The sequence below is a fragment of the Chrysemys picta genome, chromosome 4 (genome assembly GCF_011386835.1).
Source record: "Chrysemys picta bellii isolate R12L10 chromosome 4, ASM1138683v2, whole genome shotgun sequence".
NCBI classification, from domain to species: Eukaryota; Metazoa; Chordata; order Testudines; family Emydidae; genus Chrysemys; species Chrysemys picta.
The window spans coordinates 30,371,250-30,515,428 of NC_088794.1; the positions used below are offsets into that span (position 1 = coordinate 30,371,250).

The following is a 144,179-nucleotide window of genomic DNA, read 5'->3' on the forward strand; positions in this document are numbered from 1 at the left end:
GTGGCTGTATTTTGACCTTGAGTATTGTATTTTGACCTTCAATAGTAAGAGGGTATTTGAATTGATCCAGCAAAGTTTCTCCAACAGCCATAGTGCATAAATGACTGTCTTGACTGGAGTGAAACCCTTCTTCACCAGGTTTATTAATTACTGTATTTTCAAAGTTAAGGTTTTCAGAATTAAATGGACTATTTTGACTAAATATTTCAGTGATAAATCCATCTTCTGTACTTGAAATTCCACCAAGCAGTGTCTGATTTTCCATAGCTACAGTTGGATCTCAGTTTGTTTATATCTGTTTTTCTCCTTGGGGATATTTAACTTTTCTAGATCAAAATTCTTCTTGGTAAGTCTTCCCTCTATAAAATAAATAGCATAATTTTAACCAAGCTACAAACACACACAATTAAAGGTGAGCCCAAACCAAAGTCTAATTCCAAACAAACCCACATGCTGGCAAAATTCATAACCAGAACTGAATTTGCAGCCGAAATTTTAGCAATTTAAAAAAAATGCAAATCCAACACTTTATATTATAGCAACTGTTAGTCACGTTAGCTCCATATAAATATTATTTATATTACAGTAGTGCCTAGAGTCCAGGGCAATATTGTGCTAGCCACTCTACAAATATATAACAGAGAGACATACCCTGAAGACTAGTTTACTATCATTCTCAATACTCAAACGGGGGTGGGATGGATTCTCATATTCAACCCCAAGGGAGACGGGAGTGTGGTGGGGAGACATAGGTACAATCCTCTAACCCCAGGGGATAGAGGAGAGAAAACAGGGCAAGTGCAAAGAACGGTAGCGACACGAGAAAAGGTTTTATTATTCATATTGTGCCTAGGAGCCGGAGTGATAGACTTGCATCCAGAATCTCCAGGGATCTGGCCAAGAAATAACTAGTGCCCAGACTCCAGGATGGGGTGTCTGGAGGAACTAGTACACTGTGGTTTCTAAACACTGCCTGTGTTATCATTTGCAGAAGAAGAAAGGGGAGATTGGGACCCCAGTCGGATCATGAGCCTCAATCCTCTGTGTGTATGTCTGGATTTTGAGCCTGCCCCATATGAGAGGGACATGGGTTTGATCCCCAGTGGGGCACAAGGGAGGCTGGAATGGATTGTGACCCCCATCTCCGCCAGAGCACTGTGGGCTGCATTAGGGACAGCTCTCCCATGTGTGGCTCACGATACTCCCTCTATCTGCAGGTATAATGTGCATTGGGACCCCCTATCCCGGGATCACCCCGCAGCTGAGGGGGACGTGCAGTGGGACACCCCATGTCGGGGCTAGAGAGCATGCCCCACCCTGTGGGTGGGGCAACAGGGTGTGCTCACTACCCCGGGGTGATCAGGCTGCAGCCTCCTTCACCTTCCCCTCGCCCCACAGCGAGCTCCCGCCTTTCTCCCTCCATCCCCCTTCCGGCTCCGTGCTGGGCCTGGGAGGGGTCTGCGTGCCGAGACCCACCGCCGCACGCCCTGGGACCGTTGGGGCCGGGAGCGCCTGCGCGAGAGCTGCCAGGGGGGCGGGAGGCAACTTCTCTAGGGCTGGTGGAGTCATGTGGCGAGGGCCAAGGCGGGTGCCCAGCCCACTTCAGGCCTCGCGCGAGCTGGCCAAGAAGAGCTGCGTGCGCAGGACAACAAAGGCGGACGCGAGAGCCCCGGGGAATGCCGCCGCGCACAGAAGCAGGGCTGCATTCTAAGGCAGCGTCCGAGTCCCTCCCCGGCTTCCGCATGGCTGCCCCCGCCCGGCCCAGCAGCGCATGGGAGGATGGAGGGCAAGGGACCAGAGAGCGCACTCTGCACCACGCCGCCTCCGGCCCAGCCCGGGAACGGCCATTTTCAGGGGGTCTGTCCGTTCCCCTCGTGGGGACAGTGCTCAGCAGCGTGTACTCATGCTTTGCTAGCACGGAGACTTCAGAATAAGGGGGGGGGGGGGCGGGAGAGAGGTTGGGGTAAGGAAACAAAGCTGGAGGCCTAAGGAGAAAACCACCAAGGTGGCTTTTGATACCCCCTGAGCTCTAATGCAAGGAGGGCGCGGCTTCTCAGGGTCCTAGCCATAGTATTTGATCTATTGCATGGTGCCATGCTGCCCTCTAGTGCCCACCTTTTTATCCTTACGACCGTATCATTACCCGACTTCCAAACGCTTGGCGTGAACTAGTGTTGTTGTGCCCGAGTCTTTGTTGGTGTTTAAAAATAAAGTTAAAACGAGCACTGAGCCATAGCTGTAGGTGCTCCTGCAAATGTTTTAAATGTAGTTAAATTAACTCCCACATTCATTCCTTCAAGCAATTCTATTCTAATAGACTTTAACAGCATGTGGATTTACAGGTCCATGGAGGGTTACCGCCTTTGAAATGCAAAAAACCCACAGCACCGCCAACCCCCAGTCACAAGGCAACTCCCCCCTTCCCCTCCCCCAACAGCCACTTACAGTATCTATAGGGATAACATATATAGATAAGATTAACATTTGTCTCACTCTCATCTGAGGCAAATCTCTCATTAACAGCCTTGCCCTGCCGTTGCTCACTCCATCCATCACTCGCGCTCTCCCCCACCCTCGCTCACTTTCACCGGTGCGGGAGGGGGTGAGGGCTCTGGCTGGGAGTGCAGGCTCTCGGGGTGGGGTCATGAGGTTTTCAGGGTGCAGGAGGGAGTCCAGGGTATGGGCTCTGGCCAGGCAGCGCTTACCTCAGGCAGCTCCTGGATGCGGCCGGCATGTCTGGCTCCTAGGTGGAGAGGCCAGGGGGTTCAGTCCTCTATCCCCACCCGCAGAAGCCACCCCCGCAGCCAATTGGTTCCCAGCCAATGGGAGCTGCGGAGCCAGCGCTCAGGGCAGGGACAGCACACGGCGCCCCCATAACCACCCCTGTGCCTAAGAGCCGGACATGCCAGCCACTTCCAGGAGCCGTGCAGAGCTAGGGAGCCTGCCTTAGCCCTGTTGCACCGCCGACCAGATTTTTGTGGCCTGGTCAGTGGTGCTGACCGGAGCCACCAGGGTCCATTTTTGACCGGGCATTCTGGTCGAAAACCAGATGCCTGAAAACCCTAGCATACAGCTGCTGTATTTTCAACAGTTTTGATCTGTTATTGCTTAAACTGTGGCAGTGGGAACACTGCAGCATCTTTAGCTGGACACAAACTTTTAACGTTAGATATCCCAATGTATTATGATAATTACGCAAATCTTTAGACCCACATAAACAACTTTGGTAGATTAAATAATTTTTCTGGCAACTGGCAAATTCGTTTAAAAAAAAAAAAAAAAAAAGCCAGGCTGCTCAAATACTGGCAAGGTGGTAACCCTAGGTCCACGAGCAGAGACATGGGAGCAAAGGGTAAGGAAGAAGACTCCAAAAGGATGAGTGATAATTGTGAAACCCTTAATTTTTATTGTTCAGAGTCAGAAAGGCGGAACAAATATAATTAAAGAACAAACTAGAAGTGTTAGATGTAAATAACTGATGAAAAGATAGTACAAGTGGAGTAAATGAGCACGATAAAACCAGTATAAATTAGTAAATCTGATATAGGAAATCAATATGGTACAAAGCATAATAAATTAGGAACATTTTTTAAACTTGTGGGGCTAAAGTCAGACACCCTAATCCATATTCCCACCAAAAAACAAAAAACAAAACTTTAAAAATAGTTAGGACCATCAACCAGAGTAAGTGTTAACACCTAAATATTAAGTTTCCCAAATCACACCAAAAAGCTAAATATTAGAAAATCTGGAAATGCACAATTGAGTTGTCCAGCCAATTCCTCAATGCCATGTAATAACTGATTTACTATAATTCCTACCAAATTCTATTGCCTACTCAACCTTAGTTTTGTCCTCTTTAAATCACTGGTTGAGAATCAACCAATCAAGAATTTTTCTAAATATATACACAATATTTTAACTTGGCCGTGCTTCTTAGTATTATGTGTACCACACTAAAAAATTAGAGGTAAACTGTCACTTTCATACAACTTAAGCAAACAAAAGTGAGCAGTTTCACGGTGTGTACATAATGTAGAGGATAGGAAGATTAAAATTTTTTTAATTAATGATAACCTACATTCACTGTGCATTTTTAAGATTTACATCCAAAAGAGCACATTTTTATTTACATGCAGTTGACATTCTAAGATAAATGAAATACAAACCATGTTTAGAAATTATCTGCTCCAAATAAAAAATACATAAGACTTATCATCCTTTTCAACATGTACAATAAAAACAAACTCTTCCTGTGCCAATTATATTTACATTCTCTTAAGGAATGTAAAATTGCATTGATAACTGCACTACCTACAATTACATATGTAACATTTAAAACCTGAGAGTCAAACCTAAATATTTTCTTAATAAAAAATTCTCCTACAAGCTAATATGTCAATGTTAATTTAATACAGATTGGTCAGTGATCATTATAAATAGTGCATGATTTCTGCAGCTCCAAAAGGACAATTCACTGTGAAGTTGCTGCAGTAGTCTGATTAGATGCCATGCCTGCCAGTTGCAGTAAGGCTTATTTGATAAGCTCCTTGCCTGCACACTGTATCTGACCCAATAAAAATTATCTGGCCCACTTCTGTCGAGTTCCTGCATTACAATATTTACATGACTATGCATCTGGGCCTCTTCCCAAACTTGTGTATTAAAGTTGTGTGAAACCCAGAGGGAAAAAAAATGTATGTGGCAGAGTCAAAACAAGATAATGGTCAGAAAATATTCATATTCTCAATCTAAAGATAAATTTGACATTTTCCTTTACAGGGCTGTTAATGTTGTTATAGCCCTGGAGCAGCAGTCATTTTTGTACTGATCACCACTGTATATGTTACATGATCCTTTTATATACAGTTGCTCTGACAAGTACTTGCCACATTTTATGCTGCTTAGGCTCTGTGTGATATAAAGACTGTCTAAAATGAACACAACTTGAATCCCAGGGAAGAGAGGTATCACAAAAAGCTACTTCATTTAATTTCATAGCAACCATGAACTGTGAAGGTTTCTTTACTTTGCTTTTTAAATTTCCATTATATACCTTTTTGAGTGGTACTGCTCAGTTTTTTTTTTCCTTTCTCTCTCCCTCCCCATTTGCTTTCCTCATTAACTGTGTGTTGATTCTCCATGGCCCTACCCAGAGCCTCTCCAGGCAGAGACCAGAGAATGCTAGATTTCACCATTCTGGCATTACCATTTGACTGTCTTAATCCTTTCCCCTTAAAGATGTTTGGAAACGTGGTGGGTGCTGCTTTAAACATGAGGGTAGACAAGATGCAGTTCCTTAGCTGCAGACAGTCTTCTTCTATGGATTGCCCAACGGGTTTGTATGTACTAATGGCTACGTTCCCTGGAGTCCCAGAGAAAAACGTACATGAGATGCAGCAGTTATCTTTGGTGACTTACACAGCAAAATGGTGATTTTTAGAAATGTGGTGGTTCTGAAACAAAGTTAATTCATTGTCTCACCAGGATTAGTCTTTCATTAGACAGATAAAGGGGCATTTCACATAGAGGCCCTCAGCCAAATTGCAACGTGTAAAAACATGAACTCTTATCCTATGTTGCACCTAAATAAATCAACTTGAGAATTAAATTTACAATCCCATTCCCCTTGTTCAGCATAGAAAATGTATAGAAATAATTCAAAAAACAAGAACCCCACAGTGTAAGGTTTCCCTGTATTGAGGCCTTTCATTTTTAAGGCACTGGCTCATACAACATGCAGGTATGTTCATATGGTAATAAAATTAAGATGTGGCAAACTATATGCTTATAAAACAGAGGAAAATAGGTGATACCTGCCATTCTTTTATGTAATGCAACTATTTTACTACCCACTGTAGCATATACTTATTTCCAAGAAGCACAGTATATTTTCAGTTAGTGCATTACATTAGGTTATGTCAGGTTGTGATATATTTTGAATGCAAAGAAATATCTTTAAAAAGTGACAACCTAGATGAATACCCACAAGTCTTGTCACTCTCAGACAGAAGCAGCAGATATACCAATTGATGTTTTGCTACCAGTACATATGAAGTCAAATACTTTCTGCTGATTAAGATTGACTTAATAAATTTTATCCACTCATTTATGAAATACAAGTAAGACCCAGATTTTAAGTAAAAAGTTACTAAATGTACACAAAATTGAGACAGGCCTACAGTAGCTACAGTACACATGCCTTTCACATGATGTTGCTTTATACTATCCCTAGAATCACATAGGATGTCAAAAGTCATCCCTTATGGGAAGAAAACTCTTCTGAGCTATTGTGAAGTGATAGGACATTTGAACCTCAGCCTAGGTGTTGAATCCTTATTCACAGGTGATCACTGGATGATTATGACCCAAATGCCCCTCCAACCGTTGCGTAGTACACCTTGCTTTCATTCATTGATCAGAAGAGTTCTCGCCCCAATGGTAGGACACTGGCATTGATATTAGGGAATCACTTGGTAGAGTTCATACCAACGCCAAATAAAGCTATGGTGTCAACCATTGCTTGCTTGATGTTTCTTCCAAAACGATGAGAATCCTAAGAGAATAAAAAGATATAGGAAGAGTTGTAATGCAAGAACTGCCACCATAATCTTGTAGCCAAACTTATCTATTTCCTCCTTTCATTTTTTGTAATTTTGAAATCTATGGAATGAAGCAGTCATCTATTCATACTGAAGTAGGAGAATGTGAAAATCTGAATAATTTTAATGCAGTATATAAGAGGGCTATCTCAGCATGCATCCTCCTCCATTATCCATTTCTTCCTTGTAAATGGAATTTAGCTGTATTTTAGTTTGAAGTTAGATTGGTCTCTATTGTAGGTTAAATTGAAAAATTTTCTCCCCCAGGAACAGCACTGACTTTTGCAGATTACTATTTCAAAGAGTGACGTGTTTAAAAAAAAAAAAAAAAATTCTCAGCAGGAACCGACTTTCAAATGACACCAAAATATAAGGAAATATAGATGACCTGGGAGAAATCTTTTAACATGAAGTCTCTGGTGACAATTTTGTGACGCTACACCTGATATTCTTTATAGAAATATTGTTTTAATATGATTATAGCATATCTAAGATGTATTTTATGCAAGATGGGTCTTGTGAGATATCACTGGAAAGGTTATGAGTTACTGAATATGATTATCCTATTTGTATGCATGTATGATTTTTGTATCTAAAGTTAGGAATATTGACTATACATACATCAGTACTACAAAAGTGTTTGCACCTGAGGAACGCCCACCAGACAGAATGCAATCAGTCTGGATGAGCCATTATGGGAAAAACAATAGATCTTTGACGATGCTAATTTCCCACCTTCCTGGGATGCTACAAACCACCTGTGACTCATGGCTGCTTTGACACTGCGGGGTCATGTGATCGAAGTCACATTGTACTGGATTCCATAATAGAATACCAGTACTTTTCCACTCGGGGAGAGAGGGAGGTGGGGGGAAGAGACCACAGTAGAAAACAAAGGATTCCCGCTATATAAAAAACTTATTTAAGGCCGGAGAGTGACTTAATCAAGTTCATTCTTCACTGAATCCCCGCCCAGGATGACTGCTGGAAACATCTAAGCGTATATCTACATGGGCAAGTTTCTGAGCAACAAGTTATACCACTTTTATTAAAGTGCTGGAATTAAACTGTTGTTGCGTGTCCATACTGTGCTCCTTATGACAGTGGAGCGTATCCACATTAGCAGCTCTTGCAACAGCAAAGAGAGTAGTGCATTGTGGTAGCTATCCCACTGTGCAACTGGCCGCAGGGTGCTGTGGGAAGGGTTTGCAATGCCTCGTGGGGCAGGCACAGCATCACATGATGCAGGTTTCCCAATCCCATTGTCCCATGGGTATCCTACTACATTGCCGAGGGGGGGGGGGGGGGGGGGGGAGGGTTGTGTGTGTGTGTGTGTGTGTGCGTGTCTCTCTCTCGTCCGGGAACAGATCAGCACAGCATGCAACGGCTGTCAGAAACGGAGCTCTGAAAGGGGAGGGGTGCATATCTCCAGGGCAGCCAAGTTCAAAACAATGAGCAGAGCGGCCACTTGAGGGATTATGGGACACTTCTGGAGGCCAATTGATTGCTTTCTGCGCTGTAATGTATTTACACTGCCAATACAGCGCTGGATACTCTGCGCTGTAAGGCTTATAACGCTCATCGAGGTGGTTTTTTTTGCAACGCTGCAACTGAGGAGTTTCTGCGCACTAAATGGCTTGGCCGTGTCTATACCTCGAGAGTTACACCGCAGAAAACTGATTTACTGTGCAGAAACTTGCCAGTGTAGACACGGCCTAAGAAACAAAGATAAAGTGGAAGGGGAGAAGGACTGAGCCCAGGCTGGGAAGGTGTTTGGCCTGTGAAAGAAATACCTGGAGTTTTAATCTGCAAGCAAGAGCAGCTTGCCTTCAAGAACCTCTGCAATCTGCTTAAAACAACATTTAGGGTGAGAAATTACTATTTGTAACCAGTTTTTTTTAGCATATTAAGCTTAGTTTGCGTGTTTGTTTTATTTGCTCAGTGATCTGTTTGCTATCCCTTATAATCACTTAAAATCTATCTTTTGTAGTTAATAAACTTGTTTTTGTTTTCTCTAAAACCAGTTTTCATAACTGGGGGGGGAGGGGGGGGCAAAAAGCTGTGCATATCTTCCTCCACAATGAGGGAGGGAGCAATTTTCATGAGCTTACGCTACACAGTCAGTCCTCTGTGCAACGCAAGATGATACAATTTGGGGTTTGCACTCCAGAGAGTGGTGTGCACTCGACTGCTGTGCAATATGCTAGCTGAGTCTTCCCAGGCAGAACTGATTTCAGTGTCTGTGTCTTTCTGCAGCTGGGCGTGTCCCTACTTGTGTGTGTGCAGGAGTAGGCTTGAGGGCCTGGCTCAGCAGGAAAGTGTCAGGGAGCCCAGGCTGTGGAACAGGCAGGCTCAGTGGTATGCCAGTACATCAGGTGGCACGGGGGGGGTAGGGGGGGGAGAGGGGGGTAACCCGTCAGGTAACCCATCACAAATACCTTTTGTACTTGAGTTTGTGTTAGGATCTCTTATCTTTCTGGCACAAGAGGGTTATGAAAACTATAGTAAATCATTGTACAACAATGCTCTAGTCTATTAATAATAAACTGTGAACCAGACCAGTTTTCCTTCTTGTAAGTTAAAGATCAATAATGAAAGGAAGGAATTAAGATTAAAAATAGGACCAAACACTTATAAAACAGAACACAGTGCACACTGGGTGTAGAAATAGTATTGAAGTCAAGGTCACTAATAAAAAGTGCTTCCTTCTTGGTGTGGAACTCTGACTTCACTGATGAGTAAGGCAAAAAACTGAGGCAACTAAAGGATGAATTTGCATGATCCAAGGACTACAATTTATGTCCTAATCCATTTATGAATAGGGAATAGTAGCACTGGAAGCATCGCTAAGATACCTTAAATTATCTATGAGATCAGTCCCAACAAGACGATGAGATCATCTATGTGGCTAAAATTCAGCAGGTTTATAGAAACACAGTAAAAAAATAAAATGAATGACTGAGGCTCACCCTGTATCACAGTATATTCCCACCTGATCCTAATGGATGACTCTCACTAAAAGCTTCAGAATATACTACACGTTTATTAAATACCGATCAACACAATAACTGGACAAGCTTCACATACTATAGTTTAGACTAGGAGATACTTGTTTTCAGAAAGAGGTGGCATTCCTTCCGCACTGTCTTAAAGCTCCAATGCCTCCAACTAGTGGAAGGCCTGAAGAAAGATGTGCAGTATTAAAAAGTGAGAATCCACCAGTGGTGTTTACTGGATGGATAAGGACTATCTTACATGAATCCCATGACACTGCATGTGAGAGAAAAAGATCAGGCCATATATTTTCATGGTGTATGAAAGTCTGGATGAACTTGAATGGGGGCAGCTTCCATTGTTTATAAAGATATTCTACACATACAAGTTGAGAAAAACAGATTCACAGCAGATCTAAAAAAGTCAGCATGAGTAATCACAGAGAAGCCATATACTACAGATTCAGATATATGTTTTTAAAAATATGACTCCAGGGACATTTCACAAACGAATCTGAAAATGAAATCACTACTGAGCTGTGTAGGAAAGGTTAATAGAATTGTAATTTTACTTCACACTTACTGTCTCAGGACAAGAGAATTTGCTGGACACATGGAAATGGATGAGGTGTTCACCCACAAGAATATAAGACACACCATAACCATCATCAGCAACCTGTGGAAAAAGTATTTAGCAATAGGTTTAATACACTCATACATAACAGCACAATTCCTGTTCTATAACTAAGTATTAAAATAACTTCAAGTTTTCTCTAAAGCTGGGATTCTTGACCTTTTCTGAACCATGCTTCACCTTGGCAGTTTTTTTGTTTTTTAACTTGGAGTCCCCCCCCCCCCCCCCCCCCCCCGCATGTCAGGTCACAACAGGCAGCCAGGCCAAATTTGGCCCCTCACTTTTACTATAATTACTGTCAGAAGGCTTGCAGTGGCTCTCTAAAAAGTTTGATATACCTCCCGGTTAACAACCTCTGCTGTAATGCAAAAATAAGTTTTAATGTATGTTTAATGATGCTTCAGCTCAAAGAATTACTGCTATTTAGAGGAACACAGAACAGTTTAAATGGTCTGCCTTCAGTGTTATCAGCACATGACCATTCAAGTGTCAAAATGCAGCTCCATGGGACAGATCCTATAATACACATAGGAAGGACTGTCCAGCTGTGCACCTCCTACTTATTAAATGTGATGCATCCTCCCTGCACATGGGGGCATCTCCCAGTCTTGCTGAGCAGTCTGATACCCTAGTACTCTTCCTTTATACTACAGGGTCGTGCTCTGTAGAGCATTAAAAGAAGAGCAGAGAAACTAGGAAGTAAGGAAGTAATGAGTCCTTGGGCTTCCATTGTCGCAAGGGGAGGGGAGTCCATTTAGAAGCGAAGAGAACATTCAGGGGCAAGACAAAAGAAATAATAAAAAGGAACAGGAAGAAGGAATATGATGAGTGAGACAATGGAACATAAGTAAGAACAAAAATGAAAAGACAAGTAAGAATGGACTGAAATCCCTATGGCTGAGACACATTTCTTTGTTGGCAAGTGTCCTCTTTTGGATACTAATTACTGGCCATATATAATCTGGATGTTGTGGTTCATGAAACATTTCTCAAGTCAAACTACCCCATAGAAAGGATTCCAGAGGTTCAAACGCTGCCAGGGGAAAGTTTCACTTAGTCTTAAGTAGGTAAAAGTCTTATTTGGAAAAAAATGCCGAAGCCTCCTAATTTGAACACCCCTTTGGGGAGCTCTTATTTTATGACATTGCAATTAAAAAAAAACAAAACAAAAAAAAACGTATCTCAGTGTACTGGAGAAAAGATAAAAATCATACCAAGGATGTGATTTAAAGGTATTTTCAGGCTCATTAGCTGGTCAGAGTACAGTATCACATAGGATATATACTGCAATCCCCGCCTCTGATTGGGGGGAATCTAACAAAAATAGGTACAGTACATATGAGCCTTCATCTGCAGCTACTCTGCGTTCTCAATGGTTGTTCAGCAAAAAATGGGAATATGTCATAATGAACACAAATCCCACAAGTAAGAGGTGAAGTAAGCCCCCATCCACCAGATTTCATGGTATAGTTATGTCTGCCTAGCATACCTGGATTCCTCTGCAAGACCCACCCAATTTATCTAGTCTGAAAGAAAAGAACAAAGCCAAGACAACAGATTCTCCTGTGCACATACATACAAAAGGGAAACATTAACACACATGCTTTCAGAATCCCCCAACAAGTCTTCAGTCTTATTACTGAGATAAAGTTTCAAGTTAGGAGCTTACAAACTAAGCCCCTATTTAAGAAGTATGCATTACAAAATAGGTTTTTAAAAACCCCAAACTTACAGGTCCAAAGCCTCCGCCACTGGATACAAACTCAGGGTTCTTCTCCAGATCAATGTGCTGCTGTGGTGTCTGACTTGTTGACAACCTCCAAGGCTCTGACAAAACCTTTAGAGCATATGAAGTCCAGAGTAATGTGCATATGGGCAGCTTGTGTGTTGCAATTAAGTAGTTGTGATCAAGCTAAGTTACAAGACTTTGCTTAATAAAGCACTACTACTAAATATGAACTCCAATAAACATTCCCAATGGAACGAACAGGTTAAAATGAATTATCTATATTTCAGGACAAGCTATGTTAAAAAAAAAAAAAAAAAAAAAAAAAAAAAGGCAGCACACAAGGCCTTGACATTGATCCCATACAGAAAACAGATAAGTTCCTGTTAGTATCATGCTTGGAAAAGGCTTGCTGAAATAAGAAGAGTGATCACTAGGGATCTGATCGAAAGCCCACTAAAGTCAGTGAAAAGATTTCCATGGACTTCAATGGGCTTTGGGTCAGGCCCTTGATTTGCAACAGTAAAGTATTAAGAAACTGTAACCCTTACAAAAAAGTAAGAGTTCTGTGTAATCTCTAGTTATAGCACATCAGTTTCAAGACAGGACTAAGGAAAACTGCAAAAAGTTGTTTTCCTCTTCAGCCTGATCATTACATTCATTAATCTCTGTGACCCAGACAATGATCACACACTTGATTAATCTTTTATGGAATGAAGCAGCAAAGAATTTTTGTCATCTATGAGAAAGCAAATGCAATACTGCACCATTTTTGCATGTCTAGAACTTACAAACCCAAACTATATAATAAGGTTCTTTAGTGAAATTAAAGAAGATCAGTGGTTCTCAACCTATATTTATAATTGTTACATGGGCCGCAGGTTGAGAACCATAGCGCCCACCCCGCTAAGCCCCCTACAGACCTCTATGCTCCCCACCCAAAGACTCCTCCACAGAGTGGGGCCAAGAGTGCCACGTGCGGGGTGGGGCAGCCAGAGCTGGGGCAGCCAGAGCTGGGACCTGGACCCCGCCACGCACAGGGCCAGGCAGCCGTGGTTGGATTTTTTTAAGCACACAGCTGGGCCGCTGATCAAGATAATACTTTCTTCTGTTAGTGTGATAATCCGTAACATTTATATATCTCCACACATGTGGTTTCCTAAGCAAACATTAACTTCAAAGGGTGATATTTTACAGTGACTTCACCTTACATGTAAGTAATGTGATCTAGAGAAAAATTAAAAGCCTAACTCCACTGCCTTTATTGCTATCAATCATTCCTTTTTTGCAATACCTGTCACATCTCTTTGAACCACTGCTGACACTTACTACTCTACAAAAATAGTTTTCTGCAAGTTGTGTCTTTGTAGCTTATCTAGTCTCCTATAAAGCTGAATAATACTAAGGGAAGATCTACACTACAAATTTGCAGCTGTGACACTGTAGTGCTTCTGGTGAAGACATAACACTTAACTCCACCTCTGCAAGAGGCGGTAGCTATGTTGGCAGGAGAAGCTCTTCCGCCAGTACTTAGATCAGTATAACTGCATCGCTCAGGGGTATGCAGTATTCACACCCCTGAGCAACATAGTTACACCGCAGTAATTTTGTTGTGTAGACCAGGGCCAAATTAGCATTCATTAACATATTTCAAAATGTCAGGGTAACCAACTCAATCTCACATTTTCCTTAGAACTACACATTTTAACATACAATTATAGTAAACTCATATCAGAAAAAGCTAATTATTGACAACTAATATTTTGTTTACTTGATGAAGCTGCTCTACTGGATAGCAATGAAGAAAGGTTACTTACTTCCTTAAGGAAAGGAGACTCAACACCAAGGTATTTGGACACCACATAAAGGCAGAACAGATGGCGGTCAATGCCTGCACCAGTCATGGCAAGGCGATACAAGTGCTGGTGTTTATCAGCAGCAATCCTGAATAGTTTACACCTCTTTTCATTCTAAAGAATAATAATAATAAAAAAACACCAAGGAAAAAGACAGAAGGTATTTAAATTGGGAAATCAAAATTACAGTGACTGGTCTCAATCTGCAGCACTAAAAGCCAAGTACAAGACAAAGTATGCAACAAAAACCAGCTATGAGGAACTACCACCACCATCAGGAAAGGAACTTTGAAGTGATGTGGGATTGATTTTTTTAAAATCCAATTTTTCTAGTTTTAACATATTTCAATTTCTGGAGTTAGCATATATGTCAATAGTTTCTGGTAGAAAACGTGTGATATAACTCACTGAATCAGGTATAGCATGAGATAGGATTACAATACTAGCCTTATGAAGTTTGCATCTTCATTGTGCATCTAATCAAATCAAGCTTCCTGAGAGATTATAGAACAAAAAAATCTAATCTTACTCTGTTTTTGTATTCCTCTGCTTAGACAGCTATAAAAAGCAGGTCTTATTGAACTGATGAAAGAACTGGGAGCTTAACAGCTATTTTAAGAGGCTGATAGATAGTGCAGTCAATGGCAATAGAAGATTTTAGTTACTAAATAAAACAAACACTCATTTTCTAGATAGTCAAGCACATTCTGTCAGATTATTTCATACACCCAGTGTGCTATCTCAGAGTATGATAATTTGTCACTTCTTCCCTAGCCCTCTCCCATCACAGCATGGCGTACTATCCGAATAGGGTATTAGACAGCCTACTTGGTTTGGCATAAGAAGCTGCTAATACTTCTCCTGTTAGTTATTTGAGATAACGATAGCATTCAATAGAAGAAGAAGGGGAAGAGTGGCAAAGAGCGGGATAGAAAAACACAGGTGGCTGGAAAGGCGCATGGGGGATGCAGGAAGAAAAACAGAAAGAAAAGGAGAAGTAAGAGATCAGGAAAAACGGGGAGGAAAAATCAGATGTAGAAATAAAGAAAAGAAAAGAGTATTCGAGTAGAAACAGCATCCTGTCAGAGGCTGAAGTACTGCCTTCAGAAAAGCCCATTCACGACTTGGAGAAGTTGTAAGTGATTGAGATGGTTGAATCATCTGACCTACTGTAATTAAAAAAACCCTTGGCTATAACTTTTACCTTTAAAATGTTTGGCCAAATAATAGGACATTGTCACAGAACTTTCTGAAATGAGCCCTGGTCCAGATTTTCAAATCTAGGCACCTAAAGAAAGATCTTCATAGATGCTGCGCACCCAGTTTCCAGTGACTTTCTGGCATGGCATTCAGTAAGTTCACAGGGTGAAAAGCACTTTTCACTGCCTAAATAAAAACAATTCTAAAAATTAAGTTTGAATTATAGGCCTGATTTTCAATATTGCTAGCACTCCAACTGAAGTCCATAGGAGCTGTGAGCGCTCAGCACATCTGAAAATCAGATAAGTAATTTCCAAGCTCATCGAAAGCACCAGCGATCTTGTGAAACGTGACATATTGTAGTACTTTACACTATCAGTCTGAAAGCACCAAGTAAGAGATCATAGGGTAAAGTAACCATTTCAATTGTGAATTTTTGTTTAAAACTATGTAATATGAAGAAGTTGCAAAGATGGTATTTAACATGATGTTAACTGGACTCATTCAATGGTGGTGTCACAAAGGTGTCTTCAGCAATATGCCTACTTGTAGTTGTAAACTCAAAAGTGACAATTTCAACCGATGTCATTCAGCCTGTACATGTGTCCTCACTTCGACCTTTCACATTGTTGGACTTAGCAGTATGTGGGCAATTCTTGCGTACAATGAACATGTTTTCTGTTATCTTAATAGTTTGTTCACAAGACATTGACCTGCACTGCACAGCTGTAAAACAGGACTTTACCCTACCAACTGTGCAGCAGCAGAACTATCTGCTTCACTTAAAGAGATATTCACAGTCAAGAAAACATTTACTTAGACTGTATTCCATTTACCTTTTAACTGTTTAATAAGTAAATGTCATGGGAAAACCTAAACATCTGTGTAAAAAAGCCACACAACCTTCCCCCCCGCAAGCTTTTACCCATAACAAGGCCTGGAGTTCTCTTGCTCAGTCTCACAGTGAGGTCATAATGCTACATTTGTGACTTTGCAGTTATTTGCAACAGACTAGCAGAAATACTGAGGGGTAAGGAAGGAAGCTTTTAGATTAAATAGTTAAGAGCCACACTACAGTTCAATATTTTCTTCTATGTCTAGGTTAGCTAGAGTGTATTATTGGTATTATCAGAGGATGTCATCCAGAAATGTTTGTGTTCCCTTGTCAGCATTCATACTATTACAACCAGTGGTGAGCTGGAGCCGGTTCGCACCTGTTCACGCGAACCGGTCATTAAATTTTGAAGCAGTTTTAGAACCAGTTGTTAACCCGCTTCCCAGCAAGGGGGCGCTGCGGCTTTGATGGGCTCTGGCCAGGAAGTGATGTAATTCCTCCTCCGGCCGCTGGGGGCGCTGGCTGTGGGAGCCATGTGGGCCGCCGCCTGGCCTTCAGCACGGGCCCTATTGCTGCTGCTGCTCCCCCAACCGCTGGCCCCGGGGCTCCCACTGCTGCCTGGTGGGTCCCCGGCTGCTCTGCTGGGCCTGGGCTGCGTCCTGCTGCTCAGGCTGCACCGAGCCGCTCTCCCCGTGAGTACCTGCCACCCTGCCTGCAGCCATCCCCTGCCGAACCACCTGCCCTGCCTGCAGCCAGCCCCTGCCGCACCCTCCCTACGGCCCTGCCCGAAGCCAGCCAGCCCCACATCCCCGTCTCCAACCAGCCCCTGCCCTGCCCGCAGCCAGCCCTGCACCCCCTGCCTCCAGCTAGCCCTGCCCCACGTCCACTGGTGCCCTGCAATTCCCGGGGCAGTAACCCTGCACACCTGCTTCAATGAGGGGGGCAGGGAGCAGCTGGGACCCACACATGTGCACACCACCCCCAGGGAGTGGCAGGGACCCACACATGTGAAATGGAGCTCATTTCTAGTTCAGGCCCATCTTTTTAAAAAAGAACTTTAGGTAGGGTTAACATACATCCGTATTTTCCCGGACAGGTCAGGCTTTTTGGTTCTTAAATCGCTGTCCCGGGAAAATACGGACGTATTTTTTATTGTTAAGTACGACTCCCAATGACTCAATGCATTGCCACTTCTTATGGAGAAAGGTACCAAAAAATACATACTGTGGCACATCCCTTAAAACAGAACTTTTTATATGGAACTGGTTGTTAAAATTTTGGCAGCTCATCACTGATTACAACCACTACCAAATATTTATTCCTTAAAAGTAAAACACAAACATAGCTAGCACAATACTTTGCATAACAGAAAATTACCTTGCAATAGCATTAATTTGCTCAGTTTCTCCTTCTAAGAAGAGAACACATTTTCGCTTAAAAATGATAATTGATTTATATTTGTGAAAATCTTGAATTGCAAAGAAAAGGGTCACTTTTTGTTTTTTAGTTACTGCGGTTCTCTTTTTATGTAACAATTCTAAAATCCTGCTGCAATGATAGAGAAGTACAGATCATCACTAGTCTGCATTTAAGCCTTGTCTATACTACAAATGCTTTGCTGGTGTAGCTATGCAGGCAGAGTCTCCTATTGTATATGCAGTAAATGCCAACAGAAGGAGTTTTTCTGTTGGCATGACACCACCACATCCCCAAACCTTAGCTATGCTGATAGAAGCATTCTGTCGGCATAGCTGTGTCTACACTGGGGGTTTTACTGGCATAGCTATGTCAGATAGAGGGTACTGTTTTTTCAACCCCCTGACCAACACAGCTATGCATACAAAACTTTGCAGTGTAGATCCAAACTTAGATATTTATTCCTCATTAAGGAAAGAAAGATATAGAAGTTCCTAAGCATTTAAAACCATTTTATCAGGGATTTGGAGCAATCAAATTTTTGAATTGCTCTGCTCTGGCTCCAGGCAAAAACCTACTGGTCTGCGCTTCATCTCCGGGCTCTGCTCCAAAGCCCTGCCTATTATGGGGTTTATTTGTATAGTTAATGTTATTTCTGGGTTGGTAGACAATGCAGTAAAGCAATCTAGTGTACTGTCACAGGAAGTCTGTGTTTTATTACCAGATACCTATATATGTACACAAAATTGATGAGAATTTATCATGAATTGCTGCAATGAACTTACATTTTGGGTTGGATCTTCCATGCCTCGAACGTAATTGCACGATTCAGTAGTACATGAGCGCACTGTTTCTGTCCTGCCTTCTCTAAACAGGCGGGTCATAGAGGCTTCATATGTTAAACAAAATTTTCCCATGTCCTTCGAGACAAAAAACGAAGATTGAAAAATCTACTCAGACTAAACCTGGTGTTATAAAGCAGCAGATCAAGGCAAGCATACAGAAACTAATCATAAAAAAAAATCACACCATAAATTAAATTGACCAAACTAAAGTATTTATCCATTCATCCTAAAACTTGAAACACAGTCTGTATCCTAAAGTCTATGAAAACAAAATTGGCTCAACAACTACTTCCCAAAATTTCTGATAAAAGCAACCAAAAGCCTAACAAAAATGATCCCACACATTTTTTTCCTTCATAATCCTCTATAGCTTGACAGGGCCTGATCCAAAGCCCATTTGAACAGTCAATGGAAAGGTTCCTACATATTACTGTACTTGGACACATTACAGCCCATGCACTGATTTTAAAATTTACCAAGGAAGTTACACATCACCAATTAATATGTATCAGCAGCTTTCTGGTTAAAATACAAGTCAGGACAGGTGTGCAAGCCAGTTACTCCTTCTAATGAAGGCTGCAAGTAATAATGATATGAACTATTGCTCAGGGTCGTTGCCTGACAAGGGGCATTCATGGATACTTTCAGAATTCAGGATGAGAAAATTGGCTGCAGTAGTGAGAAAAATCTAAATTTCTATGATCATGTTAAAAAGAGATTCCATCTACAACAGCATCAGAAAAATGGAGTGCAAATACCTTAAACTGAGAAAAGCTACCAAGCGAAGTCAACAATAGGAATGGGGAATCTTTCTGACATAGAAATGTGTCTAAAAGCATACTACAGATGGAGGATTAACCAAAGAGGAAAGAAAACAGTCCAAATATCTATGAACACTATTGGAGTAACCAAACATATATGATGAAAAAACGTTAAAGTAAATTTGTATGGTTTAAGATAACAGATGTTACATATGAAAAAATACCTACTAGATAATCAAATCCATTTCCTTTAAGTGCAGGACTTCTGTAAATAGATCACTAATTAAGCAGCAAAGAGAGAGAGAGAGAGAGAGAGAGAGAGAGAGAGAGAGAGAGAGAGAGAGAGTGTGTGTGTGTGTGTGTCTGTCTGTCTGTCTGTCTGTCTGTCTGTCTCATAAAAATGACCTTTGGAATCATGAATTTCCAGCTAGCAGACCATTTAGAGCCTGATTTAACTCCCACTGAAGTCAAAGGGAGTGTCTCCACTGACTTTAGTAGAAGTTGGATTGAAGTCTAAGCATCTTAGATGTCTGTGTATTTTTAGCCACGGTACAGCTTTATTATATCCATTTTTATGACATTCTGTAAGTAACCAGATGCTGTTGGTTCTTACCCGATAGTGAGCAAGCTGAAGGGAAAGTTGCACAAAGGCATCAGGGCTTATTTTGGCTTTCTTGATTAACCCTTTCCCAAAAGCATCAAAGGGAAAAGAACAGAAGTCCACATCATCTGCTAGAGATTTCGCAGTGCACAGGGACCTCTCAATCACTTCTTGGCACTAAAAACAGCAACACATTTTTTAAAATACATACATAATACAAAATTGCACTATTTCTTTAAGAAAATGATAAAAAGCTCATTCATATATTTTATTTATAGCTAAATAATATATTCTGCCCCCCGCCTTAAATAAATAGCTAAAAAAATCTGACCAGAAAGCTATTTAAAACTCCCATATGCTTCCAGGAATCCAGCAAAATTGTTCTGATTTTCATATTCTGAAATGTTTTCTAAGTCACTAGAGCTTAAATAGTATTATATGATTACATTTATAAAGCCTTCTGGTTCCTCGGGCCCCAGGTAAAATACAGGAAAGGAAAGAAGGGAATATACTCCATTTTCTGCAGACACCTCCATTCAACTGACTTACATTCACAGTTTTATGTATTAGTGAGTAATTAAAAATGAACGGTTACTGTATAACAACATGTATTTTAGGTAAGCTATAAATGGACAATCGCTTATATTACATAGCAAACAAGTGCTCTGGAGCATAAATTGAATGAAATAATGAAATCTTAGTGACACTACAATACTGCTGTTAAATCTTTGAAAAATTACGGATAGCCATTTTTCAATGCTGGTATGCACAAATTAGCAAGTGCAACCTAGTTAAGGTCCTACTAGTAATCTGGGCAAAAAATTGAACATTTTTGAAGGAAAGCCTTTATTAAAAGTCCTCTCAGTTTAAGAAACCCAACTGCTGTGGTTGTCTCTTATTCCAAGGCTCCTCATGTGAAACACATATAATTGAACCTCTGAAAAGGCTCAAATGAACTGAAGCATAGAGGGGCAAGTTATCTTCTCTGTAAGGTAACTACTGACTAAGAGAAGTAAAATGAACTCAAGAACTTAGCTGCGGTTTTGCACTCACTTCCTCAGGGATTTCCCACTGTAGTCTGGTGGGGAAAGGAATATTTTGATTGATGTCTCCTTTGCAATGACCATCCTCTGTATAGCCCAGTTGAAGGCAATCAGAAGACATAACATTCTGCAAAGAACAAGACATATGTAACTACATGTATTGTACAATAAAGAGTTTCAGGTTATAGAGTTCAAATGCATTTCATTTTGGAGTTAGGCTAACTCAATTCCATTTTCAACCTACAGAAATATTAATTACTAGATTCAGAACGCAAAACAGTATCTGCAGACATATGTTCATTAATGCACTGAACATTCAATTTCTCTCTCTCGTATTTAGACCAGGCGTGCAGCTCTGGTGCAGGAGTTTTCTTAAAGTGCCACCACAATGGATTTGTTTACTTTAAACCAGAACCTTGCATTAACAAAAGCAGAGACTGAGCTATTGGGATATTAGCCTGATTCTAGATAAGAGCTGCCTCTTGATTTATAAGATAAAGACTTGTAAAAATATCTAGATAATAAATACATGAATGCTGCCTCTTGTTTTTTTATGTTTACTGTAAGCACTTTTTATAGACTGCTAGTATTCATGGTAGAAATATTTGATTTCTTAAATGAACAGAAACAGTTTTACTGTAAAAATGGGAGTTCCACAGTATGTCTTACCACAAATGCAATAAAGACCTTTTCCATACATTTGTGTAGGTCTCAGCAGCAGCAGCACAGTAAACTAGACTAGAGAAGAAAGTGACTGTCCCACTGACGTCTATATTCTCCTTCTCAACATGAGTCCAAGTTGATATTTGATATCTGGTCAACACAGTGGCAGCACACACTGAGTACAGAACAGGGAATCTTTGTAACAAACCTGTTATTCCATGTATACTTTCAATCTTTTGTTTCTTATTGAGTTTCTCCACTGGACGGATAGAACATGCCAAACACTTGGTACACAACTGGTACTTAGAATCTAATAATGAATTTACTATATCTTTAGGTATAATCAGCTAGCAGTAGTTAATCCTTTAGAAAATTAAACCAAATTCAATTTATTCTTGGGCTTCTAAGATATTAGCAAGAAGTTGTTTCCACACCCTAAAAGCACCTTTATTAAGGAAAGGAGATAAACAAATAATAGTCAGTGCTTCCCTAAAACAAGAATTAGAAAATTTTTTCCTCTCTAGTGATTGAATAGAAAAGCTAGTCAGAATTAGACTCTTGGGGGCAATCTCAGTCCCAGAATCCCTTTGCAATTTCTAATTAGGGACGACAGAAAGACTACTAGGCTTTTAGATGTGGATATTCCCTGCTGAAATATTAAAAACTACTAGCTAATACCAAAAATGTATGAAAAAGACAAATCACTTTGGACAAATGTATTACAGACAAATGTAAAATAAAGTTGAAATGGTCTCCAAAGCAACCAATTTACCCTTTTTGTACTGGTTTTGAGAGCTGTTAGAGTAAATAAGGGTGGATATATGCTTAAATTCTAAAAGGTGAAAAGATCAAACAATGTTTTGGGGCAATGAACTGTGTTGACAATGAAATAAAATAGGAGGGCCAGGAGACAGAGAAACAGATGGGCATTTTAAAAAAAAAGGGGGGGGGGAGGGCACTTCTTCACTCCACTCACTGAAAGTATACATAACAATGAACAACCTGAACATGTCAATCTGCAGCCCTGTCAAAGAATGGTTTAGAAGAGTGTTCAGCCTTGATAGTATGCTTCCTTAAATTCTTCACTATCACAATTTCATATAAAGCACAAAAAGTAAGAACTTCAGAAATATGCACGCAAGTTAAGTGAAATGCATGTCACATATTATAAACCAAATAAAACTTTGTGCACAACTACATGTGCAAATTAAGATAACGGGAAGTTATCTACCTTTGTAACTTGAGTTCTTTGAGGTTTGTGGTCCCTATCTGTATTCCAATGTAGGGAAGCACATTGAGACCTAAAAATTGTTGCAAGCAGTGTCTGCTGGTCCACGCCAGCGCCCTGATCGCCTCTTACTCTGCACAGAGAGTATGTTCTAGGTTTGATGCCAAGCTGTCAGATGAAGCGCATCTGGGTTTGGATATTTGACTGCCATTCTCCTGAGTCAAGAGATCTGAGAGGACCAAATGCTGACAGGTGGATTGGACAACTTTTGCAACAGACTTGGAAACCAGAATTCTCCAGGCCACTTGGGGGCACTAAGGATGATTTATGCCCTGTCCAGTCGAATCGTCTGTAGAACCTGAGTTAATAGCGGAATGAGAGGGAAGAGCATAGCTGAAGTGATCTGTCCAAAGCAGTAGGAGAACATCGCCTCTGCAGTGCTTTCCCTGAGCTCCCCTGGAGTAATGTGCTGCATTTCCTATTTGCCTTAGAAGCAAACAGGTCCCAAGTGGGGTTTCCCCACAAGTGAAGATGCTGTTCACTAGTGAATTGTGTAGCTCTCACTTGCGATTGATGGTGAAATACCTGCTGAGGCTGCCTACCACTGAATTCTGGATTCCTGGACAGTACCCTGCTGATAGCATGATATGTTTTTTGATAAAATCAGTTCTATAAGGTGACTGCTTCTATACCCAGGGGAATGGATCTCGCTCCTCCCTGGTTGTTTATGTAGAATATGATTGTTATATTTTCTGACAGTATGAAATATTTTCGGACACTATGAATAAATGGTGAGACTGGATGAATGGTAGAAATGCTTTGCAAGTCTCTCAGACTGCACAGAGTTCCAGGAGATTTATATGCATTCTGATTTCATCTAAGTGTCCAGCACCACGTTACTGTCCACATAGGCTCCCCAGCCTAGCAGAGAGGCATCCAGAATTATCGTCTTGTTGGGTGTAAGGGATAGGAAAGGAACCCACAGAGACTTGTCCAGGATTTTTCCATCAAGTTAGCGAGGCCCTCACTCTGATGTTCATGTTATGCTTGCCTGGTGTATATATACACACTATTTGGAGCCAAGCCCACAGGCAATGTAGTGGAGTCTGACAAATGGCACGATAGAAGAACAGGACGCTATACACCCCAAGAGAAAAAGGGAAATCTGAACCAATGTTCAAGGGTTGTGCATGATCTGATCTATCAAGTTGATCATGGCGTGAGATAAGCCCTTGCCCTAATTGGAGTCTAGACTTGTTCCTATAAATTCTATAATCTGCTTTTGTATCAAGATAGACTTTTCCATGTTTACATAGATTTCTAGGGATAACAGATGAAGCAGTGATGAGGCTGATGCAACGGCTTCTAAGCACACCCTTCCTGCAAAAAGCCAGTCGTCTAAATATAGGACAATGGCAAAGCCATTATGTCTGAACTGTGCTGCTACTACTACTAGAAATAGAAACCCTTTCCTTGATGTTGAAGAGGCACCTACTCGATCACTCCCCATTGGAGGAGGGATTCTACACCCTGGAGGAGAATCTCCTCGTGAGAATGGTCCCTGAAGAGGTATAGAGAAGGAGATTTTGGAGAGGGTATGGAGAGAAATGTGATGATATAGCTGGAATGGATGACATTCAGCACTCTCTTGTCTGTTATTACACTCCAGCTGTGGGAAAAGAGTGCTAGATGACCAAGTATATGCAAGGATTGGATGAAAATGGCATCAATAGTGGTTCACAACTCCCAATCATCCCATCAAAAATATCTACTGGCGGGGGGAGAAGAGGGAAGGTTGGGTTGAGGTGATTGAGGTGGAAGGTCCAGGGTATTGTGACTTTTGCATCCTCGGTCATGCTCCTTGCTGACTCTGGATGATGTACAGGAGAAAGGGAGAAGGTGTCTCTCCCAGCCCAAGTCTGATTGGGTCCAAATAACCTTTTCCATGAACTGCTTTTTAAGGTGGAATTGCAACACCTGTCAGGTTCTGCTAGGGCTGGAGTGACAGATATTGCACCTCGTGGAGATATGTGCTTCTTTAAGGCAGTGCTGGTGGTCATTTCTGACCAAGAAAGAGTAAGGGCAAAGGACACAGTTTTGAAGCCCAGTGCTCTGGGCATAATCTAATTTCGTACCAGGAGGCAGACAGGTTCCCAGGGAGGAAGGGGGAGAATCTAACTAACTAAATTAATACAACTAAACACTATCACTAAAGATAAAACTTTGAAATATTTATATGTTTGAAGTCTAGAAAAAAGGAGACACTCTAGACCCTGGGAGGTTCTGACACAGGCCATATGGCAGTAAGAAGGAAGTGGAGAGGCAGTAGGTCCACCCTCTCCCTTATACTCTTGGTGCAAAGCACGAGGAGAGCAGAGGTGCAGGGGCAAATCAACGGACACTGCTTGGAAAAATTTTCTGGTCTCAGGCATATGGAGCACATGCGTACCCACATGAAATACTAAGAACTCACATATCAGACACACAACTTTCTTAGTAAGCATAGCTTTAAACAAACTTTAGCCTCAGGATTCACAAAACAGAACCAACCAAGATGAGAATCCTTTCCATTACCTTACTTTGTCAGCTATAGAAACACTCACCTCCCAAAGGTGTCCAACAATAGGAGCATCTGCCCAAGAATGCTCTGTATTCAGGCCCATTTTGCCATTCTTGAACACTACAAGAGTGAATGTTTTGTCAAACCACCTTAAAAAAAAAATTGGAGATTTTTTTTGTATGTTTAAAAGTTTTCATTCAAAGTGACACCTTGTTGAATCTCTCTTTCAATTAGATATACCAGCACACAATTCCAGGTGACGAATAGAAGAGAAAAGATTTAAAAACATGCTACAGAAATAACCAGCCTATAAATTCACTGGGCCAAATGCAATAGAAGCAAAAACAGGTGCAACTCCACCAAAGTGAATTGAGTTAAACAAGCTGATGTATTCTGTGAATTTTGCCTGTCAAGTAAATTTGGCAATGCTAGATTATAATTTACAACTGTATATTAGGATTTGTATTTAAAAGCTATGTAATAATAAATAAAGGCAGTTAACCATTTTACTTCTGTTTGAAAAATCCAGATATTGAAAATTTCTAAGTTTTCAAATAGACAAGTGCATTTATTTTTAACTAAAAGAAAATCTGAAATTTTAAAGTTTTCTTGGGGGCCAAACATCATCACAAACTTAAATGTTGCTTGTTGTGGTTACTCACGAACTTCAGCATGACTATGACGCTACAACTGGCTGTGAATTATGAAAAGTAAGACACGGGTACATATGATGCTTAAGAAACATGGAAAAAAAAGTGAGTGATTTAAGTAGCAGATTGAACAAAAACACCACTCTGGTAAAATAATAAATGACGACTTGATTACCAGATGACCAAAACCCACAAGAGTATGCAGTGCAATTTAAAGGACACACACAAAAGGTAAACACCACACTACGCTACACATGAACCAGAATCCTCTTCAGTAAAGTAATGTGACTAAGTGGCACTGTTCCCACCTAAGAACATAAGAATGGCCATACTGGCTCAGAGCAAATGTCCATCTAGCCCAGTATCCTGTCTTCTGATGGAAGTGGCCAATGTCAAGTACCCCTGATGGAATGAACAGAACAGGTATGAACAGATCATCAAGTGATCCATCCCGTCACCCATTCCCAGCTTCTGGAAAACAAAGGATAGGGACACCATCCTTGCCCATCCTGGCTGATAGCCACTTGCTCATTGTGACTAGGAGGCACTGTTCCCACCTGCTCATTGCTGTACCTGTCGTAACAACTGCCATGCAGAAGAGACTTTGCATATGTATCCATTGAAGTCACTGGATCCTCTTCCCTGTAGCCCTGCTCAGTTTCGTCCAAAGTCACAAAGAAAGCTGCTTTTTCCACAGCATCCAAAGACTGCTTGTTCTTTCCGCGTCCAAAATAGGCCTGACGAGCCTTAGCCCAGGGTACTCTGCAGCCAGAATTTCAATTTATGGTCATATTATGTAAATTGGTCAGTGTTTTACTACCTTTAAGAGCACAGTATGATTCTATAGGGCAATCTTACTTTTTAACAGATTTAAATGTCCTTTGGCTTTCACCCTCTGCCTAATGAATTTATACTAGCAGTAACAGGTGAGGATATTGCTACAGATATTCTTGAATCAGAGTCCTGGATGAAAAAGGAATTACTACCATCAGAGGCCAACTCAAGTAGTAGTACACAGGCAGGATATTTGGTTTTCAGGAATTAAACATGTGTCTGGTACACAAAATGCATACTACACATTTTGCACATTTACAGCCTAACAAAGCACAACTTTTTGATGTACCTCTGTGGAAAGTCACATACACACTAGAAATTAGATATAAAAGGTCACAAAACCAATCTACAGGTGCTCAAATGCTATGACAAAGGAGACCGATGTGTAAACCTGGATAGATCCACACATTTAGCTTAAAACTATGCTAATGAAATGGTTATGTCTGAGATATTAACTTATAAATGTCTGAATAGCTGAAGTCCGAGTCCAAGAACTGTAACTCACTTCTCTTGTATGCAGATGGCTAGATTTTTGGAGTCAAACATGTACAATTGCTGATATATATATTTGTGAGAGTGTATTTGTATAATTTATATAATATAGATACCCAAAATGAGTGTTATAATCTAAATAAGACTGTACTCTCCAAAAAAAAGTTTATATACCATGCTATTGAATTGTACATTTAACATACATTACATTTTTCCATTAAGATGTGCATTTGAAACCAAAAACCTTAAAAAGGAAGTGAACAGTGTAAAAATAAGGAACCATTGTACTTTCATGTATTTGTTTTCCAAACCAGAAAGACGGGGACAAATTGATCTCTGGTGTAAGGCTACTGAATTCAGTGAAGTAGTAACAGGGATAAATTCAGTAAAGACAGTCAGATTCTACTTTCTCAATTAGATATGCATAAATTAGGTTGGAGTAACACCACTAAAGTTAAGGGAGATATTCTGGATTTACGCTAGTGTAACAGCAGAATCTGACGAAGTGTCTTGATTTTAAAATTTGATAATTTTAGTAGGTATGGTAATGCCCCAGAAAACCGATTATACAAATGTTCATTAGCCATCAAATATTGTTCAATTAAACACTTATTGATTCACTTTTGTTTCATAATTAAAGCAAGCTTCTCAAACTACAAATAGGCAGAAGGTGTGCATGAAGGTGACCGGTCACTGCCAAGTTACTTCTAACTCAAACCAGAAAGGGTTCAACGTTGTTTCACATTACAGTGATATGCAACAGCACAGATTATGGAATAATCAACTAACCGCAGACAGTAAGGTTCAGAAGCTGTCTCTGAGCCTGGCATCTTTAAACAACTGTCTTAAAATATCAGAAAAGTTACTGTTTAAAAAAATTCATACCTATCTCCTGCAGTCAGAGCTGCTAACTTCTCTTCTCCAGCCTGAGGTTCTGAACTGTCCTCTAGAATTCTTTGCATCTGCTGTTCAATTTCCCGAGGCTTCAACAGTCTACCATCATGATATAGCCAGACTTTGAAATAACGGCCCTTATGATACACGACAATGTGTCTGCTGTCCTTCATGTGCTGGATAGTGTCTAAAATCGGAATCAAGGTTTGAAAGCAACCTTAGGTCATGTGATGTTAGGATGCAAACAATCCGATACTGAATGTTTAACTCTAAAGGGCATATGCTTACCATAAAATACCATTGTGTCTAAGCATACTTGTTTACAAAATATTAAATCCCACATTTTCATTTGATTTATAACACTGGCGACACATTATCTGAAATTTAGCAAGAAAATACTGCTATACAAAATAGCCAAACAAAACCTCTAATTTTTATAATAATTTCATATATACATAATGCAAACACTTTCTAACTTGGGTGCCAGTGTTAAGCAACTAAGAAAGTGACCTGAGTTCCAGTTCTGTGATATGGTGAGGAAGTCAGTGCAGGAAGGATGGGCATAAAAGTGGCTTTACATCACCCAGGCTCTTCAGCTAGTTGGCACCAGCCACAAGTTAAAGCAACCTCAGGGCTGCCCTAACTTATGCCTGTGGCCCACAATCACATCTGTTCTGGCAGCTGGGAATAGGCGGAGGGCAGCAATGCTACCGCCACATCCCTCAGATGGGGGCTATGAAAAGGGTAGTGACGTAAGGAACATTCTGACACTCAGGGATTCAACTCTATATTCGAGGATTCTTATCTGGCCACAATTCACTAGTTTTATGGCTCCTTTGTGCCTTTACAAAGGGACCACACCTCTTGACTGAAAATCAGGACCCTGCTTTTCCAGCGGTTCCAATTGCCCCCAGCTTCCACTATTTCAATAAGAATTTCAGGTGATCCACGCCTCTCATGATGAGACCACTTATTTAGGTGCCTAAATATAGATTTAGGTGCCTAAAAAAGTATGAAAAGATTAACATATTACATAAGTAACTGTCTCTAAACATTTGTTCTATTACTAGAAGAATGTTATTTCTGTACATCTGTAAATGTCTGAAGAAAATTGCACGGCTTTCCTATGGTAGCGAGGGTGGACTGACCAGATGATCTCCCTGGTCTTTTCCATCTCTGAGGTCTAATATAAACAGTTCACTGTTGTCATAATATATTTAGTTGTAAGAGGAAAAAATTAAAATAAGAACTGTTTAATGGATACTGTATTGAGATAATTAAGGTTTCATCACTGGTAGTGTGGAAATGAAATACATTTTTAAAGCATAAAATTCCTATTTTTAATAGAAAAATGAAAAACATGCTGAAACTGAAAAGAACAAACAAGACATGAAACAATGATTAAGGGAAAATGATTAATTATTTTATGAAGATGACAGAAGATTTTCATACAAAATACTTTAAGTTTGCTACCTGGAGCAGCAGAAAAATTAGGGTGCAACTGTGGTGGTTTTCAAATGTACAGAATTTACTTTAACTGTAATTTGTTACAACAACAGTATGTCAATTTTATATCATATTTCTGCAAAGCTCAATGCACAGAAAGTATATGAACCAGTTACACGCAGCGTTCCTACATTTTCAGTATCAAGGCCTACTTCTTTTCAGAGTATTCCAAGTAATTAGAGTACATACACTGAACTTGCCTACAGGTCAGAGATTATTTCTCCAAGCCTCTCTATGCCCAGACCATTCTTCAGGCCAGTGAGAGGGATATAAAGGGGGGAGCAGTGCCATAGTCTTGCTTTCCTCCTTGCTCATTTTGGGGCAACATGTACCCCAGAAGCAGACAAAAAGAGCAGTCTCTGTAGTCCCTGGACCTTTTGGAGGTCCTTCCCCTTGGAAGGCTTCTTTTTCCTTTCCCTTCCTTCTATGCCTTAGTCAGGGACATCCTGGCTTCAAGTGACAACTAACAACTACTGGTGTGAAATGTATTTCCATTGGTTCTGAGAAGATTCAACCAAGTATTCACTTTTCTGACTGAGGATTCTTGATGGCTTAAATACTCCTAACAAATTGCTCCAAAGAGGAGAATTGGCCTGTTTTTGTTAAGACTTTTGTTTTAAAACAAAAAGCTATCTGCTTCTGAATCCAGTTTCTTTAGTTTTGTCCTGAACAGAAGTACCATATATACTTGTTCATAAGCCGAATTTTTTTAGTAAAAAAGGGAAGCACCAGAGAAGGGGGTCGGCTTATAAATGGGTATAGAGAGGGAGAGGTGGGACACAGACCCTCTCCCCAACAGAGAGAGCAAGGAGAGGCAGCACAGCCAGAAGGGAAGAGGCAGGGCCAGAGTCTCTCCGCTTCTGGCCACCCTGCTCTCTCCCCAGCCTCCAAAGCAGCTGCAGCTCTGGGGCTGGCAGGCTGGGGCCATGCCACCCGGCCTGGCCCCACCCGCTGGAGCAGGCTGCGGCCACGCCGCCCGGCCTGCCGGAGCAGCTGCAGTCAGGTCAGAGACATCCTCCCCTAGCCCTCCCCAGATAAGGTGGGAAGGGATGGGATGGGGAGAGTGTGGGGGTCCCAGGCTAAGGATGGGGTCATGTGGGGGGTGGTCGCAGAGGTTACTCCCCTGACTCCCAGCTTCTCCCCCCCTCCCCCCCCCCCAAAATATTTCCCCATCATTTGCTGTCCTGGCCCGTCAGGACAAGCAGCTGGCGCGCCGGGACACTTTGTTTACTTAGGTTTACTTCCGTGCCTGCAGACACTCGAGGTAAACAAACCATCTCGGCCCGCCAGCGGCTTATCCTGATGGCCCGGGAGCCAAAGTTTGCTGACCCCTGAATTATAGGGTTGGCTTATGAACAGGTTATACAATTTTTCCATTTTTACTTATTCATGGGGGGGGGGGGGAGGGGGAGGTTGGCTTATAAACGAACCGGCTTATGATTGAGTATATACGGTAATTGTTTTATTCCGCAGTGAATCATTACCTTGTGTTTATGACACCACAATCCACCACCACAGAAGTTTATATCACACTCACCATTGGGACTTCATTGTAGGATTAAGTAACAGAAGATGGGATGCAGGATATAATTTTAAGAAATGGCAAGAAACATTTTTAAAAATGCCAAAGTGTGTAAAATGTATGTACCCTTGTATATTCGCTAGGATGCTCTCTTTTGTAGCAATTTATAATTGCTGGTGGAAGATCAAATTAACAACCTTAGCAGTTCAACTCTCACCTGAAGACACTTTAGGGGATAAGAACATAGCTCTAGTTTCCAAGCCTACTTGATCCACAGTTTCCCAGATTAACAAGGGTACCAACTACAAGAGTGTTTTTTGTGATATGGTCACATACCATCAACCCATTTCATACAGCCCAGTGATTTGTACTAGTGATGAAAGGTTTCATATCCCTTTGCTAGTCCCCAGAACTACCAGTATGTATAAATTTCTTATGAATGCAGACCTGGAATACAACATACACAATTTAAATAATAGTGCCTTACTTTCTAGCCATTCCCCTTTCTCTCTTTCTAAACATTTTAATTACACCTATCTACTATGTCCTATTTATATTGCTCTACCATTAGAGTGACTTGTGTTTGAAGATAGCCCAAAACTTTTACAATTATTTAAACCTTACGATTTCTGTAAGGTAGGTGAATAATTTTTTTCCCTACAGGTAAACTAAGCACAGGAAAGTAAAGGGAACTGCCTAGTGTCACACAATAAGTGGCAGACACAGAACAAATTGCAGGAGTAGACTCCCCCCTCTATTCTAACCAGTAGACACTCCCTTTATTATACTGACAACCTTTCACAACGCGGTGGAAGTAGTTCATAACTTTGAAGAATTGAGCCCTTAATTATTATAAAATGCAATATAATTATCTTAGAGAATGTTACGGAGAAATCACAGTTTGGATAAAAAGTGTCATTACTATAGGTGATTTCAACCGTGACATCTCTTACTATGTACGAAGAAGGTTAAGATGCAAGTAGGGTCTAAAAACACTGACAGGACTAAAACTGTACCTGTCTCTATGCCTGGTATACGACTAGTGTTGAACATACGTTCATACTGAGAAGAGCACATTGGGATGGTATTTTGAATCATAAGCTGAAAGGAAAAAAGGAAAGTCAAAAACAAAATAAAAAGATTTCAAATGACAGAGAATGGAACTCTCATGGAGGTAAAAACGTAGATAAAAACCAAAAAGGACCTTAAGGAACAGAATAGAGAAAAAGTAAATAAATAACAAGGCAGCAAACAGTTTCTTAGGGCCAGCTTCTAAACAAAGGAAAGGAACAGCCAAAAACCATTAATCTGTCAGAATACCACCGTACTAATTGAAGTCAGTCAAAAAGGAGAAATGTCTCTGCAACTATTATGCTAATTTGCTAATCGCTGAGAAATGGTCATGGCACACATTCAGTTTAACATAAGAGCATCTTTTACTCCTTTTTCAGGTTTTGCTCTTTGAAAGTACAGGTTTAGCAGCTTATGAATATATTAAGAGGACACCCTTCGGAAATATTCCACAGACTGTTTGGATTCCCTGATGTTCCTTGTCCTTGGCTGGCCCCGCTTACCTGTTTCCTCTCCTGGGATACGGGAGGTATTAAACATTCGCTCCCACTGAGCTGAGCAGAGTGGAACAGTGGATCCCATCAGAAGAATCTATGCCGCAAACGTATGTTACAATTGCGTTTTTATATATACAATTAGCAAATTGAGAGAAAAAACACACAGACTGGTTAGAGAGAGACTGTAGGACAACGTGAGGATTCTTAACACATCAAAGACCTTTTTTTCCCCCTTTCTTTCCAGTTGTCCCCTGACCTACCCATGTTAGGTTCCACAGTTTTTCCACTAGTTGTATGTACACTGCCCAGCTACTCCGAGCTTCCACTTTAAAAGCAGATCAAAGCTGTGGATTTAACAGATTTAAGGTTTTCTCAGTGCCAATCACTGATGCAGAACTTCATATCATCCACTGGGAGTTGCCTCTTCACAGCCTCTGATTCCTCACAGTTACATAGCATATCAGTGAATATATTTTATATATGTATATATGCAAGAGAACAGATTCTTATTAGACTGCAGGTCTCTTAAAACAGTCATATGATCCTAGGTCTCAAGCAGAACTGATTCCCTCCATTAGCAGCATTTATTCATTAAAATAAACGGCCACGAAACGGAGTAGAAATGAACTACAAACTGAAGGCACAGAGGAAAGGGGAAGCCCTTCGTATGAACAGAAAAGCCATTGGCATGGCATTACCTGTACATTACTCAAAAAAAAAAAAAAATCTAGTCATCCTCCTCAGACTCATTCAATGACTGTTTTTAAAACAAACTGTGATACCACCAAAATGGAGAGAGGAGATATTCATATTTAGAAATGTTTTCTTCTAAAGTTTTCAAATACCATTTCAATAGTGGTTAAGAATTTTCTAGCCTTATTTTTTAATTTTTATAGGATGCAGTGAAATGGACTAAAGCCATAAGGCCCATATCAGAATCTGAATTTCCCCAAAGTTTGGAACTATTCAGATGCTGGGTTTTGGTTTGCATCTGTCTCTAGTATGATTTCCGGGACACATCCTTCAACTGCTTCAGTTGCAACATAATAGTAGAAGTCACTTCGTTGAGATGCCTGCTTTAAAAAAAGAAGATGGACTAGGAATCAATTTTGTCCAGTGGGTTCCTACAGCCCTATGTGATGCATTATTGGTATGCAGTATCCATTTCAATGGCATGCACAGAAAGGATTTTCTAGCTCTACACAAGTTTTAAGCTACTTTTTGGTTTGAAAATGCCTCTAGTCTCCTAACTTGTTTAGCGCTTAATGTCTACACAAAGGGCAGTGAAATGATCTGATCTTACCCAGGTATTACAAAACCTTGATTTCCTGATGCTTTTTATTACTCTCCTCAAGGCTGCACTTTTTGATAAAGTTACCGAATTTTTACATTTAGTTTTCAGGGTTTTAGAAGTTTGAAGTTTTTCAAAAAATTTAGCACAATTTTACTTATTTTAGAACTGAAGTACTGTGAGGATAGACTGGAAATTTAGTTTGATGGATTTCTGCCACTGAGATTTATGGTAGTTGTCACATTTCAATTTCCACATCAATATGCCCATTAAATAGGTTCCTCCATTTTGCCAGGTTTATTTGCCGAGGTGTAAGGACTCAAGGTTGGCCCTGTTTGTCCTTTGTGTGTGCGTGCATGCACACACATGCTGCTCTCTGTATTCTTAAAATGCAGTATAAAAGTAAACAAAGAATGCAAACTATTCCGGCATAACATTTCTGCTGCTCCTGGAAAATGTCCTTTTCATTATTATCTGCCTTTTGTCCATTAAAATCTTATTGCACAAACCTTAAAACTTGCCTTAAAAACCACCACCATAATTGCATCTTCCTACAGGGTAGTACAGACTTCTGCAGTTTGAATATATTATCATACTAATTAACATGTATGTGCATCGTTGCCTTCTACTAGACAGAATACTCAAGTGTAACGTGACTATTTTGCCCTCCAGTGGAGTGCAGCCCACAGCAAAGTTAAATTCAAACACTACTGTAGCAAAAGGAAGTTTTCCTTTAGCTTCCATTGTAGAGGTCTACATCTTTTTAAATAGAAGGTCCCACGAGTGGAGTTTTAACTAGCAACCACAATGAGTTTGCAGCCACGTTAGCTACAGTTACATACACTGTACCTTAACATAAGGCACTACTTCTCTCCTAGGTTACTTTTCAAAAAGGATGCTGATTTGTTAAAAAGTAAATTTGAAGACATTAGAAACTACTAAAATGGATTTACATACTGGCTTGATTTCCTGTCTGTCCAGTTTTTTCCTGTAGAGCAGGGTGGCATGGATAACATTACCTGCTCTAGCTGCCTGCAGGGAAGTGGGAACAACATACAGAAAGTCCTGAAGATAGAAGAAAGATAAGTTAATATATGTACTATAATTGCCAAACTCCATTCAGCAAACAGAGTTCATTAATCATGCATTAGTCAAAATACAATTTTCCCCATAATTAATTCCAGCGTCATTACAGAAAAGACGTTCATGTAGGGAAACTGGCCAAGTCACTAGCCATAGTGTGCTTAACAACTTCCTACTTTAAACAAGTTTTCTTAAAAAGTCACAAAATAATAGCAGTACCTGCTCCTTGAGTATCATCAGATTGAAGACTTGTTGACTGAAATTTAGTGTATCGAACAGTTTACTTAGCTAGGTCTACAGTACAAGCACTACCGCAGCAGAGCTGCAGCTACACCACTGTCAGCACTGTAGTGTAGCTACTTGCTGCAGCGACAGAACAGGTTTTTCCATTGCTGTAGTAAATCCACCCCCTCTAGAGGTGGTAGCTAGATTGATGGAAGAATTCTTCCATTGACTTAGCAGTGTCTATACTAGGGCTTAGGTCAATTTAACTGCATCTCTCAGGGGTGTGAATTTTTCACATTCCTGAGCAACATAGCTAGGCGGACCTGCATTTTAGGTGTAGTCTGGGCATCACACTTGCAACAGAAGAGCAATACTAAAAACCTTAATTCAAATCAAATCATGGAGACAGAGAAGCCTGGAAGCAGTTAGTGCTTGTTTCTGATAACAGAAGTTCATATATTTTTACTTTCAACATGTACATATTCAAGAATTTAAAGCAGCATCTAGTATAACAACATGCTTGTGGATTAAGTAGTATATGGAGCTGCGATGAATTGGGGCTATGTCTGTACAACTTATAAATTCTGATTGACATCGTGAAGTTGTATTATGAAAAACTGCTGTCAGTGCCTGTGGCTTGATCTACACCTAAAACCTCACACCACTAGAGACACAGTTAAGTTGAACTAAGCCCCAGTGTAAACCAGGGGTAGGCAAACTATGGCCCGTGGGCTGGATCCGGCCCGTGAGGGCTTTGGATCCAGCTGGTGGGATTACCACCCCCGTGGCGCCGTGAGCTCCACGCCACTCCCGGAAGCGGCCAGCACCATGTCCCTGCAGCCCCTGGGGGTGGGGGGCAGAGGGCTCCACATGCTGCCCTCGCTTGCAGGCACCGCCTCCCGCAGCTCCCACTGGCCAGGAATGGGGAACCGCGGCCAATGGGAGCTTTGGGGGAGGTATCTGCAGGTGAGGACAGCGTGTGGAGCCCTCTGCCCCCCCTCTTCTTCAGGGGCCACAGGGACATAGTGCCAACTGTTTCTGGTAGCCGAGCGGTGCAGCGCAGGGCCAGGACATCCAGGGAGCCTGCCTGAGCTCCACTGCGTGCCACTGCCACCCTGGATCCGCTCAAGGTAAGTGGCACCAGGCCAGAGCCCGCACCCCTCCTGCACCCCAACCCCCTGCCCTGAGCCTCCTGCCACACTCCTCCCCCCTCCCTTGAGCCCCTTGTACACCCCACACCCCTCCTACACCCCAATCCCTTGCCCTGAGCCCCTTCCTGCACACCGCACCCCCTCCCGCACCCCAACCCCCTGCCACAGCCCTATATTCATGGCCCTGCATGCAATTTCGCCACCCAGATGTGGCCCTCGGGCCAAAAGTTTGCCCACCCCTGTAGACAGTGCTAGATCAATGGAAGAATGCTTCAGCTGACCTAGCTACTTCCTCTTGGACAGGTGGATTTACTACAGTGACAGAAGAACGGCTTCCCTCGCTATAGTAAGTGTCAAAGCTTAACACACCCCCAGAGATCCAGAGCACAGAGACTAGGATTCCTCTTACAGAAATCCTAGTGGGCGGTCAACAGGGAACTCTCACTAGAATCAGTCATAGGCATTTATGAGCCAAGAGGCACTGCTTGTCACTGTAAATAATTAGTAAACTCTACAGGAAGTAATAATACTCTTTGAACTTCTAAATCTGAAGTAGAGTCCTACCAAATAAAGCAGGGCTAAAGACAGAGGAACTGAATTTCTTATGAAAATTCCATATTAAAAGACATCAGCGCTTTTGTAAGATATTATGTGCAGACTATGCCAGCAGGAAGAAAGCACAGATCATATCAGTTAGTAGCAATGGAGTTAAGAAAGGAAGTATTAAAACAAAAGATAACAGGAATCCTAAGAAAGAGTGTTTCTATAAAAAGGTTTAGAAGATTTACTTACCATTGCATAGTAATTACTATTAACCATAATTGGCCCACGTCCTCTTAGGTAGATATATTCTTCCCACCAGTCGCTAACCTACAGAATGAAGAGAACAAAATTTAGCATAAACTAATTAGCCTGTACCTCTGCTCTTCAACTGATTCAGGTCCTCTACTGTAGTGGCTCCAAAACACTGGGTAACATTATACACCAAGCAGAAGGAAATTTTATTTTTTTTTAATTAATTCTGAGTGCTGAAGTGTCACTGTTTGGGGAAAGAGAGCCACAAGGACCCACGAAACTAAGGTCAGAAACTCAGCCTTAACTCTCAGGTAAGCAACTTTTGAAGCAATCTCCCATCTCCTCTTCAGACAGTATTTTTAAAGTGTCCTTATAATACGTATCATAATAAAGCTTCTGAAATATTATTCATCCTATGGTAGAGCTGCTCTAGGGTCTGTATAAGCTTGTTCAAGCTACCCTGTATAGCTAAGATTTAGATAGGCCAGTAAGATGCGTTTTTGTGACCTCTTTTCCCCCCTACCCCAAATGCACTCTCCCAACACACCCCTCACCCACCCATCCCGGTGGCTACAGCTTTGTTTCCCTCTCTAACATGTACACATAATTGGACAGATTCACATCTGCATTAAGTTCATACTCAGTGCAGCTGAGGAAAGCAGGAGGAAAAGGTGGCTCTAAACCACACTGCCCTTCCACTCCCTGGATCCCAGACTGGCCAAGTGGAGAAGTTGCAAGTTAATTTAATAAGCAAATATAGCAGTAAGTAGGTTTTGAGTCCTGTTCAATGACAGACAGGAAGCCTGGTCTAGAGTAATGAGATAGGAATTCTTAAGTTCTACTCGTGGCTCTGCCACTTACTCACTGTGCAACACTGAGCAAGTTATTTAATCATTGTCTCAATTTCTCCACCTAGAAAATGGGGATATCAATACAGTAGAACCTCAGCATTACAAACACCTCGGGAACGGAGATTGTTCGTAACTGAAATGTTTGTAACTCTGAACAAAATGTTATGGTTCTTTCAAAGTTTACAATTGAACATTGACTTAATACAGCTTTGAAACTTTACTATGCAGAAGAAAAATGCTGCTTTCCCTTTATTTTTTTTAGTAGTTTACGTTTAACACGGTACTGTACTGAATTGTATTTGCTTTTTTTGTGTGTCTCTGCTGCTGCCTGATTGCGTACTTCCAGTTCCAAATGAGGTGTGTGGTGGACTGGTCAGTTCTTAACTGTGGTGTTCGACTGCACATGTACTCACCTAGTACACAGAGGTACTGTAAGAATTAATGGATATGAAAGACATTAAAGATGCAAGTGCAAGGCATTTTTAGTAATTTTGGTTTTGGACTTCCTTTAAAATTACAGAAGATTGAAAATTGAAAAAGCATGTATTAAAATCAGAAAAAAAAGGCAACAGGACAGAGAGTTAAAACTATGTGCTTTCATAAGAGCCTTTGGGTCATCTGCTTACATAGTTTGTGGCCCACCAGGATTTCAGTTTCAAATACCACTGTAGTTTTGGTCCAAGATTAAATGCAAAATCTTTGGCAAGACCCTCCATTCTTTTGAACTGTTCATCATTCATAAGTGGCTGAACTGAATCCAGATACTAGAATAAATACAGAAAAGAATTCATGTCAGTGCCACGGCTTTCACCAGAGCTTATTGTCATTTATTCACAAAGAGCTTAATAAACAAAGGGAAGTATTCTAAAGTCTGTTTACAGGGTTTCAGCTATAACAGGTGTTAGTAAAAAATAATTGAGCGCATACATCTTGAAAGACAGAAGCTCATTTTCTATTACTATATCTATTTCTCCCCTTCAAATATGGTACTTTCTCTTCCCACTCCTACCTCATGTACTCACTACTTGCTACCAAATCATAAATGAAAGCACATCTATTAGCATAGAATTTTTGGAAAAGTGATTTTAGTAGGTGATATATTTTATATTATGAATTAAGTATTTCCTTAATTTTGAGCCATTTTAGGTATGTTTTTTTAGTTACAGGGGACTGAATTAACTATCACTATTTTTGTTGCCTATTCATTTTCATATATAGTTACTTTGCCTAAGGCCAGCAAAGACTTATCACCTGCAAGAATCAAAATAAGCCTAAAACTGGCTGGAATCTTGCCTAAAGGAATTCCTAATACAAAGCCTATTATAACAGGAGCACTATACTTAAGTAACATCAAGAATACACAATACAGATAATGAAAGCAAGGGATATCAAGGACTCTATCCCAGTAAATCACACTCCATTGTGTGCTGCTGTATCTACTGACAAGGCATGTAATATCATGCACTTATCCACTGAGAGCCTAGGCCCAAAGATAAAGATTAAAGGAAAAAGTATCAATCTTTAACTCTGAATTACCCTTGGTCTGTCATAGCCTTTATTTTAATTGATACATAACTGTGTTAATCTGTTACTAAAATTGGAGGGATTGGAATGTTAATAGCATTAAGCACTTCAGTACATTTATCATATAAAAGACACTGAAAACCATTACGACATTTGGAATCAAATTGTGAAAAAGTGAATTCAGCTCTTCCAACAACACACCCTGTTAACAGTGTTTTCAACAGCTGGGACCGGCAGTCGTGGCAGAGATGTCTGAAAGCTGTACAACATTGGTTTACAACCTGAGAAAAGCTTTACCAGCCTCTGAAATAAAAAACAAACAATCTATTACATTCAAAACAACAAAGTATGTGTGAGATAAAAATTAATCATACCCTAGCTTTTCATCAGTAGGTCTTAAAACACTTTACAAAAGAGGTAAACATCATTATCCCCAAAGTGCACTTTGGAACTCAGGAGATCTGGGTCCCCAGCTCAGCCACCAGCCTGATGAGTGACCTTCAGCAAGTCACTTTACGGGTATGTCTACACTACGAAATTAGGTCGAATTTATAGAAGCCGGTTTTATAGAAATCAGTTGTATACAGCCGATTGCGTGTGTCCCCACATAAAATGCCCTAAGTGCTCTAGTCGGCGGACCACGTCCACAGTACCGAGGCTAGCGTCGACTTCCGGAGCATTGCACTATGGGTAGCTATCCCACAGTTCCCGCAGTCTCCGCCGCCCATTGGAATTCTGGGTTAAGATCCCAATGCCTGAATGATACAAAACAGTGTCGCGGGGGGTTCTGGGTACATGTTGCCAGGCCCCTCCCCCTCCCTCAGAGCACCGGCAGACAACAGATTCGTGCCTTTTTACCTGGGTTACCTGTGCAGACAACATACCACGGCAAGCATGGAGCCTGCTCAGATCAGCTCACCGTCACCATATGTCATCTGGGTGCCAGCAGACGTGGTATTGCATTGCTACACAGCAGTAGCAGCTAACTGCCTTTTGGCGGTAGACGGTGCAGCATGACTGGCAGCCGTAGGGCTGCATTGCACCAGCCCCTTGCCTTTTGGTAGAAGATGGTATATTATGACTGGTATCCATTGTCATCGTACTGCAGTGGCTGTCAATCATGGGCACCTGGGCAGACATGCAACTGTCTCGATGATGATGGTTATCAGTCGTAGTATGCTATTTTCTGCCAATCACCTAGTATTTTCTGCTAAGCACCCAGAAGAGGCCAAGGGCGATCTGGGTGCTGGCAGACGTGGGGCTGGCAGACGTGGGGCTGCATTGCTACACAGCAGCAGCCCCTTGCCTTTTGGTAGAAGATGGCATATTACGATTGATATCCGTCGTTGTCGTACTGCGTCGCTATCAGTCATGCTGCACCGTCGGCTGCCAGCTTAACATGTAAAAAATAGATTTGTTCTGTATGCATTTGCTTCCCCTCCCTCCGTGAAATCAACGGCCTGCTAAACCCAGGGTTTTGAGTTTAATCTTTGGGGGGCCATTCTGTGTGACAGTTGTTTGTATTTCTCCCTGATGCACAGCCACCTTTCTTGATTTTAATTCCCTGTACCTGTACGCCATGTCGTCACTCAGCCCTCCCTCCCTCCCTCCTTCCCCTGGTCCATCAGATACTAGTTTCGCGCCTTTTTTCAGACCAGGCGCCATAGCTAGCACTGGTATCATGGAGCCCGCTCAGATCACCGCGGCAATTATGAGCACTATGAACACCACGCGCATTGTCCTGGAGTATATGCAGGGCCAGGACATGCCAAAGCGAAACCCGGACCAGGTGAGGAGGCGATTGTAGCGCGGCGACGAAAGTGATGAGGAAATTGACATGGACATAGACCTCTCACAAGGCACAGGCCCCAGCAATGTGGAAATCATGGTGTTACTGGGGCAGGTTCATGGCGTGGAACGCCGATTCTGGGCACGGGAAACAAGCACAGACTGGTGGGACCGCATCGTGCTGCAGGTGTGGGACGATTCCCAGTGGCTGCGAAACTTTCGCATGCGTAAGGGCACTTTCATGGAACTTTGTGACTGGCTTTCCCCTGCCCTGAAGCGCCAGAATACCAGGATGAGAGCAGCCCTCACAGTTGAGAAGCGAGTGGCAATAGCCCTGTGGAAGCTTGCAACGCCAGACAGCTACCGGTCAGTCGGGAATCAATTTGGAGTGAGCAAATCTACTGTGGGGGCTGCTGTGATCCAAGTTGCCAGGGCAATGAAAGACCTGGTGATATCAAGGGTAGTGACTCTAGGAAATGTGCAGGCCACAGTGGATGGCTTTGCTGAAATGGGATTCCCAAACTGTGGTGGGGCCATAGACGGAACCCATATCCCTATCTTGGCACCAGAGCACCAAGCCACCGAGTACATAAACCGCAAGGGGTACTTTTCAATGCTGCTGCAAGCCCTGATGGATCACAAGGGACGTTTCACCAACATCAATGTGGGATGGCCGGGAAAGGTACATGATGCTCGCATCTTCAGGCACTCTGCTCTGTTTCGAAAGCTGGAGGAAGGGACTTTCTTTTCGGACCAGAAAGTAACCGTTGGGGATGTTGAAATGCCTATCGTGATCCTTGGGGACCCAGCCTACCCCTTAATGCCATGGCTCATGAAGCCGTACACAGGCAGCCTGGACAGTAGTCAGGACCTGTTCAACTACAGGCTGAGCAAGTGCCGAATGGTGGAATGTGCATTTGGACGTTGAAAAGCGCGCTGGCGCAGCTTACTGACTCGCTCAGACCTCAGCGAAAAGAATATCCCCATTGTTATTGCTGCTTGCTGTGCGCTCCGCAATATCTGTGAGAGAAAGGGGGAGACATTTATGGCAGGGTGGGAGGTTGAGGCAAATCGCCTGGCCGCTGATTACGCGCAGCCAGACACCAGGGCGGTTAGAGGAGCACAGCAGGGCGCGGTGCGCATCAGAGAAGCTTTGAAAACGAGTTTTGTGACTGGCCAGGCTACGGTGTGAAACTTCTGTTTGTTTCTCCTTGATGAACCCTCAGCCCCCCCACCCGGTTCACTCTACTTCCCTGTAAACCAACCACCCCACCCTCCCCTCCCCACTTCGAGCACCGCTTGCAGAGGCAATAAAGTCATTGTTATTTCACATTCATACATTCTTTATTAATTCATCACACAACTAGGGGGATAATTGCCAAGGTAGCCCGGGATGGGTGGGGGAGGAGGGAAGGAAAAGGACACACTGCATTTTAAAACTTTAACTCTTATTGAAGGGCAGCCTTCTGATGCTCGGGCAATCATCTGGGGTGGAGTGACTGGGTGGCTGGAGGCCCCCCCACCGTGTTCTTGGGCGTCTGGGTGAGGAGGCTATGGAACTTGGGGAGGAGGGCTGTTGGTTACACAGGGGCTGTAGCGTCGGTCTCTGCTCCTGCTGCCTTTCCTGCAGCTCAACCATACGCTGGAGCATATCAGTTTGATGCTCCAGCAGCCGGAGCATCGACTCTTGCCTTCTGTCTGCAAGCTGACGCCACCTATCATCTTCAGCCCGCAACCTGCTCTGTTCATCCCGCGATTCAGCCCGCCACCTCTCCTCTCGTTCATATTGTGCTTTTCTGTAGTCTGACATTGACTGCCTCCACGCATTCTGCTGTGCTCTATCAGCGTGGGAGGACATCTGCAGCTCCGTGAACATATCGTCCCGCGTCCTCCGTTTTCTCTTTCTAATGTTCACTAGCCTCTGTGAAGGAGAAACATTTTCAGCTGGTGGAGGAGAAGGGAGAGGTGGTTAAAAAAAGACATTTTAGAGAACAATGGGTACACTCTTTCACGTTACATTTTGCTGTTCACATTACACAGCACATGTGCTTTCATTACAAGGTCACATTTTTCCTCTTATAGCGAGGGCCTGCCGGTTTCGTGTGAGAGATCACTCACGCAGTGCCAGGCAACAGATTTCGGCTTGCAGGCAGCCATGGTAAGCCACAGTCTTTTGGCTTTTTTAACCTTCTTAACATGTGGGAATGGTTTCAAACAGCAGCACCCTCATTTCCCATATCAAGCATGAATTGGGTTGGCCATTTAAAATGGGTTTGCAATGTAAAAGGAGGGGCTGCGGTTTCCAGGTTAACATGCAGCACAAACCCAACTAACCCCCCGCCCCTCCCAGACCCAATTCTCTGGGATGATCACTTCACCCCTCCCCCACCGCGTGGCTAACAGCGGGGAACATTTCTGTTCAGCAGAGCAGGAACGGGCACCTCTGAATGTCCCCTTAATAAAATCGCCCCATTTCAACCAGGTGACCGTGAATGATATCACTCTCCTGAGGATAACAAAGAATGATAAGGAATGGATGTTGTCTGCATGCCAGCAAACACCGGGACCATACGCTACAATGCTTTGTTATGCAAGGATTCCAGACTACGTGCTACTGGCCTGGCGTGGTAAAATGTCCTACCATGGCGGACGGGATAAGGCAGCCCTCCCCAGAAACCTTTTGCAAAGGCTTTGGGAGTACATAAAGGAGAGCTTTCTGGAGCTGTCCCTGGAGGATTTCCGCTCCATCCCCATACACGTTAACAGACTTTTCCAGTAGCTGTACTGGCCACGATTGCCAGGGCAAATTAATCATTAATCATTAAACACACATGGTTTAAAAGCAAGCGTAATATTTACAAAGGTACACTCACCAGAGGTCCCCTGTGTGCCCTCAGGGTCTTGGGTGAGTTCGGGGGTTACTGGTTCCAGGTTCAGGGTGACAAACATATCCTGGCTGTTGGTTTCTCCGCTTCCTTGCTGCTGTGAGCTATCTACATTACCTCCATCCTCATCTTCCTCGAACGAACCCTCTTCCCTGTGTGTTTCTCCAGTGAGGGAGTCATAGCACACGGTTGGGGTAGTGGTGGCTGCACTCCCTAGAATGGCATGCAGCTCCGTGTAGAAGCGGCAAGTTTGCGGCTCTGTCCCGGACCTTCCGTTTGCTTCTCTGGCTTTGTGGTAGGCTTGCCGTAGCTGCTTAATTTTCACGCGGCACTGCTGTGCGTCCCTGTTATGGCCTCTGTCCTTCATGGCCTTGGAGACCTTTTCTAATACTTTGTAATTTCTTTTACTGCTACGGAGTTCAGCTAGCACTGATTCATCTCCCCATATGGCGAGCAGATCCCGTACCTCCCGTTCGGTCCATGCTAGAGCTCTTTTGCGATCCTGGGACTCCATCATGGTTACATGTGCTGATGAGCTCTGCGTAGTCACCTGTGCTCTCCACGCTGGGCAAACAGGAAATGAAATTCAAAAGTTCACGGGGCTTTTCCTGTCTACCTGGTCAGTGCATCTGAGTTGAGAGTGCTGTCCAGAGCGGTCACAATGAAGCACTGTGGGATAGCTCCCGGAGGCCAATAATGTCGAATTCCGTCCACACTACCCCAATTCCGACCCGCAAAGGCCGATTTTATCGCTAATCCCCTCATCGAAGGTGGAGTAAAGAAACTGGTTTAAAGGGCCCTTTAAGTCGAAAGAAAGAGCTTCGTCGTGTGAACGTGTCCAGGCTTAATTCGATTTAACGCTGCTAAAGTCGACCTAAACTTGCAGTGTAGACCAGGCCTACCTCTTTGTGCCTCAGTTTTCCAATCTAGTGTTCTAGACACTAGGACACATTGCCTCTGTTGTATAGTAAAGGCCTGGTAAATGCCTCTGTTCCCATCCTAAAGGCGACAGGAGAAATGTCTATGATGTAGACCATAAAAGTTCTCTATAAAGTGTTTTTCTGAATAGGTTTACCTCTTTGAAGACTAGAGGATTGGCAAGACTGAAAATCGAACTTTATCTATATGGTGTCTCAAAACCTATTCTATCACTGGGTTAAGGCCCATGCTAGAATAAGATCACTAGCTAGCTACAACCATGTTTTAAAAAAATTAAATATTGTAACTATGTTTGAGAACCATTTACCTACACAGTTTTAGCCTGATATAAAAATCTAACGTAGACAGTGTTTTCCCCCCCACAAAATATATATTCCTAACAGAAACCACTGGCCCAACAACTCCATAGCACAGTTTCTAAGAATGCAATGAAAACAAGTATAAGAATGCCAGTGTTAATAATCAAGTCTTAGTGTGTGTAGGGCCTTCAAGTGCCTCAAGAAAGTCACCAATTACAGGAAGAAGGCAATACACTTGGCATATCATCATTAAGACTGAGCATTTCTTTCCCACCTTCTTCAAGCCCTATATGGAAGGAACCCTTCCACCTATTGCAGGTCCTGAGCACTGATCACATACACTAGACCTACACTACTATAAAACAAAAGGCGAGATCATGCCACCTCTTATATCTACACATGGAGGGGTTCCACTTGATATGGATCACTCCACTTCAACATAAAGGGGAGACTCAAGTTTTAGCTCTGTTCTCCCTACACCCATACCTAAGAACCCAGTGGAGTCTTCTGTGTGGTTCACCATCCTCAATGGAGGGGGCAACTACTCAGTGGGCACAGGAGGGCAATTCAATTCATTCCCTTTCTGACCCTACAGAACTTATACAGAAAAATCAGGTTTCAGAGTGGTAGCCGTGTTAGTCTGTATCAGCAAAAACAATAAGGAGTCCTTGTGGCAACTCTTTTTAAAAAAACAGAAAAATCTGTTTTTTCCATGATCAGAGATACTACCTTTTCAGTGTCACCCCACCCTGCACCCTTGAGGGCCTCCACAGGTTGATGGAGTTGTTCCTAGTAGCATGACTGCTAGAAAAGATCCAGGAAGGTGACCTGGAGCACAAAATCTCCATATGGTTGGCCCTGCCCTCTCAGGGATCTGTAAGATTTGCGGGCAAGCCCCACCGTTCTCACAGGGGGGATGGGGATGGTCATGGAGATTTTCACCAGGAAGTTGCTTTCTTCACCTTTCACAGGAGGGGGGGGGACAATTTGGCTTCAGAATACTTGAACCATACCAGGTGCAAATTCTCCCATGATAAGGAGGATTCTTGCTCACCTGATGGCAATAACAATATTGACTTCTATGTAGCTCTTTTCCCCCCCCTTACAGTAAGCTTAACAGTTAAGACATTTTAGTCCAATTTGGATACCTCTCAAATGATCCGTCAAAAAGACTAAGTGATTTATTCTACACAGTTAACTGCTATTATTTCACATCCAGATACAGCAATGATCTCATTCTAATGGGTGTTGCCTTCACAGCAGACACAAAATTTCTCCTTGCTGTCTATGGAATAAATATTAAACTATAACTACAAGTTTACTCTGTAGTACTGCTACAGGAATTAAAAATAATAAATGTCCTTAAAAAAAACTGAGCACAAGTGTTATAGTTTCCAGTCACTTGCAAAGCAGTTTGGACTACGGGTGAACAGACAGTCCAGGTTTCCAATCAGGTGACTATTTCTGAACAAAGATCAGTAAATTCATACTAACCACACCTCTGAACGCTCTTAATCAAGGGAACAGCTGAGAAATAAAACGGGAAACAGGTCCAGAAAAAATAATGAAATACCAAGAAGAGATAATAAAGACGTAAAAAGCTATGAAGGTCAGCAATGTTTATGAGGGAAGTAATACCATCACTACCACTGGAAATTAGTAAACCAGCTATGTTAGGTATCAGGAAAAAGTTTGAGGGACTTTGTAGTTCCAAAAGAGAATACCAATTAACGAGTTCTGACATGTCAGTCTTCAGAGGCAACACTGGGTGGGGGTGGGGTGGGGGGGGGGGGGAAAAGAGAGAGAGAGAGAGAGAGAGAGAGAGACTGACTTAAAACCATGAAGAGAAACAGCTTTCCAACAGTACCCAGAAATATAATGCAGGCAGCAAGACATGATAATTAGGATTACAGTTTACACCGCTCAAGCTGAGCATTATAAAGGGAAGATTAACAGCTTAAAATATCCATTTAGTAGGACATGCTGAAAACTCAGCCAGTGAGAATGCCAAGCAATTTTGACAGAGTGCACTGTGCCTTACCATTCAGTACCTGTACTGTACAAATTCATATCAGGAGGCTCTCAGTACCATATCTGGGGGAGCTATCAAAAATTTCATTTATAACAGATACGTATTCACCTTAGAATTATTTTAGCATATCATTCTACATGCCTACTGAACATCCTTCACAACACAGCCACTACATGTTAACCACACACTGTAGTAAACTTGGAGAATGCGGTGAATAAGGGGTATCATCATGTTTATTTTAATCGGGCTCTTACACCATTTTTAATACAACCAAGGGCAAAACAAGATAAGTATTTTTGTTGACATAATTGAGTTTGATTAACAGCAAATCCCCTCCCCAAAAATCATTCACCCACATGCAAACAGACCTCTCTAAAAACATCATTTGAGGCACATGGCTTCTTAAATAGATTCTTTTCCATAGAGTCATGATCAGGACTGGGACACAGAACTCTTAGATCTTATCTTGGGTTTGACACTAGGCTTCTTTTGCTATCTTGGGTGAATCATTAGGTGTCTCTGCCTCAGTTCCCCCGACATCTATAAAATGGGTAACAGAAATCACCTAACCTCACAAAGGCATTTTGTGCTTTTATGTTTTCAACATGGTTTGAACATAAAAGTGCTAAATACTTTGAAAATATTATGTTTTCTTTCATTGCAAAATAAAGTTCTACAGTAAATATGTATTTGTTTTGACCAAAATAGCTATAGAAAACTGTACGTTTAACATAAAATGGCCAAAGTCCCATATTTTCAACTATATGGAAATCAATTTGAGAGAAAAGATTTCAAGTAAATGAAATGAAACTAAACATCAATAAAAAGATGGATCATGGGGGAGCAGTAAAAGGGAGCTTTATTGTTTTAGACTGCTTAACAGGTTTTATCTCCTGTGTTGCTGTTCTCTCTCGGTTCATCAAGCACAACCATGGTCTTTCAAATATTGGTAGTTTTGGGTCAAGAGCATCCAAGCTCTACCCAACTGAAAGCCATGTTGCCAGGAACCAGAGGGCTGCAACTATTTTACTTTAAATGGAGTAGATTACAGTGCTTCTCAACCAGAGCAGAGATGTCACATTGCAGGGACTACAATTCCCAAAATTTAGTGCTCCATCCTGCACTAAGCAGTTAGGTCAGATCATTCTGTAGAAGATGCAGCACTGTATGCTGGGACCTGTAATCTCAGAGTTGTACTTCCATACTAAAGAAGAGGTGGCTGTAGGACGTATATTTGATCCCCCACTTTGGGTGAATTAGCAAATTATACAAGTACTCTCCCTTCTCCAAGAACTATTAGAACAGTTTCACCAACAACCCAGGTGGCAACTGGATGACAGCAACCAAAGACACTGGGAAAGCAAATAGCATTGTACAAGGACATTCCCCAATGCATACCAAACATTAAGAATGAATGAATGAGAGAAAGAAAACTGAAAAATAACTAAAGAACTGGCTTCTAAGAGCTTAATGACAAAAGAGATCAAATGGTATTTTAGATATCTTATTAGTGCCACAATTAAAACAGAAACAGTCAAAATTTCCTTACCATCCAAATCTTGGTTGCTGTGGAAAGTTTGCCATGTTCAGCAAACATCCATCCATGATAGGAAAGCAGCATCTTCAGTGAGTATCGCATTGTCATAATAAGGGCTACCCACAGCCCCGTGCCAAAAAGCATCCCACTCACAATGTTCTGCGTTTGGTTGGACATATAACCACTATTTAAAATAAAAGTCAGTTTACACCAATTAATGTCAGAAGTAGTAAAACAATGTATAAGAACTACAAAAGTGCTAACATGAGCCCTGCTTGTTCCCAGTGACTAGCTACATTAAGCCCTATATAGAGGTCCTATAGCTAACCTTTCACCAACAGATTTCTGGGAGAATTAGAGGGTTCTTTGGTCCATTAAAGTCATTCTCCATTGTGTGGTGGTGAATTCCTCCGGCATAGGCAAACTCCATTGGGATAGGTCTGCCACCTCCTTTGCCAACCACCCTACATAAGAGCAGTTGTGTGCACATATGTAAGGGCTATTCTGGATGCAGGGGATGATTAGGATGGGGAGGAAATAAGGTGTGTGTGCAGGAGCTCCAATATGCCTAGTTCCCTAGGTTTCATCAGAGGGTTGACCTTGAGCAACAGAAATTGAGGTAAAAGATGTTCACAGTAGTTTCCTTTGTGTAAATGCAGGTTGTTAGATCTTTTACTAATCTAGGCAAACTCAAAGAGGAGAGTGGCTGAATGACAAAGGGAAGTTTCTCACTCTCTACAGATGATTCTTCCTGCTCAGAGGTGAGACACACTGGAGGGTGCTGTGATGCAACTTGTACTTCAGCTGTCAATGCAGTACCTAGACTGTGGATAAACCAACTTCACCTTTTGAGGCCACTGCCAAGCTAGTCTCTTTCTACATGCTAAGTCCACTTTTTTCAATTGAGAGAGAGAGAAAAAGTATGGATCAGAATTTTCTCTGGGGCATCAATTCTCCAAATCCTTAAAAATGACTATTAAAAAGGGAGCTTTAAATAATATTTAAGTATTAATAGCATCTTTTCCCCACACACTTCCTCTCATCGTGCTGTAGGAATAGAGAAGAGGATAAATCTGTTCTCATTCACCCTGGATTTACACTCCTAAGTCACTAGAAAGGTCCAACATGATTTAACATAATTCACCCAGATTCCTCAGTGACTGCATACACAAGATGTGCCGAAAAGTGTGTTAAAATGGTAGTAACTGAGAGAAAGGTAGCACTAAATGATTTGACCTATTAGCCTTACCACTATATAATAGAACAAATTCCTTCCTTCAGTCACAAGTACAAAAGAGTTTGTGGTTTCATCCTTGTCTCATTTGTGCATATCAGAAAACTACCATACACTCTGACACTACTAAGAAAGGCCCAGAGCCGGAAGAGAAGTATGTTGCAAGTCAGGATTGTGTGGGTTCCATACAGCAGAAGACGCTGTAGAAAGCTTGCCTCATGTCTACCAATGCTTTGCTTGGCTGTGGTCTGTACTATTCCTCCTCTGACAAGGAACATTGGGGTAAAAAATACCATATAAAAGACTTTAGTGTTTATACCTTGTGCGTGTCAAATATATGTGGAATTCATAAAACAATATGCCCATCCACGCTTGGCACGATAAGAATACTTTTATTTAAATATATAGTGTCAAAAGTGCAGTTTATCATACACATACTCCCAACCACATTTGAAACACTTGGTGGTCTTCTGAAAATACTAACTGAAGTTATATTTCCAATCCAGCTAGTGAGATACATGCAATAGCTTTCTAAAGCAATAAATAAGAGGCCTAAATTGATGCTCACAAGCTTCTGCATGACTTTGGAGGACTGAGCTTACAGTATTTACTGATGCTTCCAAATAGCTCTGGCTACCAGTAGCCTAATACTTACCTAGCTCAACAAGTCAAAGAAGGTTTAAATCAATTTCTACAGTATAAATAGAATCATGGCAACATTTTGTAGTCAACCGTACTTCATACCTAAACAGAGACATGGATATAGTGTCCTGATATACATGTCAGTCTGCAGGTGAAACGTCCCATTGAGATATCTTCACTTATTTTTTTATTTTCTTAAAATTGTGAATGAATTTAGCACTCAGAGGTACGTTGCCTAAGCCAGGCACATTGTAGGGCAGGGTTGTACAAGATTCCTCTTTACAGGCTCTGTTAATGTACTTCAGTCCTGTCCACAACACCTGTGCTGTCTGTTCTCGGATGAAAAGCTATCAGTTGTACTCCTCAGATAATACTCATGCTAATAAAATGAGGTGGTAATACCAACATGGTGACTTGCACATTATATACTGTATTATGATTTAGTTCTTTAACTTAAAACTTGGTATGTGAAAGTCTATTAGATTATACATCTGTTTGACAAAAGAAATGCTGGTTTGCATAAAAAGCTGATTCATTCAGAAGAAATAGGTACTAGTCTACTTACGTTGTATCAAGGGTCCGGTTGATTTTAGCTATTATTCCTAAAGAAGGATCAATTCTGGCATACATTGTTGACATCACTCCCACTACTACAATAAGCCAACTGGATGGGCTAGCAGGATACACGCCTGTGATAATTCCATTCTGGAAAAACAGAATCCCTTACTTAGCCTTCCCATACGAAAGTCATTTATTTCACAATACAAAAAAAAAATCTTAAATTATACAAATAGCTTTTAAGAGGACACTAACATTAGAATCCAACATTTTTCTTCCAAATACACGTCTAACTCAGAACAAGGAGATGGACACAGATGAGAAGACTAGATTGGGAGGAAGAAGCAATTGTGATTCAGAAGCTGTTATACCCAGATGATGCATGAAATGAGCTTAGAGAGATTCTCAGTTATATATCAAATTATATATATGTCCACCCAAACTGCAAGCCTTGTGCAAGCGTGAAGCAGAACCAGGAGGGCTGCACTTTGCAGTGGGGAAGACTGCTAAAGAGAGGCTAAAATGAATGGACCTCTTTAGCACAAATAACTCTTTAATGGAACATCCACTTCATCTGAAAATGGCCTCTCTAAAACAGATGCTCAGTGTGGCAGCAACATTTTATCAATTTGGATTCTAAAAACACAGCTAAGTTTTCTATATAATTAAAACAGTTCTCCTCACACAGTTACATAAGAATCCCAAGTATACTTCTAAATTTATAATAGAACTATTTTAGAAAGTAATTTCAGTATTTCACATACAGTTATGTCAGACTACAGTCTGTCAACACTAATAGTAATAATGCATAAATAAGCATAATGTAAAAACAGACATTTGGAAAAAAGCACAGTGAATACACAACAATCTAGACCCCAATACTTAGCATTTAATGTAAAACCCAGATTTGACTTTTTAAGTGTTCCACGCATCAGAGATCCACTATCTATTTCTTAGTTTAATTTACTAGAACACATTTGTGTAACATCAGAATCTTCAAGAAGTCATGTTTTCATGAATATTTGTTTTGACAGTTTGGAAACTTAATTTTGACAGAAAGTATGCACAATCACGGTTTTACTGTAAATTCTTATGTATGTGAAAATTTAGACATGGGAATAATTCAGTGAGGCTTCTCTGTAAGTAATGAGAAGCATACACGTTTGGAAGACGGGGGCCTAGAAGAGCCAAAATTTTGTTTAATCAAGAATGACAAACTTTTCTCAATCTGAAATGACTACCTACTCTAATTTAAACACTATGTTAGTTCACTCCCGGTTTTCTCATTAACAATATGACCACCAAATGTGACAACCCAGGTTATGCTACTTTTGGGTATTTTGGGATTTGGACTATTGTTAACTGAAGAGAGAAGGAAGAACCCTACCATTAGATTTATTTAATTTTACTCATGGGGGAATTCTGCACCACTGTACAATGCAGAATTAGCGCAGAATTAATGTTCCGTGCAGAATTTCACTTCCCCCTGCAGAATGGTGCTGCAGAGCTGCTGGCTGCCATTATGGGCAGCTGGACCCAGCAGAGGCCAGCTCACAAATACAGGGACACTGCCGGGGGAAGGAGGAGGGAAAGGGGATGCTGGAGGGTTTCCGGCAGTTGCGTTCCCAGCACATCCTGAAGGAAGGAGGCAGCATGCAGGAAACTCTGTACATGCCCGGGAGTCAACATCAGGCTGTTTCGCTCTCTGGATCCCTGGGCGGTACGGGGGGGTGGGGGGCATCATGCAGCTCTTCTCTGGGGGGTACTGGGCTGGGGTAAGCCATGCAGGTGGGCTCTGGGAGGTAGAGGGTGTGGGTGTCAGACCGGAGGGGCAGAGTTAACCCCCAAAATGTGCCCAATTGGCATGTGTGACACACCCATACTGAGGAGTCCAACAAAAGCATAATAGAGAAACAGGAACTGGGTTGTCGTAGAGGTTTCATTAATTCTCTACTCCTGGGGGGAATCTCTTTTGTTGTCTGTATTGTTACAGACATACTGGCTGACAGGTATTTGAAATAAATTAGCAAAATAATTGAAACTCGTATAATTATGTAGTGTTCTATAGACAAATAAAATATACAACATTTTTAATTTTTGGCACAGAATTCCCTCAGGGGTAAAATTTAGAACAGCACCGGGGCCTCATATATAAAAGGCCAATAAAAATGCCTCAATGTTAGCCTTCACATAGCTATTTTACTGTTTCCACAAAATATCACTCAGTGCTAAGATCTTCAGCATAACTCAATGTTTGCACTTATAACTGAGAACAAAATTGGCATGTTAGACTAAAAAGACTTTGATTAAATCAGGATGAATGATGATCATTTTCCATAGCTACATCAATATTTAGTTCTACTCATGCAAAATCCAAGCAAGTTTTAAAAATACCAAATAGGTTTGGATTATGCATTCAAACCTACAGGAACTCAATACCTTGAATCTGATGAACTTCTTTTTCCAGGAATGGAGACCAGAAAGATAGATCTGTCTGAGAGCCTCATGGCTCATTCGCAGGTCAATCCCATCTGGAGTTACTGTAAACTGAAACGCTACTGCTTGATGGGCTTCTGCCATTTTCAAAAAGTGTTCTGCCAAAAGAAAAAAGTTAAAAATTATATAAAACAAATCTGATTTTACTATCCCAGAGGAACTATTGGTCCAGAAGCTACTCCATTTCCAGTGAAACTTCCCTGTCTTGCTTAATTTCCCAATATTTTTGGGAGATATCATGAAGTGGGCTGCAAATATGTACAGTACTACCCAATTCCATATGGCCTATTTCAGACAGATGGCCCGTGCAATAGAGGAAATCTCAGTAGATGATCTAATGTTCCCCTTCTGGCCTTAATTTATGAATCTATAAATAGGAGTCTTATCTTCTCCCAATTATATTAGGTTTTTCCACTGGTAAAATTAACCAAATGGTGTGTATATCTGCAGAATGGAGGTAGCGTATGTCTGCTATATATTCGTTTTAAAAGATTTTAGTTTTAATATAAAGGGATTAGGTAATAAGCATTTTAAAAATATTTTTAATCTGAATGTCTCAAATATACAGGCATATTAGCTCCCATGGAAAAATAACCTAGCCTCTCCAAACGTTCAGATTTAAGAAAAAAAGTGATGCAATGAGAATCACCTCATCAGTATGAGCCCTGAAAACAAACAGTGTCTGTTGCTTAGATTACTACACCCCTAGAGACACGGAAAAATCTCATGGCAATAGTTTTCCTTCAGCAACAGTGTTTTCCCCAGGAACTGAAATTAGGGAGGTGGTAGTGTTTGAATAATGGGGGGGGGGGGGGGGAGGGGGATAGCTGACATGGGGTGAGACCATTAAGACGAAGGTGGGCTGTATGGCACAATAATAAAAACTGAAAAATGTTTCACGACCATTTTATTAGATTTAACTCCTGTTTCAAAATCATCACACAAATTAAAGTTAGCTACTCAATCCTACTATGAAGAGCATGTACTACATCTACATCCTTCTTGGTTTCCTGTTGTAATTTTGCACAACTCTGTTAATGAACTTCTCAAATGCAGTGCATTCATCTTTGGTGGCTTCTCATGTGTCTGGTACTTTCGGTTCTTTGTGATATGCTCATGATTAGGCAGAAGGCAGAATGAGGAAATTCAATGAGGAAAAAGAATGTTCAACTATAGCTGTTGTGACTGGGAGTAGCAAGAGATGAATTCCTACTTCTTTCATCACAGGAAACATAGCACAAAGATTGGGTCGAACTACTAGTGATGATAAAGAAGAAGTTGAAATCAAATCTTCATTCATTCATCATATGATATTCCACTCTGCGTTTAAAGTCTCTGTTCTGTCCTGATCACATAGCAGCCCCATTGGCAGTAGTGCCTCACTCCACTCAACTGTTGGTGTTTTATAATAAGACAGGCATCTGTAAAAGCCGAATAGAGGTTTAGTAGAATCTAGAAGTTGCTGTTGTAGATTTGTAAGAATCAAGTCTGTGTACTTCTTCAGCTGGCTTAACAAGCACTTTTTGTCCTCTTTAGTCAACTTCTGAACTGAAGTCTTTGCTTCTTCCAGTATGTTTTCAATGGCTCTCTTGCCGATTGATCTCAGTGTAGCTTCTATTGCTTGACAAAGATCTACTACTGTTGTACCAGATGCCTGGATGGCATTGTTTAATAACTCAAGTGGTTTCAACAATAGACTTAGAGAGAATGGCAACAGTCGTCTACTTTTGCTACTAAGTTCAGAGTTCACCAGCCTCACTACTTAGATCCGTCCCATCTTGGTAGATACTTTCCAAAGTCAATAATAACAGTTGCTGTAATTTTAAGACAACAACCAAGGATTGCTCATGAGAAAGCCAGCAGGTTTTCTCAGGTTGGACTCATCTGAACTTCAGTCCTAGTGTATCTTCTATTTTTTCCCCAAGATGCTCAGTCCTTGTGGACTCTTGCTGAAAAAAAAAAAGTATAACAAACACATACAGCCGATATGTCTTCTTCTATAACCTGAACATCTAGAAATGCATCTACTGGCCTACCACTGATATCAAGATAACGTATGCAATGACTTAATACTTGATGCCCATTTGCATCAGTGCATTCATCGGCCACGTATGCACATTTTCTGAATGTGGTGAGAGTTCTTCACTTTTTCAACTGCTGAGTCTTTCACTGTTGCACCATATGCTTCTAACCAGTCAGTTGAGTTTCTTGCAGAAAGATAGTGAGCCTCTGCTGGTGTTGGTCGGAATCAATGTCCAATTTCAGAATTAACAAGTGACAATGCACTTAACATTGGTCCTCAGTTTGTAGTGTGTGGTATCTCTTGCTTAAATAGAAAGTATGATGAGACAGCCATGTGTGTTTGCATAAACTGTGTTGTCTCTCCAGCACTATTAACAGCCTCATTAAGTACTTCTAAATTGGCTCGGACAGTGACTGGTTTATAAGGTTTTCTGCATGTCAATGAAGTCCACAGGCTTGGTATTTTGCAGCCTTTTCACAAAGGTTGTCAGCATTGGTTTGCTGATCAGTCTGGCAAACCAAACTCCTTCACTTTCACTATATAAATTCATGGTATGCCAACATCTTGAATACTGTGTGCAGTTCTGGTCACCCCATTTCAAAAATAGATATATTGCAGTTGGAAAAGGCACAGATAAAGGCAACTAAAATGATTAAGGATATGGAACAGCTTCCACATGAGGAGAGATTAAGATTGGACTTTTCAGCTTGGAAAAGAGACAACTAAGGGGATATGATAGAGGTCTATAAAATCTTGACTGATGTGGAAAAAGTAAATAAGGAAATGTTATTTACTACTTCACATAACACAAGAACTAGGGGTCACCCAATAAAAGTAATAGGCAGCAGGTTTAAAGCAAACAAAAGGAAGTATTTCTTCATACAACACACAGTCAACCCATGGAACTTTTTGCCAGGGGATGTTGTGAAGGCGAAAACTATAACATATATACTCGATCATAAGCCAGTTCATTTATAAGCCGATCCCTGCAAGATGGATAAGTAAAAATGGAAAAATTTTATAACCCGTTCATAAGCCAACCCTATAATTCAGGGGTCAGCAAACGTTGGTTCCCAGGCCATCAGGATAAGCTGCTGGTGGTCCAAGATGGTTTGTTTACCTGACATGCCAATTTTGTTTACCTCGAGTGTCTGCAGGCACGGAGGTAAACTTAAGTAAACAAAGTGTCCCGGCGCGCCTGCTGCTTCCCCTGACGGGCCGGGACAGCAACTGGTGGGGAAATTTTTTTTTTGGGGGGGGGGGGGGGGGAAAAAGCTGGGAGTCAGGGGAGTAACCCCTGCGACCACCCCCCACATGACCCCATCCTTAGCCCGGGACCCCCACACTCTCCCCATCCCATCCCTTCTCACCTTATCTGGGGAGGGCTAGGGGAGGATGTCTCTGACCTGGCTGGAGCTGTTCCAGCAGGCCAGACCGGGCAGTGCGGCCGCAGCATGTTCTAGCGGGCTGGGTGGCGTGGCCACAGTGTGCTCCGGCAGGCCAGGGGGCGTGGCCACAGCATACTCCAGAAGGCCGGGCAGCACGGCCATACCATGCTCTGGGGGGTGGGGCCGGGCGGTGCGGCTGCAGCTGCTTCAGAGACTGGGGGGAGAGCAACGTGGCCAGAAGTGGAAAGACTCTGGCCCCGTCTCTTCCCTTCTGTCTCTGCAGACTGTGCTGCCTCTCCTTGCTCCCTCTGTTGGGGGGAGTGGCTGTGTCCTATCTCTCCCTCTCTATACCCGTTCATAAGCCGACCCCCTTCTCTGGTGCTTCCTTTACTAAAAAAATTCAGCTTATGAATGCGTATATACGATAGATAAGTTCATGGAGGATAGGTCCATCAATCGCTATTAGCAGGATGGGCAGAGATGCAACACCATGTTCTGAGTGTCCCTAGCTTCTGTTCTCCAGAAGCTGGGAGTGGACAACAGGGGATGGATCACTTGATAATTGCTCTATTCTTTTCATTCCCTTTGAAGCACTTAGCATTGGCCAATGTCAAAAGACAGGATATTGGGCCAATGGTCCGACCCAGTATGGTCATTCTTAGGTAAAAAATAATAATAAAAATGTTTAGTACAGAAACTCCCCAAGATAACGACCTCTCGAGATAGCGACAACGTGAGATAACAACCTTGGCAAATAACGCATTTTAAAAATCTTGGCCTACTAGAAAATGTATATTTATTTATTTCCCAGTCACAAATCTAGCATTCTGGAGCAAAATCACTAAAACATGCACCTCTACCCCGATATAATGCTGTCCTTGGGAGCCAAAAAATCTTACCACATTACAGGTGAAACCGCGTTATATCGAACTTGCTTTGATCTGCTGGAGTGTGCAGCCCCGCCCCCTCGGAGCACTGCTTTACCGCGTTATATCCGAATTCGTGTTATATTGGGTCACGTTATATCGGTGTAGAGGTGTAGTCCAACAGACAAATGTTCCTTTAACATACTCCTCCCTTCTCCCTCCACTGCACCTCACTCGTTGTCCTTGGTCAATGGAGACCCAGCGTTCAGAGGTGCTTTCACATGAGTTCACTTTCCACCCTGAGAGGGGCAGGAGAGAGAAGGCATCTTGCTCATTCCTCCAGCCGCTTGCCACTCACTCCAGCCGCTGTTGTCCATCGTGCCACTGTTCACGCCGCCGCTCCTGCGCCATCATCTTCTGCTGCCACCTGCCACTATGACCTCTATGAATCAGTCTATTGAGGTTCCACCCAGCTTTCAGTGATGGAACCTCACTGCTAGTGCAGGCTGGGCAAGGTCTTCCACAGAACCGCTACCCTACAGCAGATCTAAGCACTTAGACCTAATTATCAGTTATTTCAGCTCTAGTGGTCACTTAACAAAAACAAAAAACTCTCAGTGGAGCCTAATCAGCTCTATCTTTAAACAGGGGAAGGGGGGAGTTCAAATTGTGCCTGTGACTCTTAGGCAGAGTCCACACCAGTAAGCAAAACACCTATCCCCACCCTCTCTCTCCCCCCCACTGGGAACTGCCATCCAAACCCTTGCTTAGGCCAGGTCTACACTACCCCCCTAATTCGAACTAAGGTACGCAACTTCAGCTACGTGAATAACGTAGCTGAAGTTCGAAGTACCTTAGTTCGAACTTACCTTGGTCCACACTCGGCAGGCAGGCTCCCCCGTCGACTCCGCGGTACTCCTCTCGCCGAGCTGGAGTACCGCAGTCGACGGCGAGCACTTCCGGGTTCGATCGCTCGCCGCCGAACTACCGGGTAAGTGTAGCCAAGGCCTTAGTGAGTGCAGTTCAGTTGAGGGTGACCAGTGTTTAATTTGTAATGAAAGAAGTGCTGGGGCTCAAGAAAGTTTTTTACTTTCATAACTGATGTGGCAACCCCAGAAGTCCTGCAGCTATGAAATACCAAGCCTAGATGTGCCGGGGCTCAGACTCAGCAAAAATTTAGCACTAAGGGTGACCCCCCTAAGTCACGACAGGCTAAGTACAGTTCTGCTGCCCTTTACTTAAACAATAAGGATAACAACATTTCATTACCCCTATGACATGCAGTGTTGCCAATTTAGTAACTAGTTGATCACTGGGGAGGTATTGGGGAAATTCAGGGGAGTGTAGGGAAATCCCTGTTCAGCAGTCCTTCCTCATAAAGAGAGGAACTGCAGCTTCCCAACCAAACTACTGCTTTTTTAAAATGTTAAAAAAAAAAAAAAAAGAAAAAAACCTTTCAGAATAAATACTGGTTGTGTAGCCAAAAAAAAGCTTCCTTGTGAATATTTAACTATCTTAAAAACTACAGAGAAAAGACAGCTTCCTTGAAGCCCTTTTCTTTAGGGGAATTCTCTTCTGCTTCTCTGAAGCCAATTTAATAATCTGCTCCATGCATTCCCCTCTTCCACATTTCTGAAGCAGTCACATGTTTGTCAGTAAAGTAGGTAGAAGGGCACAGCTCAACTGAGCATGCGTTTTATTCATCAACTCGATTTGCCAATGTTTAGTAACAGATGCCACACCACTCATTCAAACCAAGAGCAAAACAATCATTCATTTTAGCTGCAGGAAAACTAGTAGTCAGCAAAATGTTTCCATACAGTATATGCTAATAAGCCTCACCCCAAACAGTGAACCACAAAGCTAGGGTGTTGGTGACTTTCTTAGGACTCAGCAAAATCTTAGAGTATTAAAAAGTTGACTATGATTTTCAAAAAAATGTCATTTTGAAACAGAACTTCTTCATTTCCGTGTTCTTTAAAAATACATTCACATCCATACAAGTGTAAAGAAATCTTACACTTTCCTCCTGAAAGGACATTGTAAGACTTGCCTGTTCCACACACTCTCCTGTTTTCTATCTTACTGAAACCAGCTGAAGTTAGACCACTCGTTCAAAGCAAGGTTAAAAAAAGGGAACCACAGTTCAGCATGCTTTTTCTCTATTATAACAAAACAACAGTGGATACCAGCCCAGCTGGTTTTCCCAAGCAAGAAAAAAAACAACAAATAATACTGCTGACCTCTCCAGCTAAATCTACCTGTTAATCCTGCCCACTATGTTATCTTTGTGACTCTTTAGGACATTTATACTGCCCAACCAAAGGTTAACTTTTAACCAGACATGCCCCTGACCCATATTCCCCTATAATTTCAGGGAACAACTGTTAAACAGCCTTTTCACCTTTGATGTATGTAGTGTGGTTGTAGCCATCTGGGTCCCCCCAGGATACAAGGTAGGTGAGATATCTTTTACTGGACCATCTTCTGTTGGTGAGAGAGACAAGCTTCCAAGCCCTGAAAGAGAACTCTTTTTGGCTTGAAAGCTTCTCTCTCACCAACAGAAGCTGGTCCAATAAAATATATTACCTCACCCACTTTCTCTCTCTGTATCACCTTTTATGTCAGAGAACACAAAGTAAAATGCTGTGTTAAAAAAAAAATCAGGATCTTAGATTTGAAAAATAAATCATCATAAACCCACAAAGAAGGCAGTTACAGGACCCGTTCATTTAATCAAGTGTATAAAAAAAGGCACTTGGAGTTAGGAAGTGGACATCTGAAAAATGTTATTGCATGTTCTAGTGAACAAGCTCCTAGAACACAGCAGAATAACCACTATCTATATCTGAAACAGCATCACGTTCACTGAGAAAAGATTTAGTCTAACTAAACGTGTTAGAAAACATTATATACAAAGGGGGCATTTAGCATCAGACTCTTCTGTAGCAGAGATTTTTTTGGGAATGTTATTGGTAGAAAGAACCCACTCTTCATTCACAGATCTAATGACTGTGTAGGGTGGGAGAATACAAAAGGCAGCTGAAGATCACCTCCCCTGTTCCCCCCCCCCCCAGCTCCCTTGCCCTTAATGAGATATCCAGGCACTCTCCACCCCTGCACTCATTTTAGCCACTTGCTTCCCACCCATTTTATGGCCCATCTGCTACAGAACCAGAAAATTCTTTGGTTTCCCCTGCTGTAGCAAAGGCCTGCCACTTCCTCAGTAGTCAAGAGGCCAAACCTTTCTGAGTCACAGTACATTTTAAAACATTTAAATAGAAGAAACCAGACATTTTAAGTAATAATAGCAGCAGTAATAAGAGCTCAGAAGATGCAAATTAGTAAATGCAAAGCAACTGAATAAAACAGAAGTGCAGATTTCTAAGGCTACAAGGTTCAGCCATATCTCAATATCTGGTGAGTGAGTGTATCTCCACCACTATCACCTCCAAACCAACTTAACAATTTATGAAGTGGTCTCCTCAGTATTTTAATAATATTTACAGATTATTGTGAAATGTGTGCTCTGTACATAAATGCTAATTAAATGCCTGATGACAAACTAAGTACACAAAATGAAAAAAGGCTCTTCTACTATTCTCTTTTCAAGATCAAAGGTTAATGATTCCTTGGAGAAACAGTAAGCAGAGAATGCAGTCTCGTCACAAGCAGCGAGCCCAGAGAATATCAGTGAGACCTAAAAATACACTTGCAACTGTGGTCGATTAGGTGAGCACTTGTGGCAAACAGCAGCAGTGGAGATAGAGAGGCGAGAAAGTGATACTGACAAGTTACAGTTACATTGTTTAAAGAGTTTGGGAGAGGGGCATCACTGGAAAGTACATTAAATCCAATTCTCGTTAGAAAGTCGACTGCATGCTCATTTTCATTGAGCCACATTAAACTTTCAGTTTAAAACTGGAATCTAATAGGCCTTGGGAAATGTCGTGCAATTGGCCAGAGTCTTTGCCTGTTCTGAAGCAGCTATATTTCAAAAGAAAAACCACAAGAGTGAAGCCTTTATCGCTATAAACATGCACAGAAATAAGAGTTACTTCACAAACAGATGTTATCAGAAGAAGTTATACATGGTAGAACATACGTTTTAAGAGGCGTCCCAGTTTTCTGAGCAGATTCCAACCATGGAAATTGTTAAACTTTAGGTTCTTCAGAAACAACGAGCCAATCATTTTCTTCCTCATCCCTTTCTTCAAAGTAGTTAGAAAGGTTATTTAAATTATCTTATGGGTCAGACACTTTTCCAGTTATTGGAAGAAGAAAAGAAACCCAGAAGTAATATAATTTCTTGTTTGCCTTTGCTTTGACAGTTAACTGACATATCATTTGGCTGGACCAAGTTAAAACTCAACAACACGCTCTAGGGTTGACACAGTTTGGCATTCAGAATAGGGCATGGTAAGTCCAAGGTTTTGGACTAAACCTAGTGAAACCCAAGGCTGTAGCAAGATTCAGAAATGCTTCAGTTATGTCTATGTTCCAAGATTATGTTGGGTGCTTCAGTGTTATAACCAAGGGCCACAGTACTGCAGTTAAGGCAGGTAGCTACTGAAATAATAGTACTGAAAGAAGTTTGAGCTTCCTGCAATTATCTTAACTTGATATTAAACAGAAGAGAATATTTTCACCGTTGATGACACTAGAAACAGCCAACTAATTTTCTTAATTAGTGCAGCTGAACATACCTCTAACATAGCAGGTATGTAAAGTGCTTTAAAAGGTCTACAACATTTACTAATTAAGATTGATAACATCCTTTCCAGGTAGTGGCACTACTCTCAACAGATGGGAAAACTTAATCTTTGTACCTTACTTCTGAACATGACCTTTTTCCATGTGAATATTTAACTATCTTAAAAACTACAGAGAAAAGACAGTTATATTGCTAGAAACTAAGAAACATTGTGCCTGTGTGATTTGTGAAACTGTTTCTACTTGTTCTATCTGCAGCAAAGGCAGGTTAGTAAGCCAAACATTTTTTCAGTGACCTTTTTTGTGTCTTGACATATGATATAAAAATAAATAATAAGTCCAAGTAGATTATAAATAAAAATCTCCACACAAATTTTACAAATTGAAGGCAGATGGAAGAATCCTCAGAGTATGCCAAAATTCTCTTCAGATTCCTGGTGTTGTGGCTCATAAGTGTATTAGTCAAGACTTTCTATGCCAGCTAAGCAAAGTATACAAACCATGTCATCCTGTAGCAACTGACTTAAGGTAGACATTCCAGCTGGCAGAAAAACTGCAGTAGCTAAAACACAACACAGTCAGTGCCAGCGTTTCAGAATGACTTACTATTATGCAAGATTACTTCCACTTTGCCATCAGTTTCACAGTTTAATGGTAAGCAAGTATTCTGCACAGCCATTCCAGCAATCTCTTTTCCATTATAACCAACAGATGAACTGCAAAAAAATTATACTGCAAGATCTCACACAGCAGTAATCATTAGCCTTAATCAAAATATTTTCACCTGGATGTGGGTTTTGATAAAGGTCATATGCCACAGCACAGCAAAAAGGTGCAAACACTGCTATTTGCCTTATTTTTCCCTTATCTCAGGAATTTACCATAGTTTCTACTTTCAGCTAAGTACAGCTGGGTGGAAACAAAAGCATAATCATCACAGAGGGGAAAACATGAGAGTCATTCATCTGGCAGTTCAGAGATGAGGTAGTGGAACAGCCTGCCTTGCTGCCTCTTCAGATCTCCAACAAACTGGCAGTAAGCTCCAAAAGAAAAAATTAGTAAAAAACAAATCTCATTCTCTTCTGACATTCCTGTTTTTTTCATATGCAAATTCATTTTCAGAAACCAGGTCCTATTCCTTATGAATAAGGTCCACAGTTCCAATAGACATCTCACTCTCAGCAATTATTCACGCTCTCTCATAGCAAAGTGACCACCTCATCATCATTACATCAAAAATACAGCACTTGATTCACACAAAAGTAAAATGCTGGATTTTTATAGTTCTGAAATAATTTTCTTAAAATATAACTATGATTACACATACATCAAGCTGAACTCCCTTATATGTCTATCCCAGTTTGGATGCTGCAGAAGAACTGAAGTCTATCAACTCATCTTGTTTGATGTTTCTGTGAAACACAATCTGTGAAGCACAATCAGGCCCACTGCTCCCTCCCTGTCTGCTACCATTGCTGTTAAACTATTGGGCTGCATCTACACTTGCAAAAATAGTAATAATTATAATCTTTCAAATCACTGTTAGTGCAGTTCACAAGCTATTTGTCTGCATGTGTGTCTGCAAGAGCAGACTTAACTCTGCCCATTGCCCTGCTAGCACTCTACCCTTGCCAGCTGCATAGATACTGCAGTCAAAAGTGCAAAGTAAACAGAAAAAAGTGAAATACATTTTTTCTTATGTCTTTCAATTTTACAAGTTGTGGGTATTATTTTTAATAGCAAGAACAAGATTTTCAGGTAAAAATGTGATTTTCAAGTTGGTGGCCTTTTACAATGTGGTCTACTATATTAAAATGTTTGTAAACTTATCAATTTGAAAATAGATAAAATATGCTTCAGAAAACAAAGTCAGATGAGACAGCCAGCAATTCATTTTCATATTGTAATTATCAAGTTACTTCAAACAGATGATGCAAGTTTCAAATCAAATGGCTATCAACCAGTAAAATCAATTAACTGAAAAGTCAAAACAACGGCAAGTTTTCTAAGAGAAATAAAAATTACCTGTCAATTTAGAATATAGGAAAGAGAGAAAAATGAAAAAAAGATGTAGGGGGCACTATGCAAAATATCTCAAGGCTGTGCCTATAATAGGATTTCCCCCCATAAAGTTTCCAACATTGCTATGAAAATTTTAGCTCTACTGTGGTAACAATGATGGGAGGGGGAGCACTAGTGCAGGGTTTCTCAACCCAGGGATCAGAACCCAAAATTAGGTTGCCAGAATGTTTCAAAGGGCCACGTGGTAGCCCCTGTCCTATGGGGCTGGTTGGGTTCATCTCCCTGCTCCAGGCACTACAACTTCTGGGGTCCCAGCACCACTGAGCTGTGGCCCAACTGTCATGATGTTGGGAGTCTGGGTTGCCCAAATTTCAGTGAGTGGCACTGAAACCCCATGAGCCAAGTCACACCTCTACTCACACAAACTTGGTCCAGTCAGTGGGGCGGGGCCAAACCTGAGCAGCGATGCAATCCCGGAAGTTGCAGCGCCCAGAGCCAACCCCAGCCAGCCCCACAGCAAAGAAGCTGCAGGAGCCACCACTGTGGGGTCAGTGCCGGGCAGGACCCAACCCGACCCAACCCACCTGGGGGAGGAGGCGCAAGGACTCAACTGAAACCTCCCAGGGCTCCACCCCCAGACTATTTACTGGGTCGTGACAGGCCATAAACATTTACAAATGGATCCTGAGCCCAAAAAGGAGTTTGGTTGGTATAACTCCATTGCTCACAGCTGTGGATTTTCCACACTCCTGAGCAACAGTTAGATCAACATAAGTTTGCAGTGGAGACCAGGGCTCAATGAAACAGCAGTTAAAATTGTGATGTCTGCTTGAAGCCCTATCTACACTAATGCTCCCGCTGATGATGCTCAATCCGTGATCGTAGCATGAAATTGTAGGATAACATTTCTAATGAAGACTAAGCTCTAGAACTGAAGAGACTGCTCTACAGGGGTTAATGCTCTGCACACTTAAGCTATGGCTACACTGGTGCTTTACAGCACTGCAACTTTCTCACTCAGGGGTGTGAAAACACACCCCTGGCTAATCCCTTCGTGGAGGTGGAGTACCTGCAGCGCTGGGAGAGCTCTCTCCCAGCACTGGCGCGCAACCACACTTGCACTTCAAAGCGCTGCCGTGGGAGCGCTCCCGCAGCAGCGCTCTGAAGTTTCGAGTGTAGCCACGGCCTTAGAAGAAAGGTAACTGAATCCACTCCTGCCCAACCAAGCCAACATGGGAGATGAGTAATAAAAACCAGTTGTGATCTCTAACTTATATTTCAGAGTTTTCACTATTCAATTAATAGTTTGTTCTACACAGCCCATACTAGAGAATTCTGTTCATGGGAGTATCAGTTTGGTAATTTAGGGTCACATTCAGGCTTGTTTTGAGTACAACTCCATTAACTTCTGGGGTGCTTTATCCACCTTCATCATGGCAGAATTTGGCCCTAAGGGTAGCTGACTATTCATGCTTAAAGATGCCAAAAAATTCTTCATTGGTGTGAATCTGTTGCTCACATAAGGCAATATTTGAACAATGACCTCATAACATGAAGCTAATCCAAAAACATGCAATTCAGTGGAATGCCAAAGATACCTTAGATTGGGGATCAGGTTTTTCTAGAATTTTACATACTCATGTATAGCTATTAGGAAGCTTACCTGAACACTTATTGCTATGCCATTCAAAGAATGCTAGAATTCATGTCCTCAGAAAATTGTGTGAAGAAGCATGTGGTTCTGAACCACTTAAATGGGGACCCAGATAGCCAATAGTCAGAATCCGTTTTCTATTTATAGTAGTCATTCATGACAGGAAAGTAATAGTATTAATGTTTTCCAAGTTTAAAAAAATAGTGGTAAGACAGCAGAAGCTCAGAATCAGGGTAGCTATCTCATTTCCGTGTCACATGACACCCCTTCAAGAACTGATGTCTAAATTTGCCTGTGAAAGCCCTCCAAGCACTGCTATTCACTTAAGTATTTCCATTTCAAAGCAGTGCCCTATTTTCCTCAAATTCTACTCATCCTTACTGATATTAATCATGCTATTCAACTTTAGCAAGTAAACAGCCAAAGACACACATAGAAACTCACTGCACTTAATTCTTATCGGTACAACTGATAGTGCAGTGACTATGACAAAGTTGTATTTTAAGACGAGTCATACATCAGACATGCAACACTGTTTAGAGAAATTTGCAAAGCAAAAGTGAAAATAAATATTCACTGCACAGAAATGGCTTGAGACTTGCATGAGCCAAAATGTTCTACCTGACAGATGCATCTGATGGCTCTAGCGTAAGGATGGAGCAAAAGGAATACAGACATAATCAGAGACATAGACAGAATGATGTTTCAGATGTACATAGCGCTCAAACCTGAATTAAAGAAACATTCAGTTTAACTACTATTTAACTTGGATGACAACAAAATTAAGTTGACTGACTCTAGCAAACAATTATACTGGGGTCACAGCACCACTACAGTTAAGACTGGCACTAGCTTACTGTTTAATAGCCAAATTTTGAAAAGTACTCTAAAATCTGCATGCTGACTGATTTGTCGTGAAAACTTCTCTGCCTTGGGGCAGTCCATGGTATAGAGTTAGTAGTCCAAGTTTTAGGTTGTTTGAGCAAGGGGTTCCCAAGATACAGCACTCTTCCACCCCAAAGTCACATCATCCAAATGTAACAGTTTTTAATTTTTTTTTAGCACACCTGGGGCTCGACCCAAGGCTCTCATCCTTTTGAAACTCATAGCACCTACCCTGGATTGATCTGACCTAGTTTCTGACACGGTCCCTTTTGAAAAGTAATATTTAAAAAGTTATTCAGGGTAAGAGTTGCATTTACAGTGTGCATCTACAGTGATGAGCCAAAGTCCTTCACACACGTGCAGCAACACTGGGGATGTGTTGCAAACCAGAATGTTTACAGGCAACCTGATGTCTGAGTCTTTGGGTGGCTTGCTGGGGCCAATGGCAAAGAGCAAGCTGCACTTATGTATTGTAAGCTTGACTATATCTACGCTGCAATACAAATCCCGTGGCACCAAGTTTCAGAGCCAAGGTAAACGGACAGGGCTAAAAATAGCAGCATAGATGTTCAGGCTTGGGCTGGAGCCCAGGCTTGGAGACCCATCTCCCTCGCGGGGTCTCAGCAGTGCAGAAGTTCAGGCTTGAGCTGGAGTCCAGACTCTGAGACCCCATAAGGGAGGGAGGGTCTCCAAGTCTTGGCCCCAGTCCAAGCCTGAACATCTCCACTGCTATTTTATAGCCTGCAAGCCCATGCCAGTTGAGGCCATGCCATAGGTCTTTTTATTGTAGTGTAAGCATATCCTTTGATTCCTGTGGTCAGCCTTGGGCAGCTTTCTGAGAATGTGCATTGTTCACATTAGCTGTTCTTAGCCTGCATTCTACAGGAGATCCTTTTCGAAGTTTTACCCAGATTTCTACTTTAATTCTGCCACTTACCTCCTTTCCCCTCCTAAATTTGGGCAATGCTAAGGAGGGGGAGGAAGGGAGGGAAAGAAACAAAAACCAGTGACCTGCATCTAGACCTGACCAACAAAAACCCACTGAGGTCCAAGCAGAAGCATAATGGGGGATCTGGTTACAAAGTTCCATTTTGAAGTGTAAAAATGGCTTCAGAGTTCCCAAATCATGCTAATAACTTGCATGGTCCAAGTTCTTACTATGGTTTGGGAAGATGATTAAAGACCCACCTACCCTATTAAATAGAATTGTGTTGTGACCAAGACACCCAACACAGCACTATTTTGTGGGTTCCTGGGCCCCCTTGAGAGCTGTGAAAAGGTTTCAGGGGGTCCACCAAAATAAGCCACAGAGCAGGGCCAGCATTAGACTTGCTGGGGTCCAGGGCACAAAGCGGAAGCCGAGCCCCACCGCCGGGGGATGAAGCCAAAGCCAAAGCAACTTAGCTATGCGTGGGGCCCCATGCAATTGCCCTGCTTGCTACCTCCTAACACCGGCCCTGGCTTTTAATCTACTGGATATGCAGTAAAACAATTGTTGCGGCACAGGTGGGCCATGTAGGTTTTATAGCATGTTGGGGTGGGGGGCGCTCAGAAAGAAAAAGGTTAAAAACCCCTGGCATGGAGAACACCTTATTCCCAAACCAGCTGGGGCTGATACCCTTGTGGAGTTGGCATGGAACTTTCAGTTGAAGTGGGAGAAGAAAGACGTCCTGTTTAGTCCAATACTATCAACTGATAACTGATACAGAGTTATACAGTAATAAAGAACAGTCCATTATAGCTCCCCACTGGAGAAGCCATGAAGACATATACAGATACACACAAAAAAGCTTTGACTTTGAACCACCCCAGTCTCTTGGGTTTCATAAACTGACTGCTACTCCCAGTACAGTGAGACTATGTCAGAGGTGAGGCGGGGGAAGGGTTTCGGGAAATTTAGTGCCAAACAAGGGAGTAGTCCCAAATACAAACTTCAAAACCATACTACCCTTTCACACATATACACACCATGTCCTCAGGTGCAGCTATTATACAGTTAGTCCTGTTTCCCTTGCTGAACTGTCTTTAGTCAGCAGGTCAGAGCTGATCACGAGTGGAGAGGGCTGAAAGTAACAACCCAGTGTCCCCAGTAAGGATTCCAAGGAATCAAACCAGTTGAGCTAACATATAGAGTAAAATGACGCTGGGGGCCAAATGCCAAGTGACGGCGGAGATACCCCTTTTGGAGGTATCGTTTCTCCAGGCTGTTCTGCCTACTATCATATTATCAGCTATAAAACTCTTCCCCTTCCAGCAATTCTTGAGAAAAGAAAACCATCTTCTGGGGTGCATGGAAGAGAGGGACAAGTGAAAAGTCTATAAATTGCACAGGCAAGAGATTGTACTCTTCTTTATTATTATTTCTCCCTGTATCTCAATGGAGTTAAATAAAAATTCTGCTTTTCTTCTAGAACAGTGGTCCCCAACCTTTTTGTAGCACATTCATGTTTTCAGAAGAGTGTGGCGGGCACCAACAATTTTTCAAGGCTTATTTTGTATTTGTACATTAAATAATACGAAAAACATATTTAATATTACATAATATATGAATCCATAAGATAAAAAAGTAATTTTACATGTAAAAGGTATTAATTAAATTATTCGGCAATTACTCTTTCACCTTACCATGTGAATTTGCTCTGTTTATCTACCTGTAAGAAAAATTAAGGAGTTTTTACAAAATAAATATCAAACATTCGGTCCATTCTGCAGAGGCGGAGCGGTTTTGTTTTGGGCGGCAGTTCTGGGCAGTGCAGAGAGAAGCCTGAGAGAAGCCGCGAGGACAGAGAACACCAGCGCACGCAGCACTCTGTCCCCAGCAGGCACGGGGCCCTGGCTTCTCTCCCCTGCTGGGCACTAGGCGGGCCCCGCGCCTGCTGGGGACAGAGAGCACCGGCGCCCGCAGCCCTGGAGTTCTCTGTCCCCGGCAGGCGCGGGGCCGCGGCTTCTCTCCAAGCCAGAGAGAAGCCGCGGCCCCGCGCCTGCCAGGAACAGAGAGCACCAGCGCCCGCAGCCCCGGAAAAGCCGGAGAGAAGCCGCAGCCCCACGCCTGCCAGGGACAGAGAACACCGGCGCCCGCAGCGTGCAGCCCCGGAGTTCTCTGTCCCCGGCAGGCGCAGGGCCGCAGCTTCTCTCCCCTGCTGAGCACTAGGCGGGTGCACATAAATGCCTTGGCAGGCACCATGGCGTCCACGGGCACCGCGTGGGGGACCACCGTTCTAAAAGTAGTGTGCTGCTGTGATAGTCCAATGTGAAACAAAAGTTTAATTTTTTTAGGTTTTTTTTAAAGGCACTGATCTAAATTGAATGGCGTGTTTCATGCTGCCCTATTTGTACAGCTGCATATAGGGGAACTGACTGATAAATGGTTACAGTGTTTTCCACATTTAAGTCACCAATTCAAAATCAGTTCTGACTAATAGTAACCAAGTCATGTAACTTTTACCTGTTTGGAGGCCTATGCAAAATGAGCTGGTGGCAAACTGAGGGCTTCTCTACGCTTAAAAATGCAGCAGCAGCACAGCTGTACCACTTCAGTGAAGATGCTACCTAAGCCAACAGGAGGGCTTCTCCCATAGGTACTCCATCTCCCCGAAAGTCGGTAGCTAGGTCGATGGGAGATGCTCTCCCATTGACATAGAGCTGTCTACACTGGAAGTTAGGTCAGTATAACTCAAGAGTGTGGATCTTTCACACCCCTGAGTGAGAAGTTATATTAATATAAGTTGCTAATATAAACCAAGCTTAAGTATGCTTATAAGGATTAGATTTTTATCAGTAAATGTTGATTTCACTGTACACAAACTGATGACATATTTCAGATAGGCAAAAAAAGAAAAGTGCTATTTGAGCACTTATAGTTTGATTTAAGGATATTTGCTTTGTACAGTAGAACCTCAGAGTTACGAACACCAGAGTTACGAACTGACCCGTCAACCACACATTTCATTTGGAACCGAAAGTATGCAATCAGGCATCAGCAGCAGTGACAAAAAAAATACAGTACAGTACTGTATTAAATGTAAACTACTTAAAAAAGGGAAAGTTTAAAAAAAGATTTGACAAGGTAAGAAAACTTTTTGTACTTGTTTCATTTAAATTAAGATGCTTAAAAGCAGCATTATTCTTTCGCATAGTAAAGTTTCAAAGCTGTATTAAGTCAATGTTCAGTTGTAAACTTTTGAAAGAACAAGAGTAACATTTTGTTCAGAGTTACAAACAACCTCCATTCCCGAGGTGTTCATAACTCTGAGGTTCTACTGTATATTTTGACATCTGATATTGACATTTTGGGTTTTAACTGTTATAAAGCTTAACTTTTTGAATCTCAGCATCTATTGTCTTTAAATAATTGCCTGAGACCCTCCCCCCCTAATATTTTCGCACAACTGTGAACATTTAAATCAACAGAAACCCAGAAAAAAATGTTTAAAACTTCTAATTTTGCACAACTGTGAAATTTTAAACAGGTAAATTTTTAAAAATGCTTAAAAATAAACAATGTTACTCATCAAAATTATATATATAAAAAAATAATCAAATTCTACCAAGTCTAAGAATAAACTATTTTGTCAAGGTGGAGGCACATGGGCAAATAAGAATGGGGGAACCTGACTGCAGCAGCCTGAGCTGTACTTACTGCATAAATACTAGAGGACTGCCACTCCAGCACACTTCCACAGCAGCATGATACAGGTAGAGGAAAGGCCCTATAATGTACAGTCTAACAACACAGACTGACAGACACACAGCTCAACTCAGTTCAAAGGTAAAATTGCTGCAGCTCTGGCATTCACTTATCAGGAAAATACTAGTACAAAGATATTTTCCTTATTCTCTGCCCAGATATGTTCTTTTCTATACAGTACAAGCCTACAAAAAGGCATTACTTCAGGCCTGTACTACAATGCACGTTATTGCATACATCCATGCAAAAGCCACCTTTTATGACATTCTGGAAGTTTAAAGTACATCCTGCTACATAAAAGCCAAATATGTAAAACCAAAACACCATACAGCTATTTTGCTAGGCAGCAAAGAAAGGGCTGAAGACTAGTGGGTTGGGGTTTTTTTGTTTGTTTGTTTTTTTTGTGGGTTGGGTGGGGTGGGGGAGAGAGGATTGGTTTTGCTGTTGTGAAAGATACATTTACATTACCGGAATAATGACATTCCACTAATTAGCTTCTGTAATACTCCGGCAGTAAGAGAACTGCAATGCTTACCCTCCGTACTCTAACCTAGGTAACTGGATTGACAGGCTTTTTAATCGGCTAAGCATACAATCTCCAGGGGCTCAAAACTGCTATCAGTATGACTGCTAAGCAGGGCCAATGGAGGCAAAAACAGTGGGGTCACCTCAGGCAGCAGATTATGTGATTTACAGTGCAAGTGGGTGAGAGGTAGACTTTTCATTTGCCCTAGGGACTAAATAGAACAAAACAAAACAAAAAAAAAGAATCAAACACAGGTGCCATTATTTAAATAGACCCTACAAAAAAAGCTGATTTGAACACGCGGGAGGACTGCTTTACAATTATTTATATGCATGTTCTCTTAAAAATCTGGAGTTTAGGAATACTTTACAGTATACTGCAAGTCCTAGAGAACTTATTGAATTACAATACCCAACTTAGTTGCATGCCAATTTAAAAAAAAAAAAAAAAGGTTCCATTTAAGTTGCTTTTTATATAGAAAAACTCTCCAAGGTTGGGCTTACAATCATTTTTTAAAGCAGCAAGAAGCTAGATCCACCAGTTCCATTACCTCTGCATATTGTAAAGGTTAACCATTTTTCCTGACAAGAAAACATTTGAATTGGACACTCTCTTTTTTTACCCCTATCCTCCGACCAAATAATTAAGAATACATTTGGATCTGCAGTTTAGTTTTACGAAGCTCTGATGTGTCATTTGAAGGGCACTTCCACTGAGCAACCGATATTTCTTTTCTTGAAACCACACTCCTCCTCCACAGCACTAGAAAGTCACATGACTGCTGCAGAAAAGTAGGTGAAAGGTTATGCTGCTGCAGAATGCACTACTGAACAACAAAAGCTCAATTTGTCTTTTACGCTCCGGACTACAGATCCTGTTTCACTGCCAGCGCTCTAACAAAATGGGAAGTGCCGCTACTAACAAGAAAGGAGAGTTTTAAGAGCAGACTTTAAATGCATTCTCCCCCCCCCCTTTTTTTTTTTAAGTCAGGGGGAATAAAGCTGTCTTTAAATTAAAAGTAGAAAAAAGATACAGCCCAAGATAGAACTAAGAATTTGATACTAAAAAAAGATATTTTGCCCAAAGTAAAACTGAAAGACTTTTTTCTCTTATTGTTTTCAGTGGTAATAGTCTTTATAGTAGGTAAAAAAATGTTCAGTCTGATTTCCAAGGGTTTTTCTAAATATAATTGTTCATTTAAGGAAAAGGTCCATACATGAAAGCTGTAGCTCCCCAAAATTGTAAGTGTTGGAAAGCTCAGGCACTAGTAGTTAGCTTTCAAGCTATGCCAAGACTGTTGCAGAGCTTGGAACTTGTAACAGGATTGGAGTCTGCTCCCCTAGGTTTTGGGTCTCTCTTCTCCCCAGATTGTCCCATCCCCAAGCTAATGCATCTGATTCTCTCTCCAACTACAGATGTAAGGCACTAGCATGAAGTTTAATATTTCCATAACAGCTTACAAATGTAACCCTCTGGATCTCTGTTGACACTCTGTATTTATGCTAGTCACATGTTTGTAGTAGTGGTTTTAAGTTGCATTATCTCAATCAATCATTTTCAGTATCCACAGAGTTAGAAACATCAGTCTGAGGGCTGATAGCTACGAAACCTCATTGCTGTAAGTACTGGCTGGCATCAGTGAGAGCAGTTTCTCTCCATTATTATTTCCAGGCAAATAAGGCGTATTATAAGCTGGTTAAAGTAAATATACTTTTAGATCTGGAAAGACAAGTAATCAGACACTTAGGGAAGAGAATAGTGTAATAAAAGAAGTTTAAAGACATTCCCCATTCTTAGACCTAGCACTCTTAAAGACACCATGATGCAAAGTGTAATCTTTCCTGTTGAAATTTACTCCAAAATCTAGCCTTTCAAATAAAACAAACAAACAAACAAAAAAGTATATTCACTGATCACATAAAGCACAAATCAGCAGCAAGGTAGAAACAGAATTTGAGTTATAAGACTTGAAATCTATTGCACTTGGCTATATCTACACTAGGTTTTTTTGGAAAATCTCCCCTGGTGCAGCAGATTCACCAGAGGCCATACACCAGTGTACAGACTGCACTGAAAAGGGTTTTAAGTATCTTGAGTAGTATTTTATGTGAACTTCCCTGATGAAATCAGGAAATGTGCCTCACTTCCAGGTGTTTTCTATAGTCAGATGTTAGCTAAGAATACTGACAAGTATGACAGGTTTCAGAGTAGCAGCCGTGTTAGTCTGTATCCGCAAAAAGAAGAACAGGAGTACTTGTGGCACCTTAGAGACTAACAAATTTATTAGAGCATAAGCTTTCGTGACGCCCAGCGGGGTGGATGCCCAGCCGGTGCACGACCTGCCAGTCTCCATCCTGGCCTCACCCACCACGGAGCAGCCCACAGCCACGGTGACCATTGCCGACGTGGGGCAGGGCGACCCGCAGCCCGGCACCGTCACCCTGGTGTGCCCCAACCCGCCCTGCGAGACCCATGAGACTGGCACCACCAACACTGCCACTGCCACCGTCGTGGCCAACGTGGGCGGCCTGACCCAGCCTGTGCACTTTGTGTGCGAGGGCCAGGAGACCGGGCAGCCCAACGGCGGGTTAGTGCGCGTCTGCTCCAACCCCCCGTGCGAGACGCACGAGACGGGCACCACCCACACGACCACCACTGCCACATCCAGCATGGGCACTGGACGAGTGTGCAGCAACCCCCCGTGCGAGACACACGAGACGGGCACAACGAACACGGCGACCACGGCCACGTCCAGCATGGGTGCTGGACGAGTGTGCAGCAACCCCCCGTGCGAGACGCACAAGACGGGCACAATGAACACAGCGACCACGGCCACGTCCAGCATGTAGGTTTTTGACAAGTATGAGATAGAGTTCAAATATGTTATAGTTCCAGCATAATTAGATTGCTTACTGGATGACAGTTGACCATCCCAAACATAGGAAAGAGTGCCATGGTAGAGCACACGTGGGCAGGAAACGTTAATGAAAATTTGGAAAGCAGCTCATGATAGCTGATTGTGAAGGGGTTTTTTTAGCCAACATCCACTCACACTATCCCACTTTCCTAGAGCTACAAATTACACTGTGGTAAATTCTAATCACGAATTACATATTATTTATTTTCTAACAGCCTCCTCCATCCCACCATTACCCCTCTCCCCATATTTATAGCTTCAATGTTCTAAAACTGAAGTCAAGACAAATACAGTCAATGGATGCAAAAAGTCACATTTTTGTGATGTGCCTGCCCTTTCTTGTACCACACAGAGAACTAGAGAGAAGATGCTAGGGAATATCATTTACTTCGTGTATTTGATCACAGAAACTGAGTGTTTTGTAGCACAACAAATGAAAGGTTTCTGCAACTTTCCGAGCCTGAATATTTTAACTTTCATGTATAGATATTTCCTTGTAAAATGGCACTGCTGCACAATTACAGTTTTATATTTGGCCTTATTTTAGAATGTTGCGTTGTTAACCAGAGTGATCTCAGTCAGAGAGCGAACACTCCTTCAGATGAGGTGGACGCTGGCCCCGGTGGGGCCGAGCCGTGGGCTGACAGTGAATCAGCTGGATACCGTTTCTCTTGAAGGAGCTCTGGGTGGGTGAGGCAAAATGACGTTTCATTCATTCCTCAGTGCGGGAGCCCGTGCAGTGAGTCTGCAGTCTGAAGCACCCCTGCAGGAGCACGGCAGAGTGACTGGGAGACTTGCCTGGGTAGGGGTCGCTTTCAGAATCCCACAGGCCAGATTCCCCCCAACAAGGAGAAGGGGGCGGGGAGGGAATCTCGTTGTTGACAACAGGGAAAAGTTGCACATGCAGCTCTGGAAGTCAGTCCAGCGGAGGGCAACGTACCCGGCACCCCACCGCTGTGAGAGGACCCTGCAGTGCTCACCCACCCCCAGCCCATCGCCCTGCCCCACCACACCCAATCTAAACCCTTCGCTAATGGGGACCTCACTACTAAGGCGGGTTTCAACCCCACCGCAGCCCCCTGCTAGGGAGCGACCTCAGCCCCCCCTCCGCCACTGAGGCCCCCTGCTACGGGGCGCAGCTCTACCACCCGGCCGCTGCCGTGTCCCTGCGCAGAGGGGATGTCACTTACCGGGGCTCGCGGCGACGATGAGGGGACGGACAGCTACGGGACAAGTGGCGGACCGGGGCGAGCGCCGGTCGGTCGCTCACACAAACGCCGAACCAAGGCACTGAAGGAGCTGCGCGGGCGCCGCGGCTACCGGCTGCGCCTCGATTGGCTGAGCCGCCCGCAAGCAGCCAGCCTAGGGCGGGGCGGAGGCCAGCAGGGGAAAGAGGCGCGCAGCGCTGGGAAAGGGCGGGGCCTAGAGGGGAAGGGAAGAGGCGGGCGGGGACGGAGGAAGCCACCTCCTCCCCTGCGCTGAGTCCCCGGCCCGCCCCTGAACGGGTCGACGTTGTGACGTGGGGCGGGGCTAAAATGGGGACGCGGACGGGGGCAAAGGTCCGAGCGGGGGGGGACAATGGGGGCTGTTGAGGGGCTGGGGGCTGGGTGTTAGAAGGGAGGGGAGAGGTGGGGGAGTGCTGCTCGCTGGTGAAAAGGGACTAATGTGAGGCGAAGGCAGGGAGCAGGCTCTGTAGTGCTCAGGGAACAGCTGGGCTCATGCTAAGGCCCCTTACCGAATCACGTTGCTTTTCATATAGGAATCCTGCCATGGATATTTGCTTATTGTTGAACAGTACCTAAGTGGGAGGGTGACCATCATACCGTGTGAAATTCATGCAGGGGCCATCGTTCCTGCCTTTAAAGCCAAGATGTAAGGACTAGAGGTTTCTTTATATTGAAGGAGAAAAAGTAATAGCCCCGAGAAAAGCTGGAGGGGATCATTTTAGAGAATAGGACAAGATGATAAGGAATAAAGCAGAAACACTGGATCTAACTGTCCCCTCACATAACTAGGTGTAACTTCCACTGAAGTCAATTTGAGTTGTACCTGCTCAGACTAGTGCTGAATTAGACCCTCATTACATAATGCTGAACTTGTTCGGTTACATTATTTAGTGTTAAAGCATTGACAGAATTATAACAAGGGGAGAAATAATAGCCTCTGACCCATACAATAAAGTACAAAAGATAAATACAGTCAGTCTCACTGAAGAACAATAGCTTATTTGAAACAAACATTTGTCATTGTGGACACCTTGGAAAGAGTGAAAAACATGACATTGGAAAACACAGGTGCAAGATATGTAGAACCTTCCTGGTAATATAGCCCTGAGATCCAATATCATTTAGCCAAAGAACTGCAAAAAAGAACAATTGGATTTTAAGAAAAGATGTAGATATCACACTTCCTGGAAAAAGACTTCATGTTCTTTATATAATTCCGAATAATAAAAGTACTACAAAAAAGTGGATCTACATTTTGTCACAAGATAAAGCAAAATACATTCAAGATATTTTCTCATTTAAAAGTACTGAAAGTTTAAGTTTGAACTCTGTTAACTTTTTCAGTTTGAATAAGGGTGATATTGTTTCATTAGAATTTTATAACAGCTGGATGGCCATACTTTTTCCTGGTAAGGGAAGTAATTCTATCAGTCTGAATTCATTTATTAAGGCTTTTCTTCTGATTTTTTTAAACCTTTGAAATATCAAATACATCAAGTCTGGTCCTGCTGGAGGACTTCCTAGATGTCTCAGATCGTAATCAGCATGTTTTCCTACACCATCCATAAGTGGAAGGGAACAGGTTTTCAAGCATGTCATTTGGAAGAAAATGCTGGGGTTATTTATCATCTCTGTCAAATAACTATGCTAGCTGTCCCAAATCAGAGAGCACCAGGCTAGAGTCACTGCTTTGTCACAACTCTGATCCTACTTCAGCTAGAACTGATAAACATGAAGTATTCCCCGAGAAGCTTTGCATCATATGGGGTCAGAGAAGTCATAGACGCAAACCTAACTTGACTTTCCCCACCTGACTAACATTACAGCCACTCCTGCCCTGGATTACTGGAGCTGCTGTCCCTCATAACTTGGCCATGTTGCATTTCCCAGTAACTCAATCAGTCATGAGACAGATGGTAAACTGCTTGAAGTGAAACCCTTTGTAGTAGAGCCTGGCCTGGGCCATCTCCCAGCATGACAGTGGGTGCTGCTGGAGGTGTTCCCCCTCAAAGACTGGCCATGAGTCATCTCCGTTAATAGTACAGTAACTCCCCACTTAACGTTGTTTCAATCTTACGTCCCTGCTCAATTACAGAACATGTTCCATTTAAAGTTATGCAATGCTTCGCTATAACATCGTTTGGCTGCCTGCTTTGTCCACAGCTGGCAGCCCCCCCTATCAGCTCCCTTACACCCCCCCCACCCCGCAGCACCTCCCGCCCGCCAGCAGACCCAGCAGATCAGCGCTTCCTCCCCCCCTCCTGCCTTTTGCCCGCAGCAATCAGCTGGCTTGCGGTGTTCAGGAGGCAGAGGGGAGGAGCAAGGACTCGGCACGCAGGCTCCCCCTCCCTCCCCTGCCTCCCAAATGCCATAAACCAGCTGATTGCCAAGGGTGGGAGGCAGGGGAGAGCCTACGTGCCGAGTCCTTCCTCCTCCCCCCTCCCTCCTGCCCCCTGAATGTTGCAAACCAGCTGATTGCCGCGGAAAGGAGGGAAGGGGGACAAGTGAGGATGCGGCACACCTCCCCCCCATGCCTCCCGCCCACGGCAATCTGCTGGCTTGCGGTGTTCAGGAGGCAGGGGAGCAAGGGGGAGCCTGCGCGCTGTGTCCTCGCTCTTCCCCCCTCCCTCCTGCCTCCTGAATGCTGCAAGCCAACTGATTGCCGTGGGCAGGAGGCAGAGGAGGGAGGGGGGAGGAGCGAGACGCGGCGTGCGCAGTAAAGGAAGGGGAAGAAGAGGCGGGTTAAAGGTGGAGGCTTGGGGGAAGCAGATGCTGCCCCCGCAGCTCCCATTGGCTGCGGTTCCTGGGAGTCAATGGGAGTTGTGGAGCCAGTGCTTGGGGTGGTGCCTGCGCCATGTACAGGGGCAGCGCGTGGAGCCCTCCTGGCTGCCCCTGCGCCTAGGAGCTGGAGAGACATGACGGCCACTTCCGGGAGCTGCATGGAGCCAGCCACTGTGGCCAACTGGACTTTTAGCGGACCGGTCAGGACCCAGAAAACCAGACACCTGGCAAGCCTATGTGCAGTATGGCTTCCCTCCTCTAAATTTTCTTACCCTGTTTCTGTATCTGAAAGACCTCCATTATATTTACTTGTGTCTACTCTGGACAAATTAGCATTTAGGCCATGTCCACATTAGTAAGAGTACAGAGGCACAGGTGTACTGATGCAGCTGTGCTGCTGTAAGATCGCTCGTGTAGCCGCTCTATGTCGGCAGGAGAGAGCTCTCTCGTCGACATAATAAAACCACCTCCACATGTGGCAGTCTACAGAAGCACTTCTCTCTGTGAAACTTAAGTCGCACACGGGGTGTGTTTTTTCAGACCCCTTAGTGACATAAGTTATAACAACAAAGTGGTAGTGTAAACATGGCCTTAGACACGGCTAAAAACTGTCAGCATGTATCTTATCTGGAAATCTGAACATTCCAGGTAGGACCCACATAAAGTTAGCCATTGATGTGTTTCCTTGAATTAACCTCATTGCTCAATTTTTCAGAAGTCAAGCAGTTTAGCATGAACAAATGCTCCATTTTGAGTAACCTGAGACTGAATTACATGAGACTTTATGGCATCTAGAGAATTACATTGTTAGGTTCAATGTCAGTTTTATGAACAGATGTTTTTCCAGTTTGCTAGCTGGCCAAAATAGCAGTGTGATTTCCTTATAAACAGAACTAAGAGCATTTTTTTCCCCTTCAAATTTCTTTCTCTTCTATGTTGCAACAGAGGATTCCAGTTCATAGTTAGGATGTTACCATTGGTAACTCTGTGTCCCATAGCAACTTTCCCACCAAGAATATGTTGGGGAAATGTATTGGTAATAACTGAACTGGAACACTTGTTCAAGAATGTGGGACAAAGGCATTGAAATTCCTCTGTTTAAATCGTTCTGTATAGGTTGCTAGGCTACTTGTGTCAATGCCTTTTCATATATATACACAAAATGGCCACGCATGTCTTTGTGTACGGTGATGGGGCAGAACCGTGACATCAGCAAAATACGAAACACAAGATTTTACGTCAGAAGGACAAAATTTGATTTATTCACGAAACACCAAACAGTGTGAAAAATTGCCTTATATCAGCCAAGATCTACACATACCAGAAACAAAGGCCAGAGGCTTGTTTGGAGTGGCTCTTGCGCCATACTCTGGTCTGCAATACTGGAGAAAGCAAAAAGCCCTGTATTTATAGATCCCAGACCCTCTTCTCTCCCAGGTCTCTTCAACCCAGAATGGTAATGAGTCAGCCATTTTAGCCACTATCATTCATATTCATAAGAGTGGAACCAAATGCTACCACCTTACCAACATTTGGCAGAGGGGAGGAGTTCTACTTGACTTGACCCCTCCCTAAAGCCTTACATATATGGTAGAATAAGGAGATAATGCTGACTCATCCAAAACTTAGAAGGGTAGAATTTGTCTCTTTTAACTCCTTCTTCTTTCACCTAATAAAAGGAGCACCACTGCTAATCTGGTCTGTTACACAGTCAACCTTTCCTGATAACTGCCAAATCTAGCAGGAAAACCTGCTAGTCAGTTTTTGATGTGCATCCTTGAGTGCAGTAGGGAGAGGAAAACAGGAGCCAGCTCTTAGCTTTTTAAAGCTTTTAAAAAAATCTATTGATTTAGATTTTCTTTTAATAACTTATTTTTCTGAAGTGGGCAATCCATTTACGTTATCGTGGACATGAATTACAAAGATCACCCAGAGCATGTGATTGGTATTATTTATAGTTTATAAATCTAAATAAAATAAATATACCTCTCCAGTGTTCCAGGTGCCTAGGCATATTAAGTTTAGAATGCATAAAAACCTCTGATTGATCAAACAGCTACAATTAACCACCCTTCCAACCCCCTCATCTCAATACCTCCTCATCACTCTATCCATCCTCTGAAAGAAAGCTTTCAAACCATGCTGCAAAGCCTAACAAATTTAGGTTCTGCTGGACCAGCATGGGAGTTAGTTCTAGAGTTCATAGATAAGGCCTGAATGGACCATTGTGATCATCTAGTCTGACCTCCTTTGTATAACACAGACAATAGGACTTCCATGAATCAAGAGCCAGATCTTCTGCTGGTGTAAAGCCACATAGCTCCATTGATTTCAATGGGAATATGCCAGTTTACAGCAGCTGAGGATCTGACCCAAGGATTCTTCACTGTGAACATCCTACTCCCAGTACCCTGGTATTTACCTTTGAGAGTTGCTAGCTTGAGCACCTCACCTGTTCTCATCTGTTTTAGAATTACCTGGAGAGAGCAGCCAGACACATGGTATTGATTACGGTTTGTGTTCTAACACCTCAGACTGCACTAAGACATGTATTGTAAGCACATGCAGGCTCTGGAGCACAGGTACGATGATATGTTCCCTGCAAGAAAGTCCACAAAGGAAGTTGGCAGCCACAGGCGGCAGTAGGGGGCAGTGATTAAAGATGCAGATAGATGCTTAGTGGGATTTTCAAAAGTGCCTGAGCAATTTTGGCACCTAAGTCCCATTGAAATGAAATGTTATCTGCATAATGGAGACACGACCACTCCCATTGACTTACTGTCTCCCCTACTTACCTCCCATATACATTGCCCTTCCTGTTCAGAGACAATAGAACGTTGTGACTTCCCTACATGAAAAAGTTTTTGTACAAGACAAGAACATCCAGCACTACATGAGTCCTTCCATACAGAAAAGAGGAAAAGCCAAAAGCCACTCTATTTCCAGCGGAGCCTGCAAGCATATCGAGATCATCTTTTAGCAGTGGCATCGAAAGCATCCGATAGATCTAAGACAATCAGCATGATCACTTGATCTTTCCCTTGTCAGCAAGAAATCACTGACTGAGGTGACTGCAGTTCCTGTTCCATTCCAAGGCCTAAAGCTAGATCGTAGGTGGTTAAGAAAATCTAGAGAGTACAAATTTTCATAGCTTGTATTTCTCTCCTTAACTGCTGTGTTTCTCAACTGTTTATTCTTTCATAGTGCCCTCTCCCTTCCCTCAAATGTTTATCTCCAATGCCCCTTCTGTTCACAGTCACATCCACTCAGGTAGCACCTTTAGCAGCATAGAGCACCTAATGTCATACTGGATGCTGGGATATGAGCCATGTCCTGAGTGTGAAGGACAGCACCTTCCGCAGCACAGCATGCGCCTAAGGTCATTTAGCAGAATGGAGGATGACCAGACTTTGACATGAAGGTCTGCAGTTGGAGGCTTTCTAAAGTAAGGGAACAAGTAAAAACTACAGTCCTGCCCCTGCATATTAGCAACAGCTACAGCTAGGCTTGGAAGAATTAGATTTTTTTAATCAGTTAATGTTGGTGAATGTCTATTTCACTGCACACACACATCCCGATGAAAAAAATATTTCCATCTATAATAGAAATGTACAGGTAGGCAAAGAGACATGCTACTTGAGAACTTTAGCATTGATTTAAGGATATTTATTTTGTATATTTTCACATGTGATGTTGACAACTTGTGTTTGAATGGGTACAAAGTTTTATCTTTTTGAATCTGCACATCTGGCATAAGATAATTATTCTGACCCCCTTCCATTGTCTGACCCCTAACCATATTTCTCACCACTTCAAAAATTTAAATTGATAAAAATAAAATAAAAAAATGCTTAAAAATAAAAATCATTAAAATTATTTAAAATAAAAATCAAGTTTTGCCAAGCCTTGATGTTCCAACCAATCTCCTATTACAAGCCTTATTCTTGGCACCCCTCTAAGGCCTTGGCTACACTTACCCGCTAGTTCGACGGCTGGAAATCGAACTTCTGGGTTCGACTTATCGCGTCTAGTCTGGACGCGATAAGTCGAACCCGGAAGTGCTCGCCGTCGACTGCGGTACTCCAGCTCGGCGAGAGGAGTACCGCGGAGTCGACGGGGGAGCCTGCCTGCCGAGTGTGGACCAAGGTAAGTTCGAACTAAGGTACTTCGACTTCAGCTACGTTATTCACGTAGCTGAAGTTGCGTACCTTAGTTCGAATTAGGGGGGTAGTGTAGACCAAGCCTAAGATTTGGGGGAAATAAACCCTTTTAGCCTGAAAATGTGCATGAACATTGTTAGGAAAGAATAGAATTTTAATGCATTCATGGAAACTTTTGAGGCAATATATCTAAGTACAATGTCCACATGTGAAACATTTTGCTAATAATCCACCATTCGGGGGCTATCTGTCACTCAAAAGCCTAATATTTGTGCACATTATACTGGTAAGAGTTTTCTTTAATACTTAATGCATCGTATCAGTGTCAAAAGTTATTACACTGCAGTTTTTTTGCCAATAGATGCATCAGATACTGATGTATATGTCTTTGCTTGCTTGCTTGCTGACTCTGGGCTAGGTTGCCTTGCAGTTAGGTGAGGCAGCGCCAGGTTTCTAGCAGGACTCTTTGAAGTGCGAGCGGTGCAGTTTTTGATCCATTTAGGCCGGTGATTATTATTAGCTGCAACAGTCACCCTTCTAGCTGTTTATGGGGCCCAGCTGTTTCTCAGCTTTAAAAGGCATGCAGGCTCCCAGTAGCTGATGAGACAAAGGCAGTTGGGAGACTAAGGGAGTTTGCCATCAGAGGAAGGAGGGGTTGTCTGTTGTTTTTTTCCTTTCTTCAACTTGTAAGTGCTCTACAAGGAAGACCCTGCAATGGGGAGAATACAGCATGTCTCCATCACCCTGCTTGCTCTTCCTCTGCCTCCACCCATAGACCCCTGCGAGAGAGGCATCCTGACCCTGGAGGCTTCCACCCAGGTCTGTGTCTTTACTTGCTGGGAACATGGCCTGCATGTCGCAGCTGATGAAAGTAAGGCAGGTGGAACCACCTGGGGTGAGAGGTGTCTGTTGGGGGAGTCCCTCAGGAAACAGGTAAGAGAGCTGCAGGAGGAGGTGGCTTATCTGCGTAGCATCTGGCTGTGTGAGGACTTAATCAACAGGACACATGTAGGTTGCTAGCCTACTACAGCGGCACCAGAGAGGAAGGAGAACCTGCTCTATAGGAAGTAGTTTGGCTGCTGGCCATCTCTGGCAGTAGACAGTGCTCCACCCGGGACCATATCCATCAAGGTGAAGAACCAGTATGTTGTACTGGCAACAGGAGGTGAGGAGCAGAGCCCAATGGCAGAGGAGGAGGAGATGACCTAGGCCCTCAAGGCTGGGAGGTTCACAGCTACTGCACTCAAGAAAAAGGTATAGGGTGCTGGTGCTAGGGGACTCCCTTCTAGGACGGACAGAGGTATCCATCTGCCAAGATGTCCTGGGAGGTGTACTCCCAGCCTGGAGCCTGCATCAGAGATGTTACTGAAAGGTTGCAAAGGCTCATCTGTCTCTCTGACCACTATCCCATGCTACTCATTCATGTGGACACTAATGATACTGCTAGGCATGACCTGAGTACATCAGCAGTGACTTCAGAACTCTGGAAGTCGAAATGAAGGTATTGGGGGCATAGGCTGTGTTCTCATTCACCCTTCCAGTTCAGGGCCCGGGCCCAGGCAATGGCACATCATGGAGTTGACTGCATGGCTGAGCAGATGGATGGCTTTGGCTTCCTTGACCATGGTATGATGTTCCAGGAAGGTGGTCTGCTGGGAAGCTGGGGTCCATCTGACTAAGAAGAGAAAGATTATCTTCACACACCAACTTTCCAACATAGTGAGGAGGGTTTTAAACTAGATTCAAAGGGTGCTGGTGACAAAAGCACACAGGTAAGTATAAAGAAAGGTGACCTTAACAGAGGTCTAGATGTTATGGGGGGACACACATGAATAATTACAATAGTGTCTTAGAAGAAACAAGAAGAAAATCCGTGGGTTGTGGGGGAGAAAATGTGCTCAACATATTACATGTCCATACAGAAATGCAAGGAGTTTGGGGAATAAACAGGAACAACTGGAAGAATTAGTACATAAGCTAAATCATAATCTAATTGGCATCACGAAGACTTGGTGGAATAAGTCTCATGACTGGAATATTGACATAGAAGGATATAGTTCCTTTAGGAAAGTCAGGCAGGACAAAAAAGGGAGGTGGTATTGCATTGTATATCAATAATATATACACTTGTTCTGAAGGCCAGAAGGAGGGGAGAGGCAGACCAGTTGAAAATCTATGAGTAAAGATAAAGTGGGGGGCGAGAAAGGGTGGCATCATGTAAGGTCTATAGTGGACCACCAGATCAGGAAGAGGAAGTGGATGAGGCATTTCTAGAACAAGTAACAGAAATATCCAAAACACAAGACCTGTTTAAAATGGGGAACTTTAACGACCTAGACGTATGTTAGCAAAGTAATATGGCAAAACTCAAAATTTCCATTACATTTTTGGCATGTATGGGGGACAACATTTTGTTTCAGAAGATGGAGGAAGTAACCAGGGCGGGCAGCCATTTTAGATTTGATTCTGACCAACAGGGAAGAATTTGTTGAGAATCTGAAGGTGGAAGGCAGTCTGGGTGAAAGTGATCATAAAATTATGATTTAATGGTTTTAAGGAAAGAAAGGAGTGAGAGCAGCAGAATGAGGATAATGGACTTAAAAAAAAGCAGATTAACAAGATCAGAGGACTGGTAGGTAAGATCCCATGGGAAGAAAGTATATGAGAAAAGGAGTTCAGGAGAACAGGCAGTTTTTTAAGGAGACAACATTAAAGGCACAACTTCAAACTATCCTGTTGTGAAGGAAAGATAAGAAGAATAGTAAGAGGCCAATATGGCTCCAGTAGGAACTGTTTAATGACCTGAAAATCAAAAAGGTCCAAGCGAAGTGGAAACAGGGATGAATTGCTAAGTAGTAGTAAAAAAGAATAGCACAAGCATTTAGGAACAAAAATCAGAAAGGCTAAAGGACAAAAAGAGTTCTACCTAGCAAGAGCCATAAAAGGCAATAAGAAGATGTTCTATGAATACATTAGGAGCAAGAGAAATACAGAGGAAAGTGCAGGTCCTCTACTTAGCAGAGAAGGAGAGCTAATAACTGATTACATCAAGAAGTATAAGGTTTTGCTTGTTTTGCTTCAGTCTTCACTAAAAAGGTTAATGGTAACCAGTTACTCAACACAATTAATTATCAACAACAAGGGGGAAGGAACACAAGCCAAAATGGAGAAAAAAAAATCATAAATTAAATATATTCTAGTCAGCAGAGCCTTATGAAATTCATCCTAGGGTACTTAAGGAATCAGCTGAAGCAATCTTGGAACCATTAGCAATTATCTTCAAGAACTCATGGAGGACAAGTGAGGTCCCAGATGTCTGGAGAAGGACCCATCTTTTAAAAAGGGAACAAAGAGGATGCAGGCACTTATAGAAGTTAACCCAACTTTGATTACTGGAACAAATTATTAAACTGTCAAATGTAAGCACCTAGAGGATAATGGGTTATAAGAAATAGCCAGTCTGGATTTGCCAAGAACAAATCATGTCAAACCAACTCTAATTTCCTTCTTTGACAGAGTGACTTGCCTAGTGGATGGGGGGAAGCAGTGGATGTGATTATTTTGATTTTTAGAAAGGCTTTAGCACAGTCTCATATGACATTTCATAAGCAAACTAGGGAAATGTGGTCTAGATAAAATTACTATAAGGTGGGTGTGCCAAAGTTTGAACGACTATACTCAGAGTAGTTATCAACGGTTTGTTGTCAAACTGGGAGGCTGTATCTAGTGGGGTTCTACAGGGGTCAGTCTTGGGTCTAGTACTAGTCAATATTTTCATTAATGACTTGGAGTGGAGAGTATGCTTATAAAATTTGCAGTGACATCAAGCTGGGAGGGGTTGGAAGCACTTTGGAGGACAGGATTAGAATTAAAAATGGTCTCAACAAATTGGAGAATTGGTCTGAAATTTCCAAAATGAAATTTCAATAAGGTTAAGTGCAAAGTACTATACTTAGGAAGAAAAAAAAATCAAATGCACAGCTACAAAATGGGAAATAATTGGCTAGAGGGTAGTACTGCTGAAAAGGATCTGGGGATTATAGTGGATCACAAATTGAATATGGGTCAACAATGTGATGCAGTTGTGAAAAAGGCTAATATTCTGGGGTACATTGACAAGAGTGTCATATGTAAGACATGGGAGGTAATTGTCCCACTTTACTTAGCACTGATGAGACCTCAGCTAGAGTATTGTGTCCAATTCTGAGTGCCACACTTGAAAAAAGATGTGAACAAATTAGAGAGAGTCCAGAGAAAAGCAACAAAATGACAAAAGGTTTAGAAAACCTGACTCATGAAGAATGGAAAAGATGATTGAGCAGAGACATGATAATCTTTAAATATTGTAAGGGCTATTATAGAGAGGACTGTGACCAGTTGTTCTCCATGTCCACTGAAGTTAGGACAAGAAGTAATGGACTTAAGCTGCAGCAAGGGAAATTTACCTTAGATATTAGGAACTTTCTAATTTATAAAGGTAATTAAACTCTGGAATAGGCTTTAAAGGGAGGTTGTGGAATCCCCATTTTTGGTGGGGGTTTTTGAGAACATGTTGGACAAACACCTGTTAGGGATGATCTAGGTTTACTTGGCCCTGACTCAGTGCAGGGCTTGATGACTTCTCGAGCTCCCTTCCAGCCCTACATGTCTATGATTCTATGTCATCATCGCCATCCAGTGGATAGATCCAGAACTGTTGAACTGTTTGTGAATATCTATTTGAGTTCTAAAACAAGTTTATTAATATTATCTATTATTTGCCTTACAGTAGTTCTCAGACAATAGTGCTCAGAGGCCCCGGTCAGCAACCAGGCTGCACTCACCGTACTAGGTGCTGTACAAATATGCTAGTCCCTGTGCCCAAAGAATTTACAATCTAAGTAATTCAACTGTGTTCACAACCCTTTTTTGCTTGCTTTCAATGCACATTCAATTGTTTGAACTTTACTAACATGAACACTTGCAAAAACTAAGTTTTAAGCTTGAAATTTCTTTGGCAGTAAATTTCAATGTGCAGCCTTGTCTTACCGTAGAACAGATGCTGCTGTGCTACTTTTCCAAGGGTGGAATCTTCACACACTTGCAGGATGGCAGGAAACACTGGAATCCTCATTTCAGGGGACAAGTGGCACTATAACCCCTTTGTTTTGTTTTTGACCTGTCTCTTTCAACCCACTGTCTTTAGAGTTTCTAAAAGAAAGTCCAGAGGCTTATGGGAAAATCTTGGAATTTGACTTCCTTGAGCCCTGTGATAAACATACTTCCAATCATGCAAGACTAGGGTGATTCAGAATGTAACTAACATACTTTATAGTAGACAGGAGAGGTGGGGCCAGTAGTTCCTGTAGAAAAGTAGTATTTTAAAGTCCCTCTGATGGGGTACTCAACAAAAAGGATATTGCTGAACTAATTGTTTTTGGTTTTCATTATAGACCAGAACTCATTGCCATTTCTTTAATCAAATAAACTTATTTTTCACACACACAATAATAATAAAGCACAAAAATGGAAGCAGCATGGTCTAATGGATAGAGCACTGGGACTCAGGAGACCTGGATTCTATTTTGGGATCCGCCACTGATCAACTGTATGACCTTAGGCAAATCACTTCACCATTCTGTGCCTGTTTCTCTTCCCACCCTTTGTCTGTCTTGTGTATTTAAAAGGTAAGCTCACTGGGGCCAGGAACTGCCGTACTATGTGTTTCTACACCATCAGAACAATAGGGACTCAATGGCTATTTGGGCCTGTAGCTGCTACTGTGAAACAAATACAGTAACTCCTCACTTAAAGTCGTCTCGGTTAACGTTGTTTCGTTGTTACGTTGCTGATCAATTAGGGAACATGCTCGTTTAAAGTTGTGCAATGCTCCCTTATAACGTTGTTTGGCAGCCGCCTGCTTTGTCCACTGCTTGCAGGAAGAGCAGCCCGTTGCAGCTAGCTGGAGGGGGCTTGGAACCAGGGTGGACCGGCAGCCCCTCTATCAGCTCCCCCTATCAGCTCCCCGCTCCCCTAAGTTCCCTGTGCAGCAACTACCCAGCAGGATACCAATTGCCAGCAGTTCAGCTGTCCCTCCCCCTACTGCCATGTGCTGCTACTGCCCTCTGCCTTGGAGCTGCTCCTGGGAGCCTCCTGCTTGCTGTGCAGGGGAGAGGGGAAGAGAGGGGGTAATGTCAGGGTGTCCCCCTCCCTCTTCCCTACTCCTGCCCCCCGCTTACCCCTTCTCCATATAGAGCAGGGGGGAAACACAACACGGCTCAGGATGGAGAGAGCTGGCCGCAGCTGCTCTCTCAATTTTCTGATCTTTCTAAAGGCAATGTACTTAGAGTGGTGTCAGCACACTTAAAGGGGCAATGTGCATCTCTCTCTCTGACACAGGGTGTCTGTCTCTGTGTCTGTCTGCCATGCTGTCTCCCCTCCCTCCATTCGTGCTGCCTTGTAGAGTGTGAGGCTACATTAACAACAATGTATTAACCCTTGAGGGCTCAGACAAATGCTAGTTCATCATTTAGCAGAAAGGCATTCCTTGGGAAATATCCCACCCTCTTCCACCCTCTGACTCCACCACCTCAACCAAGCTTCACAATCATCATTGCTGTGTACAATATTAAATTGTTTGTTTAAAACTTATACTGTGTGTGTATTATATATATAGTTTTTTGTCTGGTGAAAAAAATTTCCCTGGAACCTAACCCCTGCATTTACATTCATTCTTATGTGGAAATTGGATTCGCTTAACATTGTTTCGCTTAAAGTTGCATTTTTCAGGAACATAACTACAACGTTAAGCGAGGAGTTACTGTAATAATAATAACAACAACTGTCCGTAATGGGTATCCATGTTGTCTGACCCATCTCATTAATGGTGCCTGAGCCAAAACCCATTGAAATCATTGGGAGTCTTTCCACTGACTTTAATGGGTTTTAGTTCAGGACCAGGGTAAGCAGAGCATGTGGAAAAGCATTCTGTGGCAGTTCTACTAATTTTTTGGGTGGGCGGGGTGATGTGGTGAATCTTTCCCCAATTTCACACCGAATTTACCATATTAGGCAGCATGAGATTTGTACTGAATATAATTGGATTCCTCTGTGTGAATGGATTGAAAGATTTTCTCATTAGTTTTCTTCTAACTTGGTCCTGATTCCTTGATTACTAGAGCTTTACTGCTGATGTACTTATTTGCTTACAGCCCTAATCCTGCAAATTGCTCTGTGTGGCCAGACTTCTGTGCTCACATAAATTCCCACTGACGTCAATGGGGCTCTATAGCCTCAAACTGGTACCAGGATCTGCCTGCATGAAACAAGCTGCAGGATTGGGGCCTCATTTATTCCTTATGAATTTTTAACCTTAAAATGCTCCCCCCTCCAAAAAAAAATACCCCCAAACCCCCAAACAAACAAAAAGGTTTTGGTTTAATAATTGCCTTTGAATTCACTGATGAATTTTTTTTGCATTTCTCTTTTTGCTCCAGATACTGACTGCAACATCAACAGCAAATTCTGGACATTAACAAATACATGTTCTTTAACATAAAAAATGTTCAGTGATATTTTAAAAGCTGAAAAATCACAAGATTAATAATTTATTTTTCGTGTTCCAGTTAAGTTTATTCTATTTTGTTCTATTCAGAGTCTTATTCCCATCATCATAGTATCTGAACATCTGCCAGAAGTGCATTAGGCAATTTGACTAGCACCTGTCACATGTAGTTCTTTCTTTCTTTCTTTCTTTCTTTCTTTCTTTCTTTCTTTCTTTCTTTCTTTCTTTCCTTCCTTCCTTCCTTCCTTCCCCAGAAGGAAATTGTAGGGGGTTATTTTTTAGTATATATAATTTAGCATCTTTATATGTATACTGTTTTATGTATTTATATTAGCAAAACAAGACTGAGAAAGTGTGTTTGCACTTGGAGAAGAAGGTGGTGAGGTTTGTAGCAATCTTAACCAAAATGTATCAGTAGAGAGTATTTTGAGTCTAAAGGCAAGCATCTAAAAAAATTTTTTTTCAGATTTTTAGCAGAAATTGAAGTATTTAATTCTGTTTAACTGGCTCAGCGAGGATTTACAGATGCTGGGAGGTTTATTATTGTGGTTTGTGTATTTATTAAGACCTTGGCTAGTCAAAATATTTGCTACAGCCAAAAGAAAATAAAACCTGATGACTGAACTACAGACTTCAGCCCCTTTCAAGATGTGCAATGAAAACGGAGCCAGTTTACAAATGATTATTAAGCAGTTGGTGGACTTTTTACAAATGTTGTATGTTGTCAATGGACTTTGTCCGTAAGCACACTGTGTCTGAACAGTGTCAAATTCATCCCTGGTATTATTCCACTGACTTCTGTGGTTTTTCACCAAGGACAAATGTTGCCCAGAATGTCTAAAAAGCATGTGGTTAATAAAGATCCAAAAACAGATAAGGAAAGGTGAATGCAACCACAAACGATAACATAATTTGTAAAAGCATTTTCTGATACTGAAAGAAGGTAGTTTATAATAGATTTTGTAGAATGTTTAGAGCAAACAGATGAGCTTTAGAGAAAAAGTTTTCACAAGTGATTATTATTATTTTTTTAAATAAAAAGTTTCTGACAAGGGGGTTACTCTTCCAAAGCCATGTGATCTGCATTCTTGTTTCCTTCCACTTTTATTGCTCATACAAATTGCTCTCAAGATTTATGTTAGTGGAGATAATGGCTTTAGGGACTGCGCAAATGCCCTGCTTAGCAATTATGATAGTATCACACATCATGAATGCATTTTTTTAATTTAATGAAATACCAAGGGAAAAACTGGCTAACTTTAGACTGTCATCAGCATATGGAATTATTAAAGCATGTAGTGCCAACAAATCTGAACATTGCTTTGCATGAAAAACATGTTATTCTAGGGACATTAAGAAATTGAATCAGTCAGTCAGTGGGCTCAAATGTCACCTATGTACAAATAATACTTCTCAGAAAGATTTAAAATGTATAAGTCATAGGAAAATGCAATATTCACATTTCACAAAGTTGTCTAAGATTATAATTAATTATATTTGGCTCCCAATGAATTCCATAGCTAGGTCTGCAGCAGTGTTTCTCCGAGTATGGTTTAAAAGAGGAAGGCATTCTTCTGTGTGATCAGTGCCTGATATTTATGGGAAAATGTTAGGCTTTTCACAGTGATCAATTTTAAGTGGACTTCCTAGGAAATTGAAACTAAATTGCTTTAAATCATGAGTCCTATATAGCCTGAAAAGGTAAAATTTTGACAGTTACAAGTATCTGAAACTGACCCTGAAGAAAGTAAACCTATGCAATCTATTAGACATTACTCAACTTAAAAAGAAATCTTGACCCACAGTGTTATAAAAGTAACCTAAAACAGGCTGCTACATCCATATTTAGGCTTCTAAATAAGTGATCTTCTTTTCAAAATTGCTGGCCTTAATGGGAATTGAAGGGCATATAGGCAACACTTTTGCAAACCAGGCCACCTATTTAGGAATCTAAATGTGGATATAGGAGCCTAACATTCGGCTCCTATTTTTGAAAAATATTGGCCATAGGTGTTAAATTGAGCAGATATGTTGGCTAGTGTGTTCAGTACCTTGCTGAAGAGTCGTTTCCTAGAACATAAAATCCTTTGTTAGTGCAGAAGTTTGAAATAAAATAGGCTCTGCTGCCCTCATGTGGCTAACTAACAAAAAGAGTATTGAAAGGGACATAAAAATCTCATGTTTAAATCAATCTCTAACTATTTAGGGATTAGGCCTTCATGGGGTCAGATTACCCACATCTGCCTACTGTGGGCTTTTTTGCACCTACCTCTGAAGCATTTGCTACTGGCCACTGTCAGAGACAAGATACTTGACTAGATGGACTAGGATCTGACCCTGCACGGCAATTTGTATGTTTCTATAACATGAGAAAGTGCTGTCATACAGGAGAATTTAGCCCTATAATCTAGAAACCTGATTTTCTACTACCTCACACTTTGTGTGGTCATTTATATCTGTGCAAAATGAATATAAAATGTAACCAAAATAGGACTCTCCATTCACTTGTAAAAACACACACACACACACTTCCTTCCTTTCTCCCCTTTAGTTTAGGCATCAAGACTTGGAGTGTGTGTGTATATATCTATTGATATAGATACAGGGAGCCCTTACGTCTGTTCCTTTTCATAAAGTTCCTTTGCTAAAAGTGGTCTAAATGAATCAAATCTAATTCATAATTGGCATTTAATATCTGGAGGTTGAGAGTGGTAAACTAGACATATGATACAGCATTGCCAACTCTTATGATTTTATTGTGAGTCTGATATTATTTATCCTAAAGCCCCAGATCCTGCAGTCATGTGAGTGCAGGCAAATCTCAGTTTTCATTTTAAAATAAAAGTAACTTCTTGACCTCACATTTGCAGAGAAAAAGCTTGAAACAGGGCCGGCTCTAGGCACCAGCGCTCCAAGCTTGTGCTTGGGACGGCACTTTCCAAGGGGTGGCACTGCAGGCCCCCCCCCTTTTTTTTTTGCTTGGGGCGCAAAAAGCCGGGAGCCGGCCCTGAACCAAGATATCCCTGTCAGCTGATGCTTTCAGGCTGAGTTGGAACTGATACTGCAGTTCTGGCTTCAGTAGCTAGATGGCGCTCATGGCAGTCTGAGTTGCACAGGCTGGACTGCAGTTCAGGCTGCCCTGCCCCTGGAGAGCCAGAGCATCATCCCCTGAGCCAGGGCCAGCTCTAGGTTTTTTGCTGCCCCAAGCAAAAAAAATTTTTGCTGCCCCCCCACCCCAGCCCTGGGCTCTCCCCCTCGCCCCCCAACTGCACCCTCTTGCCGCCCCAGCCCTGGGTCACTGGTAACTCGCTCCCAGGGCGGGTCATTCAGCAGGAATTTTGGATGTGCACAGAACACAGGCAGGATTGGTTCCATATGGTTACAGAACTGCAGTAAAGTGGAACAATTTTCAGCTTGTGTGATTGGAGGATATCTGGATGGATATAAGACTGTCCTACATAAATGAGAAAAAGTTGAGGTGCCTTTATTATTCTTTTGTTTCATTCTTTGTTTCTATAGGGAATGCACTATCATGGTCTTCCTTTTAAACAAATAAAACTAAAACTTAAAAAAAAAAAAAAAAAGTAATGACTGTTGAAAATAGCAATTCCAGTCCTAATAACCACCGGGAAGCATTTCTTGCTCAATTTATTCTACTTTTTCCTACAGCAAGTTACAGTGGATCAGTATATTTGATTTGGGAGAAATGAAGTAACGGCTGCCCAAATTGAGCTTGAGCACTCCGGAATTTTGAGGGCGTTCAATTCTGGAAGGCAGGTGCTGCATTCTCTTTCTCAATATTAGCTATATCTGGAAAGGAAAAGTCAATTTCTGCTTCCATGGCTCAGAAGTGTAAATCCTCCTACGTGCCTGGTACTGTATCTAAAGCTGCCCAGTCTAGTAGAGCCTCCCCTCCCTTACTTTTCATTTTAAATTCTAGTGGGATCCACATACCTCCCTTGCTAGGCTTCAGATAGAGAGGTGCACCGTCCATTTAGTCCACCCAATTCTTTCTTTGGGGGAGAGCCCAGGGCTGGGGTGGCAGGAGGTGCGGGTGGCGGGGAAGAGCCCAGGGCTGGGGCAGCAGGAGGTGCTGGAGGGGGGGAGGAAGAGCCCAGGGCTGGGACAGCAGGAGGGTGCAGGTGGGGGCCAGAGCTGGGACAGCAAGGGGTGCGGGGGGAAGAGCCCAGGACTGGGGCAGCAGGAGGTGTGGGTGGGGGGAGAGCCCAGGGCTGGGGCAGCAAGGGAGTGCAGGTGGGGGCCAGAGCTGGGGCAGCAGGGGGTGTGGGCGGGGGAAAGTCCAGGGCTGGGGCAATACAGGGGTGCAGGGGGAGCCCGGGGGGGGGGCAGCAAAATACCTAGAGCTGGCTCTGTTCCTACCATTCACAGCAAGCTGCAGATTTCAGTTCCATACTCCTTCCCCCTCCCTTTCCTGTTGCTAGTGGCCAAGGTAATGCTGGGAAATGTAGTTCTTTCCCTGCTCCAGGGCTGGCTCTATAGGCAGGGAACTAACCAAGGAACTACAGCTCCCAGGGCCCCCTGTTGGTTCTCAGCTCCCATGCTGGATTCTTGCGCCCCTTGCAAATCTGCTGCCCCAAGCAACTGCTTGCTTTGCTGGTACCTAGAGCCGCTGTAACGACACAAAACACAACCCTCCTGTTTTGCAACTGGGTGCAGTTTCTGCCACACAATGTGACAGTTTGTTAACTTGCTACTACCTGTCCATGGGGTTGCGAATCAGGAGGGATGGGGTATGTGGTCAAAAACAATCCCGATCTGCTTCCTGACCAGAGTGGCCCCTTTCATTGAATTTGTGAAAAGGGAGGTAAGGTTTGGAGTTACAGAGAATGCCCCTGAGCCCAAGTTGAGACCAGAGTGGCCCCTTTCATTTTTTCCACTGGCTTCCTCCTTACTTATTTCCAATGACTTGACTGCTCATGCACCTGTCACTGGTCCAGGGATGGTTGCAAAACGGGAGGGACGGGGTTTGTGGTTGAAAACACTCACGGTCTGCTTCCTCTGGGGGGGGGGGATGGTTGCAAAACGGGAGGGATGGGGTTTGTGGTCGAAAACACTCACGGTCTGCTTCCTCTGGGGGATGGTTGCAAAACAGGAGGGATGGGGTCTGTGGTCGAAAACACTCACAGTCTGCGTCCTCCTGGCTAAAGTGCCAAATTGATCTATTGCATGATTGAAGCATGCTGTTTCACTTTTTTGTGCGTGAATCCGTGAAAAGGGAGGTAAGGTTTGTGGGTATGGAGCATGCCCCTGAGCCCAAGGTGAGACCAGAGTGGCCCCTTTCATTTTTTCCACTGGCTTCTCCTTGCTTATTTCCAATGACTTGACTGCTCATGCACCTGTCACTAGTCCAGGGATGGTTGCAAAACGGGAGGGATGGGGTTTGTGGTCGAAAACACTCACGGTCTGCTTCCTCCTGGCTAATGTGCCAAACTGATCTATTGCATGATTGAGGCATGCTGTTTCACTTTTTTGTGTGTGAATCCGTGAAAAGGGAGGTAAGGTTTGGGGGGAACGGAGCATGCCCCTGAGCCCAAGGTGAGACCACTTTCATTTTTTTACTTTACTCTTCCAATTTGCATCATATACATGAACACAAATACAGAGAACAATTTTTTAAAGTAAAGAACATTTATTATTATAATCTGGTATATACATGAAAAATGTCTTTTGGTTGCATTATGTTTTGAACAAGAGGCATTTAAACAATTTTTGGGGGGTGGGTAAAGAAGTGAACTATGCACATTTTTTTGCAGTTGTACTCTTTCTTGTCATCAGTTGTTGTACTTAAAGTACTGCACAGGATCTTTTCAGGGGGAATAAGACAAAACGCCACATTTATTAGTAATACATGTATTCATTAACACTGTATTATATGCATATAATATATTACACTTACACTCACACACACACACACAAACACACTCCGTCTTGTTGTTACCAATTAGTTGCTCCCCTTAACTTCACTGGCCAGGTGAGTTAGATGGAGGAGGGGGTGGAGCCGGGCTTCTGCCGATCCGGATCGATGCTCCCATGTTGACAAGACGAGACCCGGGGTCCTCTGCAAGACACCTCACTTTTATAGCAGCTTTCCTGTTATGCAAATCTATACCAGATTCAAACTCTGTGTCTGTGTCCATTGGTCCTTTGTGCTGCTTTCTTTTGAGTGTTGTCCCAATGCTGCAAAGAGGGTGTTTCCAAAAGAAGGTGCTTGCTTCTAACCCCCGAGGCCGTCGGTATGTCTGCTTGTCTTTAATGAGCCCACTTGACACGTTTTATTGTCCTTGGGTCTGGCTCCCAGCCCCTCTCCAACAGTTGAGGCTGTCTGGAGGTGCTGCCTTCCATGCCTTCCTCATTCACACCTCATTCATTCAACAGGGCAATTGATTAAGAGGGGGGGGGGGGAGAGCTCTTGTTCTACTGCTAGCAAAAAGAAATTTTTCTTCTATCTTATTCTATCCTTAGGGGCTATAATATTATACCAAGGGCAATGCAAAGTTTCTAAATGAGGCTTTGATACAAAGTTCCATGAAAACAGAGGTCACACGTGGGTAGACCCACCACAAGGTTATATGAAGAGGCACAATGTAAAGTCATATGAAAATTATCAGAGATTTATCTACATTGTCCCCCTTTTGACCTCTCAAGAACAATTCTTGAGTGGTCACCATATAAATCTTTTGTATTTGTTGCAAACAAACCAAACAATTATAACCAGGTGAATATAACTAAAACCATTACAATTGACTAAACACCAGATATAACATAAACACAAATGCAAACAATTATAATTATAATAATTGGAAATACAACAAAACCATTACCATTACAATAATTGGGTACATTGACAAACAAAATGAAGCCCAAGTTCGATGCTGCAATAGCCATCAAACAATAAAAGTCACTGAGGTCAGGACCTTCTTAAGCACACACAACAAATAAGATTTTGTAGGAGTACCACAGTTGTTATGCAAGGTTAAGCTGATTTGGACTTAAACTAACATTTAGTTGCTAAAATGTTGTAGAATTTCCTATTTTTAACAGTTGTTCTCAGAGGTTTCTGGGGACCTGAAAGATGGGGCCATACAATTATGGGCCAAGGTCTTACAGGTTATGGGGGCCCAAGAACTGCCCTTTAGGGCTTGGGGAAGTAGAACCAGAGTGCATAGAGCAAAGTGTGGAATTAATAATAATACAAGCAAATGTAACTAACAATACAAATGTATTAATAACAAAAATTAACAACAAAATGACTATAAGAGAACCTAACAAAAAATAAACCTGATGCATTGGGGACCAAAGTCTTTTGGACACAAGGGGTGATTGATAAATTGGATGGACATGGGGGAAGTAGAGAGAGGAAAAGACATTTGCCCTGTCTAGTGTAGTATCCCCTCTTTTTCTAGACCCAATGCTAGCACAGGACACCACTAGAGACAGACACAGAACATGCAACACAGAACACTGAACACAGACTTTGTCATGACACTATAACCATGGTATTTTATAACTCTTCAGCTGGTACCAGCTCTCCTGATGTTCCGGTTCAGAGCCTGAAAGACAGAAGCTTGGAAACAAATTAGCACAGTGCTTTTACCCTGGCAGAACCTGCTTGGTCTCTGCCACAGTGTGTTTGGTACTTGGGGCTGCACAAATGCTGATTAAGTGGTGCATTTTTTGTGAGTGTAAATCCTCCCTTTCTTTTAGTAAAAGGGGGTTAACACTCCATTTAGAAAAAATAAAATTCTGTTTTAAAATTTCCAGCCATTTTGCCATGGCCTGGAGATTTGAGGCAGAAGCAGGCACTGTTGTTAACTGTTTCAATGGCATTTTGGCCCTGGGAGGAGGAATTTACCCAAATATCCCAAATATCCCCCGTCCCAATCTCCAGAGGGGTCCCAAAGGTCTGCCCCCTTCTGGGGTCTCAAATGTTTCTTCTCCTGATGTTACTGCTGCTGTAAGATTTGAGAGTGCTGTTTTAACTCTCTGTACCCAACCTGTTTTCCAGTTTCTCTATCTGTTGCTTGCCTGGGCCCGATCCTGCTTTTTCCAATAAACAGTTTCTTTCCATGGGCACAAGCCTTGTTCCACTACCAATTTAGCAAGGAGGGTGGGCTTTTTAACTAGCCCCCACCCTTCCTGGTTCCGTTTCTTAAACATTTTCTTCAAAATTGTGAAATTACCACAATATTACTTACCAAAACAAAACAAACAAACATAAACCACACTACACTGCCCAAACTCCTATATCCTTCAGAGTTTGGTTTAACAGAACAAGATCTGCATCTTATGTTTTTAACCCACTCTGGGCCAGAGGGAGAGACGCTAAGCTTCCCTCTGTATTACTCGGTCTGCTACCACCGAGGGTTCATACACCAATTATACAAATCCTTCCCCGGATTAGATCCTTCCCCAGATCAGAGTGAAAAACACTAAGTTCTCCTCTTTAGCTCAGTCTTGCTACAGCTGAGGGTGTATGTACCTCTATAACACAATTTAAACCTAAACTCCTATATCCTTCAGAGTTTGGTTAATCCTTCCCCGGATCAGAGTGAGAAACACTAAGTTCTCCTCTTTAGCTCAGTCATGAACACAATTTAAACCTAAACTCCTATATCCTTCAGAGTTTGGTTAATCCTTCCCCGGATTAGAGTGAGAAACACTAAGTTTTCCTCTTTAGCTCAGTTATGAACACAATTTAAACCTAAACTCCTATATCCTTCAGAGTTTGGTTAATTAACTGAAAGTTTACGCTCTTTTTTCTATAGTGCCAGGCTTGCTAAAGCTGGCAGTGTGCACACCAGTTTTATAATAACTGTGGATTCTATGCTTGCTCCCCCTTTCGTATTCTCCACCAAAATGTTGTACTTAAAGTACTGCACAGGATCTTTTCAGGGGGAATAAGACAAAACGCCACATTTATTAGTAATACATGTATTCATTAACACTGTATTATATGCATATAATATATTACACTTACACTCACACACACACACACAAACACACTCCGTCTTGTTGTTACCAATTAGTTGCTCCCCTTAACTTCACTGGCCAGGTGAGTTAGATGGAGGAGGGGGTGGAGCCGGGCTTCTGCCGATCCGGATCGATGCTCCCATGTTGACAAGACGAGACCCGGGGTCCTCTGCAAGACACCTCACTTTTATAAGGTTTCAGAGTAGCAGCCGTGTTAGTCTGCATCCGAAGAAGTGGGCTGTAGTCCACGAAAGCTTATGCTCTAATAAATTTGTTAGTCTCTAAGGTGCCACAAGTCCTCCTGTTCTTCTTCTCACTTTTATAGCAGCTTTCCTGTTATGCAAATCTATACCAGATTCAAACTCTGTGTCTGTGTCCATTGGTCCTTTGTGCTGCTTTCTTTTGAGTGTTGTCCCAATGCTGCAAAGAGGGTGTTTCCAAAAGAAGGTGCTTGCTTCTAACCCCCGAGGCCTTCGGTATGTCTGCTTGTCTTTAATGAGCCCACTTGACACGTTTTATTGTCCTTGGGTCTGGCTCCCAGCCCCTCTCCAACAGTTGAGGCTGTCTGGAGGTGCTGCCTTCCATGCCTTCCTCATTCACACCTCATTCATTCAACAGGGCAATTGATTAAGAGGGGGGGGGGGGGAGCTCTTGTTCTACTGCTAGCAAAAAGAAATTTTTCTTCTATCTTATTCTATCCTTAGGGGCTATAATATTATACCAAGGGCAATGCAAAGTTTCTAAATGAGGCTTTGATACAAAGTTCCATGAAAACAGAGGTCACACGTGGGTAGACCCACCATAAGGTTATATGAAGAGGCACAATGTAAAGTCATATGAAAATTATCAGAGATTTATCTACACAGTCAGGTAGTCTTGATTGGTTCCTTCTGTAATGCAGGGCATATGTGCCCACCTCTTGCAAGAATCACACTGTACCTTTGATAAGTAACAATTAAGAAATGAAATCAAAGAAGTTATAATGTTACACATACTTTTCATTCACTCATGCTATTCCTTCCACATGTCAGCATTACCTAACGTATGTATGCCTATCAGCATGAAGAAAATGTTTACTGATGTGGATTTTTTACAAGAATCATGATCCTTAGGCAGTTTATGGCATTTATTTCTCATATAATTCTATGTTTCTTACCATCGTGCAATCCTCACTTTCCTTTTCACAGTTGACGAGGTTGCAGTATATGCAGTAGTCTTCCACGTTTTCTTAAAAATATATATATCGTTATGAAATGATGAATACATTATGACCAAAACTGAAAATGCAACTCTTCATTTATTAATTAATGTCAATTTTTTAATCCAGTCAATGGTCTGAACGTATCTTTTCTTTTTTTGTGCCTCATATTTTCTCAAATTTTTAATTTATTGCCCCTGTATCTAAAAATGCCAATTTCATTTAGCTGGCCAATCAATAGCAATCATCATTCACCTGATTCAAATTTTTGTGTACTTAAGGATATTATTGGTTCATAGTCACCATTACAGAACCAAACCTGTGAGATATCCCACTTTAGGGGTATTAAGTAGGGTTACCATTCGTCAGGATTTACCCGGACATGTCCTCCTTTTTGTTCTAAAAATAGCGTCCGGGGGGAATTTGTAAAGCACTCAAAATGTCCGGGATTTCCCCCCTCCCCCGGCAGAGCAGAGCAAGCAGCTGGGAGGGCTGCAGGAAAGTCCCGGGCTGGACTCTGGAGCAGCTGTAGAGGAGCCGGATCCACCCTGCATTCTGAGCCGGCAGCTCTCCCCTGCAGCCCGGTCCGGCAGCACTGTGCAGGGCCAGGGACCGGGTTTTGTTGTGCTGGGGAGCGCAGCCACGTGTCCGGCTCGGCTCGCACAGAGCCCAACACCCTGTTCTGAGCAGCAGGGTAAGGGGGTCAGGGGTCAGGAGAAGGGGCAGAGAGGTTCTGGAGGGGGCAGTCAAGAAACGGGGGGGGGCTTTTTGGGGGGAGTGGAGAAAGTTTTGGGCAGTCAGGGTACAGGTAGGGGGTAGGGTCCTGGGGGGCAGTTGGGGGGGTCTTAGGAGGGGGCAGTTAGGGGACAAGGAATAGGGAGTCTTAGGTAGGGGGTGGGGTTCTGGAGGGCAGTTAGGAGCAGGGGTCCCAGGAGGGGGCAGTCAGGGGACAAGGAGCGGGGGGGTGGGGGGCTGGGAGTTCTGGGGGGGAGCTGTCAGGGGGCAGGAGTGGGGAGAGGGATCGGAGCAGTCAGGGGATAGGGAGCAGAGGGGTTTAGATGGGTTGCGAGTTCTGGGGGGGTGGCTGTCAGGGGGCAGGAGTGCGGAGAGGGATCGGAGCAGTCAGGGGACAGGGAGCAGAGGGGTTTAGATGGGTTGGGAGTTCTGGGGGGGGCTGTCAGGGGGCAGGAGTGCGGAGAGGGATCGGAGCAGTCAGGGGACAGGGAGCAGAGGGGTTTAGATGGTTTGGGAGTTCGGGGGGGGGCTGTCAGGGGGTGGGGAGTGGTTGGATGGGGCGTGGGAGTCCCAGGGATCTGTGTGGGGGTGGGGGTGTGGATAAGGGTTGGGGCAGTCAGGGGACAAGAGGCAGGGAGGCTTAGATAGGGAGTGGAGTCCTGGGGGGCAGTTAGGGGCAGGGGTCCCAGGAGGGGGCAGTCAGGGGACAAGGAACAGGGGGAGGGTTGGGGGTTCTGGGGGGGCGGGAAGTGGGAGGGGCGGGGGGGGGCTAGGGTGGGGCTCCTCCCGTCCTCTTTTTTGCTTGCTGAAATATGGTAACCCTATATTAAGATAACTGTCTGCTATGTGACATAATTCCACTCTTCATGTTATCTTCACATGTGCCTAATGAGACAACAGTACATGTTAGAAAGTAATTACCTGACTCCTTCATTAGAAGAATTGCTATATGTCTTCTAAACACAATATTAGCCTCTTGTGTTGTTTCTACCATACTGATATCTTCGTGCTGCAAATACGCTTCTGCAAACTAACAACACTGATATTTAGAATAAACATCATAATTACCAGAGGTGAAAGTGGGCCGGTTCAGCATACCGGTAAGACCCAGCCACTTGTACCGGCCCTTACACGGCTGACGTTACACTTCCGCTGTGGTAGTGCTTTATGCTTTAATGTCGCTGCCCCCTTTAGCACCCTCCCCCGCCCCCCCGCATCAGCGGCCCTGCCATAGGGTCCGGCAATGCTGTTGGATGCTCCTGGCAGGGCTGCCGACAGTGGGGGAGCAAAATGTGTCCTGGGCTCCGGCGATTTACAAGGGCCTGGTTCTCCTGGCCACTGCAGCAGCAGCTGTGAGGAAGGGCTGGCTGGTGGAATCTGGCCCCCCAGCACCGCACCTTCTGCTGGAGACCCCATCCCTTCTGGGGGCCACAAGCCCACCCCACACACCTTGGCAAGGACGCTGGTGTAGTGCCCACTGGTAATCTCCGGCATTTACTTTCACCCTGGATAATTACACAAATATAACAAATAATAATGGCAATTTGGTATTCAATACCTTTAAGATGAGTGGTCCGCAGTTGTAGCCATCACTTTGTCTGGGATGATGAACAATTTTACTGTTCCAATCAGATGAGGATTTTCCAGTTAATCGTTTGATGAAGTTTCTGAAATTTTTAAAGAGTACATTAGCAGACTGCATAAATGAGCTTTGCTTTCCTTTTTTCCCCCCCTCCGGTTTATGGACATAGATAAAAATCCATTCTCTCTCTTTTTAATTAATTATGGAAATTACTTATTGCTCACATATATACACACTTGCTTTCATATTATTGTCTCACTCTTACACAATGTATCATCTGATTTGCTGTGACCCATGTTGATAATAACACATTCTCAATCATGCAACATGCTACAGTTTCATGTCCACATTCTGTTAAGTCATTCCCCAGAGTCAAATCACACAAGTTCACTCAAAGTCCATTACTAGGCATATTCAGTACAAGTACATGCTGTTTCAATTTTTATTTGTAGCTAATAGGAAGATATTAGTCTCACAATTGTTACATTCCCTTCAAAAAAAATTTCAATGGAACAGTTAATGTCCACTGTAAAAGTAAGTATCTAATAAATCACCTCCAATTCCTCAGGCATGTTCTTTCATATCTCATCTCATCACACAAGGGGTCAATTATTAACCATTCTTTTTTTTTTCATCGAGGCTATCTGTGAGTTTAAATATATTCACAAATTATATTGGTAATGTGATTATTCCAAACATTTTATAATGATTTCTCAAAAATCATTATGCAATGAACATATTTTCGTTTGTAATGTCTCAGTAACACAGAAGAGAAAAGCATATTGTGAAATCATTGATCAATTCATTACAGAATGTATTCTTCCAAGTTACACTCACAACATAACTTGACAGTAGCATTTTATTTTTAACATTCACATTCCACTTTCATTTGCATGCACTGAACTCACTGTTTTGAAGAAAAACGGTGGCGGGAGGAAGGTTGTCCACATGGCCTGATAAGTGCTTTATAAAAGTCTGATGATATTTTTTGAATAAAATTAAAGGTGGATGATTCAAAACTGAACTTTTCTGTGCCATGTGTGTCCTAAGACAGTGGAATTTGCTGCCACTGGGAATTATTGAGGCCAAGAAATTAGCAAGATTGAAAAAGGCATTTTGTCTTGGTATGGATAAACTATATAATATCCAGAATTGTAATAGTTAATACTGACACATTTTGGAAGGGATACTAAACCTCATACTTCGGGATTGAGACAAGATCGCTAAATATTAGAGATTAGGATGTGACCTAAAATGGGGGCAGATTAGCCGAGCAGGTTTTTTTTGCAGCCACGACAGCTCTCTGCGCAGTGATTCTGGCGGGGAGGGGGAAAAGCAGCAGCCCCTCCCCTCCCTGTTGCTCCTGGATGCACTGCCTTGGTGTTTGCTGGTGCTGCCAACAGGGGTTGGCACCCTGCTCCGCCTCTGGAGACACATGGGGCACAACGCCAGAGGAATGCAGGTGGCTGGTGGGTTCCCAATCCACCTTCCTGGGGGTGGTGGAGCCTGGGCTTGGGTTTCAGTGGTGGGTCGTTGGGCTCCAGTTGTGGGGCTTTAAGCTTCAGCCTTAGGGTGGGGCTCCCCACCCACCCCTTCATTGCCCCGGCCCCACTGCCTTCCCCCACCCCAATGCTCCAACCTCCCTTCTGCAGCCTCACACTCTGGGGAAGGGATAGTTCAGTGGTTTGAGCATTGGTCTGCTAAACCCGGGGTTATGAGTTCAATCCTTGAAGGATCTGGGGCAAAAAATCAGTACTTGGTCCTGCCTAGTGAAGGCAGAGGGCTGGACTCAATGGTCTTTCGGGGTCCCTTCCAGTTCTATGAAATAGGTATATCTCCATATTTAAAAAAAAAAAAAAAAAGGCCCTCCTTGCCTCTTGACCACAGCACCACCCCGACCACTGGACTGTGGGCAGTAGCTCCCTGTAAGGCCAGCCCTCTGGTTAAATCCCCCCAAATATAGAAGTTAAACTATGCTGTTTAAGTCTAGTAAAGAATAGAGATAAGTGTGCATTATTTTTAATTGAGTCTACAAAACAAAAAACAAACAAAAATACTTCTATAAATTGCAATGATTTGGATGTGTATATTTATTTGTTTTTCCTAAAGTTAATTAAGTATTTTAGGAAAAAGTGTCAGAGCAGCCACCAGCAAGAGTTTGTGTCTGCACTCTGAGGCGACAACAGGGTAAACAGCATTAACATTAACATCTCGGGGGAAGAGTCCAGCTGTGAATTTGGAGCCAGATCCTGCTTTGGATCTGAATCCACCGGCGCTGCGGAGCGTTCAGATGTGGGGAGCTAGCTCCCGCCCGTGCCAGATCACAAAGTGCCACTTCAGCCAGCCGCCTGCCAGGCTCTGGCAGCGCCCTGTGTGGAGCTGCAGCTGGGCCCTCCAGAGCCGAGCTGCTGCTCCTCCTCTCTGCTGGCCAGCCAGCCGCAGCTCCTCAGCACCTGCCCGCTCAGCCCCACCTCAGTGCTCCTGCCTCCCCAATCTCCTCCCTGGCGCTGCACCTCGCCCCCTGCACCTGGCATGTCAATACCCAGCGGGGCCGGGAGCCAAGTGTCCCAGGAGCCATCTGTAAGGTGCTGATTCCCTCCTGTGCTGGGCTCCAGCTAATCCACAAGCCAGGAACTGGCCTTGTGTCTCCCAGAGCAGGTATATCAGTCTCACAGCAGCAGCTCAGTCTGCTCAACATCACTCCAGGGCCAGGAACTCGCTCCTGCCTGACACAGGCAACAGGCTGAGCCTGCTCCAGCCCTGTTCCTAGTCCTACTCCAGCCCTGGTCTCGCTCCAGCCTTGCTCCACCCATGCCCCGCCCTGCCCCCTGAGTCCAGCTCCAACCACTAGGCCTCCATCACCTTTGATGACACCATCACTTCCATAGGAAATGGCACTGAGGTTGCCGGGGGAACAGGAATTCTCAGGGTGCCAGGAGACATTGTTCTATTTACCAGGACAGTCCGATGCCAGGACAGTGCCCCTCAGCACTGGAAAGGACTAGGGCTGCATTAGGACACCTGAAGTGCAGCTGCTGGAGAGTCAGCAGAACCGCCCGGAGACAGCCACGCTTGCCTCCCAGCCCGGGAAGCCCAGAGACCCAGAGCGTAGACGTCTCTCAGAGCATCTCTGCCAGCAGGAGACATTGGGTGAGGAATAGAGCCGTCCCGCCTTCGGGCAGGAGCCATTCAGGAGACCCAGCTTGGGGGGAATCGGGCTGTGTGTGTACAATGTCTAGCAACGCGGGGCCCTGATCCGGGACTGAGCCCTCTGGGCACTGCCAAAATACAAAGGAGAACAGCAGGGCTGGAGGATTTACAGGCTCTGTGTGAGGAAGGCTGGTTGGGTTGAGCCAGCAGTGAGTCCCCAGTAACACAGAGCTGCGCTAGTGATGGAAGATCTATTTTGTCTTCCCTACTTAGCACAGTTCACAACTTAGCACTGACCAGCTGCAAGGATCCTGGCAGGCCCTGGTATGGTTGTAGCAGCAGACTCAATGTTCGGGAAAAGCGAGATATGTGCAATAGGCCATGTAGTTCCATCTGGGCACCAGCCAGCTCCTGTGCCCCAGAGAGCTCTCACAGCTCACACTGAACCAGGGACAAAGGGGGCAGGAGGTTGGAAGAGAAGGTGCCAGCCTGGGACCCAGGAGACCCATGGTCATTTCCCAGCTCTGCCACAGATGCTCTGCGTGGCCTCGGGCAAATCCCTTATTCCCTCTGTGCTGCAGTTCACTGTCTGTTCAGTGGAGGTAGCAGCCAGGCCGTGCCCTGCAGGGGGCGGTTAGAATAAATGCAATCGAGGTTGGGCAGTGCTCTGATGCCACGGGGATGAGGGCCAGGATGGTGCCTAAGACAGACCAAAAGCAAGGGAAAGCTACACAGCTGGTGGTGAGAGGGGTTTGGCTTTTGACAGTCTGCTCTGGGTGGGGAAGGACAGGCTCTAAAGCCCCGGCCGGGCCAAAACTAATCTGGGCTGGGGCATCCCAGGGCTAGGCAGTCACACACTGGCTGGCTTGTGACTCGCCTGCCCATTGTGACATGCCCCCTGCTGGCTGCCAAAGCCTCATCCCCTCACTGCCAGGCTTGGCTCTGGCAGAGCGAGAGCTGGCACGTGCCGCTGGGAAAGCTGATCCGGCCGTTTCAGCTCCGCCACTGGTAGCAGAAAGTGGGTGGCCCATATACACGCCAGCTTCTGCCCACTCCTGACTCCAGGTAGGAGAATCTTCTATTGCCCGCCTCTGCTTTTCCATTGCATCGCCAACCGCACCAAGCCTTCCCCGGGCTCCTGGCTGGGTGGCGCATTTCTACCAAGTGCCCCTTTATCCCCCCACCTAGAGACTTAAGAAATGCATAGGAGAAACTGAGGCACCCCTACAGTATTCAGAGGAAACATTAAGAACAGTCCCACTTCGTCACAGTGAGGGAGTTGGGGGGCAGTAAGCCAGACACCCACATCTGCACTTCACTCCTCGTCCCCAGCCAGCTCCAAACTGAAACTCTCCAGCCCCTTCTCTCTGGCCTTTGTCTCTTTCCCGGGCCAGGAGGTCACCTGATCTTTGTTCTCCAACACCTTTAGCTATCCCCCTGCAGGGGGGAAGGGCCCCGGCCATTAGTTGCCAGGAGACAGAGTGTTGGCCATTTATGCACACTGGCCTTTATCCCCCCACCTAGAGACTTAAGAAATGCATAGGGGAAACTGAGGCACCCCTACAGTATTCAGAGGAAACATTAAGAACAGTCCCACTTCGTCACAGTGAGGGAGTTGGGGGGCAGTAAGCCAGACACCCACATCTGCACTTCACTCCTCGTCCCCAGCCAGCTCCAAACTGAAACTCTCCAGCCCCTTCTCTCTGGCCTTTGTCTCTTTCCCGGACCAGGAGGTCACCTGATCTTTGTTCTCCAACACCTTTAGCTATCCCCCTGCAGGGGGGAAGGGCCCCGGCCATTAGTTGCCAGGAGACAGAGTGTTGGCCATTTATGCACACTGGCCTTTATCCCCCCACCTAGAGACTTAAGAAATGCATAGGGGAAACTGAGGCACCCCTACAGTATTCAGAGGAAACATTAAGAACAGTCCCACTTCGTCACAGTGAGGGAGTTAGAGAGTCTGTGGGAAGCCCCCTCTCTTGTGAAATCAACCACCCCCACACGATGCAGGCTGCTCCAGATCGGGGGAAGAGTCCAGCTGTGAATTTGGAGCCAGATCCTGGTTTGGATCTGAATCCACCGGCGCTGCGGAGCATTCAGATGTGGGGAGCTAGCTCCCGCCCGTGCCAGATCACAAAGTGCCACTTCAGCCAGCCGCCTGCCAGGCTCTGGCAGCGCCCTGTGTGGAGCTGCAGCTGGGCCCTCCAGAGCCGAGCTGCTGCTCCTCCTCTCTGCTGGCCAGCCAGCCGCAGCTCCTCAGCACTTGCCCGCTCAGCCCCACCTCAGTGCTCCTGCCTCCCCAATCTCCTCCATGGCGCTGCACCTCGCCCCCTGCACCTGGCATGGCAATACCTAGCGTGGCCGGGAGCCAAGTGTCCCAGGAGCCATCTGTAAGGTGCTGATTCCCTCCTGTGCTGGGCTCCAGCTAATCCACAAGCCAGGAACTGGCCTTGTGTCTCCCAGAGCAGGTATATCAGTCTCACAGCAGCAGCTCAGTCTGCTCAACATCACTCCAGGGCCAGGAACTCGCTCCTGCCTGACATAGGCAACAGGCTGAGCCTGCTCCAGCCCTGTTTCTAGTCCTACTCCAGCCCTGGTCTCGCTCCAGCCTTGCTCCACCCATGCCCTGCCCCGCCCCCTGAGTCCAGCTCCAACCACTAGGCCTGACCACCTCCATCACCTTTGATGACACCATCACTTCCATAGGAAATGGCACTGAGGTTGCCGGGGGAACAGGAATTCTCAGGGTGCCAGGAGACATTGTTCTATTTACCAGGACAGTCCGATGCCAGGACAGTGCCCCTCAGCACTGCAGAGGACTAGGGCTGAATTAGGACACCTGAAGTGCAGCTGCTGGAGAGTCAGCAGAACCGCCCGGAGACAGCCACGCTTGCCTCCCAGCCCGGGAAGCCCAGAGACCCAGAGCGTAGACGTCTCTCAGAGCATCTCTGCCAGCAGGAGACATTGGGTGAGGAATAGAGCCGTCCCGCCTTCGGGCAGGAGCCATTCAGGAGACCCAGCGTGGGGGGAATCGGGCTGTGTGTGTACAATGTCTAGCACTGCAGGGCCCTGATCCGGGACTGAGCCCTCTGGGCACTGCCAAAATACAAAGGAGAACAGCAGGGCTGGAGGATTTACAGGCTCTGTGTGAGGAAGGCTGGTTGGGTTGAGCCAGCAGTGAGTCCCCAGTAACACAGAGCTGCGCTAGTGATGGAAGATCTATTTTGTCTTCCCTACTTAGCACAGTTCACAACTTAGCACTGACCAGCTGCAAGGATCCTGGCAGGCCCTGGTATGGTTGTAGCAGCAGACTCAATGTTCGGGAAAAGCGAGATATGTGCAATAGGCCATGTAGTTCCATCTGGGCACCAGCCAGCTCCTGTGCCCCAGAGAGCTCTCACAGCTCACACTGAACCAGGGACAAAGGGGGCAGGAGGTTGGAAGAGAAGGTGCCAGCCTGGGACCCAGGAGACCCATGGTCATTTCCCAGCTCTGCCACAGATGCTCTGCGTGGCCTCGGGCAAATCCCTTATTCCCTCTGTGCTGCAGTTCCCTGTCTGTTCAGTGGAGGTAGCAGCCAGGCCGTGCCCTGCAGGGGGCGGTTAGAATAAATGCAATCGAGGTTGGGCAGTGCTCTGATGCCACGGGGATGAGGGCCAGGATGGTGCCTAAGACAGACCAAAAGCAAGGGAAAGCTACACAGCTGGTGGTGAGAGGGGTTTGGCTTTTGACAGTCTGCTCTGGGTGGGGAAGGACAGGCTCTAAAGCCCCGGCCGGGCCAAAACTAATCTGGGCTGGGGCATCCCAGGGCTAGGCAGTCACACATTGGCTGGCTTGTGACTCGCCTGCCCATTGTGACATGCCCCCTGCTGGCTGCCAAAGCCTCATCCCCTCACTGCCAGGCTTGGCTCTGGCAGAGTGAGAGCTGGCACGTGCCGCTGGGAAAGCTGATCCGGCCGTTTCAGCTCCGCCACTGGTAGCAGAAAGTGGGTGGCCCATATACACGCCAGCTTCTGCCCACTCCTGACTCCAGGTAGGAGAATCTTCTATTGCCCGCCTCTGCTTTTCCATTGCATCGCCAACCGCACCAAGCCTTCCCCGGGCTCCTGGCTGGGTGGCGCATTTCTACCAAGTGCCCCTTTATCCCCCCACCTAGAGACTTAAGAAATGCATAGGAGAAACTGAGGCACCCCTACAGTATTCAGAGGAAACATTAAGAACAGTCCCACTTCGTCACAGTGAGGGAGTTGGGGAGCAGTAAGCCAGACACCCACATCTGCACTTCACTCCTCGTCCCCAGCCAGCTCCAAACTGAAACTCTCCAGCCCCTTCTCTCTGGCCTTTGTCTCTTTCCCGGGCCAGGAGGTCACCTGATCTTTGTTCTCCAACACCTTTAGCTATCCCCCTGCAGGGGGGAAGGGCCCCGGCCATTAGTTGCCAGGAGACAGAGTGTTGGCCATTTATGCACACTGGCCTTTATCCCCCCACCTAGAGACTTAAGAAATGCATAGGGGAAACTGAGGCACCCCTACAGTATTCAGAGGAAACATTAAGAACAGTCCCACTTCGTCACAGTGAGGGAGTTGGGGGGCAGTAAGCCAGACACCCACATCTGCACTTCACTCCTCGTCCCCAGCGAGCTCCAAACTGAAACTCTCCAGCCCCTTCTCTCTGGCCTTTGTCTCTTTCCCGGGCCAGGAGGTCACCTGATCTTTGTTCTCCAACACCTTTAGCTATCCCCCTGCAGGGGGGAAGGGCCCCGGCCATTAGTTGCCAGGAGACAGAGTGTTGGCCATTTATGCACACTGGCCTTTATCCCCCCACCTAGAGACTTAAGAAATGCATAGGGGAAACTGAGGCACCCCTACAGTATTCAGAGGAAACATTAAGAACAGTCCCACTTCGTCACAGTGAGGGAGTTAGAGAGTCTGTGGGAAGCCCCCTCTCTTGTGAAATCAACCACCCCCACACGATGCAGGCTGCTCCAGATCGGGGGAAGAGTCCAGCTGTGAATTTGGAGCCAGATCCTGGTTTGGATCTGAATCCACCGGCGCTGCGGAGCATTCAGATGTGGGGAGCTAGCTCCCGCCCGTGCCAGATCACAAAGTGCCACTTCAGCCAGCCGCCTGCCAGGCTCTGGCAGCGCCCTGTGTGGAGCTGCAGCTGGGCCCTCCAGAGCCGAGCTGCTGCTCCTCCTCTCTGCTGGCCAGCCAGCCGCAGCTCCTCAGCACTTGCCCGCTCAGCCCCACCTCAGTGCTCCTGCCTCCCCAATCTCCTCCATGGCGCTGCACCTCGCCCCCTGCACCTGGCATGGCAATACCTAGCGTGGCCGGGAGCCAAGTGTCCCAGGAGCCATCTGTAAGGTGCTGATTCCCTCCTGTGCTGGGCTCCAGCTAATCCACAAGCCAGGAACTGGCCTTGTGTCTCCCAGAGCAGGTATATCAGTCTCACAGCAGCAGCTCAGTCTGCTCAACATCACTCCAGGGCCAGGAACTCGCTCCTGCCTGACATAGGCAACAGGCTGAGCCTGCTCCAGCCCTGTTTCTAGTCCTACTCCAGCCCTGGTCTCGCTCCAGCCTTGCTCCACCCATGCCCTGCCCCGCCCCCTGAGTCCAGCTCCAACCACTAGGCCTGACCACCTCCATCACCTTTGATGACACCATCACTTCCATAGGAAATGGCACTGAGGTTGCCGGGGGAACAGGAATTCTCAGGGTGCCAGGAGACATTGTTCTATTTACCAGGACAGTCCGATGCCAGGACAGTGCCCCTCAGCACTGCAGAGGACTAGGGCTGAATTAGGACACCTGAAGTGCAGCTGCTGGAGAGTCAGCAGAACCGCCCGGAGACAGCCACGCTTGCCTCCCAGCCCGGGAAGCCCAGAGACCCAGAGCGTAGACGTCTCTCAGAGCATCTCTGCCAGCAGGAGACATTGGGTGAGGAATAGAGCCGTCCCGCCTTCGGGCAGGAGCCATTCAGGAGACCCAGCGTGGGGGGAATCGGGCTGTGTGTGTACAATGTCTAGCACTGCAGGGCCCTGATCCGGGACTGAGCCCTCTGGGCACTGCCAAAATACAAAGGAGAACAGCAGGGCTGGAGGATTTACAGGCTCTGTGTGAGGAAGGCTGGTTGGGTTGAGCCAGCAGTGAGTCCCCAGTAACACAGAGCTGCGCTAGTGATGGAAGATCTATTTTGTCTTCCCTACTTAGCACAGTTCACAACTTAGCACTGACCAGCTGCAAGGATCCTGGCAGGCCCTGGTATGGTTGTAGCAGCAGACTCAATGTTCGGGAAAAGCGAGATATGTGCAATAGGCCATGTAGTTCCATCTGGGCACCAGCCAGCTCCTGTGCCCCAGAGAGCTCTCACAGCTCACACTGAACCAGGGACAAAGGGGGCAGGAGGTTGGAAGAGAAGGTGCCAGCCTGGGACCCAGGAGACCCATGGTCATTTCCCAGCTCTGCCACAGATGCTCTGCGTGGCCTCGGGCAAATCCCTTATTCCCTCTGTGCTGCAGTTCCCTGTCTGTTCAGTGGAGGTAGCAGCCAGGCCGTGCCCTGCAGGGGGCGGTTAGAATAAATGCAATCGAGGTTGGGCAGTGCTCTGATGCCACGGGGATGAGGGCCAGGATGGTGCCTAAGACAGACCAAAAGCAAGGGAAAGCTACACAGCTGGTGGTGAGAGGGGTTTGGCTTTTGACAGTCTGCTCTGGGTGGGGAAGGACAGGCTCTAAAGCCCCGGCCGGGCCAAAACTAATCTGGGCTGGGGCATCCCAGGGCTAGGCAGTCACACATTGGCTGGCTTGTGACTCGCCTGCCCATTGTGACATGCCCCCTGCTGGCTGCCAAAGCCTCATCCCCTCACTGCCAGGCTTGGCTCTGGCAGAGCGAGAGCTGGCACGTGCCGCTGGGAAAGCTGATCCGGCCGTTTCAGCTCCGCCACTGGTAGCAGAAAGTGGGTGGCCCATATACACGCCAGCTTCTGCCCACTCCTGACTCCAGGTAGGAGAATCTTCTATTGCCCGCCTCTGCTTTTCCATTGCATCGCCAGCCGCACCAAGCCTTCCCCGGGCTCCTGGCTGGGTGGCGCATTTCTACCAAGTGCCCCTTTATCCCCCCACCTAGAGACTTAAGAAATGCATAGGAGAAACTGAGGCACCCCTACAGTATTCAGAGGAAACATTAAGAACAGTCCCACTTCGTCACAGTGAGGGAGTTGGGGGGCAGTAAGCCAGACACCCACATCTGCACTTCACTCCTCGTCCCCAGCCAGCTCCAAACTGAAACTCTCCAGCCCCTTCTCTCTGGCCTTTGTCTCTTTCCCGGGCCAGGAGGTCACCTGATCTTTGTTCTCCAACACCTTTAGCTATCCCCCTGCAGGGGGGAAGGGCCCCGGCCATTAGTTGCCAGGAGACAGAGTGTTGGCCATTTATGCACACTGGCCTTTATCCCCCCACCTAGAGACTTAAGAAATGCATAGGGGAAACTGAGGCACCCCTACAGTATTCAGAGGAAACATTAAGAACAGTCCCACTTCGTCACAGTGAGGGAGTTGGGGGGCAGTAAGCCAGACACCCACATCTGCACTTCACTCCTCGTCCCCAGCCAGCTCCAAACTGAAACTCTCCAGCCCCTTCTCTCTGGCCTTTGTCTCTTTCCCGGACCAGGAGGTCACCTGATCTTTGTTCTCCAACACCTTTAGCTATCCCCCTGCAGGGGGGAAGGGCCCCGGCCATTAGTTGCCAGGAGACAGAGTGTTGGCCATTTATGCACACTGGCCTTTATCCCCCCACCTAGAGACTTAAGAAATGCATAGGGGAAACTGAGGCACCCCTACAGTATTCAGAGGAAACATTAAGAACAGTCCCACTTCGTCACAGTGAGGGAGTTAGAGAGTCTGTGGGAAGCCCCCTCTCTTGTGAAATCAACCACCCCCACACGATGCAGGCTGCTCCAGATCGGGGGAAGAGTCCAGCTGTGAATTTGGAGCCAGATCCTGGTTTGGATCTGAATCCACCGGCGCTGCGGAGCATTCAGATGTGGGGAGCTAGCTCCCGCCCGTGCCAGATCACAAAGTGCCACTTCAGCCAGCCGCCTGCCAGGCTCTGGCAGCGCCCTGTGTGGAGCTGCAGCTGGGCCCTCCAGAGCCGAGCTGCTGCTCCTCCTCTCTGCTGGCCAGCCAGCCGCAGCTCCTCAGCACTTGCCCGCTCAGCCCCACCTCAGTGCTCCTGCCTCCCCAATCTCCTCCATGGCGCTGCACCTCGCCCCCTGCACCTGGCATGGCAATACCTAGCGTGGCCGGGAGCCAAGTGTCCCAGGAGCCATCTGTAAGGTGCTGATTCCCTCCTGTGCTGGGCTCCAGCTAATCCACAAGCCAGGAACTGGCCTTGTGTCTCCCAGAGCAGGTATATCAGTCTCACAGCAGCAGCTCAGTCTGCTCAACATCACTCCAGGGCCAGGAACTCGCTCCTGCCTGACATAGGCAACAGGCTGAGCCTGCTCCAGCCCTGTTTCTAGTCCTACTCCAGCCCTGGTCTCGCTCCAGCCTTGCTCCACCCATGCCCTGCCCCGCCCCCTGAGTCCAGCTCCAACCACTAGGCCTGACCACCTCCATCACCTTTGATGACACCATCACTTCCATAGGAAATGGCACTGAGGTTGCCGGGGGAACAGGAATTCTCAGGGTGCCAGGAGACATTGTTCTATTTACCAGATCAGTCCGATGCCAGGACAGTGCCCCTCAGCACTGCAGAGGACTAGGGCTGAATTAGGACACCTGAAGTGCAGCTGCTGGAGAGTCAGCAGAACCGCCCGGAGACAGCCACGCTTGCCTCCCAGCCCGGGAAGCCCAGAGACCCAGAGCGTAGACGTCTCTCAGAGCATCTCTGCCAGCAGGAGACATTGGGTGAGGAATAGAGCCGTCCCGCCTTCGGGCAGGAGCCATTCAGGAGACCCAGCGTGGGGGGAATCGGGCTGTGTGTGTACAATGTCTAGCACTGCAGGGCCCTGATCCGGGACTGAGCCCTCTGGGCACTGCCAAAATACAAAGGAGAACAGCAGGGCTGGAGGATTTACAGGCTCTGTGTGAGGAAGGCTGGTTGGGTTGAGCCAGCAGTGAGTCCCCAGTAACACAGAGCTGCGCTAGTGATGGAAGATCTATTTTGTCTTCCCTACTTAGCACAGTTCACAACTTAGCACTGACCAGCTGCAAGGATCCTGGCAGGCCCTGGTATGGTTGTAGCAGCAGACTCAATGTTCGGGAAAAGCGAGATATGTGCAATAGGCCATGTAGTTCCATCTGGGCACCAGCCAGCTCCTGTGCCCCAGAGAGCTCTCACAGCTCACACTGAACCAGGGACAAAGGGGGCAGGAGGTTGGAAGAGAAGGTGCCAGCCTGGGACCCAGGAGACCCATGGTCATTTCCCAGCTCTGCCACAGATGCTCTGCGTGGCCTCGGGCAAATCCCTTATTCCCTCTGTGCTGCAGTTCCCTGTCTGTTCAGTGGAGGTAGCAGCCAGGCCGTGCCCTGCAGGGGGAGGTTAGAATAAATGCAATCGAGGTTGGGCAGTGCTCTGATGCCACGGGGATGAGGGCCAGGATGGTGCCTAAGACAGACCAAAAGCAAGGGAAAGCTACACAGCTGGTGGTGAGAGGGGTTTGGCTTTTGACAGTCTGCTCTGGGTGGGGAAGGACAGGCTCTAAAGCCCCGGCCGGGCCAAAACTAATCTGGGCTGGGGCATCCCAGGGCTAGGCAGTCACACATTGGCTGGCTTGTGACTCGCCTGCCCATTGTGACATGCCCCCTGCTGGCTGCCAAAGCCTCATCCCCTCACTGCCAGGCTTGGCTCTGGCAGAGCGAGAGCTGGCACGTGCCGCTGGGAAAGCTGATCTGGCCGTTTCAGCTCCGCCACTGGTAGCAGAAAGTGGGTGGCCCATATACACGCCAGCTTCTGCCCACTCCTGACTCCAGGTAGGAGAATCTTCTATTGCCCGCCTCTGCTTTTCCATTGCATCGCCAACCGCACCAAGCCTTCCCCGGGCTCCTGGCTGGGTGGCGCATTTCTACCAAGTGCCCCTTTATCCCCCCACCTAGAGACTTAAGAAATGCATAGGAGAAACTGAGGCACCCCTACAGTATTCAGAGGAAACATTAAGAACAGTCCCACTTCGTCACAGTGAGGGAGTTGGGGAGCAGTAAGCCAGACACCCACATCTGCACTTCACTCCTCGTCCCCAGCCAGCTCCAAACTGAAACTCTCCAGCCCCTTCTCTCTGGCCTTTGTCTCTTTCCCGGGCCAGGAGGTCACCTGATCTTTGTTCTCCAACACCTTTAGCTATCCCCCTGCAGGGGGGAAGGGCCCCGGCCATTAGTTGCCAGGAGACAGAGTGTTGGCCATTTATGCACACTGGCCTTTATCCCCCCACCTAGAGACTTAAGAAATGCATAGGGGAAACTGAGGCACCCCTACAGTATTCAGAGGAAACATTAAGAACAGTCCCACTTCGTCACAGTGAGGGAGTTGGGGGGCAGTAAGCCAGACACCCACATCTGCACTTCACTCCTCGTCCCCAGCCAGCTCCAAACTGAAACTCTCCAGCCCCTTCTCTCTGGCCTTTGTCTCTTTCCCGGGCCAGGAGGTCACCTGATCTTTGTTCTCCAACACCTTTAGCTATCCCCCTGCAGGGGGGAAGGGCCCCGGCCATTAGTTGCCAGGAGACAGAGTGTTGGCCATTTATGCACACTGGCCTTTATCCCCCCACCTAGAGACTTAAGAAATGCATAGGGGAAACTGAGGCACCCCTACAGTATTCAGAGGAAACATTAAGAACAGTCCCACTTCGTCACAGTGAGGGAGTTAGAGAGTCTGTGGGAAGCCCCCTCTCTTGTGAAATCAACCACCCCCACACGATGCAGGCTGCTCCAGATCGGGGGAAGAGTCCAGCTGTGAATTTGGAGCCAGATCCTGGTTTGGATCTGAATCCACCGGCGCTGCGGAGCATTCAGATGTGGGGAGCTAGCTCCCGCCCGTGCCAGATCACAAAGTGCCACTTCAGCCAGCCGCCTGCCAGGCTCTGGCAGCGCCCTGTGTGGAGCTGCAGCTGGGCCCTCCAGAGCCGAGCTGCTGCTCCTCCTCTCTGCTGGCCAGCCAGCCGCAGCTCCTCAGCACTTGCCCGCTCAGCCCCACCTCAGTGCTCCTGCCTCCCCAATCTCCTCCATGGCGCTGCACCTCGCCCCCTGCACCTGGCATGGCAATACCTAGCGTGGCCGGGAGCCAAGTGTCCCAGGAGCCATCTGTAAGGTGCTGATTCCCTCCTGTGCTGGGCTCCAGCTAATCCACAAGCCAGGAACTGGCCTTGTGTCTCCCAGAGCAGGTATATCAGTCTCACAGCAGCAGCTCAGTCTGCTCAACATCACTCCAGGGCCAGGAACTCGCTCCTGCCTGACATAGGCAACAGGCTGAGCCTGCTCCAGCCCTGTTTCTAGTCCTACTCCAGCCCTGGTCTCGCTCCAGCCTTGCTCCACCCATGCCCTGCCCCGCCCCCTGAGTCCAGCTCCAACCACTAGGCCTGACCACCTCCATCACCTTTGATGACACCATCACTTCCATAGGAAATGGCACTGAGGTTGCCGGGGGAACAGGAATTCTCAGGGTGCCAGGAGACATTGTTCTATTTACCAGGACAGTCCGATGCCAGGACAGTGCCCCTCAGCACTGCAGAGGACTAGGGCTGAATTAGGACACCTGAAGTGCAGCTGCTGGAGAGTCAGCAGAACCGCCCGGAGACAGCCACGCTTGCCTCCCAGCCCGGGAAGCCCAGAGACCCAGAGCGTAGACGTCTCTCAGAGCATCTCTGCCAGCAGGAGACATTGGGTGAGGAATAGAGCCGTCCCGCCTTCGGGCAGGAGCCATTCAGGAGACCCAGCGTGGGGGGAATCGGGCTGTGTGTGTACAATGTCTAGCACTGCAGGGCCCTGATCCGGGACTGAGCCCTCTGGGCACTGCCAAAATACAAAGGAGAACAGCAGGGCTGGAGGATTTACAGGCTCTGTGTGAGGAAGGCTGGTTGGGTTGAGCCAGCAGTGAGTCCCCAGTAACACAGAGCTGCGCTAGTGATGGAAGATCTATTTTGTCTTCCCTACTTAGCACAGTTCACAACTTAGCACTGACCAGCTGCAAGGATCCTGGCAGGCCCTGGTATGGTTGTAGCAGCAGACTCAATGTTCGGGAAAAGCGAGATATGTGCAATAGGCCATGTAGTTCCATCTGGGCACCAGCCAGCTCCTGTGCCCCAGAGAGCTCTCACAGCTCACACTGAACCAGGGACAAAGGGGGCAGGAGGTTGGAAGAGAAGGTGCCAGCCTGGGACCCAGGAGACCCATGGTCATTTCCCAGCTCTGCCACAGATGCTCTGCGTGGCCTCGGGCAAATCCCTTATTCCCTCTGTGCTGCAGTTCCCTGTCTGTTCAGTGGAGGTAGCAGCCAGGCCGTGCCCTGCAGGGGGAGGTTAGAATAAATGCAATCGAGGTTGGGCAGTGCTCTGATGCCACGAGGATGAGGGCCAGGATGGTGCCTAAGACAGACCAAAAGCAAGGGAAAGCTACACAGCTGGTGGTGAGAGGGGTTTGGCTTTTGACAGTCTGCTCTGGGTGGGGAAGGACAGGCTCTAAAGCCCCGGCCGGGCCAAAACTAATCTGGGCTGGGGCATCCCAGGGCTAGGCAGTCACACATTGGCTGGCTTGTGACTCGCCTGCCCATTGTGACATGCCCCCTGCCTGCCAAAGCCTCATCCCCTCACTGCCAGGCTTGGCTCTGGCAGAGCGAGAGCTGGCACGTGCCGCTGGGAAAGCTGATCCGGCCGTTTCAGCTCCGCCACTGGTAGCAGAAAGTGGGTGGCCCATATACACGCCAGCTTCTGCCCACTCCTGACTCCAGGTAGGAGAATCTTCTATTGCCCGCCTCTGCTTTTCCATTGCATCGCCAGCCACACCAAGCCTTCCCCGGGCTCCTGGCTGGGTGGCGCATTTCTACCAAGTGCCCCTTTATCCCCCCACCTAGAGACTTAAGAAATGCATAGGAGAAACTGAGGCACCCCTACAGTATTCAGAGGAAACATTAAGAACAGTCCCACTTCGTCACAGTGAGGGAGTTGGGGGGCAGTAAGCCAGACACCCACATCTGCACTTCACTCCTCATCCCCAGCGAGCTCCAAACTGAAACTCTCCAGCCCCTTCTCTCTGGCCTTTGTCTCTTTCCCGGGCCAGGAGGTCACCTGATCTTTGTTCTCCAACACCTTTAGCTATCCCCCTGCAGGGGGGAAGGGCCCCGGCCATTAGTTGCCAGGAGACAGAGTGTTGGCCATTTATGCACACTGGCCTTTATCCCCCCACCTAGAGACTTAAGAAATGCATAGGGGAAACTGAGGCACCCCTACAGTATTCAGAGGAAACATTAAGAACAGTCCCACTTCGTCACAGTGAGGGAGTTGGGGGGCAGTAAGCCAGACACCCACATCTGCACTTCACTCCTCGTCCCCAGCCAGCTCCAAACTGAAACTCTCCAGCCCCTTCTCTCTGGCCTTTGTCTCTTTCCCGGGCCAGGAGGTCACCTGATCTTTGTTCTCCAACACCTTTAGCTATCCCCCTGCAGGGGGGAAGGGCCCCGGCCATTAGTTGCCAGGAGACAGAGTGTTGGCCATTTATGCACACTGGCCTTTATCCCCCCACCTAGAGACTTAAGAAATGCATAGGGGAAACTGAGGCACCCCTACAGTATTCAGAGGAAACATTAAGAACAGTCCCACTTCGTCACAGTGAGGGAGTTGGGGGGCAGTAAGCCAGACACCCACATCTGCACTTCACTCCTCGTCCCCAGCCAGCTCCAAACTGAAACTCTCCAGCCCCTTCTCTCTGGCCTTTGTCTCTTTCCCGGACCAGGAGGTCACCTGATCTTTGTTCTCCAACACCTTTAGCTATCCCCCTGCAGGGGGGAAGGGCCCCGGCCATTAGTTGCCAGGAGACAGAGTGTTGGCCATTTATGCACACTGGCCTTTATCCCCCCACCTAGAGACTTAAGAAATGCATAGGGGAAACTGAGGCACCCCTACAGTATTCAGAGGAAACATTAAGAACAGTCCCACTTCGTCACAGTGAGGGAGTTAGAGAGTCTGTGGGAAGCCCCCTCTCTTGTGAAATCAACCACCCCCACACGATGCAGGCTGCTCCAGATCGGGGGAAGAGTCCAGCTGTGAATTTGGAGCCAGATCCTGGTTTGGATCTGAATCCACCGGCGCTGCGGAGCATTCAGATGTGGGGAGCTAGCTCCCGCCCGTGCCAGATCACAAAGTGCCACTTCAGCCAGCCGCCTGCCAGGCTCTGGCAGCGCCCTGTGTGGAGCTGCAGCTGGGCCCTCCAGAGCCGAGCTGCTGCTCCTCCTCTCTGCTGGCCAGCCAGCCGCAGCTCCTCAGCACTTGCCCGCTCAGCCCCACCTCAGTGCTCCTGCCTCCCCAATCTCCTCCATGGCGCTGCACCTCGCCCCCTGCACCTGGCATGGCAATACCTAGCGTGGCCGGGAGCCAAGTGTCCCAGGAGCCATCTGTAAGGTGCTGATTCCCTCCTGTGCTGGGCTCCAGCTAATCCACAAGCCAGGAACTGGCCTTGTGTCTCCCAGAGCAGGTATATCAGTCTCACAGCAGCAGCTCAGTCTGCTCAACATCACTCCAGGGCCAGGAACTCGCTCCTGCCTGACATAGGCAACAGGCTGAGCCTGCTCCAGCCCTGTTTCTAGTCCTACTCCAGCCCTGGTCTCGCTCCAGCCTTGCTCCACCCATGCCCTGCCCCGCCCCCTGAGTCCAGCTCCAACCACTAGGCCTGACCACCTCCATCACCTTTGATGACACCATCACTTCCATAGGAAATGGCACTGAGGTTGCCGGGGGAACAGGAATTCTCAGGGTGCCAGGAGACATTGTTCTATTTACCAGGACAGTCCGATGCCAGGACAGTGCCCCTCAGCACTGCAGAGGACTAGGGCTGAATTAGGACACCTGAAGTGCAGCTGCTGGAGAGTCAGCAGAACCGCCCGGAGACAGCCACGCTTGCCTCCCAGCCCGGGAAGCCCAGAGACCCAGAGCGTAGACGTCTCTCAGAGCATCTCTGCCAGCAGGAGACATTGGGTGAGGAATAGAGCCGTCCCGCCTTCGGGCAGGAGCCATTCAGGAGACCCAGCGTGGGGGGAATCGGGCTGTGTGTGTACAATGTCTAGCACTGCAGGGCCCTGATCCGGGACTGAGCCCTCTGGGCACTGCCAAAATACAAAGGAGAACAGCAGGGCTGGAGGATTTACAGGCTCTGTGTGAGGAAGGCTGGTTGGGTTGAGCCAGCAGTGAGTCCCCAGTAACACAGAGCTGCGCTAGTGATGGAAGATCTATTTTGTCTTCCCTACTTAGCACAGTTCACAACTTAGCACTGACCAGCTGCAAGGATCCTGGCAGGCCCTGGTATGGTTGTAGCAGCAGACTCAATGTTCGGGAAAAGCGAGATATGTGCAATAGGCCATGTAGTTCCATCTGGGCACCAGCCAGCTCCTGTGCCCCAGAGAGCTCTCACAGCTCACACTGAACCAGGGACAAAGGGGGCAGGAGGTTGGAAGAGAAGGTGCCAGCCTGGGACCCAGGAGACCCATGGTCATTTCCCAGCTCTGCCACAGATGCTCTGCGTGGCCTCGGGCAAATCCCTTATTCCCTCTGTGCTGCAGTTCCCTGTCTGTTCAGTGGAGGTAGCAGCCAGGCCGTGCCCTGCAGGGGGCGGTTAGAATAAATGCAATCGAGGTTGGGCAGTGCTCTGATGCCACGGGGATGAGGGCCAGGATGGTGCCTAAGACAGACCAAAAGCAAGGGAAAGCTACACAGCTGGTGGTGAGAGGGGTTTGGCTTTTGACAGTCTGCTCTGGGTGGGGAAGGACAGGCTCTAAAGCCCCGGCCGGGCCAAAACTAATCTGGGCTGGGGCATCCCAGGGCTAGGCAGTCACACATTGGCTGGCTTGTGACTCGCCTGCCCATTGTGACATGCCCCCTGCTGGCTGCCAAAGCCTCATCCCCTCACTGCCAGGCTTGGCTCTGGCAGAGCGAGAGCTGGCACGTGCCGCTGGGAAAGCTGATCCGGCCGTTTCAGCTCCGCCACTGGTAGCAGAAAGTGGGTGGCCCATATACACGCCAGCTTCTGCCCACTCCTGACTCCAGGTAGGAGAATCTTCTATTGCCCGCCTCTGCTTTTCCATTGCATCGCCAACCGCACCAAGCCTTCCCCGGGCTCCTGGCTGGGTGGCGCATTTCTACCAAGTGCCCCTTTATCCCCCCACCTAGAGACTTAAGAAATGCATAGGAGAAACTGAGGCACCCCTACAGTATTCAGAGGAAACATTAAGAACAGTCCCACTTCGTCACAGTGAGGGAGTTGGGGAGCAGTAAGCCAGACACCCACATCTGCACTTCACTCCTCGTCCCCAGCCAGCTCCAAACTGAAACTCTCCAGCCCCTTCTCTCTGGCCTTTGTCTCTTTCCCGGGCCAGGAGGTCACCTGATCTTTGTTCTCCAACACCTTTAGCTATCCCCCTGCAGGGGGGAAGGGCCCCGGCCATTAGTTGCCAGGAGACAGAGTGTTGGCCATTTATGCACACTGGCCTTTATCCCCCCACCTAGAGACTTAAGAAATGCATAGGGGAAACTGAGGCACCCCTACAGTATTCAGAGGAAACATTAAGAACAGTCCCACTTCGTCACAGTGAGGGAGTTGGGGGGCAGTAAGCCAGACACCCACATCTGCACTTCACTCCTCGTCCCCAGCCAGCTCCAAACTGAAACTCTCCAGCCCCTTCTCTCTGGCCTTTGTCTCTTTCCCGGGCCAGGAGGTCACCTGATCTTTGTTCTCCAACACCTTTAGCTATCCCCCTGCAGGGGGGAAGGGCCCCGGCCATTAGTTGCCAGGAGACAGAGTGTTGGCCATTTATGCACACTGGCCTTTATCCCCCCACCTAGAGACTTAAGAAATGCATAGGGGAAACTGAGGCACCCCTACAGTATTCAGAGGAAACATTAAGAACAGTCCCACTTCGTCACAGTGAGGGAGTTAGAGAGTCTGTGGGAAGCCCCCTCTCTTGTGAAATCAACCACCCCCACACGATGCAGGCTGCTCCAGATCGGGGGAAGAGTCCAGCTGTGAATTTGGAGCCAGATCCTGGTTTGGATCTGAATCCACCGGCGCTGCGGAGCATTCAGATGTGGGGAGCTAGCTCCCGCCCGTGCCAGATCACAAAGTGCCACTTCAGCCAGCCGCCTGCCAGGCTCTGGCAGCGCCCTGTGTGGAGCTGCAGCTGGGCCCTCCAGAGCCGAGCTGCTGCTCCTCCTCTCTGCTGGCCAGCCAGCCGCAGCTCCTCAGCACTTGCCCGCTCAGCCCCACCTCAGTGCTCCTGCCTCCCCAATCTCCTCCATGGCGCTGCACCTCGCCCCCTGCACCTGGCATGGCAATACCTAGCGTGGCCGGGAGCCAAGTGTCCCAGGAGCCATCTGTAAGGTGCTGATTCCCTCCTGTGCTGGGCTCCAGCTAATCCACAAGCCAGGAACTGGCCTTGTGTCTCCCAGAGCAGGTATATCAGTCTCACAGCAGCAGCTCAGTCTGCTCAACATCACTCCAGGGCCAGGAACTCGCTCCTGCCTGACATAGGCAACAGGCTGAGCCTGCTCCAGCCCTGTTTCTAGTCCTACTCCAGCCCTGGTCTCGCTCCAGCCTTGCTCCACCCATGCCCTGCCCCGCCCCCTGAGTCCAGCTCCAACCACTAGGCCTGACCACCTCCATCACCTTTGATGACACCATCACTTCCATAGGAAATGGCACTGAGGTTGCCGGGGGAACAGGAATTCTCAGGGTGCCAGGAGACATTGTTCTATTTACCAGATCAGTCCGATGCCAGGACAGTGCCCCTCAGCACTGCAGAGGACTAGGGCTGAATTAGGACACCTGAAGTGCAGCTGCTGGAGAGTCAGCAGAACCGCCCGGAGACAGCCACGCTTGCCTCCCAGCCCGGGAAGCCCAGAGACCCAGAGCGTAGACGTCTCTCAGAGCATCTCTGCCAGCAGGAGACATTGGGTGAGGAATAGAGCCGTCCCGCCTTCGGGCAGGAGCCATTCAGGAGACCCAGCGTGGGGGGAATCGGGCTGTGTGTGTACAATGTCTAGCACTGCAGGGCCCTGATCCGGGACTGAGCCCTCTGGGCACTGCCAAAATACAAAGGAGAACAGCAGGGCTGGAGGATTTACAGGCTCTGTGTGAGGAAGGCTGGTTGGGTTGAGCCAGCAGTGAGTCCCCAGTAACACAGAGCTGCGCTAGTGATGGAAGATCTATTTTGTCTTCCCTACTTAGCACAGTTCACAACTTAGCACTGACCAGCTGCAAGGATCCTGGCAGGCCCTGGTATGGTTGTAGCAGCAGACTCAATGTTCGGGAAAAGCGAGATATGTGCAATAGGCCATGTAGTTCCATCTGGGCACCAGCCAGCTCCTGTGCCCCAGAGAGCTCTCACAGCTCACACTGAACCAGGGACAAAGGGGGCAGGAGGTTGGAAGAGAAGGTGCCAGCCTGGGACCCAGGAGACCCATGGTCATTTCCCAGCTCTGCCACAGATGCTCTGCGTGGCCTCGGGCAAATCCCTTATTCCCTCTGTGCTGCAGTTCCCTGTCTGTTCAGTGGAGGTAGCAGCCAGGCCGTGCCCTGCAGGGGGCGGTTAGAATAAATGCAATCGAGGTTGGGCAGTGCTCTGATGCCACGGGGATGAGGGCCAGGATGGTGCCTAAGACAGACCAAAAGCAAGGGAAAGCTACACAGCTGGTGGTGAGAGGGGTTTGGCTTTTGACAGTCTGCTCTGGGTGGGGAAGGACAGGCTCTAAAGCCCCGGCCGGGCCAAAACTAATCTGGGCTGGGGCATCCCAGGGCTAGGCAGTCACACATTGGCTGGCTTGTGACTCGCCTGCCCATTGTGACATGCCCCCTGCTGGCTGCCAAAGCCTCATCCCCTCACTGCCAGGCTTGGCTCTGGCAGAGCGAGAGCTGGCACGTGCCGCTGGGAAAGCTGATCCGGCCGTTTCAGCTCCGCCACTGGTAGCAGAAAGTGGGTGGCCCATATACACGCCAGCTTCTGCCCACTCCTGACTCCAGGTAGGAGAATCTTCTATTGCCCGCCTCTGCTTTTCCATTGCATCGCCAGCCGCACCAAGCCTTCCCCGGGCTCCTGGCTGGGTGGCGCATTTCTACCAAGTGCCCCTTTATCCCCCCACCTAGAGACTTAAGAAATGCATAGGAGAAACTGAGGCACCCCTACAGTATTCAGAGGAAACATTAAGAACAGTCCCACTTCGTCACAGTGAGGGAGTTGGGGGGCAGTAAGCCAGACACCCACATCTGCACTTCACTCCTCGTCCCCAGCCAGCTCCAAACTGAAACTCTCCAGCCCCTTCTCTCTGGCCTTTGTCTCTTTCCCGGGCCAGGAGGTCACCTGATCTTTGTTCTCCAACACCTTTAGCTATCCCCCTGCAGGGGGGAAGGGCCCCGGCCATTAGTTGCCAGGAGACAGAGTGTTGGCCATTTATGCACACTGGCCTTTATCCCCCCACCTAGAGACTTAAGAAATGCATAGGGGAAACTGAGGCACCCCTACAGTATTCAGAGGAAACATTAAGAACAGTCCCACTTCGTCACAGTGAGGGAGTTGGGGGGCAGTAAGCCAGACACCCACATCTGCACTTCACTCCTCGTCCCCAGCCAGCTCCAAACTGAAACTCTCCAGCCCCTTCTCTCTGGCCTTTGTCTCTTTCCCGGACCAGGAGGTCACCTGATCTTTGTTCTCCAACACCTTTAGCTATCCCCCTGCAGGGGGGAAGGGCCCCGGCCATTAGTTGCCAGGAGACAGAGTGTTGGCCATTTATGCACACTGGCCTTTATCCCCCCACCTAGAGACTTAAGAAATGCATAGGGGAAACTGAGGCACCCCTACAGTATTCAGAGGAAACATTAAGAACAGTCCCACTTCGTCACAGTGAGGGAGTTAGAGAGTCTGTGGGAAGCCCCCTCTCTTGTGAAATCAACCACCCCCACACGATGCAGGCTGCTCCAGATCGGGGGAAGAGTCCAGCTGTGAATTTGGAGCCAGATCCTGGTTTGGATCTGAATCCACCGGCGCTGCGGAGCATTCAGATGTGGGGAGCTAGCTCCCGCCCGTGCCAGATCACAAAGTGCCACTTCAGCCAGCCGCCTGCCAGGCTCTGGCAGCGCCCTGTGTGGAGCTGCAGCTGGGCCCTCCAGAGCCGAGCTGCTGCTCCTCCTCTCTGCTGGCCAGCCAGCCGCAGCTCCTCAGCACTTGCCCGCTCAGCCCCACCTCAGTGCTCCTGCCTCCCCAATCTCCTCCATGGCGCTGCACCTCGCCCCCTGCACCTGGCATGGCAATACCTAGCGTGGCCGGGAGCCAAGTGTCCCAGGAGCCATCTGTAAGGTGCTGATTCCCTCCTGTGCTGGGCTCCAGCTAATCCACAAGCCAGGAACTGGCCTTGTGTCTCCCAGAGCAGGTATATCAGTCTCACAGCAGCAGCTCAGTCTGCTCAACATCACTCCAGGGCCAGGAACTCGCTCCTGCCTGACATAGGCAACAGGCTGAGCCTGCTCCAGCCCTGTTTCTAGTCCTACTCCAGCCCTGGTCTCGCTCCAGCCTTGCTCCACCCATGCCCTGCCCCGCCCCCTGAGTCCAGCTCCAACCACTAGGCCTGACCACCTCCATCACCTTTGATGACACCATCACTTCCATAGGAAATGGCACTGAGGTTGCCGGGGGAACAGGAATTCTCAGGGTGCCAGGAGACATTGTTCTATTTACCAGATCAGTCCGATGCCAGGACAGTGCCCCTCAGCACTGCAGAGGACTAGGGCTGAATTAGGACACCTGAAGTGCAGCTGCTGGAGAGTCAGCAGAACCGCCCGGAGACAGCCACGCTTGCCTCCCAGCCCGGGAAGCCCAGAGACCCAGAGCGTAGACGTCTCTCAGAGCATCTCTGCCAGCAGGAGACATTGGGTGAGGAATAGAGCCGTCCCGCCTTCGGGCAGGAGCCATTCAGGAGACCCAGCGTGGGGGGAATCGGGCTGTGTGTGTACAATGTCTAGCACTGCAGGGCCCTGATCCGGGACTGAGCCCTCTGGGCACTGCCAAAATACAAAGGAGAACAGCAGGGCTGGAGGATTTACAGGCTCTGTGTGAGGAAGGCTGGTTGGGTTGAGCCAGCAGTGAGTCCCCAGTAACACAGAGCTGCGCTAGTGATGGAAGATCTATTTTGTCTTCCCTACTTAGCACAGTTCACAACTTAGCACTGACCAGCTGCAAGGATCCTGGCAGGCCCTGGTATGGTTGTAGCAGCAGACTCAATGTTCGGGAAAAGCGAGATATGTGCAATAGGCCATGTAGTTCCATCTGGGCACCAGCCAGCTCCTGTGCCCCAGAGAGCTCTCACAGCTCACACTGAACCAGGGACAAAGGGGGCAGGAGGTTGGAAGAGAAGGTGCCAGCCTGGGACCCAGGAGACCCATGGTCATTTCCCAGCTCTGCCACAGATGCTCTGCGTGGCCTCGGGCAAATCCCTTATTCCCTCTGTGCTGCAGTTCCCTGTCTGTTCAGTGGAGGTAGCAGCCAGGCCGTGCCCTGCAGGGGGAGGTTAGAATAAATGCAATCGAGGTTGGGCAGTGCTCTGATGCCACGGGGATGAGGGCCAGGATGGTGCCTAAGACAGACCAAAAGCAAGGGAAAGCTACACAGCTGGTGGTGAGAGGGGTTTGGCTTTTGACAGTCTGCTCTGGGTGGGGAAGGACAGGCTCTAAAGCCCCGGCCGGGCCAAAACTAATCTGGGCTGGGGCATCCCAGGGCTAGGCAGTCACACATTGGCTGGCTTGTGACTCGCCTGCCCATTGTGACATGCCCCCTGCTGGCTGCCAAAGCCTCATCCCCTCACTGCCAGGCTTGGCTCTGGCAGAGCGAGAGCTGGCACGTGCCGCTGGGAAAGCTGATCTGGCCGTTTCAGCTCCGCCACTGGTAGCAGAAAGTGGGTGGCCCATATACACGCCAGCTTCTGCCCACTCCTGACTCCAGGTAGGAGAATCTTCTATTGCCCGCCTCTGCTTTTCCATTGCATCGCCAACCGCACCAAGCCTTCCCCGGGCTCCTGGCTGGGTGGCGCATTTCTACCAAGTGCCCCTTTATCCCCCCACCTAGAGACTTAAGAAATGCATAGGAGAAACTGAGGCACCCCTACAGTATTCAGAGGAAACATTAAGAACAGTCCCACTTCGTCACAGTGAGGGAGTTGGGGAGCAGTAAGCCAGACACCCACATCTGCACTTCACTCCTCGTCCCCAGCCAGCTCCAAACTGAAACTCTCCAGCCCCTTCTCTCTGGCCTTTGTCTCTTTCCCGGGCCAGGAGGTCACCTGATCTTTGTTCTCCAACACCTTTAGCTATCCCCCTGCAGGGGGGAAGGGCCCCGGCCATTAGTTGCCAGGAGACAGAGTGTTGGCCATTTATGCACACTGGCCTTTATCCCCCCACCTAGAGACTTAAGAAATGCATAGGGGAAACTGAGGCACCCCTACAGTATTCAGAGGAAACATTAAGAACAGTCCCACTTCGTCACAGTGAGGGAGTTGGGGGGCAGTAAGCCAGACACCCACATCTGCACTTCACTCCTCGTCCCCAGCCAGCTCCAAACTGAAACTCTCCAGCCCCTTCTCTCTGGCCTTTGTCTCTTTCCCGGGCCAGGAGGTCACCTGATCTTTGTTCTCCAACACCTTTAGCTATCCCCCTGCAGGGGGGAAGGGCCCCGGCCATTAGTTGCCAGGAGACAGAGTGTTGGCCATTTATGCACACTGGCCTTTATCCCCCCACCTAGAGACTTAAGAAATGCATAGGGGAAACTGAGGCACCCCTACAGTATTCAGAGGAAACATTAAGAACAGTCCCACTTCGTCACAGTGAGGGAGTTAGAGAGTCTGTGGGAAGCCCCCTCTCTTGTGAAATCAACCACCCCCACACGATGCAGGCTGCTCCAGATCGGGGGAAGAGTCCAGCTGTGAATTTGGAGCCAGATCCTGGTTTGGATCTGAATCCACCGGCGCTGCGGAGCATTCAGATGTGGGGAGCTAGCTCCCGCCCGTGCCAGATCACAAAGTGCCACTTCAGCCAGCCGCCTGCCAGGCTCTGGCAGCGCCCTGTGTGGAGCTGCAGCTGGGCCCTCCAGAGCCGAGCTGCTGCTCCTCCTCTCTGCTGGCCAGCCAGCCGCAGCTCCTCAGCACTTGCCCGCTCAGCCCCACCTCAGTGCTCCTGCCTCCCCAATCTCCTCCATGGCGCTGCACCTCGCCCCCTGCACCTGGCATGGCAATACCTAGCGTGGCCGGGAGCCAAGTGTCCCAGGAGCCATCTGTAAGGTGCTGATTCCCTCCTGTGCTGGGCTCCAGCTAATCCACAAGCCAGGAACTGGCCTTGTGTCTCCCAGAGCAGGTATATCAGTCTCACAGCAGCAGCTCAGTCTGCTCAACATCACTCCAGGGCCAGGAACTCGCTCCTGCCTGACATAGGCAACAGGCTGAGCCTGCTCCAGCCCTGTTTCTAGTCCTACTCCAGCCCTGGTCTCGCTCCAGCCTTGCTCCACCCATGCCCTGCCCCGCCCCCTGAGTCCAGCTCCAACCACTAGGCCTGACCACCTCCATCACCTTTGATGACACCATCACTTCCATAGGAAATGGCACTGAGGTTGCCGGGGGAACAGGAATTCTCAGGGTGCCAGGAGACATTGTTCTATTTACCAGATCAGTCCGATGCCAGGACAGTGCCCCTCAGCACTGCAGAGGACTAGGGCTGAATTAGGACACCTGAAGTGCAGCTGCTGGAGAGTCAGCAGAACCGCCCGGAGACAGCCACGCTTGCCTCCCAGCCCGGGAAGCCCAGAGACCCAGAGCGTAGACGTCTCTCAGAGCATCTCTGCCAGCAGGAGACATTGGGTGAGGAATAGAGCCGTCCCGCCTTCGGGCAGGAGCCATTCAGGAGACCCAGCGTGGGGGGAATCGGGCTGTGTGTGTACAATGTCTAGCACTGCAGGGCCCTGATCCGGGACTGAGCCCTCTGGGCACTGCCAAAATACAAAGGAGAACAGCAGGGCTGGAGGATTTACAGGCTCTGTGTGAGGAAGGCTGGTTGGGTTGAGCCAGCAGTGAGTCCCCAGTAACACAGAGCTGCGCTAGTGATGGAAGATCTATTTTGTCTTCCCTACTTAGCACAGTTCACAACTTAGCAGTGACCAGCTGCAAGGATCCTGGCAGGCCCTGGTATGGTTGTAGCAGCAGACTCAATGTTCGGGAAAAGCGAGATATGTGCAATAGGCCATGTAGTTCCATCTGGGCACCAGCCAGCTCCTGTGCCCCAGAGAGCTCTCACAGCTCACACTGAACCAGGGACAAAGGGGGCAGGAGGTTGGAAGAGAAGGTGCCAGCCTGGGACCCAGGAGACCCATGGTCATTTCCCAGCTCTGCCACAGATGCTCTGCGTGGCCTCGGGCAAATCCCTTATTCCCTCTGTGCTGCAGTTCCCTGTCTGTTCAGTGGAGGTAGCAGCCAGGCCGTGCCCTGCAGGGGGCGGTTAGAATAAATGCAATCGAGGTTGGGCAGTGCTCTGATGCCACGGGGATGAGGGCCAGGATGGTGCCTAAGACAGACCAAAAGCAAGGGAAAGCTACACAGCTGGTGGTGAGAGGGGTTTGGCTTTTGACAGTCTGCTCTGGGTGGGGAAGGACAGGCTCTAAAGCCCCGGCCGGGCCAAAACTAATCTGGGCTGGGGCATCCCAGGGCTAGGCAGTCACACATTGGCTGGCTTGTGACTCGCCTGCCCATTGTGACATGCCCCCTGCTGGCTGCCAAAGCCTCATCCCCTCACTGCCAGGCTTGGCTCTGGCAGAGCGAGAGCTGGCACGTGCCGCTGGGAAAGCTGATCCGGCCGTTTCAGCTCCGCCACTGGTAGCAGAAAGTGGGTGGCCCATATACACGCCAGCTTCTGCCCACTCCTGACTCCAGGTAGGAGAATCTTCTATTGCCCGCCTCTGCTTTTCCATTGCATCGCCAACCGCACCAAGCCTTCCCCGGGCTCCTGGCTGGGTGGCGCATTTCTACCAAGTGCCCCTTTATCCCCCCACCTAGAGACTTAAGAAATGCATAGGGGAAACTGAGGCACCCCTACAGTATTCAGAGGAAACATTAAGAACAGTCCCACTTCGTCACAGTGAGGGAGTTGGGGAGCAGTAAGCCAGACACCCACATCTGCACTTCACTCCTCGTCCCCAGCCAGCTCCAAACTGAAACTCTCCAGCCCCTTCTCTCTGGCCTTTGTCTCTTTCCCGGGCCAGGAGGTCACCTGATCTTTGTTCTCCAACAGCTTTAGCTATCCCCCTGCAGGGGGGAAGGGCCCCGGCCATTAGTTGCCAGGAGACAGAGTGTTGGCCATTTATGCACACTGGCCTTTATCCCCCCACCTAGAGACTTAAGAAATGCATAGGGGAAACTGAGGCACCCCTACAGTATTCAGAGGAAACATTAAGAACAGTCCCACTTCGTCACAGTGAGGGAGTTGGGGGGCAGTAAGCCAGACACCCACATCTGCACTTCACTCCTCGTCCCCAGCCAGCTCCAAACTGAAACTCTCCAGCCCCTTCTCTCTGGCCTTTGTCTCTTTCCCGGGCCAGGAGGTCACCTGATCTTTGTTCTCCAACACCTTTAGCTATCCCCCTGCAGGGGGGAAGGGCCCCGGCCATTAGTTGCCAGGAGACAGAGTGTTGGCCATTTATGCACACTGGCCTTTATCCCCCCACCTAGAGACTTAAGAAATGCATAGGGGAAACTGAGGCACCCCTACAGTATTCAGAGGAAACATTAAGAACAGTCCCACTTCGTCACAGTGAGGGAGTTAGAGAGTCTGTGGGAAGCCCCCTCTCTTGTGAAATCAACCACCCCCACACGATGCAGGCTGCTCCAGATCGGGGGAAGAGTCCAGCTGTGAATTTGGAGCCAGATCCTGGTTTGGATCTGAATCCACCGGCGCTGCGGAGCATTCAGATGTGGGGAGCTAGCTCCCGCCCGTGCCAGATCACAAAGTGCCACTTCAGCCAGCCGCCTGCCAGGCTCTGGCAGCGCCCTGTGTGGAGCTGCAGCTGGGCCCTCCAGAGCCGAGCTGCTGCTCCTCCTCTCTGCTGGCCAGCCAGCCGCAGCTCCTCAGCACTTGCCCGCTCAGCCCCACCTCAGTGCTCCTGCCTCCCCAATCTCCTCCATGGCGCTGCACCTCGCCCCCTGCACCTGGCATGGCAATACCTAGCGTGGCCGGGAGCCAAGTGTCCCAGGAGCCATCTGTAAGGTGCTGATTCCCTCCTGTGCTGGGCTCCAGCTAATCCACAAGCCAGGAACTGGCCTTGTGTCTCCCAGAGCAGGTATATCAGTCTCACAGCAGCAGCTCAGTCTGCTCAACATCACTCCAGGGCCAGGAACTCGCTCCTGCCTGACATAGGCAACAGGCTGAGCCTGCTCCAGCCCTGTTTCTAGTCCTACTCCAGCCCTGGTCTCGCTCCAGCCTTGCTCCACCCATGCCCTGCCCCGCCCCCTGAGTCCAGCTCCAACCACTAGGCCTGACCACCTCCATCACCTTTGATGACACCATCACTTCCATAGGAAATGGCACTGAGGTTGCCGGGGGAACAGGAATTCTCAGGGTGCCAGGAGACATTGTTCTATTTACCAGGACAGTCCGATGCCAGGACAGTGCCCCTCAGCACTGCAGAGGACTAGGGCTGAATTAGGACACCTGAAGTGCAGCTGCTGGAGAGTCAGCAGAACCGCCCGGAGACAGCCACGCTTGCCTCCCAGCCCGGGAAGCCCAGAGACCCAGAGCGTAGACGTCTCTCAGAGCATCTCTGCCAGCAGGAGACATTGGGTGAGGAATAGAGCCGTCCCGCCTTCGGGCAGGAGCCATTCAGGAGACCCAGCGTGGGGGGAATCGGGCTGTGTGTGTACAATGTCTAGCACTGCAGGGCCCTGATCCGGGACTGAGCCCTCTGGGCACTGCCAAAATACAAAGGAGAACAGCAGGGCTGGAGGATTTACAGGCTCTGTGTGAGGAAGGCTGGTTGGGTTGAGCCAGCAGTGAGTCCCCAGTAACACAGAGCTGCGCTAGTGATGGAAGATCTATTTTGTCTTCCCTACTTAGCACAGTTCACAACTTAGCACTGACCAGCTGCAAGGATCCTGGCAGGCCCTGGTATGGTTGTAGCAGCAGACTCAATGTTCGGGAAAAGCGAGATATGTGCAATAGGCCATGTAGTTCCATCTGGGCACCAGCCAGCTCCTGTGCCCCAGAGAGCTCTCACAGCTCACACTGAACCAGGGACAAAGGGGGCAGGAGGTTGGAAGAGAAGGTGCCAGCCTGGGACCCAGGAGACCCATGGTCATTTCCCAGCTCTGCCACAGATGCTCTGCGTGGCCTCGGGCAAATCCCTTATTCCCTCTGTGCTGCAGTTCACTGTCTGTTCAGTGGAGGTAGCAGCCAGGCCGTGCCCTGCAGGGGGCGGTTAGAATAAATGCAATCGAGGTTGGGCAGTGCTCTGATGCCACGGGGATGAGGGCCAGGATGGTGCCTAAGACAGACCAAAAGCAAGGGAAAGCTACACAGCTGGTGGTGAGAGGGGTTTGGCTTTTGACAGTCTGCTCTGGGTGGGGAAGGACAGGCTCTAAAGCCCGGGCCGGGCCAAAACTAATCTGGGCTGGGGCATCCCAGGGCTAGGCAGTCACACATTGGCTGGCTTGTGACTCGCCTGCCCATTGTGACATGCCCCCTGCTGGCTGCCAAAGCCTCATCCCCTCACTGCCAGGCTTGGCTCTGGCAGAGCGAGAGCTGGCACGTGCCGCTGGGAAAGCTGATCCGGCCGTTTCAGCTCCGCCACTGGTAGCAGAAAGTGGGTGGCCCATATACACGCCAGCTTCTGCCCACTCCTGACTCCAGGTAGGAGAATCTTCTATTGCCCGCCTCTGCTTTTCCATTGCATCGCCAACCGCACCAAGCCTTCCCCGGGCTCCTGGCTGGGTGGCGCATTTCTACCAAGTGCCCCTTTATCCCCCCACCTAGAGACTTAAGAAATGCATAGGAGAAACTGAGGCACCCCTACAGTATTCAGAGGAAACATTAAGAACAGTCCCACTTCGTCACAGTGAGGGAGTTGGGGGGCAGTAAGCCAGACACCCACATCTGCACTTCACTCCTCGTCCCCAGCCAGCTCCAAACTGAAACTCTCCAGCCCCTTCTCTCTGGCCTTTGTCTCTTTCCCGGGCCAGGAGGTCACCTGATCTTTGTTCTCCAACACCTTTAGCTATCCCCCTGCAGGGGGGAAGGGCCCCGGCCATTAGTTGCCAGGAGACAGAGTGTTGGCCATTTATGCACACTGGCCTTTATCCCCCCACCTAGAGACTTAAGAAATGCATAGGGGAAACTGAGGCACCCCTACAGTATTCAGAGGAAACATTAAGAACAGTCCCACTTCGTCACAGTGAGGGAGTTGGGGGGCAGTAAGCCAGACACCCACATCTGCACTTCACTCCTCGTCCCCAGCCAGCTCCAAACTGAAACTCTCCAGCCCCTTCTCTCTGGCCTTTGTCTCTTTCCCGGACCAGGAGGTCACCTGATCTTTGTTCTCCAACACCTTTAGCTATCCCCCTGCAGGGGGGAAGGGCCCCGGCCATTAGTTGCCAGGAGACAGAGTGTTGGCCATTTATGCACACTGGCCTTTATCCCCCCACCTAGAGACTTAAGAAATGCATAGGGGAAACTGAGGCACCCCTACAGTATTCAGAGGAAACATTAAGAACAGTCCCACTTCGTCACAGTGAGGGAGTTAGAGAGTCTGTGGGAAGCCCCCTCTCTTGTGAAATCAACCACCCCCACACGATGCAGGCTGCTCCAGATCGGGGGAAGAGTCCAGCTGTGAATTTGGAGCCAGATCCTGGTTTGGATCTGAATCCACCGGCGCTGCGGAGCATTCAGATGTGGGGAGCTAGCTCCCGCCCGTGCCAGATCACAAAGTGCCACTTCAGCCAGCCGCCTGCCAGGCTCTGGCAGCGCCCTGTGTGGAGCTGCAGCTGGGCCCTCCAGAGCCGAGCTGCTGCTCCTCCTCTCTGCTGGCCAGCCAGCCGCAGCTCCTCAGCACTTGCCCGCTCAGCCCCACCTCAGTGCTCCTGCCTCCCCAATCTCCTCCATGGCGCTGCACCTCGCCCCCTGCACCTGGCATGGCAATACCTAGCGTGGCCGGGAGCCAAGTGTCCCAGGAGCCATCTGTAAGGTGCTGATTCCCTCCTGTGCTGGGCTCCAGCTAATCCACAAGCCAGGAACTGGCCTTGTGTCTCCCAGAGCAGGTATATCAGTCTCACAGCAGCAGCTCAGTCTGCTCAACATCACTCCAGGGCCAGGAACTCGCTCCTGCCTGACATAGGCAACAGGCTGAGCCTGCTCCAGCCCTGTTTCTAGTCCTACTCCAGCCCTGGTCTCGCTCCAGCCTTGCTCCACCCATGCCCTGCCCCGCCCCCTGAGTCCAGCTCCAACCACTAGGCCTGACCACCTCCATCACCTTTGATGACACCATCACTTCCATAGGAAATGGCACTGAGGTTGCCGGGGGAACAGGAATTCTCAGGGTGCCAGGAGACATTGTTCTATTTACCAGGACAGTCCGATGCCAGGACAGTGCCCCTCAGCACTGCAGAGGACTAGGGCTGAATTAGGACACCTGAAGTGCAGCTGCTGGAGAGTCAGCAGAACCGCCCGGAGACAGCCACGCTTGCCTCCCAGCCCGGGAAGCCCAGAGACCCAGAGCGTAGACGTCTCTCAGAGCATCTCTGCCAGCAGGAGACATTGGGTGAGGAATAGAGCCGTCCCGCCTTCGGGCAGGAGCCATTCAGGAGACCCAGCGTGGGGGGAATCGGGCTGTGTGTGTACAATGTCTAGCACTGCAGGGCCCTGATCCGGGACTGAGCCCTCTGGGCACTGCCAAAATACAAAGGAGAACAGCAGGGCTGGAGGATTTACAGGCTCTGTGTGAGGAAGGCTGGTTGGGTTGAGCCAGCAGTGAGTCCCCAGTAACACAGAGCTGCGCTAGTGATGGAAGATCTATTTTGTCTTCCCTACTTAGCACAGTTCACAACTTAGCACTGACCAGCTGCAAGGATCCTGGCAGGCCCTGGTATGGTTGTAGCAGCAGACTCAATGTTCGGGAAAAGCGAGATATGTGCAATAGGCCATGTAGTTCCATCTGGGCACCAGCCAGCTCCTGTGCCCCAGAGAGCTCTCACAGCTCACACTGAACCAGGGACAAAGGGGGCAGGAGGTTGGAAGAGAAGGTGCCAGCCTGGGACCCAGGAGACCCATGGTCATTTCCCAGCTCTGCCACAGATGCTCTGCGTGGCCTCGGGCAAATCCCTTATTCCCTCTGTGCTGCAGTTCACTGTCTGTTCAGTGGAGGTAGCAGCCAGGCCGTGCCCTGCAGGGGGCGGTTAGAATAAATGCAATCGAGGTTGGGCAGTGCTCTGATGCCACGGGGATGAGGGCCAGGATGGTGCCTAAGACAGACCAAAAGCAAGGGAAAGCTACACAGCTGGTGGTGAGAGGGGTTTGGCTTTTGACAGTCTGCTCTGGGTGGGGAAGGACAGGCTCTAAAGCCCCGGCCGGGCCAAAACTAATCTGGGCTGGGGCATCCCAGGGCTAGGCAGTCACACACTGGCTGGCTTGTGACTCGCCTGCCCATTGTGACATGCCCCCTGCTGGCTGCCAAAGCCTCATCCCCTCACTGCCAGGCTTGGCTCTGGCAGAGCGAGAGCTGGCACGTGCCGCTGGGAAAGCTGATCCGGCCGTTTCAGCTCCGCCACTGGTAGCAGAAAGTGGGTGGCCCATATACACGCCAGCTTCTGCCCACTCCTGACTCCAGGTAGGAGAATCTTCTATTGCCCGCCTCTGCTTTTCCATTGCATCGCCAACCGCACCAAGCCTTCCCCGGGCTCCTGGCTGGGTGGCGCATTTCTACCAAGTGCCCCTTTATCCCCCCACCTAGAGACTTAAGAAATGCATAGGAGAAACTGAGGCACCCCTACAGTATTCAGAGGAAACATTAAGAACAGTCCCACTTCGTCACAGTGAGGGAGTTGGGGGGCAGTAAGCCAGACACCCACATCTGCACTTCACTCCTCGTCCCCAGCCAGCTCCAAACTGAAACTCTCCAGCCCCTTCTCTCTGGCCTTTGTCTCTTTCCCGGGCCAGGAGGTCACCTGATCTTTGTTCTCCAACACCTTTAGCTATCCCCCTGCAGGGGGGAAGGGCCCCGGCCATTAGTTGCCAGGAGACAGAGTGTTGGCCATTTATGCACACTGGCCTTTATCCCCCCACCTAGAGACTTAAGAAATGCATAGGGGAAACTGAGGCACCCCTACAGTATTCAGAGGAAACATTAAGAACAGTCCCACTTCGTCACAGTGAGGGAGTTGGGGGGCAGTAAGCCAGACACCCACATCTGCACTTCACTCCTCGTCCCCAGCGAGCTCCAAACTGAAACTCTCCAGCCCCTTCTCTCTGGCCTTTGTCTCTTTCCCGGGCCAGGAGGTCACCTGATCTTTGTTCTCCAACACCTTTAGCTATCCCCCTGCAGGGGGGAAGGGCCCCGGCCATTAGTTGCCAGGAGACAGAGTGTTGGCCATTTATGCACACTGGCCTTTATCCCCCCACCTAGAGACTTAAGAAATGCATAGGGGAAACTGAGGCACCCCTACAGTATTCAGAGGAAACATTAAGAACAGTCCCACTTCGTCACAGTGAGGGAGTTAGAGAGTCTGTGGGAAGCCCCCTCTCTTGTGAAATCAACCACCCCCACACGATGCAGGCTGCTCCAGATCGGGGGAAGAGTCCAGCTGTGAATTTGGAGCCAGATCCTGGTTTGGATCTGAATCCACCGGCGCTGCGGAGCATTCAGATGTGGGGAGCTAGCTCCCGCCCGTGCCAGATCACAAAGTGCCACTTCAGCCAGCCGCCTGCCAGGCTCTGGCAGCGCCCTGTGTGGAGCTGCAGCTGGGCCCTCCAGAGCCGAGCTGCTGCTCCTCCTCTCTGCTGGCCAGCCAGCCGCAGCTCCTCAGCACTTGCCCGCTCAGCCCCACCTCAGTGCTCCTGCCTCCCCAATCTCCTCCATGGCGCTGCACCTCGCCCCCTGCACCTGGCATGGCAATACCTAGCGTGGCCGGGAGCCAAGTGTCCCAGGAGCCATCTGTAAGGTGCTGATTCCCTCCTGTGCTGGGCTCCAGCTAATCCACAAGCCAGGAACTGGCCTTGTGTCTCCCAGAGCAGGTATATCAGTCTCACAGCAGCAGCTCAGTCTGCTCAACATCACTCCAGGGCCAGGAACTCGCTCCTGCCTGACATAGGCAACAGGCTGAGCCTGCTCCAGCCCTGTTTCTAGTCCTACTCCAGCCCTGGTCTCGCTCCAGCCTTGCTCCACCCATGCCCTGCCCCGCCCCCTGAGTCCAGCTCCAACCACTAGGCCTGACCACCTCCATCACCTTTGATGACACCATCACTTCCATAGGAAATGGCACTGAGGTTGCCGGGGGAACAGGAATTCTCAGGGTGCCAGGAGACATTGTTCTATTTACCAGGACAGTCCGATGCCAGGACAGTGCCCCTCAGCACTGCAGAGGACTAGGGCTGAATTAGGACACCTGAAGTGCAGCTGCTGGAGAGTCAGCAGAACCGCCCGGAGACAGCCACGCTTGCCTCCCAGCCCGGGAAGCCCAGAGACCCAGAGCGTAGACGTCTCTCAGAGCATCTCTGCCAGCAGGAGACATTGGGTGAGGAATAGAGCCGTCCCGCCTTCGGGCAGGAGCCATTCAGGAGACCCAGCGTGGGGGGAATCGGGCTGTGTGTGTACAATGTCTAGCACTGCAGGGCCCTGATCCGGGACTGAGCCCTCTGGGCACTGCCAAAATACAAAGGAGAACAGCAGGGCTGGAGGATTTACAGGCTCTGTGTGAGGAAGGCTGGTTGGGTTGAGCCAGCAGTGAGTCCCCAGTAACACAGAGCTGCGCTAGTGATGGAAGATCTATTTTGTCTTCCCTACTTAGCACAGTTCACAACTTAGCACTGACCAGCTGCAAGGATCCTGGCAGGCCCTGGTATGGTTGTAGCAGCAGACTCAATGTTCGGGAAAAGCGAGATATGTGCAATAGGCCATGTAGTTCCATCTGGGCACCAGCCAGCTCCTGTGCCCCAGAGAGCTCTCACAGCTCACACTGAACCAGGGACAAAGGGGGCAGGAGGTTGGAAGAGAAGGTGCCAGCCTGGGACCCAGGAGACCCATGGTCATTTCCCAGCTCTGCCACAGATGCTCTGCGTGGCCTCGGGCAAATCCCTTATTCCCTCTGTGCTGCAGTTCCCTGTCTGTTCAGTGGAGGTAGCAGCCAGGCCGTGCCCTGCAGGGGGCGGTTAGAATAAATGCAATCGAGGTTGGGCAGTGCTCTGATGCCACGGGGATGAGGGCCAGGATGGTGCCTAAGACAGACCAAAAGCAAGGGAAAGCTACACAGCTGGTGGTGAGAGGGGTTTGGCTTTTGACAGTCTGCTCTGGGTGGGGAAGGACAGGCTCTAAAGCCCCGGCCGGGCCAAAACTAATCTGGGCTGGGGCATCCCAGGGCTAGGCAGTCACACATTGGCTGGCTTGTGACTCGCCTGCCCATTGTGACATGCCCCCTGCTGGCTGCCAAAGCCTCATCCCCTCACTGCCAGGCTTGGCTCTGGCAGAGCGAGAGCTGGCACGTGCCGCTGGGAAAGCTGATCCGGCCGTTTCAGCTCCGCCACTGGTAGCAGAAAGTGGGTGGCCCATATACACGCCAGCTTCTGCCCACTCCTGACTCCAGGTAGGAGAATCTTCTATTGCCCGCCTCTGCTTTTCCATTGCATCGCCAACCGCACCAAGCCTTCCCCGGGCTCCTGGCTGGGTGGCGCATTTCTACCAAGTGCCCCTTTATCCCCCCACCTAGAGACTTAAGAAATGCATAGGGGAAACTGAGGCACCCCTACAGTATTCAGAGGAAACATTAAGAACAGTCCCACTTCGTCACAGTGAGGGAGTTGGGGAGCAGTAAGCCAGACACCCACATCTGCACTTCACTCCTCGTCCCCAGCCAGCTCCAAACTGAAACTCTCCAGCCCCTTCTCTCTGGCCTTTGTCTCTTTCCCGGGCCAGGAGGTCACCTGATCTTTGTTCTCCAACAGCTTTAGCTATCCCCCTGCAGGGGGGAAGGGCCCCGGCCATTAGTTGCCAGGAGACAGAGTGTTGGCCATTTATGCACACTGGCCTTTATCCCCCCACCTAGAGACTTAAGAAATGCATAGGGGAAACTGAGGCACCCCTACAGTATTCAGAGGAAACATTAAGAACAGTCCCACTTCGTCACAGTGAGGGAGTTGGGGGGCAGTAAGCCAGACACCCACATCTGCACTTCACTCCTCGTCCCCAGCCAGCTCCAAACTGAAACTCTCCAGCCCCTTCTCTCTGGCCTTTGTCTCTTTCCCGGGCCAGGAGGTCACCTGATCTTTGTTCTCCAACACCTTTAGCTATCCCCCTGCAGGGGGGAAGGGCCCCGGCCATTAGTTGCCAGGAGACAGAGTGTTGGCCATTTATGCACACTGGCCTTTATCCCCCCACCTAGAGACTTAAGAAATGCATAGGGGAAACTGAGGCACCCCTACAGTATTCAGAGGAAACATTAAGAACAGTCCCACTTCGTCACAGTGAGGGAGTTAGAGAGTCTGTGGGAAGCCCCCTCTCTTGTGAAATCAACCACCCCCACACGATGCAGGCTGCTCCAGATCGGGGGAAGAGTCCAGCTGTGAATTTGGAGCCAGATCCTGGTTTGGATCTGAATCCACCAGCGCTGCGGAGCGTTCAGATGTGGGGAGCTAGCTCCCGCCCGTGCCAGATCACAAAGTGCCACTTCAGCCAGCCGCCTGCCAGGCTCTGGCAGCGCCCTGTGTGGAGCTGCAGCTGGGCCCTCCAGAGCCGAGCTGCTGCTCCTCCTCTCTGCTGGCCAGCCAGCCGCAGCTCCTCAGCACCTGCCCGCTCAGCCCCACCTCAGTGCTCCTGCCTCCCCAATCTCCTCCATGGCGCTGCACCTCGCCCCCTGCACCTGGCATGGCAATACCTAGCGTGGCCGGGAGCCAAGTGTCCCAGGAGCCATCTGTAAGGTGCTGATTCCCTTCTGTGTTGGGCTCCAGCCAATCCACAAGCCAGGAACTGGCCTTGTGTCTCCCAGAGCAGGTATATCAGTCTCACAGCAGCAGCTCAGTCTGCTCAACATCACTCCAGGGCCAGGAACTCGCTCCTGCCTGACATAGGCAACAGGCTGAGCCTGCTCCAGCCCTGTTTCTAGTCCTACTCCAGCCCTGGTCTCGCTCCAGCCTTGCTCCACCCATGCCCTGCCCCGCCCCCTGAGTCCAGCTCCAACCACTAGGCCTGACCACCTCCATCACCTTTGATGACACCATCACTTCCATAGGAAATGGCACTGAGGTTGCCGGGGGAACAGGAATTCTCAGGGTGCCAGGAGACATTGTTCTATTTACCAGATCAGTCCGATGCCAGGACAGTGCCCCTCAGCACTGCAGAGGACTAGGGCTGAATTAGGACACCTGAAGTGCAGCTGCTGGAGAGTCAGCAGAACCGCCCGGAGACAGCCACGCTTGCCTCCCAGCCCGGGAAGCCCAGAGACCCAGAGCGTAGACGTCTCTCAGAGCATCTCTGCCAGCAGGAGACATTGGGTGAGGAATAGAGCCGTCCCGCCTTCGGGCAGGAGCCATTCAGGAGACCCAGCGTGGGGGGAATCGGGCTGTGTGTGTACAATGTCTAGCACTGCAGGGCCCTGATCCGGGACTGAGCCCTCTGGGCACTGCCAAAATACAAAGGAGAACAGCAGGGCTGGAGGATTTACAGGCTCTGTGTGAGGAAGGCTGGTTGGGTTGAGCCAGCAGTGAGTCCCCAGTAACACAGAGCTGCGCTAGTGATGGAAGATCTATTTTGTCTTCCCTACTTAGCACAGTTCACAACTTAGCACTGACCAGCTGCAAGGATCCTGGCAGGCCCTGGTATGGTTGTAGCAGCAGACTCAATGTTCGGGAAAAGCGAGATATGTGCAATAGGCCATGTAGTTCCATCTGGGCACCAGCCAGCTCCTGTGCCCCAGAGAGCTCTCACAGCTCACACTGAACCAGGGACAAAGGGGGCAGGAGGTTGGAAGAGAAGGTGCCAGCCTGGGACCCAGGAGACCCATGGTCATTTCCCAGCTCTGCCACAGATGCTCTGCGTGGCCTCGGGCAAATCCCTTATTCCCTCTGTGCTGCAGTTCCCTGTCTGTTCAGTGGAGGTAGCAGCCAGGCCGTGCCCTGCAGGGGGCGGTTAGAATAAATGCAATCGAGGTTGGGCAGTGCTCTGATGCCATGGGGATGAGGGCCAGGATGGTGCCTAAGACAGACCAAAAGCAAGGGGAAGCTACACAGCTGGTGGTGAGAGGGGTTTGGCTTTTGACAGTCTGCTCTGGGTGGGGAAGGACAGGCTCTCAATCCCCGGCCAGGCCAAAACTAATCTGGGCTGGGGCATCCCAGGGCTAGGCAGTCACACATTGGCTGGCTTGTGACTCGCCTGCCCATTGTGACATGCCCCCTGCTGGCTGCCAAAGCCTCATCCCCTCACTGCCAGGCTTGGCTCTGGCAGAGCGAGAGCTGGCACGTGCCGCTGGGAAAGCTGATCCGGCCGTTTCAGCTCCGCCACTGGTAGCAGAAAGTGGGTGGCCCATATACACGCTGGCTTCTGTCCACTCCTGACTCCAGGTAGGAGAATCTCCTATTGCCCGCCTCTGCTTTTCCATTGCATCGCCAGCCACACCGAGCCTTCCCCGGGCTCCTGGCTGGGCGGCGCATGTCTACCAAGTGCCCCTTTATCCCCCCACCTAGGGACTTAAGAAATGCATAGGAGAAACTGAGGCACCCCTACAGTATTCAGAGGAAACATTAAGAACAGTCCCACTTCGTCACAGTGAGGGAGTTGGGGGGCAGTAAGCCAGACACCCACATCTGCACTTCACTCCTCGTCCCCAGCCAGCTACAAACTGAAACTCTCCAGCCCCTTCTCTCTGGCCTTTGTCTCTTTCCCGGGCCCGGAGGTCACCTGATCTTTGTTCTCCAACACC

At 46.6% G+C, this 144,179-nt stretch overlaps 2 protein-coding genes and 1 long non-coding RNA gene across 9 annotated transcripts; all 3 read right to left on the reverse strand.

Moving 5' to 3' along the window:
- Positions 1-3,383: 3,383 nt before the first annotated feature.
- Positions 3,384-76,864, reverse strand: CPT1A (carnitine palmitoyltransferase 1A). 7 transcript variants are annotated; one of them, XM_005312861.5, is made up of 19 exons: positions 76,631-76,864; positions 53,703-53,857; positions 51,271-51,410; positions 48,842-49,013; positions 39,551-39,652; positions 38,452-38,589; positions 36,972-37,049; positions 34,678-34,785; positions 31,878-31,962; positions 27,825-28,020; positions 26,187-26,375; positions 25,007-25,112; positions 20,523-20,639; positions 19,482-19,646; positions 18,048-18,182; positions 13,773-13,925; positions 11,962-12,066; positions 10,179-10,271; positions 3,384-6,556 (listed from the first exon to the last, which is right to left on the reverse strand). In XM_005312861.5, exons 2-19 carry the CDS (start codon positions 53,841-53,843, stop codon positions 6,470-6,472), a joined length of 2,310 nt encoding a protein of 769 aa, XP_005312918.2. In that variant the 5' UTR covers positions 53,844-53,857; positions 76,631-76,864; the 3' UTR covers positions 3,384-6,469. The 7 variants fall into 7 exon arrangements, with proteins under 7 accessions (XP_005312918.2, XP_005312917.2, XP_042718053.2 ...); XM_005312860.4 differs by lacking the exon at positions 31,878-31,962 and adding an exon at positions 32,436-32,523 and having other exon boundaries at positions 76,631-76,814; XM_042862119.2 differs by lacking the exons at positions 11,962-12,066; positions 31,878-31,962 and adding an exon at positions 32,436-32,523 and having other exon boundaries at positions 76,631-76,814.
- On the reverse strand, positions 42,463-44,565 carry LOC135982963 (uncharacterized). Its single transcript, XM_065591922.1, has 2 exons — positions 44,011-44,565; positions 42,463-43,081 (listed from the first exon to the last, which is right to left on the reverse strand). Exons 1-2 carry the CDS (start codon positions 44,537-44,539, stop codon positions 42,579-42,581), a joined length of 1,032 nt encoding a protein of 343 aa, XP_065447994.1. The 5' UTR covers positions 44,540-44,565; the 3' UTR covers positions 42,463-42,578.
- Positions 76,865-102,995: 26,131 nt separating the features above from the next.
- On the reverse strand, positions 102,996-104,289 carry LOC103307311 (uncharacterized). Its single transcript, XR_509930.4, has 3 exons — positions 104,211-104,289; positions 103,633-103,741; positions 102,996-103,104 (listed from the first exon to the last, which is right to left on the reverse strand). It is a non-coding gene; the product is annotated as an uncharacterized LOC103307311 (long non-coding RNA).
- Positions 104,290-144,179: the final 39,890 nt, after the last annotated feature.

Excerpts from the sequence above, each read along its gene's own strand:
- CPT1A (XM_005312860.4), bottom strand. The coding sequence starts at position 53,843 with ATGGCAGAAGCCCATCAAGCAGTAGCGTTTCAGTTTACAGTAACTCCA. Across the intron at positions 38,590-39,550 it reads TTGAAAACACTGTTAACAGG|TATCTGGATTCAGTTCAGCC; the intron begins GTGTGTTGTTGG and ends TATTTATTCTAG. Across the intron at positions 6,557-10,178 it reads AATTCTCTTGTCCTGAGACA|GATTCTCATCGTTTTGGAAG; the intron begins GTAAGTGTGAAG and ends TTATTCTCTTAG.
- LOC135982963 (XM_065591922.1), bottom strand. The coding sequence starts at position 44,539 with ATGATGGAGTCCCAGGATCGCAAAAGAGCTCTAGCATGGACCGAACGG. Across the intron at positions 43,082-44,010 it reads GGGCACACAGGGGACCTCTG|CTGAAAATGTTTCTCCTTCA; the intron begins GTGAGTGTACCT and ends CTCCTCCACCAG.